This window comes from Phodopus roborovskii, unplaced genomic scaffold (genome assembly GCF_943737965.1).
Source record: "Phodopus roborovskii unplaced genomic scaffold, PHOROB, whole genome shotgun sequence".
Taxonomy (NCBI): domain Eukaryota; kingdom Metazoa; phylum Chordata; class Mammalia; order Rodentia; family Cricetidae; genus Phodopus; species Phodopus roborovskii.
Window position 1 is genome coordinate 247265 of NW_026125183.1, and position 144179 is coordinate 391443.

The window sequence follows — 144179 nt, forward strand, 5'->3', positions numbered from 1 at the left end:
CCAAAGAGACTCTAATGAGAAGATATTAAAGTAGAAATACTATGAGATGAGGAAAAATATGAAAATGGAATTGGATAAGTGAAAAGCAATAAATCTATGTTAATTTCCCATTGTAACAAAATACCTTTTGCAGCTAGTTTAAAAAGGATGTGTTTATTTTTAAGTTACAGTCTTTGTTCTTGTAAATTTATTTTTATGTTTCTCTTTCTCTCTATATATCTCTTTTTGCATGCATGTTTGAGAGTGTGTATGATCTGTGCATTTGCCTTTGGAGGCCAGAAGAGGGTGCCAGATCCATTGGAACTGGAGTTACATGCAATTGTGAGCCACCCTACAAGAGTACTAAGAACCAAACTCAAGACCTCTGGAAAAGCAGGAAGTGTTCTTAACTGCTGAGCCATTTCTCTAGGCCATTTTTTTAATAATTTGAATTTTTATTCTGGACCAATTTTATTTGTGTATGCAATGCATTTGGATTGTTCTAATTCCTCACATTCTCTCATGCCCCTCCCTCTTCTTTCCACTTCTTTTCTTTCCTACTAATTTCTTCTGCATTCATTTACTTATGTTTTGACACTACATTTGACCACTGTCATTTATGTGACCATGAATTTGAATTTGGAATTATCCATTCGAGCCTGGACAACTCACCTATAGGTACACAGCAGGAAAAAAATCTTTCCCTCTTTCACAATTTATCAGAGCCCAATAGTTCATCAGGGAGTGATAGGGCCCAATGAACCCCTCAGCAATTCATGTCTGACTGTGTTGACATGCTGGTCAGATGCCAATAACCTCAATTGCTCTGAGTTCATGATTACAATGGCTGTGTGGTGTCTAGTGGATTGCATTTTACAACCTTTCTCCGTTTCTCCTGGTTTTCATTCTTTCTGTAATGTTTCCTGAGCCTTAGAGGAAATAGTATAAATGACATTTTTAGGGGTGACCCTCAACTATCACTTATTCTGAGCATCTTTGGTATGCCTGGATCTTTTATTTAACTGTTATTGACAGCAAAGAGAGACTTCTCTGATTAGATCTGACAGTATTTGTCTATAGGTATATGTATAAATAGCAAGAAGCCAGTTAGTTGCTATGACAATAAAAACAACATAGATATTTCCCAGCTGAGGGGATTTCCCCATCCATGGGAATTGCACTAATTGTACAGTAAAAGGTATGGTTCTCTCCTAGGGAACAAGTCAGAAAACTAATCACAGAGTGGTAGGTTACCCCCATTACAGTCATGCAACCATTGCACATATGAGAATATCTATCTTGTAAGTGGGTATTGTAGTTAATAGTGTTCACAGGTGGATAAGAGCACCAATACTTGCCCTATCATCAGTTTGCATAGCACACAGTTCTGACACCTTGAAAGCTATTGGCTCACAATTTCACTTATAATGCTTATGGCAGATGTGTCTCAGTGATAGAAGAATGAATAGCTAAACTCATTTGGTCCATAGTCAAGAAACAGGCCAAGAAAAATATTTGAGTTCAGCTCTCTGTCTTATATTTATTCATGGAATGATGCCATTCAGAGTTAGTGTAGGTCTTCCCATACCAATAAATGAAATCTACAAAAATCCCTCATGAATATACCCCAATACTCATTTCCTAAGTGAGTTTAGATTCTGTCGAGTTAATAATCAATATTAACCATCAAAACTACCATACTAGGTGGTAACATATTCTTGAAAAATACAAGGGAATGATTTACTGTTTCAAAGTTGTTAAAAGCTATTGTTAGATGAGGTACACTTTTGTTTTATGTTCCTGGTTGGGGCTCAGAAAAAAATAAGCTCTCAACTAGAATCTTATTTAGCAGCAATCTACTCACCTCCACAGTATCCGCTTAGCAGAGCAGAACAGACCAAGCACTGAATATGGATTAAGTAGCTCAGGTTTTCTAATAATTCAACCCACTGTTAATGAAAATGTGTCCTTTTTGTGACTGCCTTAAGTGACGAATAATGAACTGCTGTATCTATCTCTTCATACTTTCATATCAAGTTACAGTAAACCGAGCTTTTAGAAACATTAGAAAACAAAGATTTCTGGTTTGTGGATTTTATCCTTAGGTCCTTTTGTGTTTACTGCTTCACAAGTATGAAGCATTGGATTTTTTTTTCAGCTCTAGGGAATAGACTCTATTTGTAATTTGAGAAGACAAAGCCATAAGGACAAAAAGACAGTGTGAGAATTCAGTTTAGAGCTTGTGTTTTCTTTTTTTTTATTTTTTTTTTTTGACAATTGAGACTTCTGACAACAACTATTTATTGGTCACATAATGCAGATTAGATTTTTAAACGTATTCAATTAAGACGTGGACTACTCTTTTCTTTGGTCAGTTGTATAGGTTGTATTGTAGTAATCACACTACAACTAAGTTATTTCTATTACTTTGCAAGTAGAATAAAATCAGATAGGGCTCATAAGGGAATTTGGTGCCACTGTTTTCAATCCAGAATTTTCAATCCACTTTTTCCTCTGGGGTCTCTTCATGTCTCACTTCAGAGTCCACTTTTTAATTATCCCCATGAATTACAGTTATGGAAACAGTAAGTAAAAACCTAGAAACCAATTAAAATTATATCTGCCCCCAAAACAACTGTTCTTCCTAAAACCCTAGCAATTTATTGCTGGCTGGATACACAAAGTCTCCAACTAAACTAAAGGCTTGAATCCCATCCATTAAACAAATAGTGAAGCTGGGGAAATATGAGTTTATGTACATACAGAGCTTATTGAGATAAAAAAATGAGCCACAGAGTTAGAGTGTTTTGTCAATTATTTGTCAAATAAGAGTTTATACTATATTTCTAATTTTGATTACAAATCTAAGAGATTACACCAATTGAATGAATATTTCTTCAAGGGAGACAATAACATTTGCTTTCCTGACCATAATCTTTGCAGGAGTGTAAAATAGGTTGTTAATTTTAAAGGATATTTGGAGTTAAATCAGAGCATGCATCAGTAAATGATTCCACAATGCCTGAGTTAGTGTATACTGTTCAGAGGAGGAAAAACATTACTCATAGGTGCATTAGCATTTTCATTTTTACTGCAGCAATATATCATTCCATTTTTCTGTGTGCTAGGAAATGTTGCTGCAAAATGCACTGCAGAGCTCAGGTACAAACCATTGGCTACCTTTTAAAAACTGATTGTTTAATTCCAAATATCCAATAAAACCCAAAAGAAGCATGCTCCATAATCCCTGCCTACTTGCTTAGTCTGTCATAAAAAGAATTGATAGTTTTGGCTTCCTTTGTGTGATTATTTATTGCAATGTCTGAAGAAGTGTTTGGTCAGTAATTAGGCATATCGGCAAGAAAGGTTGTAGCCCTCTAGCTGCCTCCTTATGACTCAGAAGAATCAGAAGCACTGGCTACAGCAACTGCAACAAATGATCACTTGGTTTCCATCATTGTGGACTGTGAATGAATGGGTAGGTATGAGCCTGAGGGAGAAAAGAGACCCAAAAACAGAAAAGGAGATAGAGAACTAATGGTGATTCATGGCAAGTATAAAAATAGAAGTAATTTTAAAACCAATGGATGACAGTGTATAAAATAATCCCATTTAACTGGTCACTAAAGAAAAATTGTTGCATGTAATGCTATCAAATATTTTTTTTCCTTCAAAAACACTGTTTGGATGATTTGTATGACTTTTACATTTTCAAATTTCTGTGTTTGTTGCTAAATAAACCACATCTTGAGCTATAAAAATCCAAGGTGAGGTAATAAAAGAGAAAATTTAAAAAAAAATTCCCATCCATTATTTGAGTTAATAACAGCAGAGAGAAAATAGATTTTCTTCCTTTTTAAATAAACAAAGAAAGCTTTCAGAATTGTGTTTATGGGAAATAATTAAATGTGCTTTGAACTTTAGTGCTTTCAATTGTGCATCCAAGCAGTTTTCAAATGGGTTTGTATTTATCCATAGCATTAACATTTTAAAGTGCCATCCGTAGCATGTATGTAACTTGCAGAGTGCAGCCTAATGATTTGATTAATGTAGTTGTGAGTGGATCTCTACAAGGACTTTGTAGAGGTCTGAAGAGGCATAGCTGCATTTGGCCTTTCCTTGCAGTGCACACTAATTGGGTATTGCTGGGAGAATGGTATTGAAAGAGGCGCAGAACCCAAAATGTCCATTTGCCCCTAAGTGCTAACCAATGTGATCCTTTTACTGGCTTACTTGTTCTTTTGGGAAAAGGAGCCTATGCAGAGGCTCTTGAGTATGTATACATAATTAATAACATGGGTCTCTTTGTCCAGACACTTAAGCACTTGCCAAACATGGAAAATCATGTTATTAGTGAAGGAAAAGAAAGAGGTATCCCCAGGCAATATTTCACAAACTATAGAAGACTTTTTTCTGTCACTGACAAGGTATGGGATTGAATAAATATGAATAAAAAGGAATGAGGAGAGAATGTATCAAAAGCTCAAGAAATTCTGGCTGCCATCTGTGGAGTATAATTGGAGAAGGCCTCAAATCTATCCCTAGAAATTGCCCCTACACAGTGTCTCAAATGTCATACTCTGTAGTTAGGAAGATGAACAAGTCTCTTTTCATCCTCCTCCTCTTGAAAGCAGATGCTCAATTGGTCTTTATTATTGAATTAACTTATCTCAATATGAGTCATCTTCTAGGACTGATTTCAAGGCATTGGATGAGGGGAGAGTATGGTACTATAGATAATTCAAGAAATACATGGAGAAAGGTCCAGATTATAGTTGGTTGTTTCAGATAAATGGGTTTAAGTGGGAACCTGAGCAGCTGGGCTGAAGATATAAAAACAGTGACAGACTAGTGCAAGAGTCAGAAGAGAAAACGAAGACACAAGTACAAAGACAAACTTCAACTTTCTGCATTTATTTTTGAACTGAGTACACCAATCCAGTCCAGTGTTTTCATGTATATGGTACCTATTTTCATCTGGCTTTCTTTAACGGAAGATGTCCATGCTTGTGCAACATGGAGTTACCAACCACTGGCCATACCTTCTGCCTTTCTGTTTCCTTTGTTTTCTGGGTTATAGACAAGAAAAAGAGATAAATGTATCTGGTTCACAGAAGCCCAAGGTATTGTGCTCCCCTAAGGGCACTGACTATAAAGTTAGAGAAAAGTTTTAAGAAAGAATGAAATAGAATGCCAATTAGTTGGAAAAAATTGCATTGTGGTGTGTGTATGGGGGGGCATGTAACTGATTCCCTGAAAAGTCAGGTGTTGGGAGGTGAAAATGAAGAGAAACTCTTTAGTTTCTATGGTGTAGGTGGAAGTTGATGAAAAAATATCAACCTCAACCCAGGAGAGTGAGTCAGTGAGAAATCAATCAGCTTGCAGAAATACTTTGTTATTATTAATCTTTAAATGACTTTGCATGGAATATGACTGTGAACAAGAGAGTGACAGTGATAAGGTCACTGCAAAAAGTGACTGCAAATTTTGTGCTACTATGAGTAATTCATTAGTGTTTTTTAACCCATGGACACTCTCATTTTCAAGCATCACAAGGGGAAAAGAGAAATTGACTCTGTGTGGTCCTTAATAGAGGATTAAAAAACACAAAAGCATTCACACTTCGTTGTTAAAATGCAAGTTCTTATCTTACCACTTGGATGTCTTTTATTATTATCAAATAATCCTTTGCCTTCTCTGCTTTGTGGGAGTACCAAATGCCATTGTTTGCTTTAAAGCTTGGAAAAACTGGAGGGACTCTGCAAAAACCAGACCCAAATAATAAACAAAATGGAGACTAGGCCATAACACAATTAAGCCTATTCTGTCTGAAGAAGGGAATGATAAGGAATAACATAATTGTTATCTGCAAGAAAATAAATGAAGTTTATGTAGAGGAAATGGAGATGTGGGTCACTTGTTTTGTGTGATCATGAATGTCTTTGGAGAAGAGAAAAATTTCCACAACCTAATTTTAAAACAGTATAAATTTAGTCTGCCCCAAACAACATCTTCTTTTAACTTATTTTACACACACACACACACACAGAGAGAGAGAGAGAGAGAGAGAGAGAGAGAGAGAGAGAGACTACAGTTTAAGATAATTTGCTATTGTCTCTCTTTATTAGCCAAAACAACCCTTTAAAACGCTATTTTGAAACATAATAAGAAACTTGTAGGAATGAAACCTAAAAAAAGAGACAGTATCTTAGAAGTTTTGAAGAAAATTAACCATATTTGTGGGGAGTTTGCTATAATACATGTTTGTCATAACTTTTTATTATAAAAAGTTTGAGTAGTGATAACATTTTGAGACATTACTTTCTTTTAAAATGTATCCTTTCATCAACAGCTTGTGTTTGAAAATGGTATAAAATACGATTAAAATGGTTAATACTGAGTATGAGAGGGAAATTTTCTAGTGTGTATATATTAAATAATTCTCTATTTTATTGTTAAAACTATTTTGATGATTTCCTGTGGTGATAGTTTTGCCTTATTTTTTTTAATAAAATCTGATACTTTAAAAATATTCAATAACCACTTTTAAGTGTCAGTGTTAATACTAAAGTGTGAAGACACAAGAGCAAAACACATCCAACTCATTACAGATGTTCCCTGGCTCTCAACAGTTCAGACTAAAGATTTTCCAGCTGTATTATGATACACTTTGGAGAAATGATACTTCACAGTTTGAACTTGGATCTTTTCTTTGACTACTACTATATAGTCTGTACTCTCTGGAAATGCTAAGACATTATTGTTAGCAATGTGAACTATGCTAAACTATGGTGTCTGATAGGGAAGGTGTATTATGTATATTTCCAGTTTATGACATTTTCAACTTCCAAGGGTTTTATCTGGCCATTACCCACGATAAGTTGAGAATCACTTTACTTACAGTCTTATGGAAAGGATAGATTACTAAATGAAACAGAGCTATGAATAAGTTGTGATGAGAGCTCAGAAAAGTAAAACCATGGAGAGATTCCTAACATAAAACTTATGGGCATAACCTGCGTGAGATGAATAAAGAAATATCTTAAATATGAAATATTTTAAATATGAAAGCAAAAGATAATTTGAAGCATAACAAGTACTATTCTGAGTTAAAATTTTAAGGTTCACAGTGTTGTCATTTACTGTAATTAGAAACAAAAGAGAGAAACAGTTTATTTTAGCAATTTGACTTTGGAAATTCAGATTTGTTGACTGAGTCCCATGGAATGTATCGAATGAAATAGCTTAGGGGATGTTGAAATGAGATTTATTTATTTAGAAAGGATCTGGTTTGGAGATGAAATTATAATGCTTTAGCATATAAGAATGAAATTACATGCAGAATAAAGTGTAAAATGAGAGCTCTTGAGAGCTAAGGAAAAATACTATGGATGAGCAATGAAATTGAGCCCCTCCAACCAAAAACAAAATAAAAAAAACAAAGACAGAAGAATCAAGAAATAGAGATAGGAGAAAACACATGGTAATGCCATAGGAATCAAAGAAATGAAAAGGGGTATTTCAGAAAGTAATGGAGATAAGTATGCGCATTGAATATATTAACCATATAGCCATCTTTGACTTTAGTAACTTCAAGAATCAATGAGATGCAAATAAAATTATAGAAAATTTAAGAGTTACTTGGACTGATGTACAGTGAAATGAGAATTAAAAAAAGACCACTTTAAACAAATTTGGCTGTTTGCTGGTGCAAATCAAAGGAAGCCATTTTATTTATTTTTTTTAACATAAAACAGCATTTTCCATTACAGTTGGAAGAAGTATTAGAGAGGGCAAGGATAAAGATAAAAGACTGGAAACATAAACAAAGTGATCAAATGATCAAAAGAGAGCACTTGGAGTAAGCTGGAAACATCTCAAGTGGCAATTCTCAAGTGATAACTCTGAGATATCAAGATTAAGAGAATATGTGCATTAACAACTCTTTATACCAGAGGTGGGTCATTTCTTCCATTGCATCCTGCAGAAAAGAGGTAAGGATGAGGAAATTGATGAGCAAGTATGATTCAGGTGACATGACAGAAAATTTGAGGGGTTCTTTTACGAGAACTACACAGTATGAGGTGAATAAGTTAAATGAAAAAACAGATGGGTTGTGATAACAAGCAAGTAGAGGAGGCTTAAAATAGATTGTATAAGGAGAGGAAGGAAGAAATGTTACTAGGTAACATTGAAATCAAATTGAGATTAGGGACCAAGAATTTGCATCAAACTAATACTATTTTCTTCTCCGACATCATTTAATATCACAATATTTCACAGTATTGTACAGCTAGAGAAGTAGATATTTAGATTGATATATGGCTTGCATTTCATCATATTCAGGCTGAATGAATAAAAACAATGAAATTTTTAAAAAGAATAATTTAAACAATGGATAATAACATCTAGGTTGACCAAAAAGCTGAAACAGGTAGTTTCTGTTCTCATTTTCACTTGACTGGGCTTCAAAAGTATGAATTGTCTAAACATTAGAAAATTTTTATTGCACTGTAGAACCAACTGGGTATGTTATATAGTCTTATCTGAAAGACAAAGATCAAAATCATATATTATAAGGGAAAGAATGTTAAGTCTAAAATCCTAAATCCTTGATAATGTACACTTACTAACAAAAAAAATCACTGGCAAACTCTGAAAGTGAAATTTCCTGGGCAAGAGGAACTAAATGGTGAAGAGGTTTATGTAGAAAGAGGTTGCTCAGAAAGAGTATGTTGCCATAGGGATATAGATCATTGGAAAGTCACTTGCATGAGTGAGGCCCCTAGGATCAGATCTCAATAGTTCAATCAATGAAAAAACAATTTAAAAAGCTATGCTTAAGGAAACTGTCTGAGAAATTTGACCATGGAAGGAAAATAATAAAAGGGAGTGGTTTTAGATTATATGTATTTTCAAGGCTGGACAGACTTAGCACTCCAGGTTGTTAAAGATTGAAATTAACTATTATGTGCATACACTAGATGTAAAATATTCTAGCTATTCACCAAATTTATCAAGATGTCCACCAATGAATACAGCCAATAAAGACCTTTAGTTGATGTTAAATTAATGCTCAACTATGACAGCTCATGTTTACTAATTTGTAATTTACCCTGACAATGTTTTTCTTTCATTTCATTTTTGGAATGAATGCCTAAAATTCATATAGCAGTATAAATGACTAAATTACATTCAAACAAGATAAATTCAGGACTTTTAATGCTGATATCTAATGCTTCAAATAAATGGTTTGAAGCAATTGGTTTTCAACTTGTGATTCATGACCACTATGGAGATCACATATCAAATATCCTATATATTAGATATTTACATTATGCTTTGTTACAGTAGCAAAATTAAAGTTATGAAGCAGCAACAATATTTTATAGTTGTGGGTTCACTACAAAATGAGGAACTATATTAAAGGGTTGCTGCATTAGGAAGATTGAAAACTACTGTTTAAGTCTTCATCCTTTGTGTCTGGCTTTTATTTATGAATGAAAAATAGGACAATTCATCGTAAATTTATGAAAATAAGTTATTTTAGTGCAGCTCAAGTATATAACTAAAGGGAATTTCATTTTCTTCTTAAAGAAAAGTAGACTATTTTTGGAAAAAACAATGGATAGTTGCCTTATTGGAAAATAATTTCTGTTTTCGTGCTCCCATCTTAATTTTGTTTCTCCTTTAACACAGTGGGAGAACTGAGAGAGATGAAACCATTGGACTTAGAAAATATCTATTTGTGGACACTTAAGTTCTTTGTATTTAGGTTTTTATTTGAAAAGTAGGAGTGATGCCTGCTTTCTAAAATTTTAAGGCTTTTATGACATAATATGTATACAAATATCAAACACATTTTTCTTCTTGATTTTTCATCTTTGAATGCAATCACCTTTGTTTATAGAATTGTACTTTTCCATTTTTCAAATTCCTATAATCCCTGAAACTTATAGCTAACTATTAAGTTAGATCAGAGTAAACAGCAACCACAAAGTTAGTGACTTTGGTAAATGGTTTTATCAGCTAATGTAAAGAAATGTGCTCCGAGAGTAACTTTGAAGGATGAGAGTGAAAGGACATCATCTTATAGTGGTAACAGGATTTATCTTTATTGGGAAGGCCTCTATTTTTCTATTACATTAAATTATTGGAGATATTTGTGAAGGAGGGAGATAGACAAACATTAGGTTGATGGAGGTGAATGTTTTGTCATCTGTACTGTCCTTGCAATGAAAGAGTGACATCTCAGAAGTTTTTTTCACAAACCCTTGCATCATCAACAATTCCTTAAAAGTAATAAAAGTCATGATTAGTTTTGTTATTTGGAGTCATTTAGATGAATATATAAATAGTAAAAATATATAGTCATCCTCTTTCAAATATTTTAATGAAATATTTAATATATGGCTGATTATAGTGATCTCTAGCTCAATGTCAGCTGCCTTGAATGCTTTTTTTAAAAAATGTAACATCGGAGTATAAATTATAAATAAAAATATAAATTTGGTGTTACTTAATTTGGGTGTGGTAGTCATCATTTCACAGGCTTACAGGATGCTTGCTGAGACTTTGAGGCCAGCTTGAACTACATGGTGAAACCCTATCTAAAGATTAAAAAGCAAAGAAAAAAGAAATAAACACAGTGGAAGATGAAGTAAAACATTTTATTCTCAAACTCTGCTTATCGTCTGTACCATATGCACTGTCCTATTGTTCTAAATTGCCATTTAATTTACCTACATCTCTACTGCAGAACTAAAGTATCAAATATCTTTTGTTTTTCTTTTTTTTTCTTTTTTGTGGTCCTGAGGATCAAATACAGGACCTTGTGCAACCTAGACAAATAGTCTCCCTTTAATATATATCCCTAGCCCTTAAATTCTTTGAGACATTTTATTATGTAGACTAGGTTGAACTCAAACTTGTGATCCTCCTGCTTCAGCCTTCTGAGTGTTAGACTTAAGGCATGCATCATGATGTCATATTCCAAGTATGGTTTAAATTGGGTAATATTTCAATCTATCCATGTCTTTAATACTTTTGTATGTTGACAAAATAACAGACTGGCTTATTAAGACAATATACATTTAATGCTAATGATATACTAGATGTTGTCAGTTGTGTTCATCATTCAAATTGATCACTCATATTGCTATTTGTAGCATTTAAATGCTATATAATTAGGGAAAATCTAGTTATTGGTAAAGGGAAAGCAGCCAACTGGCTGGTGGCCAAGAAGGTCTGAGCTGATATGGAAGGGTATATTTATGACAGGAACTGCCCAGGGATAAAGAAAGTTCTGAGATGGGAATGACAGGAATTTAAATAAGAAAGGGTAAATGGATGTCCCAGGAGAAAATAGAGGAAGAGGGAATAATATGGGCTATTTTCTTTTTTTCTGAGTCTGACAGACAAGTGAATGCTAGGTTTTTTAAGGGTTAGACTCCCATTTACTGTTTCTTCTTCATTTTGTCCTTTTTTTTCCCAAAAAGAAGTAACTTATGAGTTGCTTTATTTTTAGAAAATATACCACAGAATCCCCAAAGAGCACAGGTTAAGGCGAGATTTCAAATTTTGAGAACTTTTTCCACCCTGTGCCCTTTACTTCCTCATGTATCGAACTGCTTGTTATGTTTCCCAGATATTTCACTGTTTTACCCCAAGTCATATTTTTTTTCCAGATTGTACTGCACATTTACAGTCAGACCAACTTTGAGGCAGGATGAATTCTAGAAGGACACGACGTCGAACATCTGGTCATAGGGTCAACTCTAACCTAAGCCTGTGTTGTTGCCTTCCATTGTTTAAATGTCATCAGCGTTCCAAGAATAAGGTAAGAATATCTAGAAATATAGTATTGAGTTTTGTTAGGGTACGAATGAATGGCAGAAGAGTGGAGAATGTAGAATTTCTGAGTGTCATTACTGTGTGCAAAGAGCAGTATGATGTTTGTGAATTTTTCTAAAGAATTTATACACGTTCAGTCAGTTCTGCATTTTCAGAGTTGGGGGTTGGGGAAATGGGTTAAGATTGGGATTCCAAACAACTTTGACAAGCTGATGTGGGTAAAAATAAACATGACAAAGTCTATTAAAGGAAAACTCAAATCCAGAGGAATACCAGATTACAGAAACGAGTACAAGATAGTCCTGAACTGGGTATGTATAAATATAGCATATAATTGTATAGACCCCATGAGAACTATAGGTCAAACATGTCATAGTGTCCTATGTTCCAAACAGTTAATGGAGGGGCCGGGATGTAACCTCGACATACTTCTCTCTGTTTAAGTTTTTATTGTGACTTTAATAGGAAGTAATGTGTTCAATTTCAACATCTATGATCTATAGATGTAAGACATGGTGTATTTGGGCAAGGTGCAGGAAAAGCAAGACAAAATAATTCCTTTCAAATTCTTAGAACACTTTTTTAAAAAAAATGTCCTTCTAAAAGAAAACTAAAAGACCAGAAGGGTTAGCTTAATTATGTATCTTCAAATAGTTGGAGAGATACTATGTAAGGGTAGAAGGAATAGATTGTACACCCCATAAACATTTCCATACAAATCAGCCCTGAGATGACTAATACAGTTAGAATTTTGTTTTGCCATAGCATAGTTCTCACTTCAAAATACTAAACAGTTAGCATTATTTGAAATATATATGAAAAATTTCCCCTTTGAGGTTTGTCAGAATAAAGCAAAAAGCTACCTTATGAAATGATTTTAGTACAGATTGGTCATATAGCAAATTGGACAGTCTATTAATAGATTTTTAGAAAGCCTTTTGTGAAATAAAGTTCATTCACCAGTTCAAGGGGAAAAAATTGGATTCCTAAACATCCATTTTGTTTCTCATTATAATTTTGATAGCATTTGCCCTTGGGTGTTTTTAAACAGCTTCATAGACTTTAAGATTTCCCAGACCTCTTTTACATTTGTAAATATTTAACACCAACCTCCTCCCACCCCCTGGTTTCCAGTGTGCCTACACATTTTTCATTTGTTTATCCTAACTTCCAAGGCTGTGTTCTAGCAAAATAACAATATGTGAAAATATTTCTAGTTAATCATCACCTTTCTGTTTTGTCAGATTGTTTTCGTTCTTACTCAGATTTCTACCTACATAAACTTTCTCTGCATGCAAAGCAGATGTTTATGACAATTGGTTGAAGTAAATTAGGCTGTTAATCTGTTCTAATTTCTTACTCTATATAGGCATAAATTCTTTAAGCATTTATTTTAAGAGAAAAAAACAGAAATTGGAGAAAAGTGGCCATTTTTAGTGTGCTATTAACTCACTGAGTGCACATGATTGAAAGCTGTGGTAGGCATGCTGAAGTGATGTTTATTTTTCTTTCTCCAATTTCATCATAGATATGTCTAAATGTACCAAGGTTGCATGACCAAGCAACTGGTAATTTCAGGCAATTAGCTACTTGTTTGGGCTTAAAGATAATCAACATTCATTTTTGACTTTTTTTCAGTAAAATGTTCAGTTGAAATTTCACTCAATTACTTACTTCACACAAAGTGAAGTGGAGAATTGAAGCAATTATCTACATGATTCAAACAAAAAGATGACCTCTTTGACCTCAATTATAGTACCTGTATATTTTACGCAAACTGTGAGTTTTGCTTGAAAACTGCAAAAATGTTAGTGCTAAATATTTACAAATGCAACATTTATTCAGAAAACTGCTTAAATCTTCTCCTGTGGTTTATGTGGTCTGAATCTTAACTGAAACTAGTGATAACTAATGAAATGAGAGATTCATTGATATTTAAAAAGAAATATATTGTTTGAAAATAACTATGAATTTAAAATTTTGTTATGAACTTATTAAGAAAGAGGGAAACATGACAGATTCAAGATGCCTCCTATTCACTGTTAAAAATTTTTGTACAGGTTTCGATAATGAAAATGGGACTCTAAAATTAGCATTTCAGGTAGAAGCCAGACAAACAATGGGGAGCATACTAATAAGCAGCCACAAACAGGGGTGGTTGAATAATTATATGGCCCCTTCCACAGTACAAGCATGCATTTTATTCCATCATCAGTTAATTGAAACTATGAACAGAAACAAAGCAACAGTATTCTTTCATAGGTAAAAGTGGTTTAAAGCAATAGAAATTGAAACATAATTAATTTTTTATCATTACTTAGAAAATCACAAATCCAAGAAGGCAAATTGACCCTGATAATGTGATGACGGCAGAAGTTACAGAGTCAGTGACCTTTGAATTTTAAAATAGAAGGTGTATTTAAGCCACAAGAAACAGACCATATGGCCACATGTGAGCAGACAAACCAATAACAAAATGGATATTGATTGGAATAACTAAGCATTTATAAAATACCCTTCATCACCAAATTCATCCCCCTCAAAGTAATGGTAGGCATTATCTTTTGTACTTCTAAAAAGTGCTCTACATAGTACATATAATTACTTAAATAAGTCTAGAAATTGAAAAAATGAAAGCTAACAAGAGACCAAAGTCAAACAGAATATGTTACATACAAGTATCTCAGAAGCTACATCATTGTGCTACTTGCCTATGAGAAAGGGGGTATTGGGGAGTTTCATCAAAAGAATTATTAATTAACAGATGCTACCATTTTAAAATAAATTTATTGTTTTATGACAGTTTAATTTGAAATCTGATTTGGCTCATTTGCATTGGGAAAATATTTTAAAATTTTGGGTTTAACTTTGCATGGTTATAGACAAAATATGAAAATCCAAAAATATCGTCCATGATACATGTAATTACATCAATATTTTCATTTATAAGGTAGTAAAGAAAATAAACATGGGTATAGACTTGTAATCAATAAAAGTACATGCATGATAAAAAGAATACTCTTCGATTTGATTTGATTAAAGTTATTTGGAGAGGAACTAGTATATTTCATCATGATGCATGGATAGACACATGTAATGACAACAAAGGGTAGACACAGGTTGTAATTATTTTAGATTTATTTTTATGTGCATGAGTGTCTGCCTGCATGTATATATATTCACCTAATCTGTTTCTGGTGTCTGTGGTATCCAGTAAAGGACTTCAGATCTCCTGAAACAGAAATTATAAAAGACTGTGCATCACTCTGTGGGTATTGCAAAGCAAACTTGGGTCCCCTGTAGGAGCAACAAATGTTCTTAATTGTCAATCCATCACTTCAGCCCTGAGCCTTGTGATTTTATAGCTTATACTTCACTTGGGAAGTTAAATAATAGTCAAATGATTCCACAATAAATATATACATACAGACTAAAGTGTTAGGGAAAAAATATGTAAAACAAAAGGAACAAAAAGGCAGATAATTCTACCTAGTTTGTCAAATATGAAGACTTAAAAAGGAATGCAAGTTGAAATAGCCTACTACAGAAACATAGGAGTTATTAAGAGTGGATATAGAATGAAAGAATAAAATACAGGAATGAGGGTATTGTTGGAATAATACAAAACAACAAAGAATATTACCAAAAGATGATGCTAGAATGGGATTCAGAGACCAGTTTCTATAAGAACTTGTATGCTTCTGAATTTAGACTTGCTCTTGAGTGTGAAATTTTGTTTATTTTTTTAAAGCTAGGCGGTAACATGACCATCTATATCCAACAGAATGTAAGTATTAGGAAAGTTATCTTACCCTTATTTCAAAACGCAATCTAAACTTTCAATTCTAAAATACCTTCTTTGATATTCCTATATCCTGCCAAGAATAATTCATTCTCCATACTGACAACATATAGTCTGTTTTCTTTGAGTATTACTAATACATGAATGAGTCTCTCATCTATATGTGATAATAAACTTATGCAAGTTAGGAAATATCTTAGTTTCCTTTGTAACGAATCTGCAGAAATAAGACATCTTTGAGAAACCAGAGAGATTAAAAGAGAAAGATGTTCGCAAAACTGGAAGCTAGATTCAAAACTTAGGTCAAGAAAGAAAGTCAAGAGGTCCACATGGAAGCGTTCAAAATAGTCTGGGTGAGAAATAATGAATGAATAAGCTGGCAGCAATTCAAAGAAGAATAGAGATCAAACAGTCAAGAAATTAAACTCACTTGTGAATTTCCCTTTTTGTCAATAGCCACTAATATATCCTATGGAGCTCTTGTCCCTTTCCCCTTCTCTCAGGGACCATGTATGTCTCTCTTAGCATCACCCTTGTATTCTAGTTTCTTTGGTGGTGTGGATTGTAGGCTTGTGATCCTTTGCTCTATGTCTCAAAACCATATATGAGTGAGTACATACTATGTGTGTCTTTTTTATGACTGGGCTACTTCACTCAGGATAATTTCTTCTTGTTGCATCCATTTGCCTGTAAATTTCAAGATTTCATTGTTTTGTTTTGGTGTTCGTTCTACTGAGGAGTACTCCATTGTGTAAATGTATCACACTTTCTCCATCCATTCAGCTGAGGAGCATATAAGTTGCTTCCAGGTTCTGGCTATTACAAATAATGGTGCTATGAACATAGCTGAGCAAATATCCTTGTGTGAATGGGCATCTTGTGGGTATATGCCTAAGAGTGGAATTGCTGGATCTTGTGGTTAGACTGATTCCCATTTTCCTGAGAAACCACCATACTGATTTCCAAAGTGGTATATGAGTTTGTACTCCCACCAAAAATAGAGGAGTTTCCCCTTTGTCCACATCTCTCCATCATAAACTTCCCATTCATAAACTTAGCCATTCTGACAGGTGTAAGAGTTGTTTTTATTTGAATTTTCTTGATGGCTAAGGATGTTGAGCAATTTCTTAAGTGTATTTCAGCCATTTTAGATTCCATGAACAAATTGGGAACACAGGGTGTGGGGGAGGTAGAAGAAAGAGGAAGGGAAAAGAGGAGTGAGGAGGAGAACTTGAAGGATCAGGAAGATTGAGTCGGGGGAAATATAGAGGAGAGCAAGAAAAGAGTAACCTTAGTAACGGGAGCCATTATAGGTTTAAAGAGAAATCTGGCACTAGAGAAATGTCCAGAGACCTACAAGGATGACCCCAACTAAGAATCTAAGCAATAGTGGAGAGGCTTCCTTAAATACCCTTCCCCTATAGTGAGATTGATGACTACCTTAAATGCTATCATAGAACCTTCATCAAGTAGCTGTTGGAAGCATAAGCCGTGTAAGCAGAGATCCACAGCTAGAATCCAGTTGTAGAGAGGAAGGAGTGATGAGCAAAGGGGTCAAGACCATGCCTGGGAAACCCACAGAAATAGCTGATCTGAGCAAGTGAGAGCTCATGGACCCCAGTCTGACACCCAAGGAACCAGCATTGGACTGAACCCAGCCCCTTGAACATGGGTGTCAGTTGGGGGCGGGGGTTGGGCAGTCTATGAGGCCTCTGGCAGTGGAACCAGTATTTATCCCTAGTGCATGAATGGGCTTTTGGAGCCCATTCCCTGTGCAGGGTACCCTCTCAGCCTAGATATAGGGTGGAGGGCCTAGGTCTTGCCCCAACTAATGTGATAGACTTTGATGATCCCCCCATGTAAGGTCTCACTCTCTCTAGGGAGTTGATAGGGTTGGGATGAGTGGGCGGTAGGGAGCATGGGAGGATGGGAGGGAGAGGGAACTGGGATTAATAATTAAAACAAAATGTTTCTAATTGAAATAAAAATTTTCTATGGGTTAGAGACCAATAAAAATGCTGAAGATATATAATACAGCAAGGCAGGTACTGTTTCTTTCTCAAAGTAGTTGGGAATGGTGTTACTTGTTGGTGCTAAACACTGATTATATGATTGCTGCAACTTGAAGTCAAGTTCTAATGTGAGTTATTTGTGTTAGTCATTGTTGATAAGTGGTACAAATGTAAAACACAGGGTACCTTCCAAGTGCTTAGCTAATCTAGATAAAAGGAAATAGCTAGGAAATATATTCAAAGTAAAAGTTATTCAAAGGAAAAGAATAAGAACAGGCACCCATATATGAGAAAGAATTAACTGAACAAATTCTGAGAATGTAGAAAAATGGTGATATGGATAAAAAATATTGAGTTTAAAACACTGAAAACTGAGGATAAAGTTATATACTAAGCCTAATAGACCATTTAAAGAATTTGGGTTTTGTTATTGAAATATTGAAGATCAACTGAATTAAAACAAAACAAAAAACTACAGATAATTTGGCTTCATTTGCACAGAACTGACAATTTGAAAAATATATGTGAAAGTTGAGAAAGATGGAGGAATTAATGACAACAACATTTCTAGTGCAAAGGACCATTATAAAGATGATGGCATTATCAGAATCGAGCACAAAAGGTCAATAGTAAAATCCTAGTAATGGTGAAATGGGTTAACTTACTTTGTGACACATTGAATTAAGGTGAATGAGACATTTCTTTGATGCTTAGCAGACATTCAGAAAACAGTAGCCTTACTGGGAGTACTGACAAGGATCATTGTTAGAAAATGAGACAGTGGAAGTTGTAGGGGTAGATAACACATGGTACAATACAAAGAAAGTGTGTGTGTGTGTGTGTGTGTGTGTGTGTGTGTGTGTGTGTGTGTGTGTGTGAGGGGGGACAGACAGAAAGGAAAATAATGCCCATGTTTGGGAGATTTTTGGAGAGTCATCATTAAAGACAGGATGGGTCAGAAAGTTAGCATGAAGATGAAGGATTTACTGAGCTAGACACTAAGATAAAATATATACAATAAAATATAAACTGTTTTTAGTCTTGCAGCTACAGTTTGAAATGGATTACTATGCTGTTGCTACATGTTTTGTTTTATTTTATATTTTGAGATGAGTTCTTACTTATGCACAGGGTGGCTATGTACTAATATCTGAAGATTTGGAGTAGAGGCCTCTAATGACAGAGAACATGTGATTTTAGTTTTTCTGGGTCTAGGTTACCTCACACAGTATGACAATTTCTAGTTATTTCCATTTACCCTGCAAAGTTCATGATTTTATTTTTCTGTACAACTAAATAGCATTCCACCATGTATATGCACTTCATTTTAATTACCCATTCAAGTCAAAAGACATTTAGGTTGTGTGTATTTCCTAGAAATTACAAATAGAGCAGCAAGAACATGCTGTTTTATTTTTGAGAGAAAGTCTCACTTTGTAACCTAAGCTGGCTTTCAATTCACAAGCCTCCTGTCAGCCTCCCAAATGTTATGATCACAGATTTACATCGCTTTTACCCACCTTCATCTACCTTCATGTATGTATGTATGTATGTATGTATGTATGTATGTATGTATGTATATGTGTGTGTATCTGTGACAGAGTCTCATGTAGCCAAGGCTTGCCTTGAATTCACTTATATAGATGATGCTGGCCATTGAACTCCTGATACTTTTATCTTTGCCTTCCAAGTACTGTGATAATGGGAGTGCCCTACTACTCCTGGTTCTTTCTGTATTTGTAACCTCCTTTACACATATTTTCATTATAAACTTTATTAAAGAATTATGGCACATATATTCCTTTATTTCTCTCCCACCAATTTGTTTCTTTTTGTTGTAAGTGTTTTTATTTTTGAACAGTTTTGGGATTATACATAATGGTTATCATCAATAATATATATCCTCCACATAATGTTCTCTTTTTATTTTATGTTTTATGATTTTATATACAATTAGTGAGTTCCATTATGGCATTCTTTCTCATATATATATATATATATATATATGTATATATGACATTGTTTTTGCCCAAATTTGATCATTATCTTCCCATTTTCCCCTTCTCCCCTCTCCCTGGTTTCCTTTTTCCCATGAATAGTTTTCTTTCTACATTCACTAAATATCTATGTGGATGTATATAGCCATATATGCATATATGAATTGAGAATCTTCATATGAGAAAAAATACAAAATAGCTATCTTCCCTCTGTCATTTCCTTTTATTCCTCCCTTCCTCCCTGTTGCTTTCTTCATTCTTCCTCCTGTTAGGTGCTCCTAGGATGGCTCCTTTCTACTTTCATGTCGTGTGTGTGTGTGTGTGTGTGTGTGTGTGTGCATATAACAGACAACATGTTCCTTATCTGACATGGCTTTTTTTGTGAAAAAGGTCCTTGCAACTGGCATAGTTTCACTTTTTATGACTGAATAACACTCCATTGAATATGGATAGTATATTTTATGCATTCATTAATTGACAGGTATATTGGTTCTGTATTTCAGTGAATATTTATATTAATATGGTACATTTGTAACAAGTGATATCAATGCATAGCTGCTAAGTACAGGTAATGGTTTCTTCAGATCTTAGTTTTTAGGGGATTTTTTTTCTCCTGTTGTTGATCCAGATTCTCATCTAGGATTATCAACTTCTAGGTCTTAGATTATTTATCAACATGTATTCCTTGGTCCTGTTGCTTTGCTGACAGCAATGTCTGGCAAAATAGATTAAGTAATAAGAAGGAGTGCAAAGGGCCTAATGGATCTTTGATCAAGATAGGCGATAAGGGATAGTGCTTGCTCAGGAAATACTAGTGGAATGCATAGGATTAATGCATATATGTAAAATGTTATCAAATATCAATACTTAAGGAAGAGTTGCCAAAGATAGCTTTTATCTCACTTGATATAGCCATAGAGCAGACTTTCGACTTCATCTACTTAGAAATTATATATTTCATATTTTAGCATTTATGATTAAATTCCCTATTATATTATTAGATGTTCAAAGTGACAATGAATGTCAATTAGGATAATAATCCATTAAAACAGAAAATTTAATAATTAATGGCTGAATACTTCCTTGAATTTTTGTCATCCGATATTCCTTGCAAGGCTTTTTCACAGCCCCTCCCTCTCTTCCTTCCTTCCCTTCTTCATATTCTTCCTCTGCCTTTTTCTTTCTTGCTCCATCTCTCTCTTCCCCACATCCTAGGCTCTGAGCATGTTAGATTCTAAGAATACTGCACTGCATACCCAGGCTGATACCCTATACTTTCCCCCCACAGAATAGATATGAACAATACAAGGTCTTGTACACACATGAGTGCTAGGAATTTCCTGTGCATTAGGTCTTAGGCTGATCAATAAAGATAAATGGCAAGAAAGGAAAGTAAACGGATACAGTATAAGATTTAACAAACATATCTTCTTTTGACTTGTGGCTTCTATGGGAAGAACAGATGATTCTGGATCAATTTCTTTTATAGACTAATAATGCTGACATCAGTTTATAGCCAAATATTGCTAAGGACTTTCCTTAATATACTCTGTCAGCCTTTGGAAATAATAGTTCCATCACATCCCCTCATCACAAATATGGCATAGGAACTAAAGCAATCTGAAGATTCTGAGAGGTAAAATTCAGAGCAGGGAAGATAAATACAGGATTTGGAGTTGTCAATTTTGGTGTGATCAATTTGGATCATGCCAAGCTCTTTGCAGCAATGCATTTTTGGCCTAATTTCATAACTTGGGATAAATGTAGGAAAGTACCAGAAATATGGAATAACTTTTATTTTATATTCTTTGTGTAAACTATACTTGTCCATTTTTTTTAGTTCTTGGGCAGACTAAAGCAAGAAACAATCATGAATAGTTTATCCAGAAATAAATATTCATACCAATATTGAAAAAAGAAAACTTGCCAGAGTCTATATTGGTGATGATACACAGTCCATTTCTATAATGGTTATAAAGTCAGTTTGATTAAATATTATCTGGCATTTCAATTTTTATCTCGGGAAATAAGACAGCATTATTTATCATGATGAATGGATATTCGTAAAGCAAGATACTTATTCAAGTTAAGAAGATGCACCGTGTATAATAGACCTAATTCTACTTTACCTATTATACATTGAAGTAAAAATACAGATTATTTTAGAAATTCAATCAGAAGAACAAAAGTAATCTGCTTTTAAAATTGGAGGCATATTAGCTTCTATGCTAGATGGAGATCATCTAATCTAAACAGAGTCTCATGCCTCTAGTAAGTGCTTGAGTGTTGGTTCTAATCAAATTGAGATCAATAGTGCACTGTTCCCTTTCTATACAACACACTAAATAAATGTATGACAGTAATTCAGGTCTGAGTAAATAGCCATATTAGAGGAAGACAATTAGGACTGATAAGTATCATTATTTGAGATGTTAACATGAATACAAACACTGAACAGATACATTTTGAAGGCTCCCTCACCTATCTAGCCATTCGTGTATGGTTTATAAAATAGCAAAGCGCTCGAATCTGCCTGAATAAGAATGAGAGAGACTTGGTATTTAGGAAGGAAAAATGTGGGTGAGTAAATGGATGAGCCTGTCGACTGCCTATAACAGATGGTAGTCAGGGGTGAGCTTATGTGGCCTAATACTCTGAAGACCCCTGCTTATTTGCTGATAATAGGCTTAATTTTTACACCATAAATGTGTTGTATTAAGGGTTATAGGCTCCTGGTGCTTAGTGATGCCACTCTAAGTGATTTACCAGAGATAATATATTAGCCACCATACTTTCAGAGGTTTGTCTGAATGTATCCTCAATTTTTATGTATGTTTATGAATACAGATGATTGCTATACTTTCTGTACCTTAGCTAGTTCTCATTCTTCAATAATTACAGAAGAATATTTAGATTTCACAGTCCTGTTCTAAGCACATTATAGAAATTCTTATTGTAGGACATTAGTAGAATAGGAAAATTATGACATGTAAGTGGAAATTATATGAATCATTTGTTAATTGAAATCAAGATCTTATCATATTTACACTCACAACCACGGTTCTTGTACTGAAATTATGCTCTTGCTCAACAAAGAAATGTTTTCCTAGAAATTTTATGAACATTATTTATCATATATGTTCTGAATACACTATACATTTTATTAAGCACATTCATACGAGAATCTCCATTTAATAAGGATATTTTAAGAAGAATAACAGAGAATATGTTTACTACTTAAGAAAGTTAGAATAGGAACTCAGTCAAAGGCCTGATGGGCCAAAGGACATGAGAGATAAGTAGCTTGAATATCACAAGTACAGTAAACTAGAGTGTCTATTCTGGAATAAGTTTAACTTCAGAAATTAAAAAAAAAGACACCCAGAAAAGCAGGTTGAAATGTATATGTGATAGTGTCAGTTTATTTGGTGATAATTATTGATAGATGGTTCTTAAATCGGAGGAGGGACAGGGAACAAGGACAATGGACAAGCTAATAAAGGGCAACAGAAAGAGACATAGAGTTGGGATCTGAGTCTGGTAAGGATAAAGGATACAATGAAGTAGTAAAGAGAGAATGCAAGGAATAGAAAGGGGGTAATTCTCAAGCAGCAACAGGGAACAAGTATGTCAGGAGGAATATGAAAAGACATAAGGAACCTAAATCAAGATGAGGTGAGAGGACAGTGGCAAGCCAGAAGTGGGAGGTGGTTTGGAAAGAAGGAAGCGAAGTTGAGGGACGTGGAGTACTATGGAGGCATTCAGCTAATTATTACAGTTTGATATGTTCTCTCTATTAAATTAAGTCATGTATTTAATTCTCATTTCTTTGCTCCAGTGAAGATAAACAATGGGGCTCCTTAAATTTGGGGGGGGTATATGCAACATAAGTAATATACACATGTATGCATATATATATATGTATATAAATACATATGTGTATACAGTGTGTTGTGTGTGTAAATGTGTTAATAAATAATTGTACCTTTTCTACTACTCATTTGCTTTCCAAAATAGGTGTAATTAAGATTAAGCAATTGGATAATTAGCAATGTCATGCAGCCATCTGGTTGGGAATTGTACTAGTTACTAAACAGACTAGTCTTATGGCTATCATTTCTATTTGAAGATACTTAAAGTACTACTACTTTTTGGAAATACTTCCACCTCAAATTAGTGGTGATGTTACAATGTAATTATGTGACAATCAAAAAGTCCATAGCAAACCAGAATGGTCATAAGAAACTATAAAAATTGGTGCAGAAGAAACAGTATTATCTTGCATTTTTAGAGAACATATTCCTAGTATTGCTATTAGTTGTGTTTACACAAATATTATATATGAATATTGTATTTCAAAGATATTTTCCCATATATTTTAAACCACATTTCTTTCAGTTCAAAGAAAATAAATCTAAGAGAATTTAGACTCATTTCTCTTGTGAAATATATTAAATGAAAGCCGGTGAAATATGTTTAGGATGGTAAGTGATTTCTCTACTACTTAATAAAGCAATTGAAAGAATATGGGGCCACATCCAAATAAAATATGCAATTTAATATATATAATGTCTATCAAAGATCTTTAAGGTGGAGTGGATATCTCTAGGAAATAACATATCAAAGCAATCACTCCAGCCTTCAATTTTCAGGTGCTCTGCACAATTGCAGGGAGTATGTTGTTCGTGTTGCATAGAAACTCTGGAAGGACAATGACTCAGTATGTTAGTAGGAAGGAAAAATCAGGTGACAGAACAGGCTTTTGCTAAAAAGGAGTGTAAGTGTTCTTATACAATCAGGACATAAACACCTCCACCCATAGATACAGTTGCAAGAGCTAGTTTGGTTGTAAACATCTCTACCAATTGAAATCTTCTGTTTGTATATCAGAATACCTTCTTGCAAACTCTCCTCTTGTTACTCACTACTCCATCATCAATGCTCTCAGCATTACCTTTAAGCATTTTTTTAAGCACAGCCTACCATGCAGTCTAGGCCAGTCTTGAATTTACAATCCTGTCTCAGCCTCCCAATGACTAGAATAACAGGTTTATGTCACTACATCTGGCTTTTATTAAATTATTAGTCACACTTTGTGTATCTGGGTGTGTATATCCTTTTTTGTTTATGTAGTGAACAGTCTTTTAAGACAGGCTTATTAAGGAATGCTTTTTATATACTAAAATGTATAGAGTAATGTAACTTCAACTAGTAGCTGAACATGAAAATGAGCATTTTCATCACTCCACCAAACTTCAGGCCTTTGAGAAAGAACCTTCTCTTTAATCTTCAGTCACCATTTAGCCATTTTCTTCTTCTGAATCTGCTGTTTTCCAGTTGTTATCCATAAGTTAGAGAGTGAAGCTTTTCACGTGTGATTTTTTTTTCACCTGAAAAGAATGAATTTGTAGTTTGTCATTTTTTTTTTGTTTCCATCCTTTTAATTTAGTTCCTCCCTTTTCATTGTTGACTAGCATTCATTTGAATTAATGTTCCACACATTGTTTATCTATTTTCCATGTAGAGAGCTGGATGGGGATTTCCAATGTGAGGGATTATTGGAAAAGCTGCTAAAAACGTTCAAATACACCAAAAGGTCATAGTTTAAACTTGTAACCCGTTATTTTGGAGGCTAAGGCAGGAGGATCCTAAATTCAAGGCCTGTTTGGGCCACACAGCATACTCAAACAGACTGGGAAATTTAGTGAGACAATTAAAAAAGCTTAAATGGAGCACAGATGCATCTCAATGAGCACTAATCTTGCAAGCATGGGACACAGTTCTATATCCAGCACCAGAAAACAAAGCAAGACAAAAACGAATGAAACCCTCTAAACACTCACAGACTGTTTACTGTGGGAACAGACATTTTAATTCCTAAGTAAATGTGTTAGAGAGGGATGCTAAATCATATAAGTACACTTTAGGAAATAGGCAGCCACATTTTCAAATTGGCTATGTCACTTACACTTCCAGGAACAATTTAAGAGAGTTCTGCTTATGCTCATACATTCCAGAACTTTGTATTGCTTGAGTTTTCTTGCTGGTTTGGTTTACAGTTACTCTAGCAAGTGTGTACTGGTATCTTATTTTGGTTTTAATGAAGATTTCTGTAATTGTTAATAACATTTAATATTCCTTCATTTGTTTCCCCTTTATTAGTAAATCATCTTCTGTAGATGGATTATCAAATTGTTTAAACATAAAGATTTATAAATTTCAAATTATTTTCCCCTCATGGGTCTGTTTTTTATTTCTCTCAATAGTATTTTATATGAGTAAGTATAAAGTTTAATAAAGTCTAATTCTGCATTAATTCATTGCCAAGTCTAAGATAGTTGCTTAACCAAGAATCATGCTTTTCCTCCTTTGCACCATTTCTTCTAAAAAAATTATAGATATTTGATTGTGCATTCATGTTTTCTAATTTGTTTTAGTTTTTCTTTGTATATTTGCAAAGAATGGATCAAAGTTCATTGTCTTCCACATGGATATACAATTTTATATTCATCAGAATGTTGAGACTTTCTTCATTACATTGCCATTTTATCATCAACTGTATATGTAATCTGAACCTTTATTCTATCCTTAATATTTCTTGATGTAAATAATACAATCTACAACTACTACATTTTTACAAAATCTTGAAATTTCACAGTACAAACATTTCCACTTTTGATTTTCAACATTTATATTAATATGTGTTACTTAACAAAATAATCTTTTATTGCATCTTCATTTATGTATATCATATTGACTCTGCATATGCTCTTATGTCTCACTCTCTGCCCACTTACACTAATTCTATTCTTTCCAAATAGTTCTCTTTATAACTTAATATCGTTTCTAGGTTCCACATGTGAGAGAATTTCTATATTTATGTATGTTTTTATTAGTTAGTTCCATTATTATGATGTACTCCAGGATCATAAATTTTCCTACAAATGATGCAAAGACTGAGTGCATGATTTTGCTATAATGAATAGTGCACAACAAACATGGATGCTGCAGGTATCTCTATTTTGATTCTTCAGAGATAAAGCATGTAATGGTAGAGCAGGATCACATGGTAGTTCTAATTTTATGAATCTGTTCAATGATTTTTATAGCACCTATACTAATTTTTCCTCATACAAGTAATATATAGGATCCATATTTTCAGCATCCTTGCCAGTATGCATTGTTTGATTTTTTTTTATTATTATAGCCATTCTGACTAAAGTGACATGGAATCTTCATGTAGTTTTCATTGACATTTCCCTGATGGCTAAAGATGTTGGATATTTGTAATACATTTATTGGTTATGATCTTCTTTTCAGAACTCCGAGTTCAATTTATTTTTCCAATATTGATTGTGTTAGCTGGTAAAGAGCTCCTCCCATTCAGTAGGTCTTAATTTAATTAATTACTTTGCCCTCTAGACGCTTTTAAATTCCAAGCAATCCCATTTACTGATTCTTGTTACTATTTGCAAAGAATCTGTAGTCTCATTTAGAAATTACATGCCTAGGTTTATAGCTTGAAATACTTTCTTCATGCTTTCTTCAACTAGTTTCAAAGTCTATGGTTTCACACAAATGACTTTATGATCCAATTTGAATTGAGTTTCATGCAAGTTGAGAGGTGTGCATATCCAGTTTCCGGAACCATTTGTTGAAGAGGCTTTCTGTTTTCCTAGTTAATATTTTGGGTTCTTTGTCAAAAATCAAGTGGCTATAACTGTATGGATTTATTTCTCTATTCTCTATTCTATTATATTGGACTGTGCTCTGTTTTTTTGCCACTACTTCAATTTTCTTATTATTTGACTATTTGGAAAATTTTATATAAACAGAGACATATATTATGTACTCTTTGTGTACATTTTCTTTCACTTAGTATAAAAATTTCAATTTTGTTCTATATTATGTCATGAATTAGTAGCTCATTTATTTTATGGTTATATAATATCACACAAAATGTAAATCAAATCTTTAGTGATTTTTTTGCTTGTTTTAAGCTGTTGACTTTATAAGTTAGAAGTTGTCTTTAATATTCACGTATCAATTTTACATCTAAAGAATTTGTAATGATAGACTCTATTTCATTTTTTTTGATATTGACAATTTGTAACTTGTGAGCTTTGGCAAAGATGATTTTTTTCTTATTTGATTAATCTTTCCAAAGAGGTAGCAGAGTTAGTTTTCTTAATATTCTTTGTTTTCTATTTTGAATTAAATTCATACCTGGTCTTCTTCTCTCTTTCCTTCTTCTTGCTTCATTTTGGATTTCTTCTGTTTCTACTTTCAAAGATGTATTTTTAAATTGCTGATTTGAGATATTGCTATTTTAATTAAAACACTTAATATTGTCATTTTCATTCCAAGGGCTTCTTTTGACGAATTTCTCAAATTGTAATGTATTCCTTTTCTATTTACTATTTTATTCATTTTTGAGGTAGTGAGGATTGAATTTTTAATTTGGACAACCTATGCAAACAGTTTACCAATTAATTATGCCCTTAGTCCTACTTTCATTTGTATTCAATTAAATTATTTTAAAACAACTTTGCAACCTCTCTTCTTTTTAATTAATTTATTTATTTTTTATTTTACATGTCCATTCCAGTTCCCTCTCCCTTCCTTCCTCCCTCCCTGTCACTTACCCTCACTGCCCCCTCATATGCATCCTGACCACCCTCCCCTTCCATCCCCCCACCCCAATTCCACATGTAGGGCAATGCCATCCAGGTGGGGTCATGTAAATCTGTCAAGTCATTTGAAGTAGGGACTAGGACTTCTTTCTTGACTCTAGGTTAAGGCAGTATCCCTCCATGGGGGATGTGTCCACAAGGTTCTTTTGTGCACCAGGAATACATCCTGGTTCCACTGTCTGAGGTCCCTTAAAGGACTGACTCAGGCCTCCCTGAATATGGGTCTCAGCCAGAAGGTCTGAGAAACCTTTCTTTTAATTAATGGCTTATTGAGAAAGATTTAAACTTTCAATATTTTGGCTTTTCCTGATATCTTTCAAGCACTGATTTCAAATTTAATTCCACTGTTATTTGTTGGCTAAAATTTGGTTCTGTGGTATAGGATTGAATCTATCTTTGTGAGCATCCTATGAATATTGAATAGCACATGCATTCTGCTTTTGGTTGAACTATTCCATAAATGCCAATCAGCAAAAATCAATTGACAGATTTATTTAGATCTTCTGTATTCTTAATTATTTTGGGTCTTGTTCTTCACTCCAAGAGAGTCTATTTGGATTTTGAATGAAGTTAAGTATTATAATTGTTGTGTATCATCCATGAGTCTTGAGATTTGATTCCAATGGCCACCAGAAAAAAAGATAATACTATGATTCTGTTGCTTATTTATAGTTTTTTTGTTTAAGTGGTTGTTGTTAGAGAGCAATTACCTTTATTCTTTTCAGTAGATTAAAATACTAGTGCTGGAGCTTTGCTGTAGAGTAGGTCTTTATCTTCGTTTTATTGAATTTCCATTCAAATACAATAGATGATTCAAGGCTGGTCAAGGCAGAAGACAAATTAGACAGCTCTGTTGCTTTTACATGTTTTTAAAATAGCGTGCATTTTGAGGAATATTTTATAATATTGACCTTAAAGACATCTCAAAATTCAAATTTAAGTAATCTCAGTAAGTCTTACAGTTTATGAAAGGCTTTATGATTAATATGCAGCGTGTGCATGCACACACACACAGAGCCATATGAATGCTGAATTATTAAATACCCATGTGCATCTACATTCATAGCTTCTGTGCACAAATTTAATACAAAATCTTGAAAAAATGTGCTTGTACTAAATTTGTGGGACTTTTCTCTTTGTCCTTACTCACTAAGAAACATAGCATATGTATTTATGTAGAATTTTACATGTCTTGAGGTATTGTAAACTCTTCAGACATGATTAAAAGTATATAGAGCATACATACATTTTGCGCTAATACTATACAATTTTTATATAAGGAACTTAAGTATTTATTTATGGAAGATCCTGCATTGAAACTACCATGGACAGCGAGAGACACATGTATTCAGTTTTATAAAGAGAAATTTTTAAATAATTAATTTATAGCAAAAAATCTTGCTACATGTCCTAGGCTGAGTTCAAACTAGGGATACTCTTGTTTCAGTTTATTAAATGCAGTGCACATCATCACGTTAAGCTGTATGCTACCCTCCCATGCTTTTAAGACAAGGTCTAACTATAGCCCTGGCTGCTCTTGAACTTGCCACAGTTCTTCTGTCATGGATTTCCAAATGCTGGAATTATATGTATATGCCACTCTGATAAACTCAGTATCTAGTTTGAAAAATCATGTCTAAAGTCACTTTGGGATTGCAAATACCTCTGTGTTGCTCAAGTTATGCTATCATGTTTCCCTGGCATTTGATATTCTATATCTGTGGTTCCTAACATGTGTGTCTTGACCATTGGAAAACACACATTCTAAATAGTCTTATAACCTGAGACACCACTCAGTAGCAAAATTTCAGTTATGAAGTATCAACAAAAATAATTTCATGGTTGGAGGTTAACATAACAAACTATTAATATTTGGCAGTATTAGGAAGGTTGAGAACCATACTAAAATGCTTTGAAATGAAAATAACTTCTACCTTTGATTACCTAGGAGCTTAACATTATGTAAATATATGGCCTCCTTTAACATAAAGATTCTGATAAGAAAAATAGGTGGTGGGTATGTTAAATGAAGCAAGGTTTAGACACAAATCTGAGCACCTTTCAAGGAGCTATCCAGGGTGCTAGATTACATTTCCCTGACGTTGTCCTAATACTGGAAAAACAAAACAAAACAAGAAAACACACACACACACAAACCAACAAGAAAATCCGAGCCTTTAAATTTCTCTGCTATCTCTGACACATTGACCGTCTATAACCTATCCATCACATACTCTGAATGAATGCATATGTGTAGGTTTGTATTCATCTAGTTCTGTAGACAAATCCAATTTTGACCAAATTTCCAGTTGAACTGCCAACTAGGCCATCAGGGGAAAATAAACACTTTTATTATGTTCAGCTACATATAGGAATATAGGGTGCCAACAATTACAAAATGAAGTCTTAAAGAGAGTCTATAGTATTTGCTCTTATACATGATTTTGTTTATAATGTTCTTTGTAGTTTAAATTTGCACTCATTTTACAAACTCCTATCAGTTTTTGCTCTGAATTCTAAAGATCTGAAATTTGGCCAAATAATCTATACTTTCAGAACCGTGTGTGTGTGTGTGTGTGTGTGTGTGTGTGTATGATGTCTTGCTTCAACTAATTAGGACTTAGAACAACAGTTCCTATATTTTACTCTTTGCTGTATCAAAAATCACCATATATCTTGGTAGAATTTAAAAAATAAAAATCTCAGTCCTCAACCTAGATTTTATGAACCAGAAATACTGGGGAATTGCTCAGTAATCTGTATTTTGATGAGTTTTGCAAATGATCCTGACACATATTTACTAATCATTTAGAATAACATGTTAATAAGTCTGAAATTATATGGTTCAGTTTCATTTAAATTTTATTTATAAACTTACTGAGCAATGATTAGAATTATTTTCAATGAAAACTGCTGATTTGTAGGGGGATGTGTGTGTGTGTGTGTGTGTGTGTGTGTGTGTGTGTGTGCGTGCGCACTTATGTGTCAGAGAGAGACTAAGATACAGAGAGCAACAGAGGTAGAGGGGGAGAAGAAAAGAAGGAGATGAGAGGAGGAAAGGAGAGGGGAAGGGAGGGAGGAAAGGGAAGAGGATAGAAGGGGAAGAGAGAAGAGGGAAGAGGAGGGAGGGGAGCAAAGAGATAGAGTGTATAGTTCAGTTTGGCCTGTAGCTCACAGTCCTTCTACCTTTGTCTGTTGTGCTGAGATTTTAGGTAAGTGCTTCAACATTGAGCCTCAGTAAAGACAATTTTTCTTTTTATATGGAGTCTCATTTTGTGTAGCCTTGGCTGGCCTGAAAGATCAGGTTGGCCTCAAACCTACAGGCTGCTTCTGCCTCCCAATTGCTAGGATTAAAAGCATTTACAATCAGAATGGTGGTGAGGATTCTAATGATATATTTTCTTTAAGTGATAATAGTTTTGTAATTTGCATGTAAAGGACAATCAGGGATGGGATAAGTTGGTAGATATAAAAGTTTATAATTTTCATTATATTATTACAGATTTAGGAAATATGTTTGAAGTTTGAACAAGGTTACATACTTACTCCAATAATCATAAAAAAATAAAAGATTAACACTTAGTAACAGTCAAGATTTGGAAGAAATTTAAATTGCAAAGAAAGAGACACTGAATGAATAGCCTGCCAAGTTTCTGCACTCAACTTCAGTATACAATGCTGTAAAGGATATTGCATCCAGATTAGCTTTATATCTGATGTTATTGCTTTGACTTATAAAAAAAAATGTATCTATTTTTGAAATATGGCTTGCTATCATCTCTATTTACATCATCCTAGAAATTCATTTCCTGTTCAGTAGATCAATCATTCTAACATTTGATCAACTTACTACCAGTTGACTTAGAAAAAAAACCCTACAGTTTTCCCACCCAGAAAATAACAATATGAACATATTTTGTTCTTTCTTAAAGAGATTTAGAAATAATGAATATTCAAGATTTTGAAATTTGGTATTTTGTTTATATGTAATATAAAAGAATTATATTGTAATAGATACCACTATAAGAATGAAGTGAGAGTGAAGTTTTAGCTAAATCACATAATATAAATACCTTTCTTAGAAGTCTTAATAGACTACAAATGAGGGTTACCATTCTACCATTTTTCCCTGACTCAAATAATGTAAATGAATTTCACTTTCTACATAATGTATACTTTAATAACTAAAAGTGAAAATTTCTTAAACTATTATTTTATTATAATTATTATTTAATATAACTCATTTTATAATAAAACATTATGAGCTTGTATTTTACTAGTAAGTATAACTTTCTTTTCTTTTTGCAATTTGATATGTAGAGGCCAAATATTACCATATTTAAATGAATAGTTCCCTGAAACTGCTAAGATATTTGTAGCATGAATAATAAAATCCAGAACAAAATATTGGGTTAAAACTGAAGATCAGAAAATCAAAGAGGCCAGCCACTAGAGAGTTCTAACCTCTACCAATGCACAGACTGAATGGGTGATCTATTGAATATTTGACTACACTGCTCTCCACCAAACTGAAAGATATTTTTCTAAACAGAAAGCTCATATGTTTATTTCTAAATAAACATATTTTTAATATTTTAGGATATTTCTAAAATAAGATATTTGACTATTTTCTAGAACTTTAGTGATTGATATATATATATATATACATATATGTAAACTTTTTAAATTATTTGCATTAAAATCTTTGTAGAACTAGGCAGAGAATAATTCAAGATTATGTGGCTTTCTATAATCATTCACCGAATATTACCTTGTATACGTCAAAGTTTAGAAATCAGAACCACAGTGATCTGTGGGTGGTCTGTGATCTGGTGATCAAAGACCACTGCTTCATATTTCATGACCCCTTCCAGAAATGCGGTCAAGATGGGTCAGTCAACCTTTTTTTTTTTTTTCACTTAAATTATGTGACCGTCCTCTTTCACCTCTGACCCAGGTCATCCAATGTGTGCCATTTGTCACAGAGTAGAAGAGTCAGTGTGGAGGTTTAAGTGTACCCTTTCCTAGTTCTGGAAATACTCAGAAAATACACTTTAATGGTGTTAGTGCCTGCATTGTCAGTTTTCGAGATGAACAATTTATTAATTAAGAACTGGATATAGTGCATTAAAATCCCATAACCACTAAAATATTGCCAATCATTTAAAAAATTCCAATGCTATGTTATAGTAATTAAAAACACAGGATATGGACAAGTAGACTATTTCAGAATAAAAACTTGCTGAAGACTGAAAAGAAAGTTTAAAAAAAAAAACCTTTCCACATAGTTTGCAGAAGACTGAACAGCTCATGTCTTCACTGACGCTTGATTTTTTATGCTTAAATAAAATGTCATTACATTTTCACCAACATTTAAAGTACCTTTTGTGCTAGGAAAACTGATGTTTCATGAGCCCTGTTTACTATTGATTTAAACCACACAACATATCTCTACATGGTCAGCACAGATCAAATATCAGCCCATAGTTTTGGCACAATTATATATTTAGAATATAGAAGTGTTTTCATCAATCTGTCATATTTATTGGATACCATTTATGTATCATGAATGTAAATTTTAGTAAGTTAATTCACTGTGTCAAAAAGCTTAGAAGAAAGATTAAGGAGTAATTAAAGCTATTAAAAATATAGAAGGATGCCTAAATTTTCTGCAGTCGATAAGTGTAAGAGCTCTATGAACAGAGGAACTTAATAGCAGAGATGATTCAGAGATCTTCAAGTGGGCTAGATTAGGCTTCAATTAGACATGTTTTAATTTTAGGTTTCCCTTTTTTTTTAATTTTACATGTCCATCCCAGTTCCCTGTCCCTCCCTCCCTCCCTCTTACCCACTCTCCCCCTTCACATGCACCCTGACCACCCTCCCCTCCCATCCTCCCACCCCAATTCCACATGTAGTTCAATGCCATCCAGGTGGGGTCATGTAAATCTGTCAAGTCATTTGAAGTAGGGACTAGGACTTCTCTCCTGTCTCTAGGTTAAGGGAGTATCCCTTCATGGGGGATGTGTCCACAAGGTTCTTTTGTGCACCGGGAATACATCCTGGTTCCACTGTCTGAGGTCCCTTAGACTGCTCAGTCCTTCTAACTGAGACCCATGTTCAGGGGGTCTGAGTCAGTCCCATGCTGGATTCCCAGCTATCAGTCTGGGGGCCCATTAGCTCCTCCTTGTTCAGGTCAGCTGTCTCTATGTGTTTCTGTAGCCTCCCTCTGCATCTGGATTCTAGTTCGACTCAGTGTTTAGTTGTGGGTGTTTGCTTCTGTTTCCAACAGGTACTAGATGAGGGTTCCATGATGGTGGATAAGTTAGTTGTTTATCTCACTATCAAGGAAGGGCATTTATGGTAGCCTTTCCACGGTTTCCCATTTTTAATAGCTGTGATTTTATACAGAAAAATTGTTGAACTGTTTTTCAAGGTTCTGATTCCTTGTAAAAAAAATATAAAAATAGAAATAGTTTTTGTTTAAGACCAGGTTTTGTTATGTAGGCCTCCCTGCCCAGGCACTTGCTGGCCTTAAACTGAAGCAGTCCCCTCCCTGAGCCTACAGAGTGCACCAAATTATATCTTTAACAAATTGTTATTATTACTAAAAGAATTTGTGAAAATAATATCCTTGTACCATAATAACTTTTAACAAATGGAATCATCAGTATTGGTTGTTTTTAAGACTAAATTGCAGGGTGTGTAGCTCATTATCCCAGAATTTGGAAGCTGAGGCAGCAGGATCATTGTTAATGGGAAGACAGCGCGTGTTATACTAAATTTAAGATAGCCTAGGCTTCAGGGTGATCCTAAGACTTTTTTTTAAATAATAAAATTTGAAATAGAAGTACTAAACCAAAAGAGAATGTCTGAGAAAGTAAAGAGGCAATAACTTCTGCATAGATTTTACTATAATATGTGACCATGAATAGTGAAATTTAAGGTGAAGGTGGAGAACAGAGGCAGATGATGGCAACTCATTTACATTCAGATATAAGATGCTTGGATATTTTACTGAATAAGATAAAAAAATATTTTAAGAACTTTGATCACTGGATTGGCACATAAGTGAGAGCATAAACTTACATTCAGAAAGATTGTTAAGCCGGTATATGGTCAATTCAAGAAAATATAAGAGTTGATCTGAAGCAATTCCAAGGGATCAGAGCAACATTAAACTCATTGAAATTTATGAGAAATAGAAACTAGTAAAAGTACAGAATTGACAGGAGAGGCATTTTAATGGCTGTGTTAAAGAGGATGTTGAATGAAGAAACATAAAAGGAAGTTAAATTTTATTTATTTAATGTGGAACTTGAATGTAATAAAGTGGGGTATGAACAGCAAACTTGTTGAATAGCTGAGGTCATTACTTACAATGGAAAAGACTGGAAGGGTCAAGTTGGTTGGATTGAAATTAAGAGTTTTTTGAGTAAGCTGAATTGGCATGAAATATTAGATATTTAAGCAGATATATTGAACAGGCTATGAATGTACAACTATAGACTTCAAGAAATTCTATGACTAGAGGTAATTTTGGACATCTTCAGCATACATATGGAATTCAAACCATGTGTCTGGATCGTATAGCAAAAAAACTAGAAAATTGGGAAAAATAGAAGTCACTGTCTGAGTACTGAAGTTTCAATGGCTGGAGATTTTAAAGGTGAATAATACAGGGGAAAAAAGACAAAAATCAGTGGTATAGGAAGAAAATGTACAGTTTTAATTTAGAGATCAAGTGAAGAAAATATTTAAAATAATAAGGAATTAAAATGCATCAAATAATAGTAAGTAGAGTTTAAAAACTACGTTTTTGTTGATGGAAAAGATAGAAGAGAATCCTAGAACTGAGCTGGTAAGCAATAGAAAAATGAGACTCAGAGCTCAACGGAATTGGACTTCATTAAAAACACTATCATTTTTGCCAACCATAAATTCTGTTAGCATAAATGGATACACATACACACGCATTTCAAGGTTTATAGCCTCATGTTCTCATTTTCAAGGTATCACTGTTGCAGAGCAACATTCCTAAATGTTTGGATTTTAAGCATAGAGGGCATTATTATTAATTCTTATTTGAATTCACTGCCAACCTCTGTGGCTTCTTTGGTTTCTTAGTACCACACAGCAGATGGTAAAATAAATGGAAAGCACAGTTCAGTATTCTTTAGTAGCATAGTGTAACAGCTCTAGATGTAAAAGGGGCAAGGAGATTCTGTGTTATATGCAGCATGTTAGAAACCTCTCCAAGGTACTGAGCTGGTTTTCCTGTTAAAGAAAATGCTTTCAAGTCACTAGGCGTCAAAAAGTGGAATAACTTTATTTTTACTTTAAGTATTAAAATGTTTTGCTGAGGGTTTTGATCATCCACTCTGCATATAAGATGGAATTTAACTTATCTGTTACATTATTAGAGCCAAGGACAGCAAAGAAGTAAAGCACAGTGTAAAGTTTAAAACTACAGTACACACAACACACACACACACACACACACACACGGGGGGGGGAGATCATATATTCTCAGGGGGCGGGGAGGGGTTAGCTTTAGACACCCTGTCTTACTTGTATGCATTGTGCTTTCTTGTGTTGGGGCACAGGAGACTGAACCATTGTGAGGTCATTATTATTGTGAGAGCAACTCTCAGGAGCATCTGAGATAAGTTGGGTGGAGTGGGAGGGTGGGGAGCACAGGTATACTGACTTCCTTTAACTGCCTTATCTGCTCCCTCTAGCTTCTAGGTGACTGATAGAAAAGTGTAAAATCCCCGCCCTAGTAGTAGTAGTAGTTACTAGGTACTGAAATGGGCGTGGTTTGCTATATAAGACACCTGAGTTTTGTTGGGCCCAGCAAGCTGGCCCTTGGGCAGAGTCTGGAGTCCCGAAGCTTTCTGCAGAGCCACTGAGTCCCCGCATCCTATTTGGGAATCCTCCCGCCAGCCCGGGTATTTAGTAGTTTTAGGAGGGCCTGCTGAGCATGTGTAGGGAGCATCGCGCATGCTCTGTAGAGTGGGCAGGTTTAGCAGGCGCGAGCTGTGGGCTTTACTACTGTTCGCCCGCCTCCCCCGCCCAGCACGCCCCCTCCCCTTCTTCCCGCCCCTAGCACGAGTTTCTCGCAACCACCCCGCCCCTCCTCCCCTATCCCCCTCCACTCCGGGCTGGGGAACCTCCATTGACGTGCCGGTGACGCCGCCGCGCCGCCGCCGCGGGGGGTTCCAAGCACCGCACAGGTAACGCGGCGGCTGCCGCCATGTTGGCGGCGTAGGGAGCGGGGAGGGGGCCCGGGAGCGCGTGGGGGGGGGGAGGCGTAGGCGGCGTGGGGGGCGGCCCCGCGGAGCTTTGCGGGGCGGGCGGCGAGAGCCGTGTGGCTGCTCGAAGGGAGGCGGTACAGAGTTGCCTTCTCTTTGGGCACAGCAGCGGGCGTCGGAGATCCCTCTCTCCCAGCTTCTGAGGTACCCGCCAGTGACGAGGTCAGCGATCACTGAATACGGGGCTCGGAGTCTCGGACTCGGCTGGGATCGAGCTCGCCAGACGGGATGTGTGGTGGTGCTGGATACAGACAGCTCCTGTTCGAGTGCTCCTGAAGAGGCGATGCTACCATTCGCTTCTCTGGAGGGTTCCTGGGACGAAGAAATGGAGGTGTTCGGCAGCGGCAGTGCGAGCAGCAGCGAGGTTAGTGTGGTGGGCGGGACCGGCTGGAAGTCTGCAGCCCAATGTCCCGGGAGATCCTGGCTGGGCGGCAGAGCAGGGTGCCGGGCAATCCCCCCCACCCCCAACCCCCCGTCCCGGGGGCCCAGACCTCTGGCGGTATGAGGGCGGGAAAGGGGACAGGAGCAATGAGCTCCAGCATGCAGACCTGACTCCTAGCTGCGGCTTGGCCTCCTCAGCTCTGAGCTCCGGAGGTGCGGCCACGCTAGAGTTTGTTCTAAGTTTCTTCACTTCCAACCCGAAGCGGGACTGGGGGACACGCGCGGTTCCTTGCCTGACTGCTTGCACCATGCTGCCTCTGCTTTCTGAGAATTGGAGCCGAGGATCAGAGCTTGCTGTTTATGATTCCACTGCTTTATGAATTCAGGGAAACAGAAACACACCAAGGTGACCAACTCTGGGGACTTTAACCCTGAGGGACAAGTATTCCTTGGTAACAGCATTCTTATTTCTTTGCAACCAACTATTTTCTTTCTACCTTAGGTAAGAACTGGGAGTCAGTATCTGTGTACAGGTGAACTGCTGTTGCCTGTTCTAAATTCCCCTTACTCCTTTAGCTTAACTTCAATCAATCCTTCACCTTTTCCCAGCTTTCATACCTGACCGGTTGGTGGGTAGCAGAGGCAAAGTGATTCCCAGACCTTATGAGACTGATTTTTGTAAAGCTTAGCCAAGTTGAACCAAAATACTTCCGTTCTCCCCTTTTCCCGCCGTTCTTTCTAATGAAACTGTACTGCCCGTGTTTTTCACTTGGGCCATGAGAACTTAGATGTGCACAGGTATTTTATTGTTTTGTTACAAAAATCGAGCCATGTTTAAACACAGAAACCTACATATTGTGATAGAAAGTTGGAGCCTTTCCTAGTCACTTAATCATAAGCATAGTATTCCAGTAGAGGCCACCATACACCTCCTAAAATAGTTGTTGAATACCAATTTGAGTCACAACACAATGTTTTGAGGTAAGACTCCATATCCTCTAAATCTCAAGGATGAGCCTTTGTCTTCAAGTGCAGTTCCAACTGTAGAAAGGCATACCTTGGTTTACTGTATGGTTACTTGTCCTTTCCCCTTTACATCGTTTTAATTTTAACTAGGGTTAGAGTACATATTAGAATAACTTGCAACAAGAGATTTTATGGAAATAAATTGAGAACTAATTCCAAAATGTTTTAATATTCTACATCTCTTAAGAATGGGTTAAAAGTGAGATGAATGAAAAATGTTAATTTTTCTTAAAATGTGGAAATCTAACTGCATGTATAAAATGTCTAACCAGACTATGGGTGTGTGGGGATTTCGTTTCATTCATGAATTACAGTATTTAATTTATATAGGAAGTACGGCTCTTTCAAATATCCACTATTTTATTTTTAGTTTTTTTGTAGTATCTTTTAAATTGTAATTAGCACATAGTTTTTTTTTAATTTGCTGTGTTTTAGATGCTGTAGATATCTAACAATAGATCTCTCTACCTCTGCAATTTTGAGAAATACTCCAGTGTAGATTGGTAAATCCTGTGAAGTAAAACCAAAGGTGAAAATAATGTAGTGAAGAGAGTATTTCTGCTTTCTTTGTCTAAAACTATTATGCTTGGTTAGATGTAACAGAGCAAATAACTTTACTAAAAATATTCAGGGTGAAATTTTAGTGCTACATGTTGAGAGACCCATTTTGCTTTTATTTCTTGTACTGATAATCTGTTCATAAGAAGAAAAAACACTGTTTTACTATTTATAGAATTTATATTTTCATCACATACTTTGATATTGACTTTCAAAATTCTAGCTTTTAAGGTTGAACTTTATATTCCTCAACTGTGATAGTATTTATAACAAAGGTATCTTCATTTTGTTACTATGTGTGAATATATTATTTATTATATATAACAGAATATATAAAATGTGCTGGAATCCTTAAAGAGAATATATATATATTAATTCTGATGTCAAAAGGAATAATTTCTCTCTCAAATACTGGTAAGATTAATTAAGAATTATTAAATCATAGACACTCATATATTTCAGAGTGTTTTTCAGTGTCTTTTACCTTTCTTGCTTATATGAGCAGTTGACAACTTTAGAATTATCTTTCAGCAGTGTGTAAATTGATTGTTTGAGAATCTTAACATGTTTTCCCACAAGAAAACCATTGGCAGAAACAGTTTTAGATCAATGCACAATAGCAAGCCATGCAGATGAAGAGACTAATTACTGTTTGAAAAAATTTCCTATGGGAAAATGTGTCAGGGTTTCAATCAAAAACTAGTTTGGCTTCAGTGAATAGCAAGTAGAAAATGGGCCTGCAGAAGGAAGAAATGGACTCCAGTGGCTCCTGGGGAAAATTTTGTAGAAACAGGGACATAAGATAAGCAAGAAGCTCTGGTTGTGAGAGCCCTTGCAGGCACTGTCTCAATTAGGTCTGCTGGGAATAATAACTTCAAAGGGCATCACCCCTCAGGCAGCTGCAGGTTTAGCTCTTGCCTGGATTCTGTCAGGATCAGGGAAGAGGTGTTACTTGAGATGGTAGTGGTTGTTTCTGGGCAAGGGTCATAAAGAACAGCTTGTTTGAGTACCATGAATTCTTCATGAATTAGTTCCATGAACATTGCAGTTTGCAGTTTGTATAGTAGTTTGTGGGATTTTTGTTTGTTTGCTTTTTTTTTTTTTTGGGGGTGAGGGAGTATTTGGTTCCTTATGGAAGAATTGATTATAGTGTTTTTATGTTTTGATATTGATATTGCATATCATATAATATGTACTAGAATTCTGGTATTTTTATCAATAAGTTATTGTTTAAGGAAGTTTGGGAAGTAATTTAATTCATTGATGAAAGCTATTTGAGCTATAGTCATTAAAATTTTAACCAGGGTAGATAGAGAAAACTTGCAAGATTTAATTAATTTTTATGACACTCTGTAGTAATAAAGAACATGAGCATTGAAAGCAGATGAATCTGTATTCTAACCCCTGAATAGATATCTGATAGTACATGTTACTTTTATAAATGGGAAAAAATACTTTCATAAGTTCTTATGTAAAAGAAATTTGGTGCTGGTTTTAATACAGTTAACGAGTTAACTTTCATATAGAATGTGTCAAATAATAGTTTCTTTATTTTCCCATTAAATTCTTAATTATTACCATTAATATAAAAACATGGGTGTGTAGATAGTTATAACCATAGCCCCAGACTTCCTACAGTGACTTTTTTAAAGACCCCCTTAAATCTGATCATTTCATTCAAAGTTATTGATGTTCTCATTCTGCATCATTGTAATAATAGATGGGATGATACAGAAATAAATACATCATATTTAGGAATACTTAGAGGGATAGAAACAGACAAATTTTTTTTTCCTGCAAATGACTAATGAAGCATTTCATTGACATTCTGTTTTGTTAGGTTTTGTTGTTGTGCTTGTGATTCTTTAGTGTGCATTGAGTATAGATGACACATTATAGTGCAATAATGTGAAATGCCTGAAGATGCATTCCTAATTCATGTTCTTCCCTCATTTGTTTAATTTAGATGAGCAAAACAGGAATTTGAGAAATTGTTGTTGTAAATGGCACATGACCATTAAAGAAGGGGTGCTGTGATGGCAATGGTGGTTTAGGGAATAGATCTGGTAAGGCCTTGTGAAGGAAGTTGGATTTGATTAGGGTATTTTAGAGTGATAGTATTTCCATAGTGGTGAAAAAAAAAAATTCAAATGGATGGAGACAGTATAAGCAAAACAGTACTAACTTTGGAAAGGAGAGATGTGTTATCACTGGGCTGTGAGTCTGTGTTGTAGGAGTGGGGATATTTTTTGGAATTGCATGAATCCAGATTGTATGGGTCTTTTAAAATAAGTTTATGTCTAAACTTATAATTTGTAAATGTAAACTATTTTAGGGCTATGAGTCTGTGTTGTAGGAGTGGGGATATTTTTTGGAATTGCATGAATCCAGATTGTATGGGTCTTTTAAAGTAAGTTTATGTCTAAACTTTTAATTTGTAAATGTAAACTATTTTAGGACATTAAGTGCCATCATATTTGTGCTTTGAAACTGACCGGTGGCATTGCAGGGGATATATTGGAATGGAGGAAGTACTAAAGATGGGGATATCAATTAGGAGACTATTTTATTTTCGAAATAGTGAGATTTTTTTGGAGGAGAACTGGCAGGGTAGCAAGATTGGAGACATCTTACAGAAGAATAGGTAGAACACAGTAACTGATGTTGGAAAAAAAAGAGGGTAGACTGAACAGCTGGCATTAGAATCCTGATAGTATGAATTAATTTAGTTTAACAGGTAGTTAATGTGTGCTTGCTAATATAAATATGCTAGCCACTAGACTACTGGAGATAATATATCTTAGAAGTAGAAAGAGAAAGAAAATCAAGGTTAACATCTTTCCTCTCTGGCATTGTCTTGAATGATACCAAACTACTCCTATTTGGCTATCTTTATTATGGTTTAAAATATTTATTACTAATGTACTTATTATTAGCTAAATTTATTCATGCTTTTAAAATGATCCTTATGTACATTATTCTTATTTCACCAATATATATTTGAAGTGATGAACAGTCATGTATGCAGAATGCATTTCTAGAATCCTGGGGAAAGAGTCAGAAGCATCTGAATTTCTTATATACTTTTACCAGGTTTATATAGAATACATCCCTCTCCCATACAGGTCCCTTCCTGGTTCTTACAAGTTTATCTTTAAACCATTCTGGTCTCCAAATATTCAGGCCAGTTCATTCTAGGGCAGGGCCTCTACGTTTCCCTACCTTGATTAATTAATTCATCATGAGACGTAATCACTACCTTTGATGTTCCATAATAGGGCCTGCCAATAGTACAGCTGATTTTTTGAACCACATTATTTAAAATTATGCACACATAGACTTCTCATCTCTACGTTTGAGAAGGAAATCAAGATATTTTTTCTTCCTGTGATTGTTTTCTTGGTTGGTGCTATGACTGCATTTAGTGATAGTTCTAAAGACTTAGTAAGCATATGAAATTCAGTACTTTGTCAGAGTTTAACCTATGCTTATTTATGTTATTACTAAGGATTATTATTTATTGTTCTTGCTGATAGTTTTTTAGGTGTGCATTTTTAAAATTTTTCTTTAAATGGGAAACGAGTTGCACAGGAAACAGGTCTAAGACATAAACCACTTAATCTGGTTCTGCTTATCATAGATATTTGTTCTGAATTTTCCTGCAGGTATCCTACGTAACTGATTTTACTTCCGTGTTTTAACCTGTACATTTGAAGTCATTCCTCTGTGAGACAGCAAGTTTGCTGCTTAAGGTTTATTTCACAGAGTATTTGAGATGGTTTATAGGAAATGTAACTGGGACAGAAGAGATGTTTAGACTGTTTTATATGCTAGTGCTGTTTAGTTTTAAGTGATTTATCTTACCATCACACTACAAATAAAATTGTAGACTTCTAGCTTATTTAGTTATAGTGTAGCCATGTAATTAGAGAGTTGTATTAGTCATTCTTCTCTTATTTAATAAAATATCTGGGGAAATAAAAAGAGGTCAGCTATTTTGCTTCACAGTTTCCATGAGTTCAGGTCACAGTCATTTGGTCTCATAGTTGTGGGCTTGTGTCCAGGTAAAAACATCATGGTGGAGAGGTCATAGTAGATCAAGGGTGCTTTCTGTAAGGCTTCCAGGAAGCAGAGAAAGAAGAGGGAGTAGGAAAATAAAGGGAATGAGAAAACAAGACTTAATATCAGGTGCATATTTAGCCACCTTATTCCCCTTACTAGGTGTCACCTCTTAAGCTAACACCTGTTCAAATTAGCACTATCACCTGGCAACTAAGTCTCTAGTGTATGGCTTTTGCGGGCCATTTCAGACCCAATGCATAGAAATATTAGTTAAGTAAGTGAATAGTGGCCCTGTTTGATTAAAAAATATCTCATTTGTGTTAGCTAGCTAAACAAGTAGAGTAATCACTTGTTTTGATTCCCACTGTCAGAATTTCAGGCTGTCATGGCAGGGAATACATGCTGGAACAGCTGAGTTCATTGTTGTGAGATTGTGGCAAATCAAGACTCTGCAAGAATAAATGAACACTTAGAGAACCTTTTAGAAGAGACATACAGATGTTCAGAAAAAATAGGATCATTTAGTAAATCAGATCTTTAAACAGTATTAATTTGATTTTATTTGTTCTTTGTATGCAACACTTTATGTGTCTAATCTTTCTTTTCACTCTTGTACAGTTATAGGTCTTCATAAGTTTGGCTTACCTATTTTTCAATTAAAAACCATTTTGATTTTTAGTTTGTAGTAATTATGACTAAATCCAGTATATAAATTGTGTGGAGCTATGTGAAAGTGCTAGCTTCTTTAAATTTTTTTAAGTTTGACATTGCCAGTTAAAATTTAAATATTTATCCATTATGATAGGTATATAGTGGTATCACGTTATATTTTGAACTTCCATTTCTGTTATTACAAATATTATTGGGGAATTTTTGAAACACTCGTCATGCACATGTTTTTTCTAGTGAATTGTCTTTTTAATTTTTTTTTGTTTTTGTTTTTTCCAGTCAGGATTTCTCTGTAGCTTTGGAGCCTGTCCTGGCACTCACTGTGGACCAGGCTGGCCTCACAGAGATCTGCCTGCTTCCCCACTCCACCCCCAAGTGCTAGGATTAAAGACCTGGGCCACTTTTAAATTGACTTGTTTGCTTTCTTATGAGTTTTAAGAACATTGGGAACAGGCCCCTTCAGACTTTGGCTGATGAACTTTTGCTTCCATTCTTTGGCCTGTATTTTTATTTTATTCTCTTAATGAAGAGTAGAGGTTTTTTTATTTAATGAAGTATACTTTATGAATGTGTTCTTTTGTGAATCTTACTTTGGGGTGATATATGTAATAAAAATTTGCCTGAATCTAAGGTCACAAACTTTCCCTATTTATTTCATTGATGTTATTTGACGTGCATGCTTTTTTTTTTTACTTTTGATCTACTTGTGATTAATATTTATAAAATGATTAGTTCACAATTTCCTATAATGATATCCTGTACTCTTATGCCATCATTAAAAATGCTACTTGTTCTCCACTGAATACACTGTTCAGAAAGAATTTAGTATTGTACATGCCATTTTTAAGATAAAGTAAATAAAAGTATATTTCGGCGTTGGTGGCCCATGCCTTTAATCCCAGCACTCAAGAGGCAGAGGCAGGCTGATCCCTGTGAGATTGAGTCCAGCCTGGTCTACACAGGAAAAGCCTCCAAAGCTACAGAGAAGCCCTGTCTCTAAATATATATATATATATACACAGAGAGAGAGAGAGAGAGAGAGAGAGAGAGAGAGAGAGAGAGAGAGAGAGAGAGAGAAGGAGAGGGAGGGAGGGAGGAAGGGAGGGAGGGAGAATTACTTAGCCATCTCAGATGCTCTAGGAATTCAGAGAGCATATATTAATATTACAGTGAGGGCTCTGAAGCTAGAGTACCTCAGTATTGATTCCATCTTCTCCATTTCTTTACTTTGTGACCTTTGCTAAGTTGCTTGACTTAGTTGCTTTACATGTTCAGTTGGGAATAATGATAAGACATAATACATTTAACTACTCAGAAGGGTACCTTTTCCTTTCTGTAAACAAATATTACTTTTAAATGTTTCCCATTTACAGTCCAAATACTGAAGATTAATAAGATTTTTCAATTTTTTTTAAAAGCTATTGGGTGACTTGTACAAGATGATTTCCAAGTATCCTATGTAAGATTATTTCTTTAAAGGCATTTCATTAACAAGTCAGTGGTCTCTCTCTCTCTTTCTCTTTTGCTCTCTCTCTCTGCCCGTGTCTCTGTCTGTTTTACTAGACAGGGGTTCTCTGTTTTGCTTTAGAGCCTGTCCTGGAACTAGCTCTGTAGACTAGGCTGGCCTTGAAGTCAAGGAGATCCGCCTGCCTCTGCCTCTGGAGTGCTGAGTGTAAAGGCATGTACCACCACCTGGCTAAGATTTTATCTTAAGCTAATAGTTTGTAGTTACTGTCCTTCTGCAGAAACTCATTTTATTTTTTTTTATCCTTTTTGTCTCCCCCCCCCCTTTATAGTTTAGTGTATTTTCAGACTGTGACTTGGGATGGGATTGATTTTGTTTGGTAATTTGTTTGAAATGTGTTCTTAGGTGTTACTTACTTGAACATTTTCATTTATAAAATGGAAATTAGTGTATTACGATTGTTTTGAGAGAGAAATAGAGCAGTTGTACTTTATTTTGATGAGAATTATATAGAGTTTTTGAACACGTTTAACCTTGAGAAATAACACAACGGACAATTTATACTCATTTCATATTCTCAAAGCATTATAATGTAATTATATCTTTAAGAAGTTATTATAGTGAGAAGAATTTTCGACAAAGAATATCAGGTAAGTAGATAGGTTTTATGTACATATGTAATCATTTATGTCACATAGAGTACAAGTGTCCTTTGCAAGTAAACTTTCCAAAAAATATGCCATAACCCTTATAAGACTAGCAAGATGTCCTGTGTCTTGGCTTTTGTTATACATTGACCCTATTCAGATGTGTTCAGGTTATTAGATTTGATATTATCTATACACAGTAAACAAATTCCTGCCCACATAGAAGGCAGATAACTTTTTTTTATTCTGTCATTAAATGAATTATAAAACCTAGATGATTTCTAAATATATTTGGATGTATACTGTATGGATATGCTTAGTATAATTCATCAGTAACTTAGTATTGATATAAGTAGTAGTATTTTTAAAAGCATAATGGTTTTTGGATTTGCTTTAATTAGTTCTAAATGTTATTTGATAGTCATTTATTTATCAGATGAGTTATATCTATTTATGAGGCATAAGGTATGGTAGTTACCTGATAGGCTTCATTAGGTGCCATTCCAGACTCCTTCCTGCCTTTATAACACAGTGATGTGTGTGTATATGTGTGTTCATTTATTTATGGTAACTAGGAAATGTCTAAATAGATAGTATATTATGTTTCAAATACTAACAAAATTTGGCCTACAGAAAGCTTTAAAATATTTTTCAGAGGTGTTAATGTTTTAGTTTCTATGCCATTACTCAGAGTTAAGTGATACATTTTACTCTTTTGCTTTAAAAAGTAGTAGTTGATTTCTTCCTACTTAAATAAGCTGTCAAGGAGGTAGAGCGTTAAAAGCAAAAAAATGCAGCTTCAGTGTGCATCAGCTTAGTTTGTGCCTTATTGTTACCTTACATTATTTCCATTATTCTTGAGGGGGTTTATTAACATACCCATCTTGATTTGTTTTTCAGTATTCTAAAATTATTTCTCTCATATATGACAGAAGTTATTTTTACTTATAAATTATGTTAAAATATTTAATTGAATTGCTTCTGAATTTGGATCTTATATTCCTTTTTTGTCATTGTGACAAAAAAATGACAGAAATAATGTAAATGGTAGGAAGACCTATTTTGCTTAAGGTTTCAGAGGGTTGGTCTATTATGGTTATGGGTAAAGGAGGAGATACCTAAGTTCATGTCACATGAGCCAGGAAGCAGAGGATGGTAAATGCCATAATTGTGGTATTACTCTTTTCCTTTTTTTATTCATCTGGACCTTATTCTATGGTGACACTCACTTCTCAGTTAATTCTGCCTGGAAACACCCTCACAGATACACCTCCAGGTATGCCTCAACAATCTCCTATGTGATTTTAAGTCTAGTCAGGTTACTGATGGAGATTGACTATCACAACTCTCATAGGTACATTATACTTCCTATATCAAAGATTAAAACAATTAGAGTGTTCTAGGTTTGTTTTCTAAGTTAAGCTATTCTGGAACTAATTCTAGCTCTTAATTTCGTCATGTTTGATTTTATACATACCATATCTAATTGGAGAAGTATATGCTGAAATTATGGCAGAAGACATAAATAGCTGTTGTCGGAATGGCAGTAGATTTTAAAATTTATGCTTATTCTCACAGGTTTATAATAAAGTTTTTAAAATGAAGTTTTTCAAAACCTGGCTGACAATATGAACATTGACTTTTTTAAAGGGAGGGTTTAACTGTGGTGCCAGAGTGATCTCATTATCCTTTAAAAAAGGATACTATTCTGTGACCCTCCTGAATAGCTAACAGAATAGTATCACACTTTGCCAGATTTTTTTTTTTTTTTTTTTTTGCTGTATCTATCTGTTTGTTTATTTTTATATTTGGAGCCCTAGGTACTAAACCCAAGGCTTTGAAAGGTATCTGTAAGCAGTCTTTGGTAGATTTAAACATGGCCTTGGTTAGAAAACACAGAGATGCCATTGTATTTCAGCCAGCCATTTTATTTCAGTTATTAGGCTCTGTGTGGTTCAGGAAGATTGTTAAGACCACCATAGCCATTTCCTTTCCATAATTCATAGCATTTCTGTCTCTGAAGGTAGTGGTTTGAATTGTTGTAGTGTTTGGTAAGGTATCCAAATTAGATAAATGTTTCAATTTGATGACATATGATAGAAACTTAAGTATAATCATCTTTTTAGCCTTTATAATTTTAAGTTCTGTGTTATTTGAAAGCAGTGTACTTGACACCTTTGGTGTTAAATCTCTTTGAAATTTATGATGCCGTAGCTAAAATATTGAAAATGATTTGGATGAATTAATGCTGGCTCCAATTAGTCTTTTAATGGTATTAACAGCTTCAAAATTTTAATGCAATGTTTTTCCAACTTTCAGGGAAATACATTTGCAGTTTTTTTTTTTTTTTTTTTTTTTTTTTTTTTTTTTGCGATTAAAAATTTGGTTGTCTAACTAGCATTCAAAATGCATTGAAATTTAAGAATCCATTTTGATGGCCTTTTTTAAGGTCTGAAATTTGTGATGCTCATGTCTTAGTCTTCCAAGTGCTGGGATTACAAATGTGCACCACAATATTTGTCTCTTGGTGGATATTTTTAAGAAAAATGCAAATATTTAAGAAACACTAGAGAAAAATAAGTTGAAAAATACAGGTTGAGCTAAGCATACACAGATGATTCCAGCACTTGGGAAGCAGAGACAGGAATATCATGAATTCAAGACCAATATGGAGTACATAGAAAATTCTAGGCTGGCCTGAGTTTCATAGAGAGATACTATCAAAAAAAATAAAAGAAAATTAATTGCATATTGTTTGTTGTGGTACATGTGTAATATCAGTATCTAAGAGGCAGTGGCAGGAGGATTTCTTTGAGTTTGAGACAAGTCTGGGATACACATGGAGTATGTGGCCATTCATACTATATAACAAGAGTTGATATCACACACACACCCAACACACAAAGAAAAAGCAGGTTGATTTTTAAGAAATTATGCTGTATCCTGGTAAGCAGTATCCTATGTATACTGTGCAAGTTATATTGATTGGAGACTGATAACTTTTTCAACAGGGGTCAGATAACTCTAGTCCATATATAACATTCTATACCTTTAGGAAAAGTTTAGGAAAAGTTGTGAATGTAAAATTACACAAGTCTCACCTTGTTGGTCATAGAAAATGGGAAAAATTTGACACATGGACCATAGTTTAGATGAAGGGCTTTACTATGTGCTCTCTAACATGTATACTAATTTTGCTAACAAAAATTAGAGTTAAGAAACAATTTTTAATGATAACATTTTGAAATAACTGCCATTCAAAGAGCGAGTTGTAAAAAATAAATGATATTTCTAAAATCTTATGGCTAACATAAGCTATAATTAAAAAATATTTTGGATGAGCTGGATTCTGTTGACTTTTAAAATAGAAAATTAGGGCTTACATAGGTAACTCTGGTTAAGAAACTGTTCTACTCTTACCCTCTTCCCAGCACCTATGTCAGGAGACTGATAACTGTAACCCTAGCTCCAGAAAATCTGATTGAATATCCTCTTCTGAACTTCTGAACTCTGGACACCTGAACTCAGACTTGTACATATGTCTCATATATGTATGTATGTATGTATGTATATATGTATATATGTATATATGTATATATGCTGTATATATATTTATATATTCTGTATATATATAATTTAAAATAAATCTTTCTAAGATTAAGAGTTAGAAATGATAGCAAAATGACTTGCTGGAAATTATGTAGTTAGTTGCTAGAAAAACAGACATTTCAAGTCAGAAAATATGATAGTTATTATGGAACTGAGTTTATAAATTTAATTCATTCAGATTCCAAATTTAGTCATTCCTTTTCACAAATATTTATCCAGGCCCTATTTCTAGGTAATGTTCAATGTTTTGGTGCAATCGGGTAATAAGATGTGATCTCTTTAGATCTTGTGAAATGAGATTATATAACAAGATACTGTTTCTTTTCTTTCAGAGAAGGTCTCATTCTAGCTCAGGGCAGTTGAAACTCACTGTATAGCTCAATTTGGCTTTGAATCTACAGTAAACCTGTCTTAACATCAAGTGTGCTAATCTTACTAGTATGTGCCACCATACCTGCTCAGTTAGTGTTTGTTGATAGAAAATATGGCAGTTACTATGAGACTGATTTTAGTCTGTGTAGAGGGAAAAGGAGAAGGTGTGAATTTGACTTGAGGTAGATGAGCTGACATGCAAACATAAGTAATAACTAATGTAGTAAAGTTTCTAAAGAGCATATATATCTTTAATTTGTTTTTTTTTTTTTGTCTTAAGTATATTTTATCAGCTAATTCATTTCACAGCAAACACTCTTAATTGATTTCAAGCACCTGATTAAGGAACTAGCTTGGAGGTTGTATTTATTTGCTTGGTGTCCTTAGATTCTCTTTTTATATTTTTAGGTAAACTTTTCAGATTGACTTGAATAAAAATAGCTGCATTTTTGTTTCCCTCATATTTTTTTATTAATTTACTTTTTACTTTGAAAGTTCACCCCAAAGCAATGACCTTGGCTGGTTGGGCTGTGTGTTTCAAAGAATTTGGGATAGGAACAAAGTCTCATTAGAAATCTGGAAAGAATATAGGCAGTTATTTAAGTGAGTATTTTAGGTACATCTAGCTTCCTACATTAATCTTGACTATGGAAGATGAAAGATGTAAGTGTGGGCCAGAAAGGTGTTGTAGCAGGTAAAGGTGTTTGCCTCCAGGTCTGATGACTTGAGATGTATCCCTGAGACCCATGTAGTAGAAGGAGAAAACTTATTACAAGTTGTCCTAACACTGACAAATGTTAGCTGTTATGGCATGAACCTTGTTAATTTGGTATAACAAAAATTTACAAAAAGATAAATATCTACTGGAGAAGTGATTGTAGCTATTAATAAACCATCACTATGCATGCTAGCCACTGGTAACTACTAGTTTTCCACTTTTGTAGGATCAGCTTTTTAAAACCTGTACAGAGATTGAATTCATTATCTTTTGGTTATTTGGTTTTGAGATAGGGAGTTACTGTGTATCCCTATCTGGCCTGGGTCTTTCTGTGTAGACCAAGTAGGCTTGGAATTAATAGAGAGCTATTTGCCTCTGCTGCTATTTTATATTCTGTCTATGAATTTGGCTTGTTTTGACACTTCATATAAGTAGAATCATAAAGTATTTGTCTTTTTGTTAGTCTCTTGTTTCACTTGAAATAATCTCTTTATGGTTCTATAAGGGTTAGTATGTGTCAGAATGTTTTTCTTTTTAAGGGTGAATAGAATTCCATTGTGTACATATACTGCGCTTATTTATGTAAATCCTGATATATGCTTAGGTTGCTTCCATCTTCTTCCCTTTGTGAATATTACTGCTGTGAACGACGTACACAAAGATATCTTTGAGACTCTGCTTTCATTCTTTTGGTTTCACAATCAGAAGTACAATTATGTATAATGTGCTAATTCTGCATTTTTGAGGAACAGCCATATTTTTATGGCAGCTATGCTGTTTTTACATAGTTATCAGCACTATATTAAGTTCCAGTTTCTTCACGTCTGTAACTATGGTGGACTTGTCATTTTACAAAGTAAATTCTAGGATATATTCTGAGGTCTGCTGTAAATTGAACTTGTATTTTTGTGATTTTTTTTTTTTTTGTTTTATAAATCATCTTTCAACAGATGACTTAATATATCAGAAGTAGCAAGATGGTGATAATGATCTCACATTAAGGACCATTCTAGACTGGAATTTGCTGTGTAGCACAAGGCTGTCCTCCTGCCTCAAATTCTTAGGCATCTCTGACTATGAAAGGAATGTGAAATTATGTGTTCTGTACTGTGCTTAGTAAGTTAAGTGACTTTTATTTTTAAGAAAGCCACATTAAAGGACAGTATAACTCCTTAGACTTAACTCTCATGCAAATGTTTTGATATTTTAGCTCTATTTTTCCTAGGTTACTTAGTAAAATTTAATTTATAATTTGTTATCTATATTATCTATAATGTGTATTTGGTAGAGATATTTTGAAATTATTGAACCTGTAAAAGATTCCCTAGAAAAACTTTCAGTGGAGAGATCTTTTAATCCTAGACATTTTTGAACAGTAATATTGATTGTAACAACTATCTGTTCCTGCATAACATTTTACTGGCAATTTGCAGATTAAACAAAGATATATTTATTATCACACAGTTTGTATGGGTCGGCAATATGGGAATGACTCAACTAAGTCTTCTGCTTAGTCATACAAACCTATAATCAAGGTTTTGGCTCTTCTGCATTATCTGGAGGCTTCACTGGGGAAGTTCTACTTTTAAACTCTAAAATATTTTGGCATGATTCTTTTTGTGCGACTGACCATTTTCCTGAGTAGTGGCTTTTGATCCTTTCCTCAAGTTGGTTAGTACTGCAGCAAGATTGTTATAGTCCTTTGTCATGTGAGTTTCAACATGACCACATAGTTCAATCAAGATAATAAGGAGAGTTTCTAGATCTTTTTTTTTGCATAATGTAATCATATAAATGAAATCTCAATTATCTTTGGATTATTCTTTTTCTTTGGAATCTAGCCACAGGTGCTGTTTATCCAGAAGGCAAGGAGGCCTGCCCAACCAAATGAATACCATGAGGTAAGGATCATTAATAAATTATAATGCTAATAATTAGCCTTTTCTACAAGCTGTCAGTATCCAACATGTAGTCATGAAGTTAATTTGACAACAAAATTTCTTTAGAATATCAAATTCTTAAGTGTATTTTTAACTTTGTATACCAAATGCCTACAGACATTTTGCTTACTAGGTGCATTTTGGGAGATTCTAGTTACTACTAGTAAGTTAAAAGTACTATCATATTTGATGACGTGTATGTTTTTTTAATGAAATTATTAATTTTAACCACCTATTATTTCTTACATTCTCGTTAGCCTCTTTCTTGTTTGTATATGTTTATTTTGATTTTTTTCAGATGATTAGAAAGGGCTTAAATTCTTTTCTGAGAAATTGCAAATAATTTAAAAGTACTCTTTATTAGACTGATGAGAGCTGTTCACTTAGGATTTTGGCTGCTTAATTATTTTGTTGTTTGGAGAAAAGATCTTGTTATGTAAACCGGAGTGGCCTTGATCTCACAATCTCCCTCTCAGTCTCTGAAGTGCTTGGATTATAAATACCAGGCTGGGTTCCACTTCACCCTTAACTGGGACAAAATACTGGATTAATTTTTATCAAATTAGAGGTTTTATTTTTAAATAAAATTTTATTTCCTTAGGTCATTTTGAAAATAGTTTTGTTTTCACATAACTGAAGATGACTTGGTTTTAGTAAGCACCTGTGTTTTCTATGGTATTCCATAGATGGATATTCTTATATAGAAAACCTGCCCTTTGAAGGCTGATGAAGTAGGAAAAGTTAGGTGTTCTGTTTGTCACTGGGATGATTCCTACGATGCAGTGATGTCTTTTGACTCATCCCGATTCATTTTATTTCTAGTTCCTCCAGACCAACAGCTTTTTGATAAATTAGTCATAAGATGGTATGACTACGATGTAACCAGTAGCTAGGTAACAGAGGAAAGAAAGGCAAAGTCGTAATTTTCTTTTTGTATAGATACTCATAATATATATATATATATATATATATATATATATATATATATATAACTGTAGTTCTTGCCATTTACACTTGTTATCTCACTGGCAATAGGTCTTAAGTGTGTATGTTCTTAATTTTCCCTTTCCTAGAGCATACTTGATAATTACTGTATTTGTATATAGTTTTGGATCAAGCCTAAATCTTTTCTTTAGACTAAAAGGAGAATTGTAGTGAGATATCCACCCCGCCCACACCTGTTGCACTGACCACACCCTTTGGGTTGTGGGGACAGGTGAGGGCGTGACCTGGAGGTACTAGGTCTGGGGTCCATGACCCCAGCTCACTCTCTCACTTCCTGGCTGGAGACAAAGAGCATCAGGAAGCATCCTTAGGAGGGGAACCTGTAGAGGTCATCTGTTTCTGGTATAAGTGATTTTTCCCTGAATAAACATCCATCAGCCTTTCGTTTGTTCTGTATGATATATTACAAATTTAAAATTGAATTGTATGAGTTTTCACATTGTATGTTCACATGAATTTTTTTCTTTTCTAATGTTTCTTTTTTTATATGTAAGGTAAGTGTCTGAGATATTTATTTTTTATGTATAAGGTTATCAGTCATGGCATAACTTTAAGAAACATGTAGTGAAACATAAGGCTCTGAAAAATTAAAGATTTAAGGACAATGTGTAATCTTTATTCATAAATTTCCTTTTCTAAATAACTTCTTTGTACCCTTGACCTTTGGTTTGTCAGTAACATTTTAGATTGTGAATGGAAATGCCTAGGGTTGTATTTTCTTAGTTATTATTCTCATATTAATACCACTGAAATTTACCTTTTGAAATATGTTTTTCAGCTAAATGTTCCTAAAATGGTTGAAGAGCCGATGGAAGAGGGAGAACCAGAACCTTGCCTGGTAAGTGCTCATGTTAATTTAGTAAACATCATTTGTAGCATATAAGGAAAGAAAGTGATTTCTCTCTATGTATGTATGTATGTATGTATGTATGTATATGTTAGTGATACAAATTTAAATTCTTTGACATAGTCATGTAGTCCCAGGTGTCCTCAAACATAGTGTAGCTGAGGATACCTTGGATTCTTGATGCTTTAACATCTGCTTTCTGATTTCTGAGATTCCAGGCATGTGCCATCACACTTCATCTCTGAAGTTTTAAAAATTTATTATTTTCTTTTTGTGTATATACTAGGTAAATATTACATAGCTCCATCCCTAGGCTGTGATTTTTTTTTTTATGAGATGGAATCTTAGTTTGTGGTCTATGCTCATCTTAATCATTTAACACTCCCCCTGCTTTAGCCTCTCAAGTACTAGGATTACAGGCTTTAATCATAAAAGCCTGGCCTGCGTGTGGCTTTTCATAAAACAGCTTTGTTGAAAATATACAGGCCATAAGAATACCAATTTTAAGTATAACAAATGGCATTTTTTACATATTAGTATATAAGAAATGTGGGTATTTAAATAGAGTATCCCCTGCATTAAACTGAAAGAGATTATCTTCAACTTCAGAATAAAAGGAGATCTATCTTTAACATAATTAGACTATAAAGATAGCTTGAAATATTTAAAACCCATTTTCTAGCTTTCAGTAAGGATTGAATTTAAAGTATTTCAGAAATCTCTAACTAGTTTTAAAGATTGTTTACCCATTAGGTCATTGTATTTAAGGCCTGTGTAAAGACATATTTAAACCAAGTTTTGTGAAAAGCATTCTTAAGATTTTTTAGGGAAGGTCAGACTAATGTGGGCATTTGCCTTAATGTTATGATTTCAAAGTTAACCATCTTTTTAGGTATTTTCAGTCTTATCTTTTTTATTTAGAAAGAACTCCAAATAAATTATTTTCTTAATTTTTCTCTTTACAGTATAGATTTGTTTACTTAGGTTTAGAAAGGTTGTGGCTTTTAGCAGATGTGTAAGACCAACACTTACTAGAATCTATCTCCTGTTAGGTGACTGTTTTGTATTGATAAGAATACCATTCTTTTCTTATGTAGTATTGAAGATACTCAGTAAATCCCTTATGAAACATGTCCATCAGTAAATTTATCTCATATAGAAACCAGCAGAGGACGTGAGCTGGTGGGAGATCAGGGACTCTGGACAGACAAGTATAGAGTCAGGATGGGAATAATATAGGCCCTCTGCATCTGGGTGACAGTTGTGTAGCTTGGCATTTTGTGGGTTCTCTAGCAGTGGAATCAGGGCCTGTCCCTGTTGCATAAGTTGGTCCTTTGCAACCTATTCTCTAGGGTAGGAAGCCTAGCTCATCCTTGATGCACGGGGGAGGAACTTTGTCCTGCCTTAACTTGATAAACCATGATTTGTTGATTCCCATGGGAAGAATTATCCCATCTGAATAGAGATAGAGGAAGAGTAGAAGGGGCTGGTAGAAGGGAGAGGGAGCCAGAGGAGAGGAGGAAGGGGAAACTGATTGGTATGTAAAATAAATTAAAAAAAAGGATGAATAAAAAATCTTCATCTATTTAAGATATAAACTACATAGGTGATAAAAATGCCATATAAATTTATCAATAAAATGTTTTTTTTTCAATTTATTTTATATAACAAAGTCCATTTAAATGAAAACAAACATTTATAGACAATACTTGGGAATTTGGGCATTGTTCTTTCCAAACTACTTCCTGCTGGTAAGGGGCTCTGTCATGGGGGATTCGAAGAAGATTCAGAAATCCTGGCTGTAGTCTGTAAGGCTGCTTTGTCCAAGTGTTTTGAGTGTAGGATCACCTGGTACTCTGTTTCAGGCAGTCTGGCTTGATCAAACCACATTAGTCTGGAAGGAATCCACATATTTTCATTTTCTGTGGAAACAAAAATAGAAATACTTTTCCCCAGTAACTTGTCCTTGAACTTAAATTTTGGAGTCAAAGCATTTTTTTTAATTTAATTTATTATTTTACATGTCGATCCCAGTTACCCCTCCCTCCCTCCCTCACTCCCTACCTCCTTCCTTCCCTCTCTTTTACCCTCTCACATGCACTCTAACCACCCTTCCCTCCCATCCCCCACCCCAACTCCATATGTAGGGGAATGCCATCCAGTTGGGGTCATGTAGATCTGACAGGTCATGTGAAGTAGGGACTAGGGCTTCTTTCCTGTCTCTAGATTAAGGCAGTTATCCCTCCATGGGGGATGTGTTCCCAAAGTCCTTTTGTGCACCAGGGATACATCCTGGCTCCACTGTCTGAGGTCCCTTAGACTGCTCAGTTCTTCTGGCTGAGACCCATATTCAGGGGGTCTGAGTCAGTCCCATGCTGGCTTCCCAGCTATCAGTCTGGTGGCCTGTTAGCTCCTCCTTGTTCAGGTAAGCTGTCTGTATGTGTTTCTGCCGCCTTGTCTTGTATTCTCCATCTGCATCTAGGTTCTAGTTCGACTCAGTGTTTATGTATGGGTTTTTGACCCTGTTTCCAACAGGCATTAGTTGAGGGCTCCATGGAGAAGTTAGTTGTTGATCTCACTCTCCAGGAAGGGCATTTATGATAGCCTTTCCACGGAAGCTCAAATTGCTAGTTGGGAGCAGTCTTGTAGTTCTCTAGACATTTCTTTGTGTTCAATTTTATTTTCAAACCAATATTGGCTCCCTCTTTTATGTTCTCTTTCTGTCTCTCTCTCTCTGTCTCTCTCTCTTTCTCTCTCTTTCCTGTCTTCTATTCCTAACCAGGCTCAATCTTCCTGGTCACACATGTTTTCTTTTCCTCCCCCTCGCCTCTTTTTGTGACTGGGTTACCTCATTCAGGATGGTTTCCTCAAGTGCCATCCACGTGCCTGTGAATTTCAAGATACCATTTTTTCTGCAGAGTAGTATTCCATTGTGTAGATGTGCCACATCTTCATTAACCATTCTTCAATTGAGGGACATCTAGGTTGCTTCTAGGTTCTTGCTATTACATAGTGCTGCTATGAACATAGTTGAACAGATGTCTTTGTTGCATGGATGTGAATCCTTTGTGTATATGCCTAAGAGGGAGATTGCCGGGTCATGTGGTAAACTAATTCCCATTTTCCTGAGGAACCGCCATACTGATCTCCAAAATGGCTGTACGAGTTTGCACTCCCTCCAGCAGTGGAGGAGTGTTCCCCTTTCTCCACATCCTCTCCAACATGAGTCATCATTGGTGTTTCTAATTTTAGCCAATCTGGCAGGAGTAAGATGGTATCTCAAGGTTGTTTGGATTTGCATTTCCCTGATAGCTAAGGATGTGGAGCATTTTCTTAAGTGTCTTGCAGCCTTTTTGATTTCCTCTATTGTTCTGTACCCCATTTTTTAATAGGGTTATTTGGTGTTTTGTTGACTAGTTTCTTGAGTTCTTTGTATATTTTGGAGATCAGCCCTTTGTCGGATATAGGATTGGTGAAAATCTTTTCCCAGTCTGTGGGCTGCTGTTTGGTCTTGTCCACTGTGTCCTTTGCCTTACAGAAGCTTCTAAGTTTGAAGAGGTCCCATTTATTAATTGTTTCTCTCAGTGTCTGTGCCCCTGGAGTTATGTTCAGGAAGCAGTCTCCTATACCAATTTGTTCAAGGGTACTTCCTACTTTCTCTTCTAAGAGGTTCAATGTGGCTGGATTAATGTTGAGGTCTTTGATCCATTTGGACTTGAGTTTTGTGCATGGCCACAGACATGGGTCTATCTGCAGTCTTCTACACACCCTCATCCAATTGTGCCAGCACCATTTGTTGAAGATGCTGTCTTTGCCCCATTATATAATTTTAGTTGTTTTGTCGAAAATCAGGTGTTCATAGGTTTGTGGGTTAATATCAGGATTTTCAATTCGATTCCATTGGTCTGCCTGCTTGTTTTTATGCCAATCCCAGGATGTTTTCAGATCTATAGCTCTGTAGTAGAGCTTAAAGTCAGGAATGGTGATGCCTCCTGAAGTTCTTTTATTGTATAGGGTTGTTTTGGCTATCCTGGGTCTTTTGTTTTTCCATATAAAGTTGATTATTATCCTTTCAAGGTCGGTGAAGAATTGTGGTGGGATCTTAATGGGGATTGCATTGAATCTGTAGATTGCTTTTGGCAAGATTGCCATTTTTACTTTGTTTATTATACCTATCCAAGAGCATGGGAGATCTTTCCATTTTCTGGTATCTTCTTTAATTTCTTTCTTTAGAGCCACAAAGTTCTTATTATATAGGTCTTTTACTTGTTTGGTAAGCGTTACACCAAGGTACTTTATGTTGCTTGTCGCTATTGTAAAGGGTGATGTTTCTCTGATTTCTTTCTCTGTCTCTTTGTCGTCTGAAAAAAGTAGGGCTACTGATTTTTGTGAGTTTATCTTGTATCCTGCTAGTTTGCTGAATGTGTTCATCAGCTGTAGGAGTTTCCTGGTAGAGTTTATTGGGTCGCTTATGTAAACTATCTTATCATTTGCAAATAGAGACAGTTTGACTTCTTCCTTTCTAATTTGGATCCCCTTGATCTCCTTTTGTTGTCTTATAGCATTAGCTAGGACTTCTAGTACGAAATTGAAGATATATGGAGAGAGAGGGCAGCCTTGTCTTGTTCCTGATTTTAGAGGAATTGGCTTAAGTTTCTCTCCATTCAGTTTGATGTTGGCAGTTGCACTAAAATGTTTTTAAAGGTAGAATTTAAGAGTTATAATTATGAATATCAGTGGAATGTTCATAGCTTTTTTGTTGTCTTTTTGTCAATTTAAAATAGTGTGTTATTATAGAGGCTGCTGTATGATGTATTGATTCTTTCAAGGTTATTCTTTAAGTATGAATCTCTCGGGCTGAGAATATAACTCAGTGGTAAAATAGATGCTTTCATTCTAAAGTATTGTATTTCATCCCCAGCACTAGATCAAACCATGCAGGTGTGCACACACTCACATACAAAATTAAATTGCTAATAATTCCCTGTGTGGTCTAAAGCTGTTTGGTGTTTTGAGTCATTTAGAGATCTAATTTCACTATCTATTTTTAGTACCTTAGACTTTCACATTCACTCGATATCTTTTATTCAGTTAAAACAAGGGAAATTAAATATAATTTTTCTTAGACTTTCTAAATATCTAGTATATATAAAACATATCAGACATAACAGTTTACCACCTAGTCCTCTATTTCTAACTTTATTTAGGCTAGTAAAAACACCTAAGCATTTTTTCTCCATTAGTAGATGGTTGACATGAGTTAACTTCATGGGTGCTGTCAAAATAAGAATAGCTATATGTATTTGGTAATTTGTGATTCATTTATGTTTATTTTTAAAATATGATAGTTTATATTTTTGTGAGCATGAGTGTATTGTCTACATGCATGTATGTGGATTACATACATGCCCTTGGAAGTCAGAAGAGGATGTTATTTCCCTTGGTGCTGTAGTTATAGATGGTTGTTAGCCACCATGTAGGTGCTAGGAATTGAACCCATGTCCTCTATAAGAATAAGGGTTCTTAACTGACAAGGCATCTCTCTAAAACTTCATAAAATAGTTATCATTTAGTGCTACTAATACCTTAGGGAATTTAAAGAGTGTTTACTTAATAGTTAGATATCTCATAAGATCATGATTTATTTATTAGAAAGATATATGTCATATTTAAGTAAAAATATACTTTAAACCCCCCAATTAATTTAATCTCCATATTTTAGCTCTAATTTTCAAAATTCAAAAACTATGTTTGAAATGTCTCACATACAAATTCCTCCATAGACTTCCTTAAGCTCACATAAAAGTTTAGTTACAGAATATTTCAAGCCTGTAATGCATGCTTCATGTGTAATAGATTTTGCTTGCCTGTTTCATTTCTGTTCCTTTTGGGTAACATACTTGATAGGTAACTCGTAGTGCCCTACCACTGAGCTATAGAGCTAGCCCTACTTTTACTTTTTATTTTCAGATAGCAGCTCACTAAATTGTTCAGGTTGGACTTGAACTGATTCTGTAGCCCAGGCTGGCTTTGATTTACTTGTGATTATCTTGGTGTAGTCTTTCTATTTTGATGGCTATTAAGCCTTGCTGTGCTTCAGTATTTTGTTCTCTTGCAGTTATGCTAATCAGTTTTCTTCCTACTCCCTTTCTTTCAAAAATCTCAAAAGCTCTTGTAGTACAAATATGCAAAATTCTCTGATGAATAATCATTACTCAATACTATTGGACAATTACTATTAGTGGAATTTATGCTTGATAATAAAGTATTAAAAATTATACATAAAAGTTTAGTAACTTAGTTTTATAGATATTTTGTGTTCTTTTAGGGATCCTATGTGACTGAGATCTGAAATAGAGGTTTAATTCCATTTTGTAGATGTGGGGACCAAGACTGATGTAATTAGAACAACCCAACCTAAGTAAGAATTAGTTTGCTGTCATCCCTAGATGTGCAGTAATTGGAAAATAATTGTACAGTATTAAGTATTCCAATCTGTTCATTATTTTGATGTGTTTAGTTTAGTCTAGCATCACTTTGTGATTTACTTTATTTACATTATTATTGTCAGCCTTTCTTGAAAGTACATTGATATTGACATGGCTTTTAGTGATACTGCATTATTCTCTGCATGTTCTTCTTGTCTCCATGTGTGCCTTAATAAATTCACAACCAAACGTCTTCATTTTGAATGTTAGGGTTTTTTTTTAACTAAAATAATTTTTCTACCTTGAAATAAAACAAATGCTTGAGCAGATGGACCTTGCATTATTATATAAACCCCAATGTATTTAGTCCTTTATCTTTTGTTCTAGAGCTAGTCTTTATAGTCTGTTAAGCTTCTGTATTTGAGGGATAATAGACTGCAACTAGATTGTCCTCATCTTCTTTTCATCCTACCGGTTGATATCGTCCCCATAAACAAATCAGTTGTCAAATGAATGAAAACAGTAGTGTACTGATTATTTTTGTGCTTACCAGTACATTTTTCTAGTGTTACAGCATTCTTGGCTTCCTTTATTCAAAACAAAAAGGACCAGAATATAGAAGTTCTGGTTCAGCCTTCTTAATTTTTTCTTAATATTAATATACTTTAGAGTTTTGGAGAAGTACCTAACACTTGTGCTTCAGACTTGTCATTAAATGTGGAAAGTGTAGTAAACTCTGTTTGGAAGCAATTAAATTTTTATTTTACAGTAACTATTTCATTTTCACAGATCAACTAAGAATAGGCACTGTATATATTTTCTAGGACTGCCCTAACAAAGGACCACAGACTGGGTGTCCTAAACATCAGAAATTAATTTTCTCACAATTTTGGATTCTATTAAGTCTGACATCAAGGTGTTGGCAAAATTGATTTTCTGAGACCTTTCTCCTGAGTTTATAGATGGCTATGGCTTTATATCCCCCCGTGCTCACTCTCTCTCTGTCTCTGTCTCTCTCTCTTCTCTCTCTGTGTGTGTGTGTGTGTGTGTGTGTGCGTGTTTGTGTTTTCTCTGTGTGTGTTTGCTTGCATAGCCTTTTTGTGTATAAATTACCAGTCATTTGGGATTAGGGCACAGCTAAATGATGTTATTTTTTTTAATCATCTGAAATTTCCCCAACACAGTAATACGCAGTTCAACATACCACCCTTGAGGTGTATATCTGCCTTTCTGTGTTATTGATGTTACCAGCTGTCAAGAAGCCTAGCTCATTTGGACAGTTCTATTGCCTACTTTAGGCAAGGCCACCATTGATTAATCAGAGATCAAAGGGCCAATAGATAACATTTGATTTGGGACATTGTTGAACTCAAGCTTTGTGTCAGTTTTATTTTCTATACAGTGATGGTGTGATGGAGTTGGATCAGAGCTTATGCCTTCAGCTTTGTTATTTTGTGATAGGGAATTCATGCAGATTAAAAAAAATGTTAGTTACTGTACTTTCCCATAGGGACTAGAATTACAACTCACTAGAGTATATTCATAACACCTGAGAGGAGTCTTCTATTATGGGGCTGAAATATTTCCCAGGAGGATTCCTTTCTTTCTTATAAAAGTTCATGGCATGAAAACAGTTTTGAGTTCTATAATTTATGTTTCCCTTGTAGTAATCTAGATATTAAAATACTTAAGAATATAGTAAATTGCTATTCAAAAGGACTTTTGAGATTTTTGTGTTTGGCTTTCTCACAATTTGCAAGGTTTATCTTTACTTTCTCAGTCTCTGTCTCATAAGTTGCACTTCAATGAGGAGCTTAAGCATCTTAGTTCTCAAATGACTATGGTGTGTTGAACCCCAGTTAATACATCTACAACACAGTCTCTACACCTATGGCTCAAATAAAATCATGGAACAGTGGTTGAAAAGATTATAAGAGTCAGGGGATCACATTGGCTGATACAAGATAGTGTTCACTATATAGGACAGAGAAGTTGCGTCCATAAATCTCAACAGTAAGGTTGCATAAGCAAGACCTAAACGATAATAACACTAGTTGACATGCCATTGTGGATTGTAGAAATCTCACAAGGCCCCACCCCTAGATAATGTGCTACAGGCAATTAACGACTACTGAAGAGAATAAATCTCCCTCTCCCAGATAAGTTCCTAATTGATTATCCAATTCTAAGTCACCAATCTTAACAATCTATATGTATATAAGCAACACTAGATGGACTCAGCAGGTTTATTCATATATGTATATATGTATAATAATAACAAACAGGGTATGTATTTGAGATTGAGCAGGGTAGGGGATACATAGGAGGAGTTGGAGGGAGGATAAGGGAATTATATAAATACAGTAGTCATCTAAAAATAATAAATAAAACAAAATTAAAAAGTATTAGTTCTGAATATTATTGTTATTATTTACTTGTAAAGATGTTGCATAAATATATTTCACATGCTTTCATTTACATGAAATTATATAGTAAGAGCTGGGCTTGTTGGCACATGAATGTATTCTCGGTTCACAGAAGGCATAGACAAGAGAATTGCCAAAAGTTTGAATTCCATCTGATCCACATAGCAAGTTCCAATCTAGCTAGGTATCATAGCAAGACTGCCTCAAATGAACAACATCACCATCAACAAAACCTATGAAGAAATGAATTATATCTCTGTGTTATATCAGGAGATGGGAATAAGTCAATCAAAGTGCTAGACTGATGGGCTTTTTTATTGTACAATTTATTGTGCAATTTTTTTTGAAATGGAACTAATCACATGATGTTAGAACTGCACATTAGTATTATTTGGACTTTTGTTTTGCAGGATGAAGAGGTTAAAGAAATTCCTATTACAAATCACGTTAAAGAAGGATATGAGAAGGCAGATCCTGCACAATTTGACTTGCTCAAGGTTCTTGGTCAGGGATCTTTTGGAAAGGTAATAAATAATTTTCCTACATTTGTTCTTCTTCATATTTAGAATGTATACACATGTATACATGTGTAGAAGTCATTTGTAAGGCTCTTAAAGGATGCAAAATTAACTTTAGTTTTATATGTTGTATTTCTGTTTTTATTCAGGTTTCTTTATACTGTTCTATAGCAGTCATTGTTTTCTAATTCCCTGAGCTTACATTTTTCTAGGTAAAAAATACATTGTTGGTTGTCTAAAAAACATACTTGTTTTTATGAAGATATTTATGTTTTTTTCATGTACACTAACATAGCTATCTTGTGGTGATATCTCTGTTTCTTAACTCTGTATGAGAACTTAGAACTTATGCTGTAATTTATATAGTAGAATCAGGAGCTAATTCACCATTTCTTACAGTAAAGTAAAACTAGCATAGATGATTTGGAAATGATGTGAGATTCTTGCTTTGAAGAATTAAGGACAATTAGTTCATGTACTCATTGTATTTGTTTATTAAGTATTTGGTAATATGTTTCTCAGAAAGGAAGTATGTGGATCTAGATCCTGTGGCTTGTATACATAAAATATAAGACATGAAAATAATTGAATCATATAGTAAGTAAAAGCTTTTTAAGAAAACAGTACAATTTGTGGGGAGAAAGACTGGAGAAACAAAATACCTCAGTAGCTGAAATTTAGTTACAAAGAGGAAAATTTAGTAATTAAGACATTTGTAAGGAAATATATTTACTGAGTACTGAGTTTGTGCACAATAGTTTTATGAAATATATTGGTGATTTTAAAGTAGATATTGTTTGAATGTAGTCTGGTATCTATATGGTATAGAATATATGAAATACATAGAAATATTTTTAGGACACAAAAGACAAACTGAGATGGCTTCTGCTTTGACAATAAATGACATAAGGTGATTGTGGTGGATGATCATGGTTATCAACTTGACACACCAGGAAAGAAGGAACCTCATTTCAAACCCTGCATCCATCAGTTTGGTCCATGCACATGTTTGTAAGATATTTCTTGGTTGATAGTTGGTGTAGGAAGGCCCAGCACGTTGTGGGTGGTACCATCACTGAGTAGGTGAATTTGGTCTGCATGAAAAAGGTAGCTGAGCCAGTTACAGGAAGCATGCCAGTGAGTAAGTAGCATTCCTACATGGTCTCTGCTTCAGTTCCTGCCTTGAGCTCTTGCCCAGCCTTCCCTCCATGATTGACTATAATGTGTAAGCCAAATAAATCCTTTAACCTCAAGGTTATTTTTTTTTTGTCATAGTATCTATGTCAATATCAGAAAACAAAGTCAGAGGGGATAAAAATTGAAGAGTAGGGTGGAAAGAAATACTAGTGGAGCCTATTAATAGGATGCTGGTATTGGTAAAGAAGGTATTATAAAACTTACTTGTAAATTAGGTATATATTCGATAGTTTTATTTTTAATGTTTCTGAGATATGTGTTAATTTAGAATAGGTTTTTATATCTCAAAGTATAAATGCTTAAATAGTTGACATATGAAATGATACTACAGAAACATTTCAAGTTATTAAAATTTTGCCATAATGTGTATATGTATATTCATCTATGTATTTCTTGCTTTGTTTCATAAAAGATTTAAGAATTCCATAGATAAATAACAACCAAAATGGAATGCAAGTTGCATAAGTTGAATATGGTATTGTTTGCCTATAACACTAGCACTCAGGTTCCTGAGGAAAAAGGATGCTTCTGAAGTTGAGGCCAGTCTGGGGCACTACAAGTTTAAGCCTAGCTTTGGTACATAGTAAGATCCATTCTCAAACAAAACCAAAAGTGAAAGGGAAGAGAAAAAAAAAAAACACAAACAGGACTAAAAGCAACTGGCACTGTAGATGGAAACAAAAATCAGAGCAGGAAAGATTAGATAAAGCCTAGAATACATGCTGTTGCTTACAAATATATGACACAGTGCCTGGAAGCCTTTCTTAAGCACGTCAGAAATGAGATTGGCAGCCATTATAAAGAAACTTACATATTCAAGTTCATTAGTATTAATGATATCTTTAAGGTAGAAACATATTAAACAGACCAGATAAAAATTTTTATTGCACTACATAAAAGATAATGTATAACAAAAGTTTTTCTCAATAACATCTTCATGTTAAATGTAATAACATTCTAACAAATTGTTGATGTAATCCTTAAATTCAGTGAAAACTTTGTGCCTAAGGCTGTCTTAACAAAGACCCTATTTGAATTCATAGCACTAAAATACAGAATTGTGAGATTTATGCAGTTCATCAACCAAAGTTATTAAGAAGGTAGCTTTTGTTTTGCTTCTTAAGATGTGAACATACTTGCTTGTCAGTATTGCATCATTTGTGTAGGCATTGTGTGGGTGTGACTTGTTATATGCTGAACATATTCAAGAATGTAGCCAAGGCTGTGAATCAGATGTGTGTAGGCCTAGTGCCAAGAAACGTAGGGTTGTACAATCTTAAGTTCGTCAGCAAAGGTTCCACTGTTAAAACATAAGCAATGGGAGTTACAGATCTTATAAAATTGTAATGACATTAAATGTTTTAGTTTGTTTAACAGGAACAAAATTCAACTAATGCCAAAATCATATAAAAACTGCACATCAATGAAACAAGATTTAATGAAATTGGGATTAAAAGAACAATTCAAAAATGTTATGAGGTAGAATTGATTGAGAAGGTAAACAAAATGTACAAATCCTTAACTGAACTTTTAAGTGGAATTCTTAATTGGTCTTGATAATAAAAGCCAGAGTCAGATATAGAGGCAAATATCAGTGAGGAGCAAGCCACAGCCACACCTTACCTCCTTCGTGTCTTCAGCAGACAATAGAAAGATTTCTTGTTTCTCCCTGATAATATCCAGTTTCTGCCCAGCTGTCTTACTTCCTGCCTATCTGTAGAGACCTCCAGACCTCAATGGTTAGCTAGTGGCAAGCTCCATTCTCTGACCCCAGACCGGTTTTATTCAAGTAAGATATCACCACACAAACTAACCAGAGGAAGTATAGAGAAGACCCAAACTGATAAAAGTGGAAATGATAAAGGGAACAACAAACTACTGAAATTTACAAAATTATTAGATAATGCCTTAAAAATTTATACTTACAAATTGAAAAATCCAGAAGAAATAGATAAATTGATTGATATATTACTTACCAGAATTAAACCAAGAGTACATAAACAATGCAAATATACCGATACTAAGAATGAGAAGCATTAATAACCAAGTTAAATAAAAAGTGCAGTACCAGATGTACCTTATATTTTTCACTCATGAAGAACATGTATGTACTTGTATAATACATACATACATACATACATACATACATACATACATACATACATACATAGTGGAATAAGAGGGTAAAGTGGGAGGAAGAAGTTGAGAGAGAGCGGGGAGTATTGAAAAAGAGTGAGTAATAAAAGATATGTGTCATGAAATCAAATGAAGAGAACTGCTTGAATGGAGACTGAGGTCTAGCAAGAGCCAGTGAGGATGGAAAATGTCTGAGTGGAAGTAAGAAAAAGTCGTCATGCTTTGTATGTATGAGAATATCATAATGAAACCTGTTTGTATACTGAGTAAAACATAGAGAAAGCAGTATCTCCACAAAAGATGTTTGGGGAACTCTGTAGTATAAAGCTACTAATGACCACAAATAGATGGTAGTAACCCAAATATTACATTATTTTAAAACAGAAACAAAACACAAAAATCTGACATTGTCAGACTTGATTGTGTAGCATAGGCCAAATCATTTATATAATACATATATATTCATGGATTATTACATAATATTTCTTTTTGTAATAAGCATTTAAATATAGGAATTTTGAACATTGAACTCTTATTATATAATAGAATAATTGTCAAATGATAGTTTTAAAAATACATGGTTGTGTGTTGAAATTTTTCTGCAATCAACATATAAATATATGTGAGTGCTTCTTAATATATGTGAGTGCTTCTTAATGAACAATATAAAAGTCCATGTGACTGAGAGAAAAATACTTTTAACTAATTCACTCTTTTCATAGGTTGCCACAGTCTAATGAAAGTAGAAATATCATGATAGGTACAGTAGCTATATTTGTAGTTGATACAAGAAGATAGAGATAGGTTTTCTCTTGTTGAAAAATAGCAAACAGTCACTTTCTCAGATTATGAATTATGTTGTTTTTTCTTTGACATTTAGAAATAAGAGGGAATACTTGACGGGCTATAAGAAATTTCTTTGCACAACATTTTCTTTCTTGAAACATGGACTCTTTTATCCTTTCTTAAGTGCCTCTTCCTTTGTATGCTGTTCTTTACAATACCATTAATGACTGTGTTCTACAACAATAGTTCTCAAAGGTGTGGTCTGTGTGTCTCTAGGCATTTCCAAATCCTTTCAAGGGTTCCTTAGGTCAAAACAATTTCATAATACTCCCAATATTTTTAGAACTGCTGTACCCTGGCACAATAGAGGTAGAAACTCCAAATCGTACAATTGTCATTGGAGTTTTTACTGCCTAACACTTAGTTGAAAAATGTCCTTGATGAAATATAAATAGCTTTTTCCTTTATTACATCTCATCCATTGAATTCAGATCTTTTTTAACGTTCTATATTGAACTGAAAATACAATAAAACTTTTTTAATTGCAGCTCAAATAACAAGTTTTTTTTTTCAAAGCAGATACTACAAGTACACATTTTTGAATTATGAGGTGAACTAGCCATTTTTTCATGAATCACTATTTTCTATATCTGAATTATGTTTTTGAGAGTTCAATTTATTTTGCTTACACCGATCTTACAAGATCCATCCATCCAACTTCTGAGTTTTTTTTTTTTTGTTTTGCTTTGTTTTTATTGTTGTTCTTTTTGTTGTTTTGTTTTTACACATGGAATCCAATTTGTGTTGTCCAATTACTCTTGAGAGTGGGGTGTGGCCTAGAATGTGATCAACCCCCTAGGGGTCACTCCATTAAGGAAAACTGACTATCCATCTCCTAGCAATCAAAAGCCCTAGGGTTCTAAAAACTAGTGCTCAGTTCCCATTTTCCATGCTGGGATTTTATCTGGCTTGAGCTTGCTTCAGTCTTATGTATTCTAACACAATTGCTGTGAGTTCATATGTGCAACTGTTCTCTTGTAAGTCACTATTTTCATTAGAAAAAAAATGAGTTACAAAATGTGATTACTTGAATTTGAGTATTGATAGGATTTTTTTGTTACTGTTTTTGAAAAAAATGTTTTGATTCTATTTCATAGGAAAATTGTACTATTCATATTCTTGTCTGCTGAAAGTAGATGTTTGAAGAAAAATTAGATTATTAATTTTTTTTAATTTATAGATTTTTGTTATAAAAGCCTTGTAAATAAATATGCCACACCAAAATTAATCAGACTGAAAGTCTACACAACAAAACTTATGTATAGTTCATTAAGTTCAAATTAGCATTTGAAATGAAACCTGCAAAGCTTCACATTTAACCTGTTTTATCTCAGTCCAAGAAAAGTTCATCTACTTATAAAATTTTGCTTTATAAAGTGGTATATATATAGAATTTGATATGTTGAATTAAGGGGAATGTAAGCAAATATAAATGAACTAAATACACATTATAGCATATTAACTACAGTTTTATGTGTTTTATAACAAAATCTGAGGAAAAATGTGTAATTACTGGTAGAGGACAAGAATGCCTTCAAGTTTGGAGGGAATGGTAGCAGGGTACTATGGAAGGATTTGGAGGGGAGTTACTAAGGTGCTAAGCTTGATACAAACACATTAAATGCATGTAATGCTTGTGCAAAATTCTCCAACAACAATTTATAAAAGAAGTAGCTTCCAGGGAACAGCATAGCAATTCTACAAGGAGTATGTAGTATTTATGTATGTATGTATGTATGTATGTATGTATGTGTGCATGTATGCATGTGTGCATGATGTATATAAACAATAAGAAAAGAGGCCATGAATTTGAAAAGAGAGCAGGGAGGAACATTTGGATAGAGGAAAGGGAAGGGAGAAATGATGTAATTATATTTTCTAAACAAATTAAAAGTAAATGATATTATTCCATCTTTTAGGTTTTTGATATACACATTCCTGTATTATCTTTTGTCAAGTATTTTAGTTTCTTTTTTTTCACATGGTAGGCCCTAAACCTGTGCACATGTTAGAAGCACTAATTGGATTAAGTTCAGTTCTAGCATAACCTTGGGGATGGAACAAATTGGGGAACATAGTAGGTGGATATAATCAGAATATATTGTATGAAACTGACAAGACTATATAAGAAAATACATTTAAAGTGATGAAGTGGCTTGAACTGAAATTCACTTAACAATACTTCTTTTGTTAGGTTTTTCTTGTTAGAAAGAAGACTGGTCCTGATGCTGGGCAGCTCTATGCAATGAAAGTGTTAAGAAAAGCTTGTCTCAAAGGTATCAAATTAAAAAGATTACTAGAATATAATTTAATAAAACTCATTTTAAGAAACACTGTGTATTGCTTGTAAAGGGAATAGTTAGAGTTGCTTTTTAGCATTATTAAGTATTACAGATTCTTAGTTATCAGTAGATACTTCTGGGATCCTCTATTTTCATATAACTTAGTTTGGCAAATGTATATCTGAATAAATTAATACCAGGAAATGTGACATTTTTCACTAAATTCAGTCTGAACTTCAACATTTTTAAATGTTTACTTTTTTCAACATTATTTTTTACTTTATTGTCTGTGTGTTCCATGTTTAAAAAGCACAACTACTCTATACATTTTTATGCACAATCTTCTGGACCTGTAAGATTAATACTGACCCTGACTTGATGATACTTATAAGTCTAGCTCTAGAGAGGTGGAGTTCAAGGTCATCCTGTACTGTACACTATATTCAAGACCAACATGGGCTTCCTTAAACCCAGTGAAAGAGAAGAGACAGGAGGTAGAAAGATAGGACAAAGTTTACTACTAGTTTAAGTTTAATTTCACATGAAAACTTGAATAAATACATATTAGCTAAATAGCCAGTTTAGCCTATTTCTAGATCTAAACAAAATCTACTGTTTTCTGAAAATAGTTGTTATTATCTAGGACTACACAGACTTAGTTACATTGTTTATTTATGAACTTATTTGTGTATTTATATTTTGATTGGTAAATGACAGGTCTTTACTGAGATTACTAACAAGTATAACATTTCAATCTTGGTGTGATTTTAGTTCGAGACCGAGTTCGCACAAAGATGGAGAGGGATATTCTGGTGGAAGTAAATCATCCATTTATCGTCAAATTACACTATGGTATGCAACCCTTTTATTATGTAATTAGAGAAGTGCAATTTTTTCAGACACTATAACAAGAAACACATATTTCAATGTTAACTAATGTATTTAACAATATAAAACATATCTGAAATATGTGTTAATAGCTTTTAGTTGAATTTCATTGTCTTACTCAGTTAAAGTAACATCATAATGTCATCCAAAATCCCATTAAGTATCCCGGAGGGGTGTCATGAAGACACCCCAACTTGAACTATTGTCAGTTGATGGCTGCTGGTAAAGAGTCAGTTTTCTTTAGCTGTGCAATATCTAAGATGGCCCTACATCTATACACATAGTAGTAACTCTTTGCAGACTCTTAATTTAAAAATGAGCCCGTGAAACTGGGAGGCAGTAGTGGTGGGAGCTAGGGGAGGAATTGAAGAGAAGGAAATGGGGTGAAGTGTGTATAATGTATATGTATATATGAAATTCCCAAGTGATGAAAAATGAAAATATCTTCAAATTGTTTGACCGATAGTATTTCTAGATGAGATGAAACAGTAAATCCAGTGATCATAGCTAACTACGAAATCTTATGTAAGGCATTCAGATGCTTATTTAAAATGGCAATATTTTTATTTTCCAGTTCTAATTAAGACGGCTATGTGGTTATATCAGTCCATTTGAACTGTTCTGTTTTAATAGGGAGGAAGCAAGATCAGTAAGATGCAGCAGAAATAATGGGATGAGTTTTGAAATAGATATTTATGCATTTGAATCATGTCTCCATTCATATATAAAAGAGGTTGTAGATATTTTATTGGGAAATGCATTGATCAAAATAAAGCATTGATGCAGTTGACCATTTATTTCATTCTGTGCATTTAATATGTAGCACATAATTAATTTTGTTCTTACTGTAATTTTGACAAAAAGAATTTAAAATATTTACCCAATTTGTTCAAACACTAGAAGAAATTCTGATTCCCTTAACTCTTTTTTTTAATGTAATAGAATAAAAATAGTATTACAGAATGTCTTTTGAGTCTCTTACATACCATAGTACTAATAGTAAAACCTTATTGTGGTGAAATACTGTATTAAATGAAGTGGGCTACTGAAGCAAAATAATCTCTAATTTCTAGTAATATATTCAGAATAAAACTGCAGATGAAAGTGAGATAAATACCACAAAAAGCATAAGGAACAATTAAATATCAAAAGTTTTATTAGAAAACTTTGATGGAGATTAAAGATGCTATAGGGAAATGTAAAAAGTTGGGAGGCTTATTAGTGGAGTTGACAATTTTGAGCTTTGTAGAGTACAATAGATATATTTGGGAGACAAATTTCAGTCACCTGCAGTAGAACAAGAAGCTTCATTAAAAGGGGAATTTTAGAGATAGATATTGAAAAGCCACATGCAACATAGAATATGTTTGGAAAGGAATTTATAGCTATTTTGGCACTCGATTAACAGTGGATTTAATTTTGATGCTTTATCTAACAATATTCCATGCTAATGTGTAATTATTTTATGATATTTGAAAATAAAATGGTAAACATGTTAATAATAAAAGTATGCTAAATTTTCAGTGGTGACAGTCTGCTACAACATTATGATTTCTAATTAGCCTTTCAGACTGAAGGAAAGCTGTATTTAATCTTGGATTTCCTCAGGGGAGGAGATGTCTTCACAAGATTATCCAAAGAGGTGAGAATTTCCTTATACATTTGTTAGTATATTTTAATCCAGCAAAGCTCAAAAGTCATGCAGAAATTTGAAATCATAAGCTTTTTATGACTGTATAAAATATTTAGTTATGTCAGTTGATACTTTCTTTGTTTTTTAGATAATCTTTTTCCTTGTCTAAAACAAAAAGGCATTATCAATAACTGAGTGAAGTAGATAGGAGCAAGCCTAGAACTTTGGCTACTCAAGCTACCTAAATGCCTGTTGGTGTAGGGTTTAAATACTTTATTCATTTAAAATGGATTTATTGAGGTATAATTGACATACAGTAAATGGTATAACAAATTATACAATTTGATACCTTCTGTCTTTTCATGTAACTGTGAAATCATTATTAAAATAAAATAACATTGTTACCAAATGTTTATAATGTATTTTTTCCACTCTACCCCTACTAAATCTGCTGTCTGCCACTGTTTATGTTTTCTTAGATTATACATAGTCCTTATATATATATATATATATACACATATATATACACACATTATTTTTGTCTTATCTAAATAATTATATTGTTTTGATTTATCCATGTTGTTGTGTGTATCAGTTCATTCACTCTTACTGGTGAGTAATACCCATTATATGGATGTACCATGTTTTGTTTATTTACTTGATGAATGTTTGAGTTATTGCAGTTTTTGGATATTACCAATTAAGCTGCTGTAAACATTCATGTACAATGATTGTATTGATAAATGTTTTCATTTCTCATGAATAAATAGGAGTTTAATGGCTGGGTTACATGGTAGGTGTATATTTTCACTTTAAAGACATTGCCAAGGTGTTTTCCAAAGTGCTTTGTGTAATTTTTACACTTCCAACAGCAGCATGTAAGAATTTCATTTGCTTTACATCCTTACCAACATTTGGTATGATCTGTCTTTGTTTTTCTTTTTGAAAAGAATTTTGAACATCTGTTAAGTATATAGTATTACCTAACTGTGGTTCAGAATTTCATCACATTAAAAACTAATGATGTTGGACATCTTTTCCTGCATTTATTTGCTGTCTATCTTCTTTGATAAAATGTTTAAACATTTGTCCATTTTGAAGTGAATTGTTTGTTTCCTTATAGAGGTTCCAGAGTTTCTCATATAGTTTAGATGGAAGTCTTTCATCATGTATGTTGTTTTTTAAATATTTTCTTCCGGGTTGTACTTTGCCTTTTAAATCTCATATCTTTTGAAATCAGAATTTCTTAGTTTTGATGAAGCTGGGTTTATAATTTACCCATTAAATTAATGGTTTTAATGATCCCATTTAAGAAATGTTTACCTAATTCTAGGTGAAGATTTTTCCTGTATATTTTAGAGGATTCTGTAGTTTTGTGTTTTAATTCATTTTGGGTTATTTTAATATGTGGTTATGTAGGGTATTGCTGAAGTCTTTTTAAAATTCATAGAGGTATGTACTTCTAACATCATGATTGTGAAATATCTTTTCTTCATGGAATTGCATTAGTAATTTCATTTAAAATCAGATTTTCATACATGTTAAGGCCTATCTCTGTATACTCTGTTCAGTGATTCATTTGTCTAACTTCATGACATTACCCCTCTGTCTTAATTACAGAATCTATATCTTGAAGTCATGAGCATTGCTTTTCTTGTGAAAATTGTTTAGGATCTTGTAGGTCATTTGCATTTCTTTATTAATTTTAAAGTCAACTTTTCACTTTCTTAAAAAAAAAAAAAAAAAGCTTGCTTGGATTTTGATGGATATTCCATGCAATCTGGAGGTCAGTTTGTACAAAATGGAAATTTAAAAATACTGACTTTCTTTCAACATGGTTTCTTTTCCATTCCATTAGCAGTTGTCTAATTTTAGCAATTATTATTTTCAGCATATAGGTCTTGAACATCTTTTGTTAGATTTATCTTTTAGTGCTTCGTGTTTCAATGATGTAAGTAAAACTGTTCTTTGAATTTCATTATCAGTGGGAAAAACAATAGAGTTTTTCTATTTTGAGCTTGTATCTCCTAGTAGAATTACATCTTCTGGTTGTTTTTTGAATAGATTCAAAAGCTTTTACATTAATTACTTTTGACAAGGTGCTTTACTTCTTTCCACTTTGGATATCATGTATTTATTTCTCTTTTAATAACCTTGTTAACACTAACTTGAGTTGAGCAAATTTGATGTGAAGTAGACATTCTTGTCTTCTTAGTGATTCAAACAAAGGGAGGCATACTTTCATTTTAAAACTAAAAACTTTATATTTATGTGTACTTTATTGGGTTGAGTTACCATCTCCTATTAAGTTTTGGAGAGATGTTTTAATAGGTGTTGCATATTGTCACATACATTTAATTGAGACATTTTTTCTTGCTTAATTTATGAAATGATCAATTAAATGAAGCATATTAATTTGAAATTAAATAGAGTAAATTAAATGAAAGTGAAATGGTAACCCAATCTTGCATTTGTGAAGGAATCCCCCTTAGACATCAAGTATAATTACTTAAAAATATTATTGTATGATGTGTGCTAAATATTTGTAATAAACATTTTGTATTTATTTAATTTTTTTCTGTTTTTATTGTATGTATATGAGTGTTTTGCCTGAATATATGTCTGTGCGTCATGCTCAGGTAGTGCCAATGGAGGCTAGAAGAGGGTATTAGATTTCTCTGAGAACAGATGTCTAAGAACAGCCATGGAGGTTCTGGGATTTGAGCATGACTCTTCTGAAAGAGTAGCCAGTGCTCTTAACTGCTGAGCCATCTCTCCATAACTGCAGTTACATTCATGAGGAATATTTACATTCTTTATGTTTTCTTCATGTATTTGTCATGTCAAGAGAAATTCTTGCTTCCTAAGTTGCATAGTTTTGTCTTCAACTTTGCAGTAGAACTTAATTCAGTAGTAATTATTAGATTGTTGTTTCTTTTTGATTGAGTTTATCTGCTAGCTTATGTCTTTCAAGGAATTGATTATTAGTTTCATCAAATTTGTAGCTATAGGTGTTATATTACTTATATTGTTGCTTTTGCTATATTAAAATGCCATGACCCTGAAGAACTTCTAGTAGGAAGAGTTTATTTTAGCCTGCAGTTCCAGAAGGAGAGCCTATAATGACAACAGAGACATGAAAACAGGGTAGGAAGCTAAGGGATTTCATCTCACAAACACTTAAGAAGCAGACAGAATGATTTGGAAGTGGGGCAAGGCTGTAAAGCTCAAAGCCTGCCCTCAATAATATACTTTCTTCAGTAATATTTTCTGTCCTAAATTGTTCATAATCTGTTCAAACAGTGTTTAAAGCTGGGGACTACATGACAAATACATGCCCATATGAGACATTTCTCACTTTGAGTCATCACAGCTCTTCATTATTTTCTATTATTATCTTTTTTCACAGCTGTAGAATCTTTGTGGATGGCATGGTAGTTTATTCTCTTTAGTCCTGCTTGGCATTGCTAGAGGTTTATCAGCTTTACTTTTTCTTTTTATTATATAGGCTTTTGGATTTTTGTTGTTGTTATATTTCCATTTCCCTTTCTTTAATCTTTATTACTACTTTGTAGTTACTAGCTTCTTGTTTCTAGATGGAAAGAGGTTACTAATTTGAAGTCTTTCTTTTCCAATTCAACTAGTGTTAGAAATTCTTACTGGTTAATTTTATTATTGATATTTTGCAATGTAGCACTTTTACTTTGCTTAATGTTCTTTCTAGTTTCCTTTATTTGACTAATTGGGCATTTGGAAATATGGTATTTAATTTATGCATATTTAGTTATCTCTAGATATCTTTCCAATATTGTTTTATAACCTAATATTACGGTAGTCATAAAAGATACCTTTCATGACCTGAATCCTCTTAATTCTTTATAACATGATACATACATATTTGTAAATGTCCCATGTACATATAAGGAAATGCATAATCTCTTGTAGTGTGGTTGAACATTCACCAAATGTTTGTTAGAGCAGGTTTGTTAATAAGGGTTGCTTTAGAAATTGAGAATTTGATACATAACTACAAATGGTTTTGTTTTGGAAAAACATGAAATCTTGTAACTAGAAATTTGATTATTTCTTGAATTCAACCCAAGATTTTAAGGAACTTTTTATGGGTAGTATTCATTCTTGATAAGTAAATGGTATCATTATTGAATGATTTACTTTAATGCACTAATATTAGCTTTATGACTTTTAATATAGCAGTATTAGTTCAGTAAACCAGTATACCTTCTTCTGTGTCTTTGTTTTAAACTATATAGCAGTGAAATATATATGACATCTGTGATTTTTACCCTGCCTGAAAATGTGTGGGTTTTTTTCCATTCCACATTTTTTTATTATTAGTTTTTCTTATTTTACATATCGATCCCAGTTCCCTCTCCCTCCCTCCTTCTCTCTCTCCCATGCCCCCCAACCACCCTCCCCTCATCCCCCCCCCCACTCCACAGGGAGGGTGATACCTTCCAGGAGGGATCAAATGTGTGCTTTTTTAAAGTTCAGTATTAGACGTTTTACATTTCATACGTAATTTTATATTTTGATACCAGCTCACATATTAGATTGTAAGCATCATTTATTCTTGGTATATTCTGTCTTTCGTGAATGCATTTAATCAATTATTCTGTTACAATTTTATTTTTAGTTCTGCTAGCTTGGCAGTATTAACTAACATCTTGTATTGTTATTTCATAGTTCTTATAATTTATAATGTGAATTTTTAACTTGGGGTGAAAGGTATATGGTCTTCAGGCCAGTTGCTTTTCTTTGTAAGTTAAAGTTTTATAGAAACAAAGCTACACACATTTTTTTCCTTGACTTCTTTCATAGCTCAATGGCAACATACTTGCAAAGATTTTTTTCCTTCCTTCCTTCCTTCCTTCCTTTCTTCCTTCCTTCCTTCCTTCCTTCCTTCCCTCCCTCCCTCCCTCCCTTTATCCTTCCTACCTACTTTCCTCCCTCCCTCCTTCCCTTTTGCCTCCCTCCTTCACTGCCTTCTCCTCCCCTCCATCCATCCGTCCCTCCCTCTGTCCCTCTCCCTCCCCCCCCCATCCTCTCTCAAGCCCAGATGTGAATCCAAATCTTCCCTCTTCAGCCTTCAACTTGTTGGGATTACATGTGTGTTCCAAAACATAGTTATGACTATTTGTACTGAATACATGATAAGTGTTTTGTCATTTTTATCATTTACGTTCTTTTTCATCTTTAGTTCTGGCAAATCAAATGTTGAGCCTCTCATATGGTAGAGATCCACTCTGTATCCCCAACTCACTGTACCCCCAACTCAAGGTCTTGCATTCAAGTTTTATTCATTTAAGACTAGTATAGCATTTAGTATGGGGTTAATTTTCTCTACTATTCAAGCAACAGTCTTTCTTAATTACTCTAACATCCTTGGAATTATAGTGATTTATTTTGTGTTCTAAACAAGGCATGTCTTTTATCTTCTTGAGCTTAGTGGGTTCTTTTAATCATTTAAGTCATTCTTTCCCTTTGATGTCAGGTCCCTTTGATATGCGATTGGGAATTTCTTGTTTCTGGGTAATCTTTGTGAAAGTTAAGGTATTAGATGATGAATATTTTTGTGCTTCTGGAAATACATTTATGCTTACTTGAAATGTAGAAATAGTTTCATCTTTTCATGTCTTCCTTTAAATTTTGTTAGAAGGAACCTGAACATCATTTATTTATGATTGATTTTAATCTACTAGTAAAGCAAAGTCCTTCTGGTTATTCTGATTCTATGTGTATGATGTTTCTGCTCTATCTGAATATAACAGGAACTATCCCTTGCCCAGAGTGAATTGCATGGATTGTTTTGTATAGCCTTTGGTTCTTATTCCCATGTACTCTGCTGGGAAAGATTACATATCTTCAGAGGTTGTTGTGTAATTTCCTTTGCTTCAGTACTCTGAATTACTTTCTTTTCTAAGACTCTTGGCTCTACCTCATTACTTCCGGAAATCTCTGAGCTCTACTTGGATTAGATCACCTTACACTACCACTTGGAAAATTTCCAGGTAGTGAGCTAGGAAAATTGTGGGGCATACAACATTTGTTACTCGTATCTCGGTAGTCACTGTCTTTTGTTGCTAGATGTCCAGTGTCTTGAGAAATATCATTTCATATATTTTGTCCTGTGTTTTGGATGTTCAGGCAGGAGAATAGCTTTTGTTTTGTCCATTTCATTTTGTCTTGAAATGGTAGTGTGGTAGTAGAGTTTTAATTGGATGATTGGAAGGTCAACATCTAACTTACAGAATTTATGATGTTGAGTGAAGGAGAGATAGATCTAGAACTTGTGATAAAGGAAAGGTGTACTTATGAGATGCTAGTCAGTGCTTAAGTGCCTGAGGTCTCTGGATTATATCTGTCTAACTCCAGTGTAGAACTTGGCTTGCATGAGCATCTGTTTTGCAGTCTAGGATAGAATTTAGTATGTAATAGGGTCTGTCTATGACCCTCATCCAAGGAAAGTCTTTAAAGAATCTGTAGAAAGATAATGGTATATTGAGCCTCCAGCATTCATTATTTTTGTGTTAGATTATAGAAGTATCACAAATGTTTTTGAAAAATTCTTACCTGTAGTCATTTCTAATTTTCTTTTAAACTCTTCAGACCTCCATTCTCGATGTGGGACTATCTAAACTCATACTAGCACAGAGATGCAGTCAGTAAGTTTTGATTCCTAAATCTGGAATATTAGGTAAGAGCAAGCATTTTAAATGCATTTCCCAAAAGAAAACAAACTAGTTTTTTTTTCATTGAATAGACTTTAAAACACTGATTCAATGATTAATTCTATAGGCAGCTTATTATAAGTTAGTTGATTGTTGGTTATATTTCACTTGTGAGTAAAAAATTGAGTAATTCAAACTGAAACAATATTTGTGCCTTAGAAACAGATTTTTTTAACATTCATTTTAGTGTGTATTAAGAATTTTATGATGTTAGTTCCTTACATTTTAAAAGAAAAAATACATCCCCAAATTTCTTTCTTTAAAAATGCACACAGACACATACTCTCAAATAAATCTATACATAAGCACATAAAATTTTAAGCCACATCTTTCTTTTTTTCTAATATCAAGAAAATATCTTGGATTTATTATTGTAAAGCTGTTTTCAAATGTATTTATTATTAGTTTAATAAAATGTCAAAGTCTCAATAGAAATTTGTGCATGTCAAAAATTGACAGCATAGTTTCATGGTTTATCTAGCAAAGTAAACAATAGCCAAAAAGTCATTTGATAAAAAACTTAATTAAAATTTGCTTTATGTCTTTTTTTTTTTTTTTTGAGAAAGACTACCTATGAGAGCCAAATGACCTTGAACATAGACCCTTTCCTACTGCAGCCTCCTAAGTACTAGGATTACTGCTGTGCTCCACCATACCTGTGTGTGTATGCGTGAGTGTGTATATCTATAAAATTTAAAGTTTCTGTAAGCCAAATATCATAGTTTCAACACAGGAACATATTCTTTAACCTATGACTCTTACTGTATTTGATTGAACATACAATTATGAGTAAAGATAGAGTCTATATATATTATGAAAACAGTATATGAGAATTTGGGTAAATATTTCAAAAATAACATAAAACACCAACTGTATCACAACCAAATAAATTTTACCTACATGATATAACTGAATCTTAAAAGTATTCTCTGTATCCTAAAAGAAAATGGAGCTGAGTCTTTAGTTAATCATTGAAAGGACATTTGGTAAGCTTTAAAATAACAAAGGGAAAAGTAAACAGTGTAAAATAAATTTGACTATATAAAATTAAGAACTACTTATCAAAACCAGCACATATTTGAAAAACACTTTTAATCAATTTGCTAAAGACATCACATTTTTAATAGTTGAAGGGCTTTATACCAACAGAACAAAATAGTATATTAATACTGGGAAATAGACAACAAATTTCTTGTAGTTCATGAAATCTAGAAAGGCCACAGGACTTGAAAACCTGGTTTATGAATAAATTTAAATCAAATCAAGTTAGATACTCTTTTTGTATATTCAATTAAAAATTTTATTAAAATATAATATACTCCTGTCATAGATATAGTAAGGCTAATATATTCAAAAAATTTCTGATTGTCACGGAAATGATTGTAACCTTATTGGAAAGTAATTTTATTGTATATGTCAGGAATCCAGACTGTTCCTTGACCCAGTATTTCCTCTCTTATTACTTAAGAAAACATTCTGGTGAAATACAAGTATGCATATTTAAGAATTTGTAATTATAATATTTGTAGGAATGAATTTAGGAAATAGTTTAATTGTCCATAATGAAAACATGTAGGTAAATCATGGTGAATTGATATGGTTCATATGCAATTTTTAATAGTCTTCACAAAAAGTTTGAAATGAAAGTATGCTTATGGTATAATACCAAGTGGGAATAAAGGAGATACCTATATCATATTTGTAGTAAGTATTTAAGTATCTTAACATGCACAATCACATACACATGTTAATAAGCCACAGGTTAAAAATGCTTTTCCTTGTACTGGAATCTTAGAGGACTTTTACTTTTGAGGGGGGTTTTATGAGTAGGATAGTTAACAAATATGAAAGCTTTATTGGTTGTGAACTGAAACATATGGGAAAACACACTGTAAATGAGATATAAGTGTCTTCTGGGGAAAAAGTAATTTTTAGGAAGAAGTATTCCTGAATTCAGATCTTATGCTTCCTACTTACTAGTTACTTTGGGCAAGTTACTTACTCTCTCTGAGTTTCATTGTTCACATATGTTGATAATAGTACATTATAGAGTTGTTTGGAAGACTGTAATAACAAAAAGAATATGTAGTGCTGGCACATAATTAATTCCGTCTGGTGCATAATTGCCTTTTAGCTAGTTTACTATTTATTTCCATCATGTGGCTGTCTACCAAGATGTCAGGATAAGATTATATGTTTGACATAATGTCTAACCTAGGCAGTGTTTCTCCTTGAAATTATAAGTGGTATTTAGAATTTTGTCATGTATTAGGTTTCAGCAAACATTTTGATTGTTCTTCCACAGAAGTTAAATGACTTACAAGTACTTTTATTCTTAATAAGACGTTAAAAATGACATTCTTATATTTTTATCATTAGAATATTCAAAGAAATATCATTTAGACAATGAATAATAATAGCTCTTCATTTTCTTCAATTTTCCTAGTAACATGAATCTGTTTTGTGAAATACAGTGACTATTATCTATATGGGCAAGTTGATTTTAACTGTGGTATTTTATTCAAACTTGAGCCTTCCAAATAAGCCAGATTGATTTAATGAAAATAACAGATTTCTTGAAAATAGTATTTTGACCAATCTGACAACCCTTGATAACAGTAAAATTTATGTGTAGTTTGAGTAGTCACAAATGTGTATTTATATTAATTACTCAGCTATGAATGGATATATACCTATATGTACATGTATAAAACTGTACTAATAACACCATATAGTTGCACATTTAGGTACATTTAAACAAATTTACTTGTTACAACAGTGTTCTTAGTTAAATATAGTAGATACTGTGTTTTTATTTGATAAACTTAAAAAATTAGGTTCACAGTGTTAAATGACGTCTGATGCTAAACCTCTAATTCTGACTTCAAGGATCATATACTTTTCTTAACATTTTTTTCCCCAACACAAAAAAAGATTGAGAAATCCATTGTCATTAAATTCATAAACTTTACTTACAGGTGAGAAGAGGTGGACCCCTTTTAGCTTAAAATTCTGATATAAGGATTATTAATTTAACAACTTTTAGTGGTAGATTTAGAAGCTCAGAGTTAGTGGAGCTAACTGTGAAATTACTGAGGCATAGTAGTAGGTGACAAAAGAGAGAATAGTAAAAAAAAACAAAAAATGGAAGTACGAGTGCTAAAACAAAATATCCCTAATACTTCCATTACTCTGTGTGAGCACAGCCACTATGCCAATGCAGTGTACCAAAATTAATATTGATGTTATGAGACTCAGTAAAAACCCAAAATTTTTGGAGTGCATTTAATGCATGATATACAAACAGCATGTGTTGCAGAATTAATTATATTTAAATTGCTAATATTATTTTCTTTTTTATATTTTTAAAGAGAAGAATTTTTAAAAACATCATTTATCTAGAAAATTTCTCTGGTATACTTGATGACTGTGCAAATCAAATAAGATTTAACTATGCTTATTTTCTCATTATTTGCCCAGATGTTTCTGTCTACTGGTTTTTAAAGAAGTAAATTTGAAAGTACATAATATTAGAAGAAAGATCAAATGATGAATTATTATTTTATTTTAGGTTCTTTTTACAGAGGAAGATGTGAAATTCTACCTTGCAGAATTGGCCTTGGCTTTGGATCACCTGCATCGTTTAGGAATTGTGTATAGAGACCTGAAGCCAGAGAAGTAAAGTTATATTATATATTTGTATCCATGCTATCTATATTACATTTTAACATCTTTGATTACATTGACTTACTGTGTGTGTGCACTGTGGACAATGCTATGGCTTGTGTATGGAGGAAAGAAGTGAAGATGTGGGAGTTCTCTATCTCCTTCTCTGTGTGGGTGCCAGATAGCAATTTGTCAGTCTGGGTGGCAAGTGCCTTATCTACTAAGCCTTCCTGTCTCCTCACTCTTTATTCAAATGTATTTTACATTTTTACTAAACTCATATTTTTACATATTTCATTAGGGTTTTACAAATTATATGAAATTTTGATGAATGTTATAGTTACATAAAATTTACTGTATAAAGTAATCTTCATAATATACTTTGGTTTTAAATTAATAATTGAAGAATTTCCAGTATATCAAATAGTGACTAGTTTTATATTTATGATATTTATGTATTTGGTTTCAAAATGTGAAAATAGTGACATATTTATATTTATGACCTTTGTGTATGTGTTCCCTTATATTTAATATGATTTTTTATTTACAGCATCTTGCTTGATGAAATAGGACATATCAAGTTAACAGGTAAGTAAATTTTCTTATATACCAATAAGCATATTATATTTTTATCATTCTAGGACGTTATTCTAAATCCATTATCTTTTTTGGCCTCCATTTGAGTTGGATTTTGTGTCTTCAGTGGATTAAGATTCATTTAAAGGTTACATAGTTTTGATGTATTCTGAGTATATTTAAGATTCTACAATAGAGGCAATGTACTAATTAAAATTATTTTAGGTAAAAATAGTAGATTTTAGTTTTATTATATAATGAAAGAATTAACTAAATACTTGTCACATCTAAAAAGAATAGTGGTAAGCTCCTAGTTTTACCTAATTTTACAGTCAGTTTTCTATTCTCCATCTCAAAAATGGAAGTGACTTTAATCTTTGTAAATGGGTTAATGAATAAGCAAGCTATGTGTAATTTCCATGTGATGGGCTACTGAGCAATTAAATGATGAAACCATTGATTTCCCAGTAACTTAGGTAGATGACAAAGGGTGAGTTAATCTCAAAAAGTTACATATGTTTTCAGAACATAGAAAATTGTATATTTAAGTTTTGGAAAGCTATGAACAGGAAAATTAAGATGTATTTTGTACAAAGTTTGAATAGATAATAGTTTAAAGTTAAGTCATTCTAAATTATGGAATGCAATCTCAGCATATAAATAAAGTATTAAGCTGTTACTTTGTAGTCTGAAGTAAACATATCAGTGTGAGATTACATGTCTCTAAATACTTCAAATATATCTTAATATGTATGTATGTATGTATGTATGTATATATTGAGATAGGAACTTGTAGTGTTCCTGCCTTGGTCTTCTAAATGCTCTATTTATAGCCATGCATTACCATATGTTCAGCTCAGTTTACTTCTAAATTATTTATTATATATTAATTACTATTTATTGTAATTATTATTTATCATAATTAATGTACTATTATAAATTAGAATCTTATAACACAAACTTATATAAATGATTTTCTAAATGAAAATATTAATCATGGTTTGGAAATCAGTTTTTAGAGAGCCTAAATTAATTAACCAAAGAGATTAACATTTGGGCATATTTTTTTTTTCATTTTGGAAATTGGGAGTAATTTGCACACAGTAAAACTCATTGTTCTGATCTTTAAGTTGATGGATCCTTATTCTGTTTTCATTTTTTAGAGGGGAGAAAGTAATTTGAATGTGCTATTCCATTCAATTAAGTATACATTTAAAAATTACCACAAAAAAGTTAGAAGAATCCTAACACACTAAAAACATTTGAGGAAATGAAAATGCTAACTATTGTCATTTAATTATTGCTTTACTACATACTGTCAAATTTAATACCATAGCCTGTAAATAAACATTTTCTGTCAATTATAAATGTAAAAGACATGTAATTTTAAAAAGATATTCAATATGAAGGGATTATAGTGCATGAAGGAACATTGAACACCTTGCTAAATTGAAAGAATCTACTATAAAATGGTTCCACACTATGAGTCCAGCATGGCACACTTGTGAAGCAGAGCTTTTGGGAATAGTGTGTTTGTACATTTTACAAACCTACTGAATGTGTGATAGTTATTTTAGTTGTTCTAATAGGCATGCATCTCAACATGGCTCTCTTTTGCTAATAACTAATGATACTGTCATTTTTTCATATACTTATACCTTTATAAAAATGTTTATTAGGTCTTTTGATATTTGTAAAAACTGGATTGTTTTCTTACTGGCTTTTGATTTTTTTATGGTTCAAATATAAATCAGTAGATGAGATATATAAATATATCTCTGATCTTGTTTTTTTATATTTTTTTATTTTTTTTTTATTAATATATCTTTTGAAATTATTCGTCCTTTTGGGATTTCATACAGTTCTTTTTCCAGATCCATGAACCCATTTCTACCTACTTATTTTGTGCCCCCTTTTTAAACTTTTTGTATCCCTTAAAAAATATCCTTCAAGACCGATTTCTGTTGCCCAAATTTTCTTGGCTGTGTGGTATTCCACTAGAAAGTGGTCCACCTACCAAGGGCTATCCTCATAGAGAAAGCGCTTCTCTCATCTCTCAGCAGCTAACAATTGCAAATACTTCCACAGTTATATTTTAAGCACAAATTCTATATTTTGATGACACTGTTCATTAAATTTTCTTGTATTCTTTATACTTTTGACATCATGCCCAAGAAATCTTTGTCTAACATATAATCAGGAAGATTTTATTTCCTATTTGGTTACTGTATTTTTAACTTTTGTGTATAGTTCTATAATGCATTTTCAGTCACTATTCTGTTATGACATGAATACAATGTGTGTTTTTATATTTATATACAACTTTTTTCTGGCATTGTTTGTTTAGATGGCTCCTCTTCCTCAATGAAATTGCTTTCATTTTCACCAAAAATCAAGCCAATTTTGTTGCATGATAAATATATGTGACCCTGGTCACTTCATTCTGCCAAAATCACATTAAAAAAAACAAAACAACAACAATAATACTACAGGACTTAGGGGGAAAAACACTAAAATGTTTACTCAGATCCACATGTTTAAAAAAAGTAGAAAGTAAATGTAAAAACACTGTTACATGTTCAAACAATTGTGTATATAATGACTGCAGTAATCATTGTACCTTACCTTAAAAAAAGACCAAAGGTTTGCTTGTGAGTATACATATCAGAAAAAAATTAAATTGTGCATTATAATTAAGAACTAGTATGAAGTATAGTCTCTGAAATTGGAAGGAACATTGTTGCACTAAGTAGACAGAAGTAACTCATAACAAACGTGAGCTGAATTAGCTGGCTGATGTTTGTACTTTCTGTGTTCTGCTACTCTTCTGTTATACAATTAGCCAAAGTGAAATCCATGTTGTGGTCAAGTTTTCTAATATACAGACCACATTGGAACTGATTTGCATTTTGAAACAAGATCATAGCAGAACTATTTCAGTATATTAAGCGTTATTCCATTGAGATATGTGTATGTGTGCCCAGCTTTCTTCTATATTTGACTATGTTTGATATTATAGCTCTCTAGTGAAAGTTTAAGTTAGGTAATATAAGATAATCAAATTGTTATATTTTCAAAATTTATTTATAGTATTGTTTACATGTCTTTTCATGTATATTTTAGATTCAGGTTGTTGATTTCTCGAAATCTTACTAGAAATTTTATTGACATTTCATTGATTCTGTAGGTCTGTGTTAGAAGAATTAACAAATTAACAATATTGAATCAAAATTGTATAAACACTATATCATTCCATTTATTTAGCATGACTTATTTCTTTCATAAGTGTTTGTATTTTGGAGTATAAATATCTTACACATATGTATACTGATAAGCTGTTTGCAAAGTGTTTCGTAGAACTATAGTACGTACCCCTTTTTAAATTTAAATTTCCATTTTGTTAGTTTTACAGAAAATACTGATTTTATATTGATACCATTGGTTCTTAGAAGGCTCTATACACAAATGCAAGTTTGCCCATGCATACTGTTCCTCTGTAATTTTTTAAGTATAAATTACTATGTAGGTTTATACTTAGGTTGATATGACAACCTTGGTTAAATTTTTGATCCCTCAAAATTATAGACCCGATAAAATGTATTTTGAGGGAGAAATTTGCCTCACCAGGCTTTAAATATTCTTAAAGAGTTCTATCATGATTTCTGTTATTTGTTTCAGGTTATCATTCTTAAGAGTAATGTAGGCCAAAATAATTGTTTGAATATTTAAATTATTATTGTGTCTCTTGATATTTCCTATTTTCTGAGATTTTCAACCTCTATTTTTGGTAACACACAGATTTTGGACTTAGCAAAGAGTCAGTGGATCAAGAAAAGAAGGCCTACTCATTTTGTGGCACTGTAGAGTATATGGCTCCTGAAGTAGTAAACAGACGAGGCCATTCTCAGAGTGCTGATTGGTGGTCATATGGTGTACTTATGGTAAGTTGCATTATTTTCCTTCATTGTGTCAATATATGGTTAGTACTATTTAGGATTTTAGTTGAATTTTTTGGGTCAGCTATGAAAAGGTTTCTTCTGATAATTCATGACTAATTACAATGTTGTGATTGGCAAGCAGTAGAGGCAAGAATTTTAATGCTTTCTTTTTAATATTGCTATTGAAAAGGTAAATGACAAGATTTTATATCAATTCTTCGTATCTGAAATTTAGAAAAGTTCTAGATGATTCTAGATCTTACCAAAACTTATATGCTATTTTATTAGGTATCATAGAAATTACCTTTATCTTATTTGTCCAATTGTTTTCACGCATATCCTAGGAATACTAGCAGTTATATCCTATAATATTTTTCATACATTTTTTTATTTAAATTTGAACCAAGCTTGTTTTACATGTCAATAATCCCATTTCCCCCACCCTATAGTGACATTTATATACATTGTAAATATAGGTGATTATTGGCTATTGAATCACAGCAGTTTTCTTTTGAAGTTTAATTATTCGTTCCCCCTCCCCCCCATTTATCGTGTAATGATATATGATGTAACAATGCCATATACTAAATATATTAAAAGGAAACATTAGGGGAAGGCAGCAGTATAAAAACTAATTAAATTACAGCATAATCAATTCAAATAGCTAAGGAAACTATCTAATAGTTGTATGTCAAGAAAAATTGACTACTGTGATCATGTTAGCAACTCATCAGGAATCCAGTTTTACTTGAGAAGTCAAGAATAAAAGTGAAAGTGGAGAAAGTGTAACTATAACCCTATAAATGTTCCATGGAATTCTTCTAGTATTTAGGGAGATTTACCTTGGCAGCATTATATAAATGATTGGATATGGGAGAGAAAAATCCCCAGAAACAAGATGTCATAGATTAGTCTTGATAAAAAAGGAAAATTTGAAGACATTTCAGATAACATGAGACTAACCTTAGTAGCTGATTAAATACCAATAAAAATGGAAGGAGGTGGTCCAGATATGAATTTAGAAATATGTAAGAATAGTATATTAATAAAAAAGCTAAACTGGTAGAAATATCTAATGGTAACCGGTAGGGAAACAATGCATTGAAATATGTAGCACGGGTTAACTGAGGAAAATAAAGAGGGACACTGAAGAAACAAACAATCATTTGGACACTATGAAAAAAATTATACAACACTGACTGAGAGGAGAATGCTACCTAATATAGTTTCTTTGTGAGGAGGTAGGATTATTAGAAAAATAGTGCTTGAGAGAGAATGAGGTTGGAGCAGCCAATTTGATGTTGTCATAGTACAAGAGCAATTAATACATAAAGTAATTTAAGGTTATGAGTTCAGCTTAAATGAGCAGAGGACTGATGGCAGGACCATTAGTCATCTTTAGTTTGAAATGTAATTATTAGTGCTATAACCTGTGTCCCAAGAACCTTTAAAAGAATTAGTTTGAGATAAGTTCCTACTGAAGGTATCCAGGCTGGCCTTAATGGTAGCTCAGGTAGGCATTGAACATGTAATTCTTTGGCTTCATACTTCAGAATAAATGACATTAAGGAATATACCACCACCCCTGGCTTTAATTTTTACATTTTTGCCTTGGGATTAGAAAAGGGATTTAGAATGGATAGTATTTTTTTCTTGGCATGTGTATTTTCTTTCCCATTATTATTTGCTTAAATTTATCCCTTTGTTTATAAAACCACTTATTTTCAGGTTTTGTTTAGTTTGAGAAGTTAGACATGTTAGAAGTAAAATAAAACTAGTTGGTTCCATCTGCTGCAGTTCAACTCTGCTAAACTCTATGTAGAAATACACATATACATAGCATGCTTCTTCAAGTGACCTAATTTTTGATTGTGTTTTGAGCCACTGTCAAGTGAATCCTGCATGATTTAATAATCATGTACAATGAGTCTTGTGTTTTAAAAAAATCAATTTTATATATTCCAAGTTGTAATACATTGTGGTTATTTTCTTTTCTAGTTTGAAATGCTTACTGGTACTTTGCCATTTCAAGGTAAAGACAGAAATGAGACCATGAATATGATACTGAAGTAAGTAGAAACACTATTTTATTTAGGGAAAAAATTCTTATCTCTAGTATTGAAACATTAATGTGGATTTCAACAAAGACTTAAAAAGTTTTTTGTCTTTCTCTCTTATTCTAACATATTGTGGACTCTTAAAAATTTTTAAATTCACAATGAGATTTATTGATTTATTGTGTCTAGATTCAAGTGACATTTTCTATACTGTTTTTCAGAGCAAAACTTGGAATGCCTCAATTTCTTAGTCCTGAAGCACAAAGTCTTTTAAGGATGTTATTCAAAAGGAATCCAGCAAATAGATTGGGTATTATTAATCTTCTTTAACCTTTATAAGAATGTACTACATGTACTAGCAAGTAACTGGATCTTTATATGTTCTAGTTTAAGTTCATTTATAGTTACTGTATATTTATGTTTGAATTGTGGGCTTTTAGTATTTATGTAAAATAAAATTTGGTTTCTGTTTAAAACACTAAATAGTCTAGTTAATGAAAAGGTTTTTTCAACATGTAGCATTGTGTACATCATATGGGTTGTCTTTTGAAAAAATACACAGCTTACAGTGTATTGATAATCTTTTTTGATGTTTGAAACTGATTATTTTGCCTGTCCTTATAAACTTCAAAACTTCCAAGTTCCATTGCCTTTTCCTAGATCTGGATGTGATCCCATTATCTATATACTTGTGTTAAAAGTACAAAGTACCGTGGGCTATTTTTCCCTTGGAAGAGTTTAATATAGTGTTATGAATATGAGACATAAGATGGATTTTGAAGAACAATTACTTAATTGAATAACAACTTGTATTTGTTAGGAGACATTTTAGTACTTAGTATTTTGTATTGACTTATACAGTTCATTATTTGTATCAGTTTTCTTTTTTTTTTTTATGTTAAAGGACAAGTTAATATAGTACCAGATAAGAAGTCATAGATATTTCACTATAAGGAATCTAGGGAAACTGTGCAGTAATGTTTATATCTAATAGTTTAGAAACCAAGTAGAGAGATTAAAAATTATGCAACTAAATTATTTCCATATTATAGGATCAGAAGGAGTGGAAGAAGTCAAAAGACATGCTTTTTTTGCATCGGTTGACTGGAATGTAAGTTGAATAAAAGTTTGTTAGTAAATAAGTTATGTTAAAATGAGAAAAATTCTTTAGAATCAGTGGTAATGTAGAGACTTTGCAGATAAAAATAATCTATTTTATATTGTCTGAACTTTTTGTTTATAGTTACCACATAGCATAGCACGGCAATACCTTGAAGTAGATATATGTATAGAAATAGTAATTTTTGTCATTTGTTGTAACTGTTATGATTAATATTGTACTTCCACTATATTTGAGGACAGGGTGAAGTAGGGAAAAATGAGTGAGGCTATGACAGATGTCAACTCTACTTCATCTGATGTATGGCCACACACAACTTTGTTTTAAATTCAGTTGATGTGGACTGTTACACTCCATGAGTTATTTCTGGTAAACAGCTTGCAGTTTTCTTTCCTGTCTTTTTCCTTGAATGAGTCTGTTTTGTAATACTTAAACCAGACACTACAATCACTAGTTTGATTTCCTTATCTCTGTTGAAGCTGGTTTGGTAAGTGAATGCTGTTCCACTTGCCATATTTATGTATAGAGATTGTCAGAGCCTCTTATTCAGCTGCAGTCTTGTTTACTCATCTGCATTTTTAAAACATGTACAATTTAGGAACATAGAGTATTAAATAAGAAGCGTGTATTTAATGTTATATGGAAACAAACTATTTTAGATGAAATATTCATGAATATAATCTGATTATTGATTTTGTTATTTGTCTTAAAATTTTTACATTTTGGTATGCAGTGTCTTATTCGTTTACAGTGCCAGCTGTGAAGTCATTATAATGTCATATGTATTCTCTGGCTTCATTAGATTTTGGACATTACATCTCAATTATAGAATTTTGTTAATCATTATCTGAAATCTGTAAAGGTTTTGAGTCTTCTGAATGTCAATATCATGTGATGTTTTCTTTTACCGAACACAGGTTGCATATCCCAAAACATTTAAGATTATTCTGGGTTTTAGAATTTAGTGTGTGCATGTGTCTCTGTGTGTGTGTTTGTGTGTGTGTGTGGCATTTTATGTATATATGCATTTATGAGAGGAAGTGAATGAATTTGAGAAAAGGACCCAAATAATATACCTCATTCATACAGCTCAAGGATAATTTCATACCATATTTTTAGTGTGTCTGTTTTAGCGACAGCTTGTCTACTTACACTATAATGTTCACATTCAAAATATTCTAGTTGTTATAGTATTTGAATTGTATATCTTTTACTAGGAATGCTCAACATTTTAATGATATTTCAAAATGTTAAATATTTTACATTACTTTATTACCTCTAGAAATTATATAAAAGAGAAGTTCAGCCTCCTTTCAGACCTGCTTCTGGAAAACCAGATGATACTTTTTGTTTTGATCCTGAATTTACTGCAAAAACACCTAAGGGTAATACAAATTTGTTTATAACCAAGGCTTTTTGTTCTAGTCACTAAATTAACTATTTTCAGTAAAATTTATGTTTGTACAAATTAGTTTGGTCTTTGTGGAAATGTTGATCTTATATATAGTATTCCTACAATCTGTAATTAGGAAATTATCACAGAAGTGTGGAGAAAGATAAAATACGGATTTTATTTTCTGTTGTTTTGTAAATGCCTTGACAGACTAATAATGTTCTAGATCATGCTATGAGGTAAAACATTACATATGCACTGGTTTAGATTAGAATTTGATCTAATTTACTGTTAGTGAAATCTATTTCATGTACTCATTCAAGATATACTGAATACCAACTATGTGATTTTTGATAGTGTGGATGCAGCCATCAATAAAAAATTATTGACCACATACAACATGTTTATCTACAAAGAGTGGCAAGAAAGTATGAGTTATATTTATAGTGTCAGATTGTGTCATTTAATATTTCCTTTCTTTTTGTCAAAAAGTGCTGCTATTATTAACATTTGTGTAATTGTAGTAAAATATAACTGTTTAAATATTAGATTCTCCTGGTTTGCCAGCCAGTGCAAATGCTCATCAACTCTTCAAAGGATTCAGCTTCGTTGCAACTTCTATTGCAGAAGAATATAAAATCACTCCTGTTACAAGTTCAAATGTATTACCAATTGTCCAGGTAAATTCTGTATCATCATCACAATGTTCAGTTTCAGGATGAGTATTTCTCTCACTTTTTAATAATGGATGTTTAGTAATTATTAAGAGATAACCATTAATGGCTTCTTTTTCTTAGTGTTAAAGGTGTTTAGGGGAGAGCAGATAGTAATTACCTTTAATATGTTTATGTCTGTTTTGGCAAGAAAATGTTGGAGTGATTTATAAATTAGTCAATTCATCACATTGTTTTGGGACTTTAGAAAGGCTATAATATATAATTGTTTCAGAATTTATATAGACAATTTTTAAATATTGGTAGAGTTTCTTGAAACTTTTTAACCTTTAATATACATGATTAGGAAAAAAATGAAGAAAATAATGAAGTTTGTTTCATTTGTGTTTTTTTTTTTTTAAACAGATAAATGGAAACGCTGCTCAATTTAGTGAAGTCTATGAATTGAAAGAGGATATTGGTGTTGGTTCTTATTCTGTTTGCAAGCGATGCATACATTCAGATTCCAACATGGAATTTGCAGTGAAGGTATTATTTCTGATCCTGATTGATTGTTTGATTTGTGTATTTTTTAAAAATAATATAACCCAGTTGAAGGTTGGCGTGGTGGCACATGCATGTAATTCTAGCACTCGAGAGTACAGGAATTGTCATATACTGCCAGATTGGGCTATATATGGAGTTCTAGCACACCTTGGACCACATAGCACAATCCATCTCAAAACAATAACAACAAAATAGATAGATAGATGGATGGATGTATAAACGGAAAATATTTCATTCTTCTTGATAAACAAAATCATTTGTTTGTTTTTGAGAATTTGTTCTGATCTGTTTCGTAGATCATTGACAAAAATAAACGAGACCCCTCAGAAGAAATTGAAATTCTGATGCGCTATCGACAACATCCCAACATTATCACTTTAAAGGATGTAAGTATTTTAAAATTAAGTTAATAATATTATGGACTAGAACTTTATCGGTGTGATATTTTCAAAGCTATCCAGACAAATCTCAATATGCTACTTTAATTCTCCAATGATTCTATATATCTGTTCTGTTTTTAAAGATTTCAGTAAAGAAGCATTATTGTTGATTAAAAACCCTAATACTCTCAATATTATTCTGAATAGTTAATTCAGTAATATTGCAACTAGAAATTTTTTTCATCCCTATAAATATAAAGGAAATTGAGTCTGGAAAATTCACTTTCTTGATTATAGAATAATTGGCTATAGAATTATGGATCATTCCTTGAATGAAATAGTATTAGTCTACAATTTTGTAAAATAAACCTGTAACACACATATTAATATATATCTCTGAATAATGACTTTACATTAGCAAATTGGCTTGTTTTCTGAACATGAAAAACTATTAACCATCATCTTGATCAGTTTGTTTCAGATACTATGATATATAGTTTGGTTTGTTATGTTTAAACACTAGTTTGTGTATATGCATGTATGTGTGAATTTGTGTGTGTATACTATCACATACCAAATGGAAGTATTTTTCTTATCCATTTATTTTAATGCACTATTTAAATTCATCATTTATTTATGATACCAGACTAATCAATGAACTAATAAATGCTATGTTTACTATCACAAAGGTGGTTACTTTTGAAGTACTTATAAGTAAAATAGCATATATATGTCATTTGAAAGGCACAGAATTCTACTCTTTATTTATGTGGTTTGATAAACTCTAACCTCCAACTTCAAAAACTCCCAACTCAAGTTGGATATGATCTTACGAATTTACACAAGAGATTATTTTTTCAATTCATTCTTCAGTACAGCCTGTACTACATTAACAAGAAAGAAATGATATGTGTGCATTGAGTCTAGAGTTGTACTGACATAGCAAAGTAAATATAACTTTAAAAAAATTAGAATAATGATTACAAGTAATAAAACTTTAAAACACATTCCTTTTTAGGTCTTTGATGATGGGAAATACGTTTACCTTGTTACGGATCTGATGAAAGGAGGAGAACTACTGGATCGTATTCTCAAACAAAAGTGTTTCTCAGAACAGGAAGCTCGTGATGTACTGTATGTAATAACCAAGACAGTTGAATATCTTCATTGTCAAGGAGTAAGTTGCAGTTGAATTCTTCCATCAATTATGGGACCTATATGTAACGAGTACTGTTTTGTCCTGCTACCGCGCCAGCCCCAAATAATACATAGAGACTCTGTATTTGGTACAATGTTGTTGGCCCTGTTACTTGTTTTTTATTGGCTAGCTCTGTCTTAATTATTAACCCATTTTTGTTGATCTATGTATTTCTCTTACCGGGGAGCCGGCGGCATACTGCTTTCTTTAGACTTTCCATCTTGACTCCTCCTTACTACTTTCTATTTCCTCTTTGTCTCCTAGTCCCTCCTATCTTCCTTTCCTATTGGCCAACAGTGCTTTATTATTAACCAGTATGAGAAACATATATACATAATGGCATCTCCCATCACCTATATTGTGTTTCTTATATGTTTTTATATAGGATAGCCTAATAAAAACTCAGTGTTATAGTGAAGTTTATAGAAAGTGGTTTGAAATATATATACACACACACACATACATATATATGTGTGTGTGTGTGATGTGATAATTTCAAGGGCAAGAAGACATATATATATATATATATATATGGGCTGTACTAATTATCAAGCCTAATTTTTAAAATGTAAATCATCAAAGAAATATCTAAGCTGGGTTTTGGTGGCTTAAACCTGTAATTTCAGCACATGGGTGGCTGAGGCAAAAAGATTGTTAAAATTTGAGGCCATCCTGAACTACATAGTGAGTTCCTTACAAGCTTAGACTTCTAAAATCTAACAAGAGAAAAAAAGAAATTTACAAGCATTTCAAATATTATTAGAATTATTCTATAGCTATTATATTTTAGCAGCAAAAAGTATATATTTGACTCTCACCAATTGCCCAAAATGACAGTAAGTTTTTATTCTAAACACTTGAAATATCAATTTGTTTAATTTTATGGAGGTGACTTAAATACTTGTTTTTGTCACTGTATATATAAGGCAGATGAATTGAAATTAAAACATCAACTTATATATATGCGTAAAATTTTAGGTAGAATTTAAATTTTCATCTTGAATCAATCTGCAATTCAGATTTGTAAAGTATATAAACCCCACTTATAAATAATGAAAAAGTAATAATGTTGTGTGTGACCTAAGAATAAGACTTTAGTAGTTGGAAATAAAGCACATAATACTAAAGGAATACAATAATTCTAGTATAATTTACTTAGTTGAATCTCTTTGCAAGTACTTTAAAGGATAACAGAATTTTGTGTAAGGCATGATAAACCAGAATGGTTAAAATATGATAAACATAAACTGTTTGATTTATTTATTTATTAATCTTGTTTTGAGAACACTTAAACACACATTTCGAACATTTACACACAACAGACATTATAAGCAAAGGGCATTATGGGTTTAAATACTGAGCAAGATTTTGCCCTTTTCCCTAAAGAGCATATGTCGCTGTACATTACTAAATAAAGGATATGAAGACATCAAAACAGTACACCAAACAAGAAATTTTCAGTTCAAACTCAAAGTTATCCTTAAAGCAATAGTAACCACTGGAGAATAGTAACAGAATATAAATATCTTTGTCTTCATATCCTTTGTGTAAAATTGTAAACCCTTTACAATTATTTTTTGTTTTATCTGTCATTGCTGATTCTTTGCTTTGTAGTATTCCCCACATTTTGGGGGGGGGGAGGATTTCACAAACAGAAATCTTATTTTTTTTCCAAATGAATGTGTACAGCCTTTGTATATATAATGGAGACTGTTCTTAGTTCTTAGTGTAAAAACTACAGATACTGAAACCTATCCACCACTCCCTGTTTCATCCTTCACCAAATGTGTTACTTATCCATGTCGCTCTGCTTTTCTAAATTCTCTTGTACCTGCAAGCTTTTATATTATATCAAGAGTTAATAGTTGGAATGGTGTGATGCACTGAGTAAAACTTGGGTCCATTATATCCAAATGTAGAATAATAATTAAAGATGGAAATGCTTAACAAAATTGATAGATATTAAAATGCCTATCTGGCTATCTGGCCGAATATGTTTCTCATTATTATTATTAATATTATTATCATCATCATCATCATGATTATTATTATTAGGTTTTTTGAGACAGGGTTTCTCTGTAGCTTTGTAGCCTGTCCAAGGCACTCTCTCTATAGACCAAACTGGCCTCAAACTCACAGGGGTATACCTGCCAGTGTCTACTGAGTGCTGGGATTAAAGGGGTACACCACACTGCCTGGCTATTTCTCATTATTTTTGATGTCGTAAGTTGGGAAAAATTCGGAACAGCTTTCTTATTAACATTAACTGTTTAACAAAAATTTAGTTATGCAAATATAATGGTGTTTTCTTTTATGTTCAAGGTTGTTCATCGTGATCTTAAGCCCAGTAATATTTTGTACATGGATGAATCAGCCAATCCAAATTCAATTAAGATTTGTGATTTTGGGTTTGCGAAACAGCTTCGAGGAGAAAATGGACTTCTGTTAACTCCATGCTACACTGCAAACTTTGTGGCACCTGAGGTATTCTTTAAGTTTTACTATTTTGTATTCATTGTTTTGCTTAAATTAAGTCTATCTGATGTCAAGTATGTTGAAGAAGACAAGTAAAAGCAGACTTGTTTTTTTCACAACTATAAAGTGCTGTTTTAAAATTTGAATTATAATAATTCATAATATAAAGTCAGGTAGTTACTAGCTTCTAATACACACACACACACACACACACACAATCAATCAGAGTAGCCTGTTCTATTAGGTTATATACTAATATAGAAATCATATGATTGCAAAACAGGGTTTCACTACACACACAAAGTGGCAACACACAAGTCTCTTGTATTTGTCTACTGATGGGTGGAATTATAGGCATGTGTAATCATGCCTTGCTGAGAATCATACATTTTAGGACTGAGATACAGTTTTGAATTGCCTTTTGGTTTGTTTTTAAATAGAAACATTTCTTTTTCCTTAATAAATCATTTGTTGTTCCTGGGGGATTAAGACATATGAAAGATGAGGCTGGGTAAGTTTAGGAATATAGATTGCACATTTGGGAATTTCTTTGATATTACAATCTCCAGAAGCAGTGAAAAATCAATCAGGGATTGCATTGGCTACATAAAGTACTTTATAACATGTGTTTATAAGTCAGGAATTCTTTAGTTTTCACTTTTTAAGTTTTATTTCATTTTACTTTCAAACCACAGTTCTCCCATCCCAATCGCCTCCCTCCACCCACCCACCTCCCACCTAGCCCACCCACAGTCCACCCTTCCTCAGAGGTAAGGGCTCCCATGAGGAGTCAACTGTCTGGCACAACGCCAGGCCCCTCTCCATACATTAAGACTGAACATGACATCCCACAGTGGGGAGTGGGCTCCAACAAGTTAGCTCATGTACCAGGTTTGTATCAGGGTCCTACTGCCAGTGGCCCTTCTGATAGTCCAAGCTTCACACTGTCTCCCACATATAGAGGACATAGTTCTATCCCCAGGAGTCTCCACAGTTGTAGGTCTAGAGTCTGTGAGTTTCCACAAGCTTGGTTCAGCTATCTCTGATAGATTTCTCCATCATGATGTTGCCCTCTCTTCTTCATATATTCCCTCCTCCCTCTCTTTGCTTGGATTCCCAGACTGGTTCTTGGTTGTGGATCTCTGTGTCTGGTTCCATCAATTACTGGATGAAAGCTCTATAATGATAGCTTGGGTATTATTCATTAATCTGAGTACAGGGATAGGCCAGTTCTGAAACCCTCTCCATTATTGCTAGGAGTATAAACTGGGTTCCTCCTTATGGATTCTTGGTAGTTACCCTAGTACCAGGTTTCTCCCTAAGCCCATAGTGGCTCTCTCTGTTAAGATAAATCTTTCATTGCTTTTCAACTGTATCCCTCCCCGCCTAAGTCATCTCATTTCCTCCTATTCTAAGCCCCCTCCCCTCCCCTTTAAGACGCCCATCCCTAATTTGCTCCACATATCTCATCTAATTTCCCTTCTCAGGGCTATCCATGTGTTCCTCTTAGGGTCCACCTTGTTACCTAGCTTCTCTGGAGCTGTGGATTATAGTCTGGTTATCCTTTGCATTACTTTTAATATCCACTTATGAGTGAATACATACCCTCTTTGTCTTTCTGAGTCTGGGTTACCTTTCTCAGGATGATTTTTTTCTTGTTCCATCCATTTTACCTGAAAATTTCATGAGGTCATCATTTTTTACAGCTGAGTACTACTCCATTATGTAAATTTACTACATTTTCCTTATACATTTTTCTGTTGAGGGGCATCTCGGTTTTTTCCAAGTCCTGGCTATAACAAATAATGCTGCTAATGAACATTGTTGTCAAATGTTCCTTGTGGTATGACTGGGCATTATATGGGCAAATGCCAAAGAGTGGTATCACTCTTATACCTGTCAGAATGGCTTAGTTAAAAAATACTGAGGACAGCTTCTGTTGGAGAGGATGTGGAGTCAGGGGAACACTCCTCCACTGCTGGTGGGATTACAAACTGTATAGTCATTTTAGAAATCAGTATGGTGGTTTCTAGGAATTGTTCTTAACATGTTATAGATATTGATAAGCAATGGCAATTATTATGTACTAATCTGAAAGTGAATTCTTGTCTCATATATTTTAGATTTTATATCAAATAAGTAATCATTTTAAGCAGATAATTTATATAATATCTGTAAAACTATATTTTAAATTAGCTATTAGGAAACTTACTTTCCTAAAATAAAAATTTAGAAAATAACTTTATTAATGAACAATTCTCATTTTAATATTTTTATATTTTGCTTTAAAATGCTATTATAGGGGTACAGATCCATGTTTATTTTATGAGCTTTTTGTGAAATTATTTGGCCTGTAACAAATTATACATATATGAGTGGTTTATTCTGTTCTTTAGTGAAACTCATAATGATTGTACATTTTCTACCAAATTATGCTGTGTATAAACTATGCTTTTCAAAATTAAATCAGGGGTACATGTTCCCAAAGAGGTTATTTTATTTGGACAACACTCATGTAAATAAAAAAAAAACTTTAGTTTTTCTAGACTTTGTTTGAATAGCATAGGAGGACAGAACATTTGAAATATCGTATCTTCTTTTAAATATGAGCTACATAGTCACCATATGTATTCTAAGTAGCGTTCTTTGATACAAATAATAATGTATTCATTACATATTTTAATGGGCAAATTATTAATCTTGGCTTAATTTTATATAGTTCTACTCTTTGTATTTTATAGAAACTTCTAGAAAAAGTTTATGATTGTATGTGTCCCAAAAGAACACCAAAATTTAAAATTAATAAACACACAGTGTATGTATGTTTAGATTAGTGGTTAGGTAAACATTTTAAGATTAATGGTTAAGCAGACATTTTAAATGAATATATGTACACAGTAGATGCAGTACACTGCTTCTTTTTAATCCTAGCAGACACTTTGTTTATTGTAATAGTGAAAATTTTCAGGTGGGAATGTGGAGACCAATTCTCTACAACTGGCATTTGAACTACCTTTGGCTTGTGTGTTTTGAGTGATTTGAAATATTTTATTTAGTGCTGAACATCCTGCCAAAAGTTAGCAATTATTTCTAAGTTGTTATAAATGAAATACATTAGTCTTTTTAAAATTTCAGATTCTGTCAAAATAGTATCAAACTATATAAAAGATAGTCATTTTAAAATAGCATCATAAAGATTGAATTAGCCATGCAAGTATTTTAAGAAATAATGGAATTTATAGGGCTGTACTTCCCTGATTTCATCACAGTAGATAAAGAAACACAATTTTCTAAGAAAATTCACTGCTTTTTGCAATTTTAACATAGCAGTAAAGAAATAATATTCACTCAGGTTTTATATATGTATCGTTTCAGTTAACCTTTTAATGTTTTACTTCATAGATGAACATTTCTTTATGCTTATTTCACTAAGATTAAAATATCCTCAATTGTTTACTTTTATTTTAGCAAAAACATGAATGTTATCTGATATTAAATGTGTAATGAAGTCTTAGAATGGTCTTGAATTAATAGAACTTAAATTTGAAGAATGAATATATTCTCAGCTTCTGGCTATATAATATTGAAATTACTTGCCTCTCTGACCAGTGCTGTCATATGTTTTATGTAAAATATGAATTACACTTACAGCAAAGGGAATGAGACTTCTCTTATTTTTCTAAGAGCAAAGGGAATGAGACTTATCTTATTTTTCTAAGTTTATCTTGATGTTGATCCTAGTGAAGAGATATAAAATTCAAGCTGAATATCATCTTCATTCACTAATTCTGCTACCATGCCTTGTTTATTTTCTTCTTCTTTTTTATTTTTGTTTTGTTTTGTTCTGTTTTGTTTCACATAGTCATTATTGTAGAACATTAAAGACTAAGCACAGAATGTGTTTAAGTATGTAGGAAATAAAAAAAAAAAACAAGAATTGTATGATAAGCTATAACATTGTGATACCTCCTGCACAGTTGTGCTGTTCTCGTAACTTGGAGAAGTTATATTGAGATATTGGAACTTTTTTATTTTTTAAAGCTTCAGGCTTCTGGATTGAAACAGTCTTCCTGCCTCAGCCTCCCAAGTAGATAGGACTACAGGTGCAAACCACTGTTGCTGCTCTACTTGGTTAAATGTATATGGGAAAATGCAGCCTAAAATGAGACAGATGAAAATCTTATGCAATAGCCAATTTTATTCAAAGCATCAGACAGTTTATATTCTGAGGGTTAAGCAAGGTCAAATGAGCATGGATCACATGAGTTTAGGCTGTATACAATCACAAGGATAACCTGTGTTTGAAAACATCATTCTGAATAATAATGGGTAAGATATGGATAATCTAAAATAAACACACTTCTATTTACTACACCTGGGAGGACACAAAAGCATATGTAATGGAGAAACAGAGGTTACAAGACTTTTGCCTTGTCTCCTTGGAGTTATCTCATAAGGTCACAGAATCCTTATGCAGCTGTATTTATGGATCATGTTCTGACAAACCACCACTTCCCATAAGGCTATGAATGAATAAAATACGAATATGAGTATGGCAAACTAGGTAAACATGAGATGCCTAGAACACTAAGAGGTGATAAGAAATGAGAAGGACCTACAAGAATAAAAAGAGTGCTACCTAGCTTTCGGTCGCCTTCTTTAGGACTTCTATAGTCTAGTCTTCGATAGCATATCAGTATTAAACACGTATCCTCTTTTTGTCCTTGGAAAATGTCTCATGTTGCCAATACTGGCCTTGAACTCCTGATCATTTTTGCCTCTACCTGATTGTGAGGATTACATGCATGCATCACCATGCATAACCACATGTGTGCTCTTAAAAATAAATGTATTCATAGGAATTATTAATATATTTTAAGCAAGTTACTTACTGTTTTTGGCTGATAATTGTGAAAGCCAAGACTACTGATATTTTTTAGCCTTTACTAGATGAAAAGTTCATGCGAGCTTTGGTATTAATGAATTAATAATCTTTCTATTTTGTTTCTTATGTCTATAGGCTTTATCAGTGTCTTTAATTTTTTAATTAAAAATGTCCTTATTATATATTTTTCTTTAATTAAAAAAGATGATATTGGCTTGTTTATTCTGTGTGTTCGTGTGCATGAGGAGAATGTACAGGCCATAGCATACATACATGTGGAAGTCAGAGTAATCTAGATCAAACTCAGGTTGACAGACTGGGCAGCAAGCACATTTGCTTATTGAGCCATCTGACTGTCCCCTCATCTCCTTATATTTCTAGCAAATACTGCTGAAGTTCATAAAGAAATCTTACATTAATTTATAATAAAATATTTTTTATTTTTATTAATACTGGCCCTGAAACAAAAGTAGGTAAACAAATTATTATATAAATAATAGTAAAATACTAGTAAAGCTACTGGGAATTTACCAGAAATATACTCCTCTTTTGAAGAAATATACTCCTCTTGTCTCTCAAACTATCTCATAAGGTCACAACTTCTCCTATTATCTTGTCTTATAATTATTATTACAAATTTATATCCACATTATATAGGTATAAATCATAATTAGAGTTTATTGTTGTATTCATACAGACACACATACCACTAGTAAAGAGTTATCAAGCCAGATGGGATAACACATATCTAATATAATCCCAGAACTTGGGAGGTTGAAGCAAGATGATTGCCACATATTTGCGGCCAGCTTGGACTATATTAATGACTTCTCATGCATATTGGGCTTTAGAAGAAAACCCTATATTTTTAAAAGCTGAAGCAATTTTCAAAGATATTAAAAGCACTGCCTTTTAATATCTGGTTGGTACTGTAGAAAAGAATGCTTTACTGTAGAAGCATTCTTTTCTACAGTACCAACCAGTTTTATGATGTTGAGCCAGTTACTTAACGTTTCTCTTGGTGTCATCTTGAGAACTGGAATAATTAACATCTACCTCATAGAGTCAGTATCAGAATTAAAAACCTCAGCACTATTTGTACTTCCATCAAACACGTGTACATATCAATCTTAAGTTTAGGTGTCTACATATCCAATTTGAAATGAGGAAGAATGAAAGCTCATTGAGGTCAGGTTTTATATCTTACAGGGTTGTAATTTTTTGTGTGTAGTCCATATTACTTAGTAGCTAATAGTAACCCCAGTTTATGCAGTGTTTGCAGAATGGAGAATATTTCACCTTTACTCTTAAAGGGCATAGAATAATTTACAACATTTATATTTATTTTTATATCATTAAAATTTATAAAATTATTAGAATCAAGACAATATTCCAGTATATGAAGAAATCTGAGGCTATACTAAGTAATATTTCATACCATATTGTTTTTCATAGGTTCTCACTAAGCAGGGATATGATGCTGCTTGTGATATTTGGAGCCTGGGAGTCCTTTTTTACACTATGTTGGCTGGGTAAGATATTTACAAACTCTTGTTATTTGAACTTTACTGCATGTCTTCCTCTAGAAAAAGTACACAAGAAAATAATGTTAAATATCACATTACTTTTTACTTGTAAAATGAGAGACATAAAAATAGAAAAGTTTTCATATAGAATAGATGCTTTAGAATAAACCTTTTATTTTTACATTAAGTGCTTTACTTTGTAATGAACTTACAGACTATAAGATAGCCGTGTATTATTATAGGAGCATGTCCACTGGACTTGTTAATGTTATATTAATTTTATTACAAAAGCACATTAATTCTTAGCAGCAAGAGATTTAGTAAGAGGATTAATAAGAATGTAATACTAAACAATATTAACTACAGAAGCATGCATATACATGTCTAACATTAATAGGATGAGGAAAGCTCTGAACCGATGTAATAATAACTAGACTATATTAATGTTTGTGATATAATTAGTGAAATATTTTGCTCTTAATATGGAGTAGCACTTTATTTAAAAGTGAATATTTATGGTTGTATAAATTATTCTGTTTTTTAAGAAAGGAATGATTAGCTACTATCAGACAGGTATGACATTTTAAATATTCAACTTAACTGCTGTATAAAAACAAAATATATTAGTAACATAAAGTGATATTAGACTGTTAATTGGCTGTGTGTAATTGCATATGTCGGGATTTTAAATATTATAAGCTCTTTATATAATGCTATACTTTGTCATATATAGTTAGTATTATAGGTTTTAGACCATGGGATGTAATTTCTTGCTTTCTGCTTTCAAATATTTGCTTTATGATTAAATATTATATATGATTAAATTATTATATATAATGTGTTTGATCTTATCTAATCCTAATTGTTAGATGAAGGAATGAAAGCACTAATGTATAAATCTAGCTCCTAATTTTTTTTTAACCCTAAACCAGCTTTCCAGTTCCCAAATATAAAGGTATTTGTGATATAGGTATTAACATGGTACTTTTGTCAAGTTACTTTTTAAAATCCACCAAACTTATGAATCTTTTTTCAACCCATGAATAATTTTATGTACATAATTCAGAGGCTGTGGTTTCTATTACATTGGCATCAATATTAAGTATATTTATTTTGCATAGGTATAAGCTGAAAATTTTAAGTTGTCTCCACTAATTATGAAAGTAAAATGTTAATGAATAAGCTGTATGTAAGAATTAAAACTTCTTCATAGTAGTTATATTTCCTTGCTTACTTAAGCCTATCAAAATAGAATTATTTGTGTTTTATCATGCTCTTATAATATTGCATGTTTACATAAAAGTCCAACTTTATTTTGCATTTATTAACTGATCAAAGGAAGCAAAGAAGTAATCAACAAGATTCCGTAGTTCATTAAGTAATTTACTGAATTTAAATTCATTGTTTGAAATACATGATTTCATATTAATAATAAAGGGGAATATTGGGTAATGCTCTTGGCTCCTTTTTATATTTGTATGTAGATATATAGTCACCACTTTTGATTACATATGAAATATACCTTTGCTTCTCATGTTTATTAAAATCTATTTTATTAACAGCTACACTCCATTTTCCAATGGACCCAATGATACTCCTGAAGAAATACTCCTGCGTATAGGCAATGGGAAGTTTTCTTTGAGTGGTGGAAACTGGGACAATATTTCAGATGGAGCTAAGGTATAAAACATAGATATGTTCAGTTTTGCAGTTTTGATATTATTAAAATCCAAAAACTGTATCCCACTGTGTATTTGTTGTTTGTCTTTCTTATGTCAGTTTTTATTTATTTAATTTTTTAATTTGTTGAGATTGTAACTACTTCATTTTCTGTTCTCTTTCTTATGTCCAATTCCTCCCATGTATCCCACTTTACTCTTTTAAAGTAATGGCCTCTTTTTTCTTTAATTGTTGGTGGTTATGGTAGTTGTACTGTGTGTGTGTGAAAATCATCCTGCTCAATCTGTGTAATGTTATCTGTGTGTGTGTGTTTCAGGGCTAACCATTTGGTATTGGATAACCAATTGGTGTGCTCTTCCCTGGGAGACATTAATTTCTCTTGCTCAAAGAATTTCTTGACACAGGATTAAGTTCTTGTGAGCCTTACCCCTTTCATGGTAGCATGTCTGTTGGTGTCATTCAGTTCAGGACATAGTTAGGGAACCATGTTGGTGAGCTTTTATACAATGTAGCTTCTGTTAGACACCACAGATACCAAATGAACTTGAACAGAAATATTTGATCAAAATTGAAAGCTTATAAATAGTTACTATGCTGGTATGTTTATTATCTGAGAATTGTGAAGTGAATAGAAAATTTGCAGTTCTTTTGTTTCATGTAGTTTATAAACCTTTGCTAAAAGTAGATCTAGATGATAAGAAATTATAGGGCTTCAATTTAGATAAATTTATTAATTTTGTTGATCATTCTTCAATATATTATCTAGGGATAAATATCCAGCAGATTATACATGATTATCCTTTTTCATTGTCTAATATAATTTTTAAAATCCTTGTCAATAATATAAAAGTATTCATATGTAAGTGACAAATGATTAGCATCTTCCCATTTTCCTTTTAGCCATCAAAATATTAAGTCACTATTATTGCTTAAAATAATGAATCTTTTGCTCTCACATTCTCTGCTCATCATTCTATCAAGGAGAACTTGGGTTTTTTGAAGGGGAATTTAAAAGAAAGAAGATAAATTAAATCTTATTGAAACAAGGTCAATTTGTTTTTTGAAATTAGCAATGTTTATATTTTTGTTGTGATAAAAACTAATCACCATTTTGCCGCTGTCTTTATTAGGAATTAATTATAATAAAAGTTTGGTATGTATTTATGTCTAGGCCTATGTTTATATTCTAAATTAGTATTCCAAATATAAATGAACTCCTTTTTATGTTAAGGCACTTGGAGACCATTTGCTTAGCACAGCCTTGGTTAATAGCTTTTACTCATGTTTGGTGATTCAAGTCACAAATTATGTTCATTATAGCTTATCTTCATGTCACATTTCATTATGAAATTGCACTTCTCAGTAGAAATATAAGATTTTGCTTTTCTCATAAATGCTGTGTAACAGTGCTGCCAACATTGAATGCTTACTATATTTATGTGATAGTTATTACCCTGGGTATATTGCCCAATACCACATGAAACTGAACAAGGTGGTACATGCCTCTATTCCTAGCACCAGCTGTGTAGAAGAAGCAAGAGAGTCAGAAGTTCCATATCATCCAGTTCAGGGATGAGATGGGTATGTGACATTTCAAGGCTAACCTAGGATATATGAGAATCTGCTTCTAAAATGAAAACAAAGAAACAAAAAAATAAAGTTGTAGAAATTATTTAAAATTCAAGCATTACTCTTTTAGGGTAAGGATGAGCAGATGAAAGTTTTGTTTTCCCTTGTTAAGTCTTAAGTCAGTTTAGGTGATTTTGTGTGTTGAAGTATACTTTGAAGTGATAGAAGTAAAGACACCAATCCTTTAAAGATCAAGATATTTTGTTTTGTTTTGTTTTCTTTGTGTAGTATTTTCACTATAGTATAATATGGAAAAGTTCTTTCTAATTATATCCATATGGGGTTTCTAATGTTTCTTGTATTGAATGGATATCTGTATCCCTCCCAATATTTATTTTTTCTGCTGTAATTTTATTTAATAGGCTTTCAGTCTTTTGGTTTGTATATATTTTCCTTCCTTTCTCTACTTCATGGATTAATTCTCAGGTTCAGTCTCTTGAAAGTATGGCATGGATACCTCTCTGTTTTGTTCATCTTTTATTTCTTTTTAGACAATGTCTCATTATGCAGCTCTAGGAGGCAACACACAGAGATCCCTCTGCTTCTATCTCCCAAGTGTCAAACAGCCTTTAAAACCCAGTCTCTATTACTCAGAGGAGAAAAAGCAGATGACAGTAATTCAAAAGCTAACTAAATGTTTAAATGTAGGGAAAGGCAATTAGAAATATCGAGAACAATATAAAATGTTAGACAAAGAAGAAAGGATCTAGGATAGTTAGAGTTCTTAAAGAAAAGTAAAACCTAGGAATTAAAATTGACTGCAGTTTAAAGTGTGAATAATTAAGTAGTGAAAAGAATGTAGATGAAGAAATGTTAGAGAAGCAAAGAAGGAATACAGGGATGTAAAGAACCATATAAGGGATGAAAGCATGAGAAATAATAGTGATATAAAACAAAGTGCAAGAAAAACTAAAAATTGCCAACATTTTTCACCTCCCGAAGATACATAGAGTACATAGAGTTTTCAGTTTTCTTATGTTTCAGTGTATTTGATATTAGAGGCATTTGGGCAGTTATTTGTTTTCTCTCTGGTTAGGCCACAAAGGCTTGTAGCAGATTGAAAGCTACCCAACTGTGCCTTTTCCGTGAGACTGTAAAGTGTTATTGGCACTGCCTGAACTGAATTCCTAGAAGTGTTTTCCTCATCCAGGCCAGGCAATACAGAAGTACAGGACCTGCCCTTAAACTGATTCTGCTAGATGAGCCCAAGGACTTCCTAACAGTTGGATGCCCTTTCATACCATGCATGCTCTGCTAGTGCATTTTTGAGCAGGAAAAATGCCTGAGGCAGGCTGTTTCCAGTGCTCTGGGATTACATTAATATGTCAGACCAAAGTAATATGCACTTACAGAGTCAGGCATGGAACACTGACTGGCCCTGCATGATCTAGCTATAACTGGTCTCCCAACTGGTCTGTTCTCACAGGTCCAGTTTAAGGCCTCCTGTTTTTTCTGTAGTCATACCCATGTTTGTCACCTAGGCAGACCTGTGGTTTTGAATTGCATCTAGATGACAACAAATATACTAGGCCCACATTGGTTCTTGAGGGTGTTTACTTGCCCAGTTATTGAAGATGGGGAAACTTTGGGGTTTGAAGGTAGTAAAAATCCATGGTTTCTGCTCTTCTCTGGATAAAAGGTTTTGACTGTAAAACCCTCAAAATGCTTAGCCTCTCAGCACCAGTGAACATACTAGTACAGTAGGAGGTATGGTGTAGTTCAATGCCTGCTTACAATATGTATTACTTCAGATCTCTTATTTTCATTTACTTATTTGTTTGGTTGTTTTGCAGAGTTCCATATTGTGCACCTGTGAAACTTACAGACTTCCTTTTTCTTCTTTTGCTCTCCCTCTTCTGCTGTTTTAGGGTCTGTTTCTTTTACAGATTTAAAGTTCATCATGACTGGATTCTACCTCATCTCTGTCTAATGTTTGCTAATACATTACATCAACCTTTTCCTGTAGCCATTTCAATTATGCTTTGTTATTGTAGATTGGTAGAAACACAGGAAAATTCCAGGTATCTTTCTTCCATCATCTTCCTTTTTTATTTCAAAGGGTATGGTTATATAACAAAAAATATGAGGTTGGCATTATTTCTTCCTTTCAGTGTATTACAGTAGTTATTCCATTATGTTTTCTTTTGAAATGTTTTCCAAAATGAAATTGATGTTACCATCATTTCTGTTATTACTATATGTAGCATGTTTGTGACTTTCATTAAATTTGGAAATTAAACGGTTTTTCTTTCTCCTCTGAAACTCCAGTTGTACATGTATGTTACCCCATACCCACTGGTGCTCTGCTCTTTTACCTGTTTTAATGGTTTATTTCTTTGGGGGTAATGGCTAATACTGTCTTTACCAATCACCTTTTCTGCTATGTCTGCTCTTATATTCAGTTTTTTTTTTTTACTTTGTCTTTCAGTATTCAATTCTAGACATTTGATTTGAGTCTCTTCTATATACCTTTTATTTCAACTTTTGAATATTTGGAATACAGTTATAACTCTTAAATCTTTTATCTGCAAATTCTAACATGTCAGTTTTGAGTTAGTTTTAATTTTTATTCATTGTCCTTTTCTAGTATGTCTGGCAATTTTTGCTAAGATGGCAAAAATGATCAATTTTATATCAGTGGATATTGGGTACTTTTCTATTCCTATAAATATACTTGACTTTTAGTGTACATATCAATTAAATTTTGGGAAGCAGTGATAGTTGTACATCTTCATTTTTAAGGTTTTCTTAGAAAAGACTACAGAAGTCTCAGGCTCCTCACCAGTTAGGTGACGTGTTCTATCAGTAAAATTGATAGAAGCATAATATCCTCCCCAACTCTGCATAACTTCCTGAGTTTTTTTTTTCCCCAGTTTTATTTTTAGGTACTGTCTGTGTAAACCATGCAAATGAATTATTTCTAAAATGAATGATTGTTTTCAAAGAATAAAGATTATGTTAAAATATTTGCAATCTAAAAGATTATAGGGAATGGATGAAACATTTTTCATTAATATGCAATACTTACGAAAACTTGTGGATACTACTATCTATTAGTTCTGAGTTACATCCACTCTTTTCTGATATTTCTTCTGAATTGTTTCCTCGTCTATGAGTATGTAGTAATCTGAATGCTTAAGGGAAATCATCTGTAGGTCTCTGTAATTTTCTGTTCTTTTCTATCACCCCTTTCATTCTGTCTTCTGGACTCTGTTGGTCTCCTATGAATGGCACTTCTGTCTCCTCAATCTGATCCACAGGCTGGTCCCTCCTTAACTTCCCAGCAGCCAAAACAAACTCAGGGTAGTATGTTGTGGCAGTCATTATGGTCACTTGACTTACTGCACATCTCTTGGAGACCATTTTCCTTTGTTGAGTTTGATCTGAAATCTGCTTTTGTTTTATATTTTTGACTTTTCAACTGAGTAACTCCAGAACTTGGAATTATATCTGAGCAAAAGTAGAAGTCCTTGAGCTATGGAGATTTTACCTTTGTTTTCTAATGTAATGTGTGGTTTGGCATGTTTTATTTTTTTTAAGACAATGCCATATGTAGCTCATGCTTCCCTGAAAATTGCTGTGGAGCCAAAGATGACCTTAAATGCCTGATTTTCCTACTTGTATATTTCAGTGGCTGGTGTTGCAAGGATGTGACACTTGACCAGGCTTATTTTTTATTTGTATCATATGTAAACCATAAAACGTGTTTATATTAATGAAAAAACATATAATTTATTAATACATGTATACATTGTGTAATGTTTAAGGTAGGTTAAAAATATCTATCTCCTCAAAATCCTGTCATTTCTTTAAAACAAAACATTGAAAAATCCTATTCTAGGTGTTAGTTGCTATCTGTAGTCACACTTCTCTGTGATAGCATTCCAGAAATTCTTGAGCCTATCCAACTGTAACTGATCAAAATTCCTCATCTCCCCTCCCCACTATACTCCATCATGTCTGCTAGCCCACATTTTACTCTCATTTCTGTGAGGTTGCCTGCCTTAACATTCCACATACGGAGTGAAATCGTGTCATAATTGTGTTGCTATGCCTGGCTTGCTTCACTAAAATAATGATCTCTAGTTCCATCCATGTTGTCATACATTACAGAATTTCATTCTATGTAGACTGAATGGTGTTCTGTCTTGTGTATGTATAAATTCATGTACGTACATACACATAATATTAACTCATGCATACATGCAAGCATTACCATGTATTACATATGGGACATTTCTTTATCCGCTTACCAGTTGATTTACAGATGAGTTGTTTTTATTACTGCTACTGTAAATATTGTAGTACAGATACCTCTTTGACGTACTTATTTTAATTCCTTTAGTTATATGTGTAGGAGTAGGCTTGCTGAATTAAGTTATTGATTTTTGTGATTTAGTTAAATGTTCATTATCTTTTGTTTTTATATAACCATTTTATGTGGCAATAGATTTTATAGAGGTTTCAAGCAAGTATATAATATACATTGATCATATACTCCCAAATCCATTCTCCCCTTTCTCCTTCCCTGCCCCATTATTCCCTGTTCCCCCAGACAATTTTGCATGTCTTATTTTAAACATTAAATTTCTGTTTATTTCTACCACATCTATTCCAAGTTTATTATTTTGATTACCTAAAGCCCTAAAATATTTTTAACAGATTGTATTTTTTCTTTTCGTTTTTGAAAAATAAGGTCAAACAATGCTGATCCCAAACTTACCATATAGCTTAGGCTGGTCTTTAACTTGTGGTAATCCTCCAGACTCAGCCTATTGAGCTGTGAGAATACAGGAATATGATTAGTCTTTCATCTTTTGTTATTACCTATCATCTTTAGTTTCGTTGTTCTTGGTGATAAAAAGTTGCACAAATGATGTCTTTATTAAGAAATTCTTGAGGGTATTTTACTTGTTTTCCTAAAAGTAGTAGACATAATTTTCTCAGTGTTAAATGCTTTGGTGTATTTAAACAACTTGTTTGTTACTATGAAGTTATGTTTTATCATAGTTTTAATTATAACCAAAATATCCAGTTAATGGTTACTGGACCATTGTCTTAACAGTATTTTTTACATTGAATTTATATTTTGCTGTCCTCAGCATGTAATGCAAAAAGTTCTTACTTAATGAATGAATTAGCTAACTGCATGGCAACCTCTCATTTGTGTTTTATCTGTATATACAAACCATTACATCTTGGGGGGGTCTATCTTTCTAGCAAAGTTTTATAGCTCTTTTCTTGTCCTTTTAAAACATTCCAGGAAATTCCTGCCATCTTAAGTGGTTTTTCCTCTTTCATTACTTACCAAAACCTAGTTCTAGAAATTTGGTATACACAGATTTACAAAAATAAAAACTTCACTACATAATGAAAAATCTGTTTCAAGATTATCTTTTGTCTTTAGATATGAGCATGCGTCTATATCGCTCTTACCCCTCCCTTCTCTCTCCATCTTTTCCCTTTCAAATTGGTGAATATATGTGTGGTGTGTGTGTGTTTGTGTGTGTGTGCATGTATATACACATATATACATGTAAAATTAACTATAGAGCATAAAATACTGTTTTTCGTAAATAATGATAAATAAAACATTAAAGTTATTGATACTTTCATCTTTTGAGGAATTTTAATTTATATTTTCCTATAATTTCTGTATCCATTTAGGATTTGCTTTCTCATATGCTTCACATGGACCCACATCAGCGTTATACTGCTGAACAAGTATTAAAGCACTCTTGGATAACCCACAGAGAGCAGTTGCCAAGAGATCAACCAAAGACAAACGATGCATCTCATGTTGTTACGGTAAAATAAACGCATACTTAATGTGTATCTCATATTGCCCATTGGTAATTCTTTTTTGTTTTTTTTTTTAAATCTTAAAGTATTTTCTTGAAGATAGATTTTTTATAAACATTCACAAACTTTTTATGGTTTTTACTATGTCTTTTTTGATAAAATTATCCTTTAGCTTCTATGATTTTTCCAAAATAATGGGTCTTGTGTTCACATTTTCTTATATCCACATGATGTATTTTGAACATATTTACTCTAATGCCACCTGATATCCTGTTATCCTATCCCCCTTATCTTGCACTACACTGGTAATAGTCTTTTTAAGACATATATGCCATATATGAGAAAAAGTGTGCAGTATTTTCAGATTCTACGTTATTTTAACACGACTATTTTCAGCTCTACAATTTTCCTACAAATGACATAATTTTGTTCTTTCTTATGGCTAAATAAGACTTTTACTATGTAAGTATTCTAAACCATATGTATGTATGTATGTATGTATATACATTTTGAATATATATGCAACTTAGCTGGTTCTATAACTTGGGCCCTTGCTATAGCAGCTATGTTGTAATGTAAAAGGGCAAATTTTATAGGTGTAGGTCTTGCTGTGTATTATTATGTACTGAACTTCTATTGTTTTGTTATTATTTTAGGAAGCAGTGGTTGCAACATATTCTGCCTTGACTCCCAAGACTTTCCAACCAATTCTAGAGCCTGTTGCTGCTTCAAGTTTAGCTCAGAGACGGAGCATGAAAAAGCGAACATCAACTGGCTTGTAAGATTCATACTATTCCTCAGCTAACTGGATGAAGAGAAAATTAAATGTGTTGTGGGTTGCTTTTGTTTGGTTTAGGCCTAATCTTATACCAAAGGTGTTTTTTCCTGCCATGTTACTTGAATATTCTACTTAAGCCTCTCTTTTGGGGAGGTTGGAATTTTAAACGAATATACATAGGTTCATAATATTCATACTATGTCATTTTTTTCAGTAGTATCCAAATGTCTAACTATATAATTGATGTCCACAAGGTCTTAACAACTTCTCTGCACATTAACTCCCCAAATTCCTTTCAAACAAAGTTAACCTATTATTATTTTTCACAAAAATGGTTAAGGCAGTCATTAATACTAATGAAGATGATTTTCATGTCATAAATGTTATAATCCTAAACAATGACAGTATCTTCAACATCATATTCTAATGATTAACATTTTCATTCTTAAAGGAGAAACAGAAGTATTCTGTTAGCTTGTGCATAGCCAAAGTACTCCATTCCTTTGAGTCTGTTTAGATACTAAATGTAGTGAGTTGTTTGGTGCCAGAGCAAAATACATTTGTGCTAATATATGAATTCCTGATATGGTTGTTGCCAAAGTTTTGATAGAATAATTAAATCACAAATAATGTGTGCAGACAGGTTTGTATATTATGTGTAAGTGGCTTCTCCTAGAGAAAGTTTCCATAGGCTTCTAATGTTTTGCATCTGATGGAATTGTAGTAAAAGTGAAGATGTTTTTATCTAAATGTTTCATGTTGGTCTTGTAATCTTCTAAATATATCAGTTAAGCCTCTGAATATGAAGTACATGGTGTTGATGTGATCTGATGTTACATAAACTGACTTTTTAACCAGTTGAATTTAATCATCATCTTTCCCCTTGTATTTCTAATTCCCATGTGGTTTGAGCTACATGTAGCATATTGATCTACTTTGAATCCTATGGTGATGTAGTTGAAGTTTTATTATAGTGGATTTGTGCACTTAGCTCATATAAAACTGTATCATTCATTTCAGTAAGCATTAGACAATTCCACTTAATAGTTGTACTTCAAGAAAATAATCTTAACATTTTGAATAGGAAAACAACATTAATGATTCACACAGAAATTGGAGCACATTTAAAAATCATATTTATATAAACCAGCCAAATTGGTTTTATTAAAGTTATGATCCAGAACCACTGTTTAATATGTAGTTTTCCTTAAATGCTGAATTTTTAAAACATCATTTTATGTTATCAAGGAAAATACCATTAAGAACTACTACTGACAAATAATTCATGAATGTAAACTAGAGGATGTCAGTTTTGTTTAGTGAATTGAAGCATATTCCTGTGTGTGCTAGTTGTACTGTTGGCTGTGCATTTTATTTTGCTTAGTTCAGAACTGATTTCTGAGTATATGGTTTAGGCTAGGAGAAATGTAATGATTTATTAAAACAAACTATATGTATCCATGCACAAATATCTTTCCTAAATATGATATATAAGTTATGTATTCTTACTTTGAGGTGTCTTTTTTAAAGTAATTGAATGATACTAAATAACCAATGATCTAATGCCACATAATAGCATTACTTAGGTTTAGTGTCATATTTTGTATTCCAATTTGGTTCATTTCCCCTTTTTGCTTTATTACAATAAGTATTTGCATTTAAGAATCTGTGTCCATACACTCTGAGTTGCTTATGGTCCTGTCATTATCTTGTTTGTGCAATTACACATTCTTGTCAGGTTGCTTTTCTTTCTTTCTTTTTTTTCTTTTTCTTTTTCTTTTTTTCTTTTTTTTGTCAAACTCAAATATATAACTTTGCTGTTTAATTTTTAGGATACATACTGTTTTTATATGTATTTTCCAGTTGATAAAATTAGAAAAACGAAACTAGAAAATGAAACATGATCATAAAATATCCTTCAACATTTGTATAATCAAGGGGTTAAAAAGATTCCCATAGTTTTCAATTGTTTGCTCAGAGGGTTGCGTTGTACAGCCTGATATGAAAGGAATACTAAGGATCAAGCAACGGATAGCATATTTCCTTATTCCCCAGTGAGTATTGACTGCAAAAAAACAAAGGCATGCTAGAGCATTTGCCTAATTGTGAGAAACTTGCTGTTGGAAATTTCAATCTGCTAGCTTAATAGAAGTAATAGAGACAACATTAGTATAAAAAGAAAGACATGACAACATCCTTGTTTTGTAGAAGTGGGGGTGCTTAATCATGTCCTTTTTGGCTAGAATTAATCTGATTATAATGAGTGAAGGTTCATATACTTCTCAAAAAAGGAAGGGACTTCTGTAAATGAGTGACCAGTTAAAACAAACTTTCTATAACACTGTAGCATACTAGTTCATGACCAGTTATTTTTTATTGTTTGGTAGTATTTAACAGCAGCACATTTTGATGTAAAACTTGGACGTGTTTTACCATTCTGGAAAGGAGAAGATAATTGAACTTATTTTTACCGAAGAGAGAGCATTAGGTCTACTAATATAGACTAAGAATCTATAATCTGAAAGTACATATTACCTTAAGTGAATATCCAGGAAACTATTTACAAGAAAATTAGAAAGCAGTGTTGTTGACTGATTTTCTGCTAACATACTTTTAACCTATTTTCTTAGGAATACCTAAATATTGTTCTTTTACTATTATTTGGTTTTGTTTTCTGATTTCTTGCTACTGATGATTAAACACACCAGAACCTTTTAAATAGCATCTCTGGTTAGCTTGGAGGGATTGCATTTGTTTGGCAACCTACAGAGTTAACAATGGGTGTTTGTCATGTATGTTCCCACTGAAACTTGTTAAAATAAGACTGCTCATAGATACTAATATCACTTGATTAATAGTATCCTAACTAGAAGAGGCCTTCATATATTAAGAAGAACAGCAACTTAAGGCATGTTGAAAAATTATTCTTTGAACAAGACAGTTTCATTTCATGCATTCTCTTTCATCTGGTTTTCTAAACCCCTCAATCTTCTAGTTGATCATGTCACAACAGTTCTTTACCATTAGATTTGCCAAATCCTTAGAAGGATTCTATGCTCCAAAAGGACCTTACTCCATTATTTTTTCCCAAATCCAAGACTTCTATTTTAAGAACAGCAGAGTTCAGCTAACAAAATTACAGGAAAGCTGTATCACTAAATTAATGCACATTTTCCGATTAGTAACTAGTAGAGAATTAGCATTTTTCAATGAAGAATGCTATTAAGCAAATGTGTTTGTAGTGTAGGAATTTCAAGCAATCTCATCAAATGAGGATAATTTTAAATTCAGTTATTGTTGAGGGTTGGAGGTTAAGGAACACAGCATACTCAGAAGTTCCCAGGGTCAAGTCATTCAATAAAATGTTTCGTATTTGTGGACTTACTTCCTTTCCTTGCATTCTGTATTTTGTCTTAAAATATTCCAAGCTTTTTTATACACCGAACTTCTCTGTAACAAAGTGGTATGGAGAGAGAAAGTTATTAGTAATCATTTCTTTACGTGTTGTTAAACTCATACTTTTCTGTATTTTAATTTCTCACAATACATCATTTCTAGATTGTAGGACCCAGAGATCCATTGTATTATATTGGTTTGCAACAATAATGCAAGCCATAGTGAATTTACATTGACCAGTCATGTTTAATTTGTTTTTAGTGTCTTTTTTCATTTCCATGCTTAAAAGGAATTTTTAGTGTTTATGTTGAGGTCAGTGACTGCTGTGATGAGTTAAATGATTAAGTATTGTCTTATCTGTAGGAATGTAATGCCACCGATAGTGATTATTCACAACATCCATTATGCCCATGGAATCATTTTACCTGATTTTAGTCTTACAATCTAATAGAGTTTATTCTATAATTTGTGTAAAATAGTTCCGCTTGATTGTTTGAAATTTAACTTTATTGCTAATATGTAGAAGACTTTGGATACTTGACTGTACAGTGAATCTTAGATTATAATTGGAATCTTAGATTATACTAAAGTTTCAAAAAGAAAAGTACTTTTAAAACAAAGAAATTAAAAATTGATTATATTGTGTTAGAAATATATACATTTTAGTTACTGATTAGAAAGAAATAACTCCTGAGCTAAATGTTTAGACATATGTCTCTGACCATATACCAAGTAAAGATTTGTTCTGTATTCCTATTTCTAAATCATGGATAATACCTCCTGGGAATTACTGTTTTGCTTTTACTTTGTCTAGTTTGTCTAGTTATGACTATTAGTTATGCTTTAAATAGTTACTAAACATTTATGTTAGACAGTTCTGGAGAATATATTGATGTGCATTCATTTATTAATAATTGACATTATTTGACTAATTTGTTGCCTTTTACTTTTAATCAACTAATATTGCTCAGGTAGCATTTTATGGCCCACTCAAATTTTGTTGTTTCTGAAACTAATACCCTTATATCAGAAGTATAAGCTCTTCTTAATACAGTAAAATTAGGAAAGCAATCAAGGACAAAATCACCATTTTTAAAAGTTATACACAAACTTAATTAAATATCCAAATCCCAGTATGGTTTGGGTATGAAAATTTATATTGCATTATAGTTAATAATATAAAGGAGGAAAACGTATGTGGCAAAATTGAAGTGTGATATTGCTAGTGATGTGTTAGCCAGGATTTATGCAAAGAGAACATAGTTTGCTTCTATATCTTAAAAAGTCCATTTTCTGACACTTACCAAACACTTGGGAATTCATGTCCCTAATGTTTTGATACAGACGTTTATATTCACTAGAGTATAAATGCATGAGTATAAATGCATTTCTCAACAGAGATGGAGTTTAATAGGAAATGCATGTAGATTTACTTTCCATGTACTTCAAAATCTAAAAGCCGAAATTAGGGGAGGGGGGTCCCCAGGTTGCTATAAAGTATAATTTTTCTCACTAGTATAGGCTTCATACCATCATTTATTTTGTAAATATTTTCTTTAAGATCCTGTTCCTTTTGATGTTGATGTTTTCATTCATTGTACTACATTTTTCATCTTGTAAGATTAGATTTAGTAGTACATTCTACAGTGTTCTTTACCTCACTGTGCTGCTAAAGAAATGACTATCCTTTTGAATTTACAACATACCAAAGATGACATAGTTATATTTATTTTTATTCTTGTTTAAAGTTGTGAGCAACAATTATTGAGAAATTATGTTAAATTACTGGCATTCTCTGGGTACTAAATAAAAAGGCTGTAACTTTCTAACATTTTATACTTGACCTTGCTTGATCATTTATGGATGCAAAACTCTGCTTTTATTAAATGCAAAGCTAAATTATACAATTCATTGAGTGGGATAAGGGGAATATATATATATATATATATATATATATATATATATAATGATGTATGTGTACATGCATGATTCTGGAGCCAGATGTAATAATAGTTGTTTAATACTGGTTGGTTATACATATTTTTTGATATTTCCAGAACTATAATTTTTCCCTTTAAGCTTCTTATTCTAGTATCCTTATAAAATGAAATATTTCAAGAGAAAAAGCATACAAATATACAGTACTTTAGACCTTATCAGGAGAATGAATTTTTCTGCAAGTTAAAATGAAAGGCTTTTCTGCAGTGGGGCCATTAATATATTTGTCTCCAAGTGCTGACCAATTCTTGTATGCTTAAAATAAATACAAAAATATTAACTGAAAAAGAAGTGATGGCATGTTACATTATAACAACTCTGTACACATGTAAAATATAAGTTCCTATGTGGTGATCAAGATCTTCATGTACCTCTTAACATTCTCTGCTTCTTAGAGGTAAGCAAGGGACACCCCAGGCAAATTTGGGAGAGTTTGTAGAAATTGCTTTCCCACTCTTCATTTTCTTCTCTCATGTAAAATAAGAGAGTATAATTTTAGTCAGTGACTCCTGGGGAAGTTTTCGGCCTGGTAGTATAAGTGTGATTTAATTTATGTGAAAAGATAAGAGAAGCAGACTAGAGTTTGTTGTTCCTTTGATTCCCTTAGTGCTCTCCTTTTTACTTGAAACAACAGACTGAAAATGCAGTAGACCTGATTTTAAAGGTACAATTGATATCCTTTATAGGATTTTTGTGGACCCTAGAACCTTCTCTACCCAAGCACATAGCTTCTGCTTTGAAGCTCTTCCTTTGCTTCCTCCATTTCCAAGATCTCCTTGTTTATACAGAGATTAGGCACTATACTTTTTCCTACTTCTGTTTCAGTATTTTCAGATACATTTGATGTATTTTCTAAACATGGCTATTTCATGTTATGTTGTTTATAAATTTTAAATAAGCTAACATATTGACAACAGTTTATTCAGTTTCTGAACAAAATACTTTGTTAATAGGTGCAATTTTACTCAACAAATTTGTCCTGTATTTTTGTGCCAGATGCTGATTTTCTTTTAAACAAAGGGTTTTTTTTAATAATGACAAATAAACCTTTTAAAAATGAAACAGTACAACAAAGCTGTGAAAATGAGAGGTATGCCAATATCTACAATCATCAGAATTATTTGTGCATTAAATTTAGAACTGAGCTTCCAATAGGAGAGGTGAGACAACAACAGATTGAATAATTATGTGACAAGCATCCTAATTTTTCAAGAGATATTTTTGGCTGCTTATTTTAAAAAGAACGTAGTAGCAACCTTATGGTGGATTGTCAAAGAGAATAATTATTTAAGCCATCGTGTTACACCACGTTTGTGAAGACCTTTGTGGTTACAAATGCTAATACCTAACTAATTGAGTTGAACACACAAAGAGAATTTATAGTTTGGCTTGATGTCTTGATCACTGATGTGGAACTATTTTTTCCTCCATCTTTTAAACATACTTCCAAAACTAACCCATATTCAGGCTCAATATGATTCCAAGATGGAAATAACAGGTCTAACCCTCTTTTTCTCTCAGGTATATGTCCTGAGAGTAAAGTTAACTAAATAATACTTGAACTGGAGTTAGAAAGGGAGCATTTCTGATGGATCATATAAGGGCAAACAGGGTGATAACAGCTATTCTCTTTTTGGCTACCCAATATCTTTCCTGTATCATGGTAGCTTGAGTTAAAAATGTCCTCCATAGGCATCTTAAGACTTGTTTCCTGGGTTGGTACTTTTTGAGTTTGTTATGGGAGGTGTAGCCTGGCTGGAAGAAAGCATCTCCTACCACTTGGCTTTCATGTTTCCACACCACGATGGACTCCTCCCTCTGGAACTGTAAGTCAATATAAACTCTTCCATAAGTTGTTTTTAAACATTATATTTCATGACATCAATAGAAACTTAAATAATAAACATATATGCATGCTCATTTTAAATGTGTGTGCCTTCATAAAATGTTAATACTATCCCCATCTTCCCTAGAGAATACCTAAATTTTCATCTATTTCTATAATGTAACTTTGGGCCAAGAACTTTAGGTAATACATAGTCCCTTGATTAACTTTTTTGATTGTGTCTTTTATACGTTTATGGTATTTCATTTCTGATGTTTCTATATTAACCTCCATTTTCTTTACTCTAATTCAGTTTAATTCAGTTTTGTTTTTTGTTGTTTTTTTTTTAATGTAGAAAATGACATAGTTCTAAAGGGTATCACTACATAGATGGATATACTGAACATGCCATCAGTATCATCTGTACTGTAAGGTTTATATACCTCCTATAGGTAACTTACTGACTTTTGCATCAACTTTTGCATCACTGTAACCAAAACCTCTGATAGAATCATCTGAAAGAAGGAAAAGCTCACAGCTTCTTAAGGATTTCAATCTATGACTGGGTAGCTCAGTTTGTACTGATGAAAATAAATGCCAGAACTCCTCAGATCCTGGTAGATTAGGAACCAGGAGCTAATAGGACATTCAGAAACCCACTCCTACTTCTGTCTGCTAGTGCCTCTCAAAGTCTCTGTAGCCTTAGGTAGGGCCAAGATCTGTAAATAAAGCACCAAAAATATGAACCTGTGGGGGAACATTTATGATCGAAACCATAACAGTAACCAACATCATCGCTTTTGGTTCTTGTTCTTTATATAAAACTAAACACTCACACAATTCCCTTTCTTCATAAGCAAGTCTCAGACTTTGAACTCCAATACTTTGCTTTTACATTTAATGTATTTTGGAAATTATTAGCGTATAGGTATTGTTAGTATTCAGGCATCTGCACTGGCCTGTCCTTGGGGTTCTGACAGGATATGCCCTCAGCTGTAGCCACTAAAGAACATCACATGTGCATATTCACTATGTGCACTTTTGAAAGGGCCCAACTCCCACCTTCTCTTTCTCTTCCTTTCTGTCTGTTCTCTCCTTTTTTCTCTCTCCTCCCTTTCCTCTCTCCTGATGCTCCCATTCCCAGAAGTTGGTCTCCTCCTTTCCCCTTTTTATGCTTTTTACCTAATTTGAACCCTGTCACATGGCGTCTTTCTCTCATGTGACACTTTTCTTAAATTACAACAGGTATCCTTTATATTCTTGTTTTCGGCTTCCTGTTTCTTTATTGTGTATATTATATTTTATTGAAGCCCCTATTCTTTGACAGATAGCTTCCAATGTGTTACAGTCACAAATATTGTTATAATAAAGTTGATACCTATATTTTATGTTGTTGATGTATCCCTGCTTATATATTATTTACCCTAGTATAAAAATTTAGACCCCAGATTTCTTGATTCAATAAGTTCTGTCTTAGTTGCTTCTCTGCAATTGCTTTTGCCTCATCATGGTAAAGTCAGGTAGCAGGGACTGGAGGCAGCTGGCCATGTGCATCCACAGTTAAGTAGAGAATAAATGTCTCCCTTGTATACAATACAGGCCAGGGAATGGTGCTGTCCACAGTGGATATCCTCACTTAAGTTAACCTAGTCAAAATAATCTTCCATAGGCATGTTAAGAGGCCCTTGGATCCCAAAGAGTTCTAGATATCATAAAATTAACATTTTTTTGAGATTAGCCATCACAAGTAATTGTCTATAAGACTTTAAAATATTGCCAAAATACCTTCTATTGACATTAGGCTATTTTTCATTCTTCTCAGAAATGTAAAAAAGCACCTATTTTTAGACAGTGTTTGTCAGGAGCAATAATTTCATCTGATAACTTACTAGAAATGGAGGCTGGAATCAACGAACCTATGATTCGTTTAGTGTTATGTTCAATATTTTGGTAAATCATATTTGAACATAGAATATAGCATGGGGATTACTTGTATTTTATTTTCTTATTTTCTTTTTGATGCCTCAGTCATTATTACCTTCACCTTGCTAGTCTGAAGCTAGATGTTTTTGGTAGACAAAATATAGACAAGATGTTAGCTAAGAAATCTGTACCATGAGTTCTTAATTTGTGATACTCTGTAAGCAATATGTCTAGTAGTCCTTACCTATTTAACAACAAAAAAGTGTTAAAAAGTACAAGAGCACCTACTTTGATGCAAGTGGTTTTTAAATTTAGTAATTGTATAAATTTTGTCTTGTTCATGTGTAACACCTCCCCCATTTCCTCTACACCACTACCCCAACATATTTCCCACTTAAGTATAGTCCACTAAGCTGAATTGGTGATATATGCATATGTGTGGTGTTACCCACTGGGGCATGAGAAACTTACCAGTTGCTTCCCCCCACCAAAGAAAAATTACACTTCTTAGAAGTCAAAAACTGTCAATAACTCTTGAAATAGGGGGTGGGACCTCAGGACCTCCACACACATGCCCTCCATGTTGAATATTTTAACTCTTGATTTTGTGAAGGTCTTATGGGAGTGAGTAACCACAGCTGCTGTGAGTTCACGTGTGTAACAGCTATGTCATGTCCATAGGTTAGCCTTTCACAGTGCTCCTCATCTTCCAGCCCTCTATTATAAGAATGTTAAAAATGAAAATCTACTTTAGCTTAACTTGGCAAAAAAAAATCTCCATTTCACCAAGAGAGTGAAAAAGATGAAAGAAGGAAATTCAATTCATTGTAATATGAGCCTCAAATAAGATCTGCAGCTAATAATGTAATGTTTATTTTCATTAGTTTTTGAGCATAACATTTTGTTTATATATGTAAGTTGATCAGTCATTCTTTTTAATTTTGGATTATTTTAGCTGACTCATCTATGGTATTCATTGTATTTTATTCTTTCACGGTTTATTTTGACAAAATTATCTGTGAGTTTCTTTTTCTAAGATGACTCACTACATCTAAAATAAGTGCATGATTGTCTCCCAGTATTTTCTTCATTCAATATCACAAATGTCAACATGATATGAAACCTGTTTCTCAAAGTTTGTACCACTTTCATGTGACTGACTAGTTTTCCCCTGGTGATCAAAATTTAATTTAGAGTGTCAGATTTCTTGTGTTTGTGTCTCCTGAAAGGTGAAATTTTCACCTGGGCAAGTAATGAGTTTTTAGGAGCACAGTTTTTAATGAAATGAGACTTCACATTTGACATCTTCATAAGAGGTGACATTCTCTGTCAAGATTACATGGAGATATAAAGGAATAGTTTCATCTCAGGAAACCAACAAAAATGCCTTTAGTTAGGTTGGCTATGCTATAGTATATTATAACTTTGTTTAAAAATTAGCTTTGTCATCCACATATTTAATCATAGGACTGCCACCAGCTTTTCAATATATAGGTATATGCACCTGCCAGTGCACAGAGAAGACTCGCTTGTGAGATGAATTTTTTATTATGAATGACATTTAAAGAAACCTTGATTACCAGATTTTAATTTTATACAGAGGATCATACAAAGAATTGTGTTTCAAATTGATTCACAAGACTATTCAAGTTGTATAAGGCTAAACACAAATGTATTTTGATCACATTTAATTAGATTGGGTTTGGGTGTAATACTAACTTTTGGTTCTATATAGTATCATTTGTTTCATAAGTATAAATAATATAGATAGGATCAGTGTCGTGTAAGTACATTGGATTTTATAACCTATAAATTATGTAAATTTTAAAGTATTTCTAAATATTGTTCTAGAACTAGCAATCTTTTCCTTAAAATGACATTGAATTTATTTGTGGTACCTTTTATTTCACTTAATTTTTTTCATATTGTTATAAAGGAATCTTAACCTAATTTATTATCTTCTTCCCACAAAATTACATGCTGCTTTGAGGCCATGATTCTTCTGTGTTATATTAGGCTTGGTAACTGAAATTAAGTTTATATAACATTCAATAAATCCAGTTGTGTTAACTGTTTTTTTGTAAAGTTGACACAAGTTAGAGTCCTTTTAGAAGAAACCTTAGTTGAGAAAAATACCCCCACAATGCTGACCTGTGGGCAAGCTGTGATTTCATTTGCTAGATTGATATTGTAGGAGAGTCCAGAATACTGTGGGCAGTGCTACTCCTGGACAAATGGCTCTGGGTGGTATAAGAAAGTAGGCTGAGAAAGCCACAGGAAGCAAGCCAATAAACAGTTCTCCTCCATGGCCTTGGTAACAGTTCCTGCCTTACTTCAATAATAGCCTGTGATGTGAAAGAATAAGTGAGATAAACCCTTTCTTCATGAGTTGCTTTTTGTCATGGTGTTCACCACAGCGAAAGAAACACTCAAAGACAGAAATTCACCTGCTTCCTGGTTTAGTTCCTTCCACGTCTTCCCTGGTTGATGGATGACAAATAATACACTGAAATAAATCCCTTTCTCCCCTGAGTCAACTTAAAACATAAAATTGCAATACATATCATATCCTAAGAGATATTGCAAATATAATTTTTAGATGAAAAACTCTTAACTGGTAGTTGACTTCTCATTAACATCAGCAGATTGATAGTGGATTAAAATAGTCATACCAGAGGAATACAAAACATAAACCAGAAAATTAATGCTTCTTCTCATTCAGCTTTGTAAGGGGAGCATGATGATATGTCATTTAAATAAAGCATCAATGTCTTCTGCCTAACTAAATGTGAAAAAGGGACAGTCAGGAACCTATGAAAAACAATTCCCATATTAAAAGGGATAAAGGACATTTTATTTTGTAGTAAAGAAATGAGTGACCATGGCCTAGAAACACAAACTGAGGTTCACCCAAATCTGTTCCACAGTGGTAACAGATTGATAAAGTTTCATACTAACAAGAACAAAGAAAATCATGTTAAGATATTTTAAATACACTACAGATGATAGGTAGATTCCATAAGTATCAACAAAAGCTTACTTTGTATCACCAAAGTATCAGGAAAGGGAGAGTTAACAGAATAGAAAACCTTTGACATTAAGAGCTGTGTTACAGCTAATGACCACCTTATGACACCAAGAGTCATGTAGGAAGTCTGTGAAAACTACAAAACCCTATCATGATGATTTTCCATGCAGGTGGAATGGAGAGACCAGACTTTCATGTCCTGCTAATCTGTAATGATATTTCACTGCCCATGTAGTCCACAATGGGAGATGAAAGTCTATGATACTATTTAAATCTTGCATCAATGAGGCAACCTCACACCCAATGTTTGGCTAATGTTTCCATCATCAAACAGCAGTGATGAGGCAAGCCCACCTCCCTTTTAGGTGTTAGTGAATGTTATGTATTCATAATCTACTATTTCTCTAGCCATTGTGGTAGATATTTATAAAGGGTTAGAAGAAGATATGTGGCTTTTGTGAAGGGGGTTGTTTTTACATTTAGAACTTTACTTTGTCTTTGTGTATGTAAATATATGGGTGTACACTTGCCATAGCGTGCTCGTAGAGGCCAACTTGTGGTAGTTGGTTCTTTCCTTTCTCCATATGGATCCTAGTGACTGAATGAGGGTTGTAAGGTTTGGTAGCAAGTGCCTTTATTCTCATGACATCTCAACAATCCAAGAGCTATAATTGTTACTACTAACCAGAACTATTGAGGATTGCTCTTTCCTGGGATTGCAGTAGAGACTAAGGGGGAACCAGGATTATTGACATCTTTACTTTTTTAATCTGCTGGAGTGGTATCAGAAACCCAGCAAAAACAACTGGTTTAAATCAAATCTGGAGTCTCACAACACAAGACATTCAGCTTTCAATAAAAATTATATGATAAAAATCACAAAGCATATGGAAAAAGGCATAGTAGATGAGTAGATAACAAGAGGGCAGTGCTATGAGACCTATCTGGCAGATCTAAATAGCCATGATTAGAGTAAAATGATGCGGAAAGCAGTGGTAAACACAATCAAATGAAAATTGAAAGATTACTAGGAAGGAACAAAACTGATTAAGTAGAAAACAGGCATGAGTACAATAGGCTTAAACTTTCTAAATTATGTGTCTTATGGCTGAAGAAAAATATAACACTGTCAGAAGTACTTATAAAATTAGGTAGGAGTTAATTTTCTATACTTCATGATATCTGCTAAAATGACATTAGCTTAATCTTAAGTTAGATAAATATAGCACATAGAGGTACTGCTAAAATACATAGGGGTACATTCAGTTAACACTATAGGTAAATTAGAATTATGAAAAATATATGTAGGAAGAAGACAGATACAAAAGAATAGTCATGCTACAATAAATAGACGCAGAGAAGCAAAGTATCAAGGGCTGGGCAGGGGTGGAGGGGGTCACTTAGATCTATCTCTCTGGGAAGGGGGAATAAAATAGACATCCAGACATTGTGGGTGAGGAGAGGCTTTGGGAAGCAATAACAGTTGAGAGAGGATGGAGGGAGAGAGTACTGGGAAAGACAATTGGAATAGGGGGACCTCTTGGGGATGAGCTAGAAACCTAGTGCAATAGAAATTCCCAGGAGTCTATGAGGGTTTCCCTAGCTAAGACTGCTGGCAATGGGGGATATGGAGTCTGAACTAGTCATTTCCTTTAACCAGCCAAGGCTCCCAGTGGGAGGATTGGAACACCAATCCGGCTACAAAACCTACCTATAATTTGTCCTGCCTACAACCTGTGCTATTTAAGCAGTTCAGAAATTGGGGGAGTGGGCAACCAGTGAGGATTATAGCCTGAGATCCATGCCAGGAGAGGGAGCCCACCCCTAATACTGCCTGGATAGCCAGGACCCAGAAAACTAGGAGAGAATCAAGCATGACTGGCTAAACACAAACAAATAAATAAATAAACAAACAAACAAATGAAATTATTCCTAATGTTATTTTGCTATTCTTATAGATTGGTGCCTAGCCCAACTGTCACCAAAGAGGCGTCATCCAGCAACTAATGGAAACGGATGCAGAGACCCACAACCAAGCATTGGGCGGACCTCAGGAAGCCCTGCAGAAGAGGGGGAGGAAGGATGGTAGAGGCCAGAGGTGTCAAGGACAACACAAAAAATTCGGCAAAATCAACTAACCTGGCTCATAAGAGCTCACAGAGACTGAACCGACAACCAGGGAGCCTGCATGAGACTGACCTAGGCCCTCTACATTTGACAGTTGTGTATCTTGGTCTTCTTGTGGGATTCCTAACAGTGAGAACAGAGCCTTTCTCTGACTCATTTGCCATCTTTTACAACCCTTATCTTCATACTGGGTTTCCTTGTCCAGCCTTAATGTGAGGGGGTGTTCCTAGTCTTCTGCTTCTTGATATGCCATGTGTGGTTGATATCCTTGGGAAGCCTACCCTCTGAATAGAAATAGAAGTACATGAGGGAGGCAGAGGGGAAATGGGGGGAGGGACTGGGAGGAGAGGAAGGAGGGGAAACAGTGTTCAAGTTGTGAAAAATAAATGAATAAAATACCTATTAAAAGAAAATAACTGTGAATTCTAATAAGTGTTTAACAGTTTTTAAGAACCACAAAGGTAAAATGTGCCAACTAATTAGCAGATTGTCAATGTTGATTCTGAAACATCAGTCAACCATATACATTGTCTATACTACAAAGTATTTACTTCAGATATGATGTTATATGTTAGTGTAAGTTGAAAATAAAAGATTGGAAATATATGTGTGTATATTGAATATTATATAAGAGGCAGTCTGCATGGAGAAATACAAATATGTATACATCTACTAGTAAAAGTGCAAAACACAAGAAATTAAAACAAATGGAACTTAAAAGAACTATAGAAAAATCCCCAAGTACTTTTGGAACTGTAAGGAAAACTTACAGCATTTAACAGAACAAGTCAAAATAAAGGCTGTAGGCAAATTCAACAATGTTGTCAACAAAATCTACATTTTTGTAACAGTCCATCCTCAGACTGAAGAATACACATTCCTTTCAAGTATTGCCAGAGCATATATATACAAATTAGACCATTTGTGCCATCCTAAAACAAAACTCAAAACATTTAAAGCCATATTATTGAAAATATGTTAATTGTCAACCAACAATGAAATAACAAATTATTAAGGAAATTATGACAAGAAGGTTTGGAGGAAGACTTGTAAACAACAGAACACACAGGGGTATTAATAAAACAAGGATATATTTTCAAAAGGAAAGACTGAGCATTTTCACAGTAAAGAAATAATGTTGATTTGAGCTAGACACAATGAATTGGTTGAAGCAATAAATGATACCCTATAAAAATGTGCAATTTTTATGTACCACTTTAAAGATGAACAATTCATGGGCCAAAGAAGGATTCTGAAAGGAAACTGGAAATATTGAAGTAAGTGAAAATGAAAAACAAAAAAAGAAAAAAGCAAAACAAAATTCCTAGTACAGTACCAAGAAAGAAATGAGTAGCCCTGTATGCATATGTTAGGGAAAAAAAATCCTAATATAATCTGTTTTCATTTTGGTAATTTGACAAAAGTAGAATAATAGAACAAGTAGAAAGAAGAAAATAATAGATATGAGTGCAAATCAATAAAACAGGACCAAAGACAAATTGATTCAAAAAACGTCTTTGAAAAGATGGTTAAAATTGACATATCTCTAGCAAGGTAACCAAAGACAAGATATATATCAGATATAAAGGAGGTCATGTAAGTTCACATACCCTATTAGCAACTGAATGGTAGTAATAGACCATTGCAGACACCTCTATACTAAAATATTTTTGACATTTATGAAATAATTCAAGCCCTTGAAAAAACAAATTACAGTATGAAAGAGGTGATGATATAAACAGTCTTGTAACTATTCAAAGGATTACATGCATAATTTTAAATACTTGACAATTTATTAATTAGAACTAATTTACCAACAAAATCATATAAAGGTAGCACAAGAAACATCAAAGCCACATATCCAAATTTCTCATGGACATTTAACTTTGACAATGTATCAGCAAAGATAGTTTAGCTACATTTAGGAGTCACACACTCTTAAAAGTTCACTTAGAGAAGGCTGGTTTAATAAATCAATGTAAACTAATATACTAAGAAGCTAAGGAAAAACTCACATGAACATATTTAACAAACTATAAGAAAATTCCACAGGGTGCTTAAAACTCAGGCAAAGGGGGATACAAGGGTGATTACAAATCCTTTAACATATTCAAATATGTGCAGCATGCTGAAAGATCAGAGTCCTCTTAGAGTTGTCATCATGGGATGTCAACATGCCCATTCTCATTATTACTCAGCATAGTGAGAGAATACTAGACAACAGAACAAAGAAAGAAAACAAAATGGTCCCCATTTTAAACCTACAGGTTATTTACTCTGAAATCCCCAAGGAATTAACCAAAAAAGCTTCTAAATCTAAGTCAACCTAGCACTATGGCAGGGTATGCAACCAAAATATGAAAGTCTACTGATACATATTACCAATTATGTCAAATTGAAACTATAGAGTTTAGTTTCAAAAATGAAATTACATGAGTAGAAGCTAACAATATTTTTAACATTTGTACGCTGAAAACAGTCAAAATGAAAGAAGTAAAAATATTCAAATAATTGGAAAGAAATTGTGTGTTAATTCATTAGAAGAGTGAACACAGGTAAACCATCAATTCTCTCTAAGTTTTATCTGTGTATTTCATAATGACACTAGAAAATTCCCAACACCTTTATAGTAGGGTTTCCTCTTTCCCCACACCTTACCAGCATTTTTAAGGAAAGGTGAATAACTGGAATAGCTAAAGCAATTTGAGAAGTCATATGCAATGGGAAAGATTCAGTTCAAGACTGTATTGTATTGGTTAAAGAGCAAAAACAGAGGGAGGGAGAGAGCCTTATGATCCTCATACATTACATAAAATCAACTCCATTAAAGAAGTCATGGATGTTGTTTTAGTCAGGGTTTCTATTGCTGTGATAAAATACAGCTAACCAAAGGCCACTTGGGGAAAAGGGGGTTATTTTACATTCTCAAGTCACACTCCATCACTGAGTGTAGTCAGAGCAGGAACAAGATGAAGGAGAGGGTACAGAGGCCATGAAGGAGTGCTGCTTACAGGTATTTCTTTTTTCTTTTTGGCTTGCTCAGCCTGATCTCTTAAAATTATTTCTTTTATTTTTGATATATAATATAATTGCAGCAATACCCCTTTCCCTTTCACCTTTCCAAATCCTCACATATAACCCTAAGGGATCCTGAGAATGGCAGAAATACTCTTCCTTAGGGAAGACCACCAATTGGTTATTCAAGACCCAATGCCAGGTATGGGATACCTTCTTATGTATTTATTGTAGATTCTCTTCCAAGATCCTTTAGTTCACTATCCCCAGGTAGTTGGTTAGATTTCCAATACCAAGCAAGATTTCCCCCTTATCAGATGAGGGGAAAATTACATCCAATCAGAAAGCTGTTGGTTCCTTACCAGAGCACTTCTGGGATATTCTGTGGCTGCCTCCAGTCTTGGAGATCTTGTGGGTATTGCTCTACAGGACCAGTCCCTTCACGAGCTCCAGCAGGAGGACTGATAGGATAGATATTAGGATGGTTCAAACCAAGGCCCAGATGTGGGGCTGAGTGTTAGCCCGACAGGCAAATGGAGCCACTGGGGCCACCAGTCTCAGCTGCATTGGCAGTCAGCTCTGCTACATGCATGTCCTCCTCAGGGGAGCTTCATCTTCACCTGTGGTGAGGGGTGAAAGCCCTGTCTCCCGAGGGCAGGGGCCAGGTCTCTTGCTGTAACGGGCAGCAAGAGACAAGGCCAGCTTTCACAGAACAGTGAAGGGCAGGAGCAGCTCAGTATAGCTCTCTGATTTCATCTGGCATGATTGATTCCTAAGGCCTGCTGAGGTACTGGCCACAGACAACACAGATCCCAGCCACAGATGAACCATGAATCCTTATGTGGCTCTTGGCCAAAGCTCAGACATGGCGGACGTCCTGGTTCTGGTTGGAAGGAATGGACACTCAGGTGGGAATAGTTCTGGCAGCTATGTGGCTGCCAGACACCATCAAGGCCTCAGGTTGTGGCCTCAACCCTAGGCTTCTATGTGACCACTGGTGGCAATGTAGGGACCCCTAACCAGAGCTCTGATGGGGATCCAGTGAGGATGGTATACCAAAAACCAGAGATCTTGAACCAAGCCAGGTGACTCATTGCAAAGAATATTTGCCAGTACAGCTGATGGGACACACTAAAGCCTCCAATGTCATCAGGGCATAAAAAGTAGAAGCAGAGAGTTTTCTCTTTCTGATGTGGTTTTTGCTCTGTTTTGGTTTATTGAGGGGGGGTTCTTTCTTTTGTTTGCTTGCTTGCTTACTTTGTTTCTTTTTCTCTTGTGGGGTACAGCAGGGATGAGGGGGGATAGGGAGGCAAACAGTGCATCATGTGAAACCCCCAAATATTTAATGAAGTTTTAAAATAAGAAAGAAAGCTGTTGGTTACCAACAAAGGTCACTATATAATACTGGTGGCTTCCTCTCTGATGGCTGTCTTTCATAGTACCAGAAGGTGTGGAGAAAGGGGAACACTCTTCCATTGCTGTTGGGAGTGCAACAGCTACTTTGGAAATCAGTATGGCAGTTTCTAAGAAAAATGGGAATCAGTCAACCTTAAGATCTAGCAATTCCACTCTTAGGCATATATTCAAAGGATGCTCATTCATACCACAAGGACATCTGTTTAACTATGTTAATAGCAACATTATTTGTAAAAGCCAGAAACTGGAAGCAACCTACATACCCCTCAAATGAAGAATGGATACAGAAAATGTGGTACATTTACACAATGAAGTACTACTCAGGGTGGGCAATGAAATCTTGAAATTCACAGGCAAATGGATGGGACTAGAAGAAACCATCCTGAGTGAGGTAACCCAGACACAGAAAGACAAACATGGTATATACTCACTCATAAGTGGGTATTAGACATAGAACAAAGGATCACCAGCCTATAATCCACAAACCAAGAGAAGCTAGGAAACGAGCTACCCTAAGGGAGACATACACAGTTCCCCAGAGAAGGGGAAAGGGGTTGTGGGAAGAGAGGGAGGAGAAAAAGGAGGAGGAAAGGGGAGGTGGAGGAGAACATGATGGAACAGGAAGGCTGAGTTTGGAGAAGAACAGAGAAGGAGAGCAAGGAAAGAGATACCTTAATAGAGGGAGCCATTATGGGCTTAAGGAGAAGAGAAATCTGGCACTAGGGAAATCTCCACGGATCCACAAAGATGACCCCAACCAACAATCTAAGCAATAGTGGAGAAGCTTCCTTAAATGCCCTTACCCTATAATGAGATTGATGGCTACCTTATATGTCATCCTAGAGACTTCATCCAGTAGCTGATGGAAGCAGAAGCAGAGACCCACAGCTAAATACTGAGCCGAACTCCTGGAATCCAGGTGTAGAGTAGGAGGAATGATAAGCAAAGGGGTCAAGACAAGTTTGGAGAAACCCACAGAGACAGTTGACTTGAACAAGGGGGAGATCATGGACCCTAATCTGACAGCTGGGGAACCAGCATAACATCAAATCAGGCCCCTTGAATGTGGGTGTCAGTTGGGCAGCTTGGACAGTCAAACTAGTATTTATCCCTAGTATGGGCTTTGGGAGCCCATTCCCTATGGAGGGATATTCTCTCAGCCTAGATACAGGGGAGGGCCTAAGCCCTGCTCCAAATGATATGATAGACTTTGATGATTCCTCATGGGAGGCTTCATCCTCCCTGGGGAGTGAATGGGGAGTTGGATGGGGGTTAAGTGGAAGCATGGAAGGACACAGGAGGGAGAGGGACTGGGATTGATATGTAAAATAAGACTGTTTTTTAATTTAAATGGGTCTCAGTTAGAAGGACTGGGTGGGTACTCTAAGGGACCTTTGACAGTGGAACCAGGATGCACAAAAGGACTTTGGGAGCACATTCCCCATGGAGGGATACTTCCTTAACCTTGAGGCAAGAGGGAGGGCCTAGTCCTTACTCCAAATGATTTGACAGATTTTGTTGATCCCTCCAGGAAGGCCTCACCCTCCCTGTGGAGTGAAGGGGTGGGTGGGGTGGGGGGTGGGATGGGTGGGGGTGGGGGGACATGAGAGGGAGGGAGAGGGAACTGGGATCGATATGTAAAATAAAAATAAATAAATAAATAAATAAATAAATAAATAAGTTTTTAAAAGATTGTAAGATGGAAGATAGAGAGGCTGGTAAATGCAGTCTTCAGGTTAGACAAAACATGTTCCACAATTATGAATTCACATCACAGCCCCTGTGTTTGCTGGCACTAGGACTGAACAAGAACAAGTCTGTCCATAGTCAGGCAGGGATGGAATGGGGAAGGGGTTCAGGAAGTACTACCCCTCAGTGCTGAATTCTTACTTACTGATTAATTCAGGCAAAGCTATGGTCGTTTTCATCAGTTGAGTACCCACTGGTACCCACCAACGGATTGTTCAAAATCCATGGTCACACAGATGGCCTTGTTTAGACACAGTGGATCAGAGAAAGGATTATATGTATATGAAATTATTAAAGAAAATAAATTTGAAAAGTCTACAAATTTCTTTTTCTAGAATAGACTTTGCCAACAGGATGAAAATAAAAACTACATTTTGGTTCAAATAATTGTAAGCCACATATCTGGCCAAGGTCTTATGTCCAAAATATGTAAAGATCTCTCAAAATGAAACCAAGTCAATCTAATAAACAGGACAAAGGCATGAGGAATAGAGATGGAAGATAAGGATATGCAAAAGTATTCAAATATCATTAACCGTCAGAGAAATGCAAGTTGATGTCCTAAGATATACTATAGCACATACCTATAAGTACAGCACTGATAAAAAGATGCCATTCAGAGACAGTATATGCTAATACATTGCTGATACACAGGTACTCATCAATATTTTGCAGATTCTTAAAGATCAAAACTATCTATGATGTAACCCACCTATTTTACTACTGGGGATTTATTTAATCCACTGAAATGGAAATATACACAAAAAATCTGTACTTGAATATTTATAGCTACCTTTTTCATAGTAGTTGGATATTATAAACAAACTTAATGTCATTGAATGGGTGAACTGTTAAACTATTGTTTAATAGTTAGACATTCATATCATGGAATACTACTTAGCAATAAAAAGAAATCAAGTGATAAATGCAATTGTAATGCATTTCTAGAGAATTATGATGAGAGCAAAAGCCAATTATAAAAGGTTCTACATTGTATGACTGTATTAAAAGAACATTTAATTATACAGATGTAGAATTCTGGATTTTGAGGGGGAAGGAGCAGTAAAGAAGTTGGTTCAGCTGTAAAAAAAAAATAGTACCAGTGATGATGTATTGACCCAAGTACTCTGTTGCTTGATTGTATAACCATCAGTATCTTGGCTATGACAATGTCTGCTAATATACAAGTTGTTACCCTTAGGGGAATGTTTTGAGTGTATGTCATATCTCTGTACACATCAAATATCATCTGTAGACATCAAATATCATCATATAATTATCTCAAAGCAGTTAATTAAAAACTTGAACTGACAGTACCATGAAATTATGTAGTTTATATAATCTGGCCCAGAGATTACTTTTATAGGTGATATAATTCTCACTAGGTTTATACTAGTTAAGTTAGCTATTAAGAACTTTCTTTTAACTTGCAGCTACTAGTTCTTCGTAATTGTTAATGAAAAAAAAAAACTACATCTTTCTGCTTCTTTTTTTTTTTTTTTTTTTTTTTTTTTTTTGAGGCGAACACTTCAATGTTTATTCACATGCTTTCTTTTAAGAATCAAAGTTGCCCAAATTAAATCTTTCTGCTAATATTACTACATATCCATTAAAAAGGAGAAAAATAAAGAAGAAAAAGCAAAGAAAAATATAAGGTTTTTTTTTTTTTTAATCAGGACAGGAAAAGGTTGCAAACCAAGTTCATTCTCTTAGCTCCAAATGAAGAAAACTTGGTTTCCAATGGGGGGGGGGGGAGAGAAAAAAAGAGAAGGAAAAAAATCCAAGCATCAGCATCATTCTCCCTACCCTGCCCCCACCCCACACCAACAACAAACAACAAACAGCGGGAGCCCAGTGTGTTATGGTCTGCTCAAAACTTGGGCCTGATCACAGGCTCTGTGGCCAGTGTCCTCTGTGCAGTGGGACAGCACCAGGGATGTGCACTCTGCTGCCGTGGGTTCCGTGTAGCTGGTGGGTTGTGGGATGGGATTTGCAGGGTCTTCTTGCAGCTCCCTGTTGAGCTCCACCAGCCTCTCCCGGTCCCTTTCTCCCCTGGGCAAGGGCTCCATCAAGAGTGGCCCTTACTCAGCTGTGGGCTGTAGACTGTCCTTCTCTTCTCGGTTCTCTGTCCCACTCTCATCATCTTCAATTTCTCCTTCCTCTCCACTGAACTTGTCGTGGGCCCACTTGGGACTGGTACTGGATTTCCGGAACATGAACCGTCCCTGACCCCGGGGGAAGGCTCCTCGGCCACGGCCTCGGCTCATCCACTTGTTACTGCCTTCACCTTCTCGGTCATCATGCAAGTAATATTTCTTGCTTTTGGGTGTGCACTCTAGATCCCATTCTTCTTCCCGGTTTCTCTTTTGAAAATCGTTGTTGCTGTTGTTGTTATTGTTACCAGAATAGTTTCCTCTGCCCCAACCTCTTCCTCTTGTTCGAAATTGAAAAGTTCCCCGAGCTCTGCCGCCTCTTTCATTTGGACCCACGAAGTCTTTGGTCCCCAGTCTGGATTTGTCAAAACCCGTAGGGCTTTCCTCCCTCTCCTCTGCTTCCTCGGGGTACTCCTCTGCTTTGTAGGAGTGAGATGACTGGGAGGAGGAAGAGGAGGACCTAGACTGGTCGCTTGCTCTTTGGTGCTTCTTCTGCTTCTTTGATCCTTTGTGAGTTTTCTCTGTTTTCTCAGTTGACCTTTCTCTTGAGTGGCTAGAGTCTAGGGAATCCACTGACTCTCTTGATTTACCTCGTTTAAGATCTCTCTCCTTATGTTTTTTACGACGCTCAGTATCAAGGCGCAGATCAACAGGATCATCTTTGTATTTGCCTTCAGCCTTGTAGCCAGGTTCCCCGGGAATTTTCATTTCCTCGTGAGTCAAACCATGTTTTCTGAATGTACTGGGGGAAATGTCTATCCTCCTGTGTATCTCTGGGCTTTTCTTATTTTTAGCTGCTTCTTGTTCATTTCCTCTCTTTAAGTATTTAGTAAAGTGTTCATGCAATGTTATTCCAGAGGATCCAAAGTGATGTTCTTTAACATGATGAACAATGGTCACTATGTGCTGAGCAAACAATTCTGAGGGGCTACCCTGAGACTGAGCTGACTGTATGTGCTGGAAAATGGAACGAAATTCCTGTTCCTTTTTATTGCTATGGACTAGATCCCAACAAAGCTTTCTTTCCTGAGCCAATAAGCCACTGGGTCGTGCAAGGTCCTCATCAAAGGAGTCCATCCGGACATTGACCTGGGCCTCCCGAGTAATGGAAAAGGAAGACTTCCCTGAGGAAAAGTCTCCTTTGTTTCCCAGCTTGTCTCGGCTCTCAGAGGTCTTCCTCGGGGGAGGTGATGAATTTTTCTCCTGGACCGCCTTGTACGCAGTCACTCGGAAATTCGTTTCTGGCACAAAGCCCCTGTGCCCACTTTCGCTCCTCTTGGCCCCTCCACGCTCCTCCTTTCTGGATCTCTCTGTGAAAGGCTCCTCCTCCAGCTCTTCTGCTTTCCTCTGCTTTTCCTTCCCCGTATGCACCAGGCTCTCCCACTTGCCTGACTTCTCTTCCTCCTGGTTTTTGCTTGCACCAGCTATGACTTTAGACATAAATTTAGGCTCATCATCAAACTCAGGTTCCTTCCTTCCCTTACTTTTGTCCTTACTTGCTCATCCATCTCCTCCTTGTGGAAGTCAGCCATCTTTTTCTCAAAGTCATCACGGAGCTTATACCTTTTGGGTGACTGGCTGCCTCGGAAGGGCTTCTCAGTGTCCGTCTTGGGAGCAAATGGATCAGATTTCATTTTTATATCAGCATCAGAGAAGCTCCCCTTCTCTTTCAGCTTCTCTTTATCAGTATTTGTTTCTGCTCCTCATCTTTCCCATTCTCTGTTTTCTGCTCTTCCAGATACCTTTTTGTGTATGCTGCTCTTCCTCCTGAAGCAGCACTCTCCTCTTTCTGAGATGAACCATATGCAGAGCCAGTGGCTGGAGGACTCTTATCCACAGGGCTCTTTTTAGATGGACTCAAAAACCCAGAGCCATGGTCGAATTGACCTTGGTGCGTTCCAGACTGATATCCAGCACCACCTGACATAGATGAGCCCATCTGTGATGTATTAGAAAGTGGAGTACTAGGTTTTGGCACAGGGCTAGGGTGCGGTGACCTTCGCCTGACCACCACAGACTGAAGGGGACTTTTGAGAGCTGGGCTTCTCAGATCAGAAACGGAGGCCCGTGATGCAGAACCAGTGCTATACGTGGTGGCATCTGGCCATGGCTTTGAGCTCTCAGACCCTTTTATATCTTGAGAGGCACCTCCAGAAAATATCTGCTTCTTGGCCTCATCTCCCTGGTTATCACCAGCTGCCTGAGACGGCCTGCTATCCTTGGAAGAGGACTTTTTCCTCTTTTGTAGCCTTGCGCTTAGATGATTCAACTCTGCTGTGGTTGGAGGACGAGCGGGATGATGAGGAGCGTCTTGACCAGTCAGAGGATGACATATCAGAGTTCCTAGAATGGCTCCTGGATCGTGGTGAAGGGGACCTTCTCTTTGGGGATCGGGATCTGGAACAGCCACGACGAGGGCTGTATGCTTGCCGGTAGTTCTGCCAATTAGACCGGTAGTTTCCATAACCACCTCGGTTATATTGGCCTCATGGATAAAAGCCTCGGTTTCGCCCACGGAAATAATAGGGCCTCCGGTAGCCTCTGTTATGACCTCGGAAATCTCGATTCTGATATACTCGGGGGTGATTCCTTTCTCTGTTATGAGCTGGAGAATATGATCTGGAATGAGACCTAGAACTTAGCCTGCACTTCCTTGACCGGGAGACAGATCAGCTTCGGGACCGAGACTTGGAAAATGATGGAGACCGAGATCTGGATACAGATCTTGAGCGAGAAGAGCGAGACCCAGACTTGGATTTGTTTGTTTTTGACATCTTGGAAGAGAAGGTCGATGTTCAATAATACCTGGACCCGCCGAAGCGACTACAGCAGCAGTCTCGCAACGGCACAACCGGCCCGAACCTCGCCCCCGCCCGACAGCGCCCATCTTTCTGCTTCTTAAAAAACAGCCTTACAGTTTACTGTAAGGTGAAAAGGTCAGTATGGAAGAAAGATTAATGGTTACCATCATGTTTACTTGACTGTATTCCTCTTTCTTCCTCAACAGGAAAAAAAATGAAAGAAATACCACAAAATTAGAAAAATAGAAATGAATACATGTATCACTATAAATGGAGTTCCTTCTTGAGTAAATAAAGTCTGCTTTAAATTTGGAGGTTGAGAGTGTATTCAGCCCTGATTGAGAAGCAAAATTCATTGCTATGCACAATTAAAATAAGAAGGTCCTCACCCCTTCGCATCCATTGCCCTGGCTTTTAAGATCAGCTTTCTCAGGATTCTATTTTATCTCCCTAATTCCTCATTGAAGCTAACACTTAATCTCTTCCTATTTCTCTGACTAAATCATCAGTCCCCTGTTCTAGTCTCATTAAACAACTGATTAACTTGATAAATGTAACCCTGCAATTTGTTTCTCTTCAGCACTCACTTCTACTTCAGCCTTAATAACATTTGCATTTCAAGCACCTTGTGTGGCCACTAGATGATTTTTTTCTTTTCATTAAAGAGCAGACTTTCCCTTTTCCCTGTGTCATTCCATTGCACAACTTATGCAGCCACTGTTTATGAGTAAGAATGTCTGAAAATCATTATCTAAGGCTTCCAGGTACCATGGAAAATAGCTGAGGTACCATTTGCCTTTAGCAAACTTCAATACTCAAGAAGTATAGCAGATCATTATTCTCCAGGTTATTTCCTCTGCCTGCTCATTCCCTGGGATGCTCACAAAGTTAGAGCTGTTAAAGCCTTAATGATGTAAGGATATATGGCAAGTCAATGGAATTTTTTATTTCAAGACAAGATACACACACACACACACTGTGCTTATTTTGCTTATAGCTTTGCTCAGAGTCTGTAGAGGCTAGATCTCAAATTTTCTTTGGTAAATGCCTTAAAGCAGTAGAATTGTCACCATGTCACTCTGTAACCACCAATTTTTTGGTTTTTTTCCCCCAGAAGGTTTCATAGAATATATCATATAAAGAAGTCTGTTCAAAATGTTCTCATTGCACAAGGGCTCAAAATGTCAATTTTTATTTTCTTGTATGCCTCAGAACTAAAAAATCATATGACAATTCCATTCATATGTAAAATTAATTGAATACTTATTGAATGTAGGAAATATAGTATGAGACAGGACATACTCAAATAAATTGCCACTGAAAACTGTAAACAACAGTCTTGGATGAAAAGGAAGCATCATAGAAAAACATCAGATAATAGTAATGAAGGCTTTAAGTGATTTTCATATACTAGTTACCTTTAGTTTCATAATTTTATTTAAATAGCATGGCATTCCCATAAACTCGAAACTCTTGTTATCCATATTTTTTTATAATATGGAGACAATTTTTAGAAAGGCCAAGTAAATCATCTTGGGTAACACAGTTTATGAAAAGCTAAGCTAACATCTAAACTCAACTTTCTCAGATATCAATGTTCTTGTATGCAACTTGTTTTGACTGCCCTCATTTGGACCTATGACAGGTTGTCAAAGAAATGGAAGCATTTTCCAAACAGAGAAAACATGAATTATTTCTAAAAGGCATGAGGAACGTGTGTGTGTGTGTGTGTGTGTGTGTGTGTAGTGAAGTAGTGAAGTACCTTAGACTGATGGCTGTTGGTTATATAGCAGGTTCTGCATAGTCTGCCTTTTCTTCATTTTTCTTCCATAAAGAGAGAATACAGCTATGATTTGTTTATCCTAGTAAAATGGAAAGCCTAATAAAGTGGTAGGGATTAGCTTTTAAGCTGAGATTTTATAGTTAAAAGAACCTAAATTCTGAGTGAGCAAGGAGGTTAGCTCAGTGATAAAGAGTACTGACTTAGTATGTGTGAACTCAGTATTCAATTTGTTGTAATGAAAAAAAAAAGCAGCTTAAGTTCTTACTTTCAATTCTGTTCATAGCTAGGATTCTTTAACAAGGCAGTTTTCATTTATGATACAAGGAATTTGTTATAAATCAACAGGGGCCCTCTCTCATGCATTTACTTAATTTAGTTGCTGGTATAATTTAAAATCAATTTCAGATTTCCATTTACTAAGGCACATTTTATTCACTAGCCTACATGAGGATCAGAAATTTGGAAGGCCCTTTTGCCATGGCTCCCTGCAGATCTAGCCTTGTTACTATTGTGGAAGAGGAAGAAGATTGAAGAGAGGAGGATATGAAACAATAATGGGATACTGGTTGATGTTAATGATCAAAGTAATTTGCATGCTTGTAGAAATAACTCAGAAAGAAAGAAGGAAATATGTTACTTTATGATATATATATATATATATATATATATATATATATATATATATATATGAACAAGAGGTACCTCTCCTCACTGGAATGATCTGAAGAGAATACTTTCTTTCGAAAGGTAAACTGCTTTTCTATATTTGGGTCTGGAGCTCACTCTAGGTCTAGCATTTTCTCTCTTGGCTTTCTTTCTTCAATTTAGCTTTAGAAAGGATCATCATCTTAGTAATAAAAGTGTGTAACAACCTCATTGCAGCCAATTGCATTTAGTAAATTAGATAAAGTAAGTGTAATGTCCTTTCCACATTAAAAGTTCAGAAGCGCTCTTAAGTGACTACACTTGGCTGTTATAAAACTATTACCTTTCATGAAAAATCAACTCCAAATGAATCAGAGACCTAGACATGAAACCTGAGACACTGAACTTGTTAGTAGAAAATATGGGCAACACCCTAAAAAATCTAGATGTAGGAAAGGACTTTCTTGATAGGACTCAATTTCCTCAGGAGTTAGGGCCAGTAATTGATAAATGGAACCTCATTATTTCTTTTGCTGCACAGAAGCTTTTTAGCTTAATTAACTGAATGAAGAGGAGAGAATCTTTTCCAGCTATACATTCAACAGGATTTATTTCTGGAATATACAGAGAAATTAGAAAATCAAGAATCAGGAAGAAACCAATGTCTTTTGGCTTATAATAAAAAGATTTTGGTCCTTGTTTGGGTTTGAAGTATACTACCAAATAAATTAAGCAGATCTTTTATGTTGTCAATTGAAGCTAGAATCACGTATAACTAAGAATTATTCTATAAAATATACCAGAACACTGTACCAAACACCTTGATCCTTTTCAATAAACCCAAGATATATTTAGCTTTCACAGTGCTAGAAGGTTCTCTGCAGACAGAAGGTATCAATGATCTAACCTAACTGTGAACCCTATCAACTACAATATTGTTACATGGCATGTTCCTCCAAATTGCACCATTCCCTGCAAATTGAAACATTTCCTCCCGGAGGAAAGAGAGGCTAATGAGCCTAAAGAGGTAAACAAAAGGTCACAAACAATCACTTGAGAGGGAGAACAAAAACTTGGAAGATTGTTGAGGGACCCTTCTCAGCAGTGTAAACAGAAGTTGCTCCTGAGGAAGACTGCTCAGCAAAGCTTTCAAAAGAAAAAGGCTACAGGGTTGTAATCTTCTGGAATTATCCCCCATGTTGGTGTGGGCATTCTTGTGATGTAGCTACTCCTTGTATGAATCCTCCCACTTAAACTCTTGTTGGCAACCCAAATTTGAAAAAAAACAAAAAACAAAAACAAACAAACAAACAAAAAACCAAAAAGCATTGGCTAACCAAATTGACTGGACATTGGTTCAGCTGTGATTGTTTTCTGTTGTTGACTTCTTTTTTGTATTGAGTGGACATGTGTATATTGCATCTCCCCAGGGAAAGTTTCTTATACAAGAAATGTCACCCTGCCAGGCACAATGTGCCCTTTGTTACAATAGTGGCATTACATTTATGGAATAAACAATCCCTTTCTGATTGTGTTTGAGGTCTGTGCTATAGGACAGACTCTACACTCAGTACTTTATAACCAATCCCAAAGCCATTGCTGGGGAAGTCTAAAATAGACCCAATGGAGTACCTCACTGTGTTCTAAGTACTTATGTTATACCCATACATAAATGCTACTCTTATACTTAACCAAAGAAGCTTCTCTTTGTAGTGAATGACAATGAATATCATGAATCATTATTACTCAGATGCTTAGAATAAATAATTGGTTGAGTGCCAAGACCTACATAAGACATTCACACCACACCGCTCAGTTGTTCAGATAACATTATATAAGTAAGAAAAATCAGTAAAAATGTAAGAGCTAGAGGATGGGGGAAGAAATGGGAAACGCTATCTTCAAGGTATGACATAGACATTACAGTCATGATTTTACAGCAAGC

The 144179-nt window shown here is 34.0% G+C and overlaps 2 protein-coding genes across 2 annotated transcripts; one reads left to right on the forward strand and one right to left on the reverse strand.

Moving 5' to 3' along the window:
- Positions 1–11677: 11677 nt before the first annotated feature.
- Positions 11678–114379, forward strand: Rps6ka6 (ribosomal protein S6 kinase A6). Its single transcript, XM_051190672.1, has 24 exons — positions 11678–11818; positions 37757–38014; positions 52999–53058; positions 54881–54940; positions 64214–64327; positions 70695–70776; positions 71554–71634; positions 73233–73312; positions 83624–83730; positions 84269–84306; positions 88093–88235; positions 90231–90301; positions 90511–90599; positions 91342–91400; positions 92692–92794; positions 93352–93482; positions 93882–94004; positions 94319–94408; positions 95421–95579; positions 97923–98084; positions 104416–104492; positions 106049–106166; positions 113463–113603; positions 114254–114379. Exons 1-24 carry the CDS (start codon positions 11708–11710, stop codon positions 114377–114379), a joined length of 2583 nt encoding a protein of 860 aa, XP_051046629.1. The 5' UTR covers positions 11678–11707.
- Positions 114380–136802: 22423 nt separating this feature from the next.
- LOC127226612 (thyroid hormone receptor-associated protein 3-like) lies at positions 136803–139882 on the reverse strand. The gene is given in 4 exon segments (XM_051190682.1): positions 136803–138501; positions 138504–138701; positions 138704–139241; positions 139243–139882. Coding segments are annotated over 4 exon segments (2841 nt in total). The 5' UTR covers positions 139780–139882; the 3' UTR covers positions 136803–136933.
- Positions 139883–144179: the final 4297 nt, after the last annotated feature.

What these genes read in the sequence shown, in the direction of transcription:
- Rps6ka6 (XM_051190672.1), top strand. Translation starts at nt 11,708, where the DNA reads ATGAATTCTAGAAGGACACGACGTCGAACATCTGGTCATAGGGTCAAC. An exon ending in TATCGTCAAATTACACTATG is followed by an intron (nt 71,635 to 73,232) that starts GTATGCAACCCT and finishes ATTTCTAATTAG; the next exon opens with CCTTTCAGACTGAAGGAAAG. An exon ending in ATGTATTACCAATTGTCCAG is followed by an intron (nt 93,483 to 93,881) that starts GTAAATTCTGTA and finishes TTTTTTAAACAG; the next exon opens with ATAAATGGAAACGCTGCTCA.